This window comes from Prionailurus viverrinus, chromosome A2 (genome assembly GCF_022837055.1).
Source record: "Prionailurus viverrinus isolate Anna chromosome A2, UM_Priviv_1.0, whole genome shotgun sequence".
Classification (NCBI taxonomy): Eukaryota; Metazoa; Chordata; class Mammalia; order Carnivora; family Felidae; genus Prionailurus; species Prionailurus viverrinus.
In genome coordinates, this window is record NC_062562.1 from 118,434,683 (window position 1) to 118,565,361 (window position 130,679).

General features: G+C 42.2%; 3 protein-coding genes, 1 long non-coding RNA gene and 1 pseudogene across 12 annotated transcripts; 3 read left to right on the forward strand and 2 right to left on the reverse strand.

Annotated features, from left to right (window-relative positions):
* Positions 1–13,090: 13,090 nt before the first annotated feature.
* On the reverse strand, positions 13,091–13,734 carry LOC125161163 (spindle and kinetochore-associated protein 2-like; annotated as a pseudogene).
* Positions 13,735–21,580: 7,846 nt separating this feature from the next.
* On the forward strand, positions 21,581–30,000 carry LOC125161164 (uncharacterized). The gene is made up of 2 exons (XR_007150491.1): positions 21,581–23,302; positions 28,555–30,000. It is a non-coding gene; the product is annotated as an uncharacterized LOC125161164 (long non-coding RNA).
* A 1,695-nt stretch (positions 30,001–31,695) lies between these two features.
* Positions 31,696–63,694, forward strand: NFE2L3 (NFE2 like bZIP transcription factor 3). The gene is made up of 4 exons (XM_047850865.1): positions 31,696–32,546; positions 56,690–56,866; positions 60,700–60,783; positions 61,395–63,694. The coding sequence occupies exons 1-4, from the start codon at positions 31,974–31,976 to the stop codon at positions 62,634–62,636; spliced, it is 2,076 nt and encodes a 691-aa protein (XP_047706821.1). The 5' UTR covers positions 31,696–31,973; the 3' UTR covers positions 62,637–63,694.
* Positions 63,695–67,128: 3,434 nt separating this feature from the next.
* On the reverse strand, positions 67,129–77,283 carry HNRNPA2B1 (heterogeneous nuclear ribonucleoprotein A2/B1). Of its 6 annotated transcripts, none has more exons than XR_007150505.1 (13): positions 77,070–77,283; positions 74,135–74,170; positions 73,927–74,037; positions 73,595–73,741; positions 73,115–73,325; positions 72,885–72,986; positions 72,709–72,789; positions 71,971–72,033; positions 70,572–70,691; positions 70,195–70,317; positions 69,520–69,602; positions 68,009–68,146; positions 67,129–67,465 (listed from the first exon to the last, which is right to left on the reverse strand). XR_007150505.1 is itself a non-coding variant. In XM_047850868.1 (12 exons), the coding sequence occupies exons 1-11, from the start codon at positions 77,073–77,075 to the stop codon at positions 69,541–69,543; spliced, it is 1,062 nt and encodes a 353-aa protein (XP_047706824.1). In that variant the 5' UTR covers positions 77,076–77,283; the 3' UTR covers positions 67,129–67,465; positions 69,520–69,540. The 6 variants fall into 6 exon arrangements, 2 of the variants coding, with proteins under 2 accessions (XP_047706824.1, XP_047706823.1); XR_007150504.1 differs by having other exon boundaries at positions 68,009–69,363; positions 77,070–77,282; XR_007150507.1 differs by lacking the exon at positions 70,572–70,691 and having other exon boundaries at positions 68,009–69,363.
* Positions 77,284–77,717: 434 nt separating this feature from the next.
* On the forward strand, positions 77,718–89,539 carry CBX3 (chromobox 3). 4 transcript variants are annotated; one of them, XM_047850870.1, is made up of 6 exons: positions 77,718–78,100; positions 79,576–79,627; positions 82,460–82,602; positions 85,191–85,353; positions 87,792–87,886; positions 88,232–89,539. In XM_047850870.1, the coding sequence occupies exons 2-6, from the start codon at positions 79,604–79,606 to the stop codon at positions 88,356–88,358; spliced, it is 552 nt and encodes a 183-aa protein (XP_047706826.1). In that variant the 5' UTR covers positions 77,718–78,100; positions 79,576–79,603; the 3' UTR covers positions 88,359–89,539. The 4 variants fall into 4 exon arrangements, with proteins under 4 accessions (XP_047706826.1, XP_047706828.1, XP_047706825.1 ...); XM_047850869.1 differs by lacking the exon at positions 77,718–78,100 and adding an exon at positions 78,253–78,389; XM_047850872.1 differs by lacking the exon at positions 79,576–79,627.
* Positions 89,540–130,679: the final 41,140 nt, after the last annotated feature.

Consider the following 130,679-nt stretch of genomic DNA (forward strand, 5'->3'; position numbering starts at 1 on the left):
ATGACTGAAAAGGCCTTAGAGGTGCCCTGAAACAGTCTGTTTGCCGAATGAGAACCTGATGCCCCAGTTCCCAATTCAGAATGTATTTCTGGGCAATTGGTGGCTCCCTCCATTTCCTGGAGATTTGTAATTTGATTTCAGAGATATCCGTCATGGTACACTTGAGTGTCTCCGGCACCTCTGATTCAGTATTTTTGAGTCATTGTTTAGAGATTTTTTTTTCCGGAACTTCCAAAATAAAAAGTCCCTTTTTCTTTCTCTCTCTCTTTCCCTGCCTCCTTCCCTCCCTCCTCTCTGTCTCTTGTATAGATATATACTGCTATCTCAGGTAAATCCCTAACTGGTGGATTTTATAATCCCTTGCTCCCAAGATAAAAAGGAAAACTCCGATTTTTAAACCCCAGGCAGGCATTCTTTGCTGCTTTTCCCTTGTCCATCATTCCCTGGGATTTCTCCACTGATTGCTTCCCATCGTTAGCTACTCCCTGCTTTTTGCTGAAGGTTGATTATGTAGCTGAGAGATGGTTACAAAAACATATCCCTGAATATAACCTTTTCCCAAAGCTCTACCCTTCTCCCAGCCCAAACTTCATGTTTTTACTTTTCCCTACAATATAAGCCATCTCCCAGTTATAAATTCCTAAACCTCAGTGGTGGAGACTTCCCTCCCCATCTGGTCATTCCCTGAACTGACCATAGTAAGAAGGTCTCAGGCATCATTTTATGAAGACCACCTTTCCCACTGATCTAGACCACAGGTCTAGAAAGAGGAAGTGGATTTGTTCTCGTTGAGGCCAGCCTCCTGCAGCCTTCAGCAGAGCCACACTTTGTCACCAGCCAAAAGGATGCTGAGCTGACATTTTCGCTTACCTGTGTGGATAAAGTCATACCCAGGAAAGAAGCAGAAACATATGAACCCCTGGGCATTCTTTCTTCTTTTAGAATAGACAGAATTTCAGGAAGGTTGGGTCTCGCCTGATATGCCTGGTATTCAATGGGCAGAAATCAGCACTGTTCACCATATCAGCTGAGACAGAAAATGTGTAGGGGAACGAAAGGAAGCAAATACCGTCTCCAACAAGTGTGAACAATCAGGTCACCAAGAGTCAAAGCTCTCTGAACATTCAAGGAGGATTTTCTCAAGCTTTCCGTGAGCTGCTGAACAATCATCTCCGTGGAGCCAATAATTTACATCAACCGAGAGGACAGTAGGGACCTGCATTAAGACGTGGTGAGACAGATGACTTACAAATGACAGATGAGCAGCAGAAACGGTCACACTGATGTAAACCATAAACATGGTGGCGGCCACGGCTAGCGCAGCTCTCAAGTCGAACACCTTCTTAATGGGATTTCATCCTCAGAGTCATACCCAGCTCCGCCACGGCAGAAGCTCAGATCTTTTGCCTGAAAGTGCCAAAAAGAAGTCTTACCTGAACGCAGGTGCCGGGTGAATTTCGTAACTATCCTTGAGCCTGGTCACTTCCCTTCTCCATATCAGATATTCAAAGGAAACGAGAAGATATTACTTCCTCCTTTCATATCAGAAGCCACAAAACAATTTATCCTACCACCTCTTTTTTATTTTTTAATGAATGACACTGATGTAATGCTAATTTAAGAAGATATTGGGGACGGGGCGCCTGGGTGGCTCAGTCAGTTAAGCATCTGACTTTGGCTTAGGTCATGATCTCACGGTTTACAAGTTCGAGCCCCATGTAGCGTTCTGTGCTGACAGGTCAGAGCCTGGAGCCTGCTTCAGATTCTGTGTCTCCCTCTCTCTCTCTGCTCCTCCCCCACTCTCTGTCTCTCTGTCTCTCTGTCTCTCTCTCTCTCTCAAAAATAAATAAAAACATTTAAAAATTTTTTAAAGAAGAGATTGGGGGAAAACTCATCACATTACCAAATCACTCTACTAAAGCTACCTTATCAATTTATATCCCCTCCTTTTATTTCTGCAAAGTTAGAACCATTGTGTATATGTGATCTGTTCACCTACTTTTTTCATTTCTCATTATGGCAAGCATTTCCCGCTATTTCAAGTTGCAGAAGCATTATTTTTAACAAAAGGATAGGCCATCATATTGTTGACCTTAATTTACTAACTCATTCCCCTATTGTTCATCCAGGTGGAAAGAGTCCCTACCAGGACAAAACCAAAGAAGTTTCCACTCGCCATTAAGAATGCAGTTGTAAACTCTATTTGGAGAATGGTTACTGTACAAGCTGTATATGACTCCCCAGATGTAAGAGTGGGCCAACTCAGCTGGATTAAACTCCCACTGCAGAGGAGAATAGGGACTTGTGGAAAATTCCAGAACCTGAAGCTTTATCGTAAAACTGAGATTAGGGTGTGAGGAGTAAGGTATCCAGCTCAGGTGCAAAACCAAAGCAAAACAACAGCACCAAAAACCCCAAAAAACAAAAACCTCTATGACAAATGTGACCCATAATTAGTTGTGGTTAATGCTGCCGGTCTTTTGCCCTTTCACATTTAAACCTTTAATATGAATACAAGTTCTTCTTTTAAAATAACTTTAATCATTACTTTTTTGTTATTCTTTTTTTTTTCACTGAAAAAGGAATATATGTATGCTTTTTTTTTTTTAATCCAAAACAGAGTAGAGTATCTCATATCACCAGACAGCTATTCTTCATCAAGAAGCAAGCACTCCTGGGGCGCCTGGGTGGCTCAGTTGGTTAAGCATCTGACTTCAGTTCAGGTCATGATCTCACAATTTGTGCCTCCCTATCCCTCTGCCCCTCCCCTGCTTATGTTCTGTCTGTCTGTCTGTCTCTCTCTCTCTCTCTCTCAAAAATAAACATGAAAATTAAAAAAAAAAAAGAAGCAAACATTACCAATAGTCTCTCCTGTGTCCTTCCAGAATTGTTCTTTGTATTTACTTGTGCATGTCCCTGTTTATTATTTACACAAATGAGGACACATACTATATTGCTCTTGCTAGTTTTACTTGACCTTGGATCTCAGACTGATGTATCTGGGCATATATAATCTACTTCATTACTTTTTAAAGAACTGAGTAGCTTCCCATTATATGAAAGTGCTATAATTTATTTAACGATTTCCCTGTTGGAAAACATTTTCATAGTTTCCAGATTTTTGTTTCTGCTTTCTATTACAAATAACGTTGTAACCATAATGCTTTTTGATAGTTTTGGGGCACCCAGAAGTCTTTGATATCCTGAGCAATCTTAATTGAATATAATAAATTATTTTCATATAAAGATTTTCATATAAATTAAAATAATTTGTATAGATTCCATAAAAGTATTTGATAAAATGTAACATTTTATTTCTGATTTTTTTTAATTCTCAGAAAAGAAAAACAAACTATTTTCCTATTTAATAAGGAGAAAATAGAAGCATTCCCACTAGAGTCAGGAAAAAGACCAAGATCCCCACTCTCCCCACTGTTCTTTAGCATTACTTTAGAATTACTAGTCAATGTAAAAGAAATATAGAAGTACTAAAATTGGAAATAAGGAAGTAAAATTATCTTTCTCTGCAATGATGTATTATAAAACTAGAAAAGCACACAGAAAATCAACAGAAGAACCATTAGAAGTAATAAGAGTGTTCAGTAAGATGACTCTCATACACTCTTGGTGACTGGTAAATGGTTCAACCCCTGGTGGGGGAATGGGGGGGGTAGGGGAGCAGGGATTTGGGCCTTCTATAAAAACTGAGTGTGCCCCTAATCACTGAGTCTGCTAATTTCACTTCCAGAAATGCACCCTTCAAATACACTACCCCCAAGGACTGACAGACTGATGGCACAGGTATGTATAAAATTGGATATTTTATTAGTGTATTTTTCACAATAGCAAAAAGGCCAGAAACGACTTGCTTTTCAAGAAGCTGCCTATACATGTAGGAGGTGGTATATGATATAAACATAAAATACTCTTCAAAGAAGAGCCAAGAAATTGGTCTCAGTGAATATCTCTAAGGAGCAAAACCTAGAAAGGATAAGACAGCTTTATTTTTCATCACATGCCTTTTGTATGGTTGGAATTTGCCATGTGCCCCCCAAATGTACACCTTTAAATGATTTACTTTTTGTACTATGTGTAAGGCTTTTCTAGTAGATACGTTTATTTTCATGAAATCCTTGGTCAAAACCCAGAGACTGATTTCTAGTTCAAATAGATGGATGGCTTTTGTTCAATTAAGAACATGTACTCATTGACATGAGGGGGAGGGAAATACACTTTAGTTTTTTAGTGTTTTGTTGTCATTGTTGGGGTTGCACTTGTCCTGTTTAAATTTTTTTTTGTGGATATATAATTGAGGGTTTTTTAAAAAAAATGTTTAATGTTTATTTATTTTTGAGAGAGACAGAGACAGAGTGCGAGCAGGGGAGGTGCAGAGAGAGAGGGAGACACAGAATCCGAAGCAGGCTCCAGGCTCTGAGCTGTCAGCACAGAGCCTGATGCAGGGCTCGAACTCACAGACTGCAAGATACTGCCCTGAGCCGAAGTCGGATGCTCAACCAATTGAGCCATCCAGGCGCCCCCATAATTGAGGGTTTTAGTGTTGATAGCTTTGAAATGGTAGGACTGTGTCCCTACTCGAGGGACCTTACAGGTAAGTATTCCTCAAGCCCCGTGTCCAGGTACCAATTCACATCACTGAACATGCTGATTCTGCTGGCACATGACCCAGGACCAACCCAGTTTTCCTGAAGGTCTTCAGGGACCCAGCCAAATGGAGTGACGTGACCCAAAGAATTTAGTCCAGACCAGGTCAGCGGGGGGAGGTGGGGGGAGCTCATCAGGTGGCTGTTCGCTTGCTCTAGCTGGCTCCTTAATTCACAGTGATGACATGGTTCCACTGGGACCTCCATCACTTCATTTGTCCTTCTCCTCTGAAGTTCACTTCTAATGTAGGGAGAGGAGGCAAAGATTTAAGGACATGTGGTGTTTGCAACAGAAAATTGTACCTTCAATGACAATAACATTTTAACCTTAAAATTACCCAAGACTAAACTGTATTGATCAGTTCTCAAACCCCAGTCCGCCGCGAGAAGATGGGTCGCACCTTTCCATGGGAAAATTCCCAGGCCACACCCTTAGGAATTCTGCTTCACCCGGTCTGGGGTGAGACCTGGGAATCTGTATTTTTAAGATACTCCCCATGTCATTCTGATGGGCAGCCAGGCTTGGCAAAGACAGATATAAATTATTCAGTTACACCCAGATTACTGTGAATCGTATAACAGTCTAATAAATTTTGATGTGACCCTTTCGGGGAAAAAAGTCCCAAGACAAATTGTTTTCGTAAAAGAATTAAAGTAATCCTCAGGAGTAAGTAAATTAACCCCAGTAAACACATTGTAGTTACTGCATTCAGTAAAAATTTTGTCTGCCTAATCAATAATGAAATAAGCAGAGAGAGGACATTTTAAAGCCTGCAGGAGATATAATTCAAACACTAGCCTAGATCTGATAAATATTTTATAGACAATCAATTTTATTTCATTCTACTTGAGAAATGAGTAAGGGCCTATGATGCTGTTTGGCAACATCAGGTTTTTAAAATTGAATTGGAAGCATACAGGGTTAGTTAAACTAATGTGAATTTCTCCCTCAAGGTGAGTATTAGCAACCTCATAACTGAAAAACACCTGGTCACTTTCTGTCACTTCACGTGGTCTTTTCGGCTCTGGGTCTGAACTGCGGATCTGTGAGCCATCTTTTGCTGGGTAGTGGTGGGGAGAAACCTCCCTGCTCTCCAGCGGTTTTCTGGTGCCTCCCAGACCGGGTCTTGGTCCTCCTTGACTTCCTCCTGCTGAGAACCTTGCAAAACCTCAGGTTCTTTTCATTCATCAACGGACTGAACCACAACAAACGTGCCTGCTAACAGTGAGTGAGCTTGTGGGTTCGCATGCACAGAGGGTGAAAGTTGGTCTGGGTTTTGTTTTTGTTTTTGTTTTTTTCTCACCCTACATTTCCCCTCCTAATGAGTAAGGTGTTTTGTAAAGGATAAAATCAAGCCAGCCTAGAAGGCCTTCAGGGTTTGACAAACATATGGAGAGATTCTCTCGAATACAAATAAGGAATGGAGTCTGTGAAACTTAGGTGTTTCCGGGTCTCAGAAAGTTGCAGGACAGGGCAGTCCAACTCCACGTGAAAATGTACTAGGGAAACTGGTCATCAGAGTTAAAGCTGAGATTTTTCTTCTAAGGGAAAGCATAACTTAACGTTTCCCCCATTTCCTGGCCCCACGGCACTGCGGGCTGCTCGCATTGGCTGATGGGTTTGGTGTCCAGACTAACGAGAACCTCCGCGGGATTTAACTGGGATGCCACAGCCGGCCTCTAGAGGTCGCATTTCCTAAAAGAACTTGGGCTTTCCCCGGAGGCAAGGGGAAGAGAGTTGGTGATCGAAGCTCCGGACCCCCAGGTTAAGCCCCCTGAAAACCACCCTTTTGGAGAGAGTGTCCCTAGAAGAGAGGAAACTAAGGTACAAAAGATTGGAGAGCCGTGTGCTTTATTTCAAGACAAAACTGGAAGGTGAAGACAACTGCGCAGGTATGTGTCCCGCCACGGCCACGGCCCCCAGCCCACCCTCGCTCTGCCACCCCCAACCCCCACCCAGGGCAGACTGTCCCCTGCTGGCTAGAGCGCTGTGGCTTAAAGAGCGTGTCTTTCGTTTGGGGGAGGGGGGGTGAAAAGAGAAGGGTCTCTAAGCACTCTAAGAACAGGGTGAGGAAGCTGGGTCTCTGAGTGGAGCCGGAGGAGGGCCGTGATGTGAAAAGTCAAGCGGCCTTCAGACCCACCCGCCACCAACCAGGAACGGGTTGGGACAGAGGGTTACGACGCCCTGCTCAGCACATTTGCACCTAAGAGAGAGGAAACCAGCCAGGGGTGGGAACTGCTGAATCAGCGCCCAGTACCAGTGTCTTTATTATTATATTCTTGGTCCTCAATTGTCTCTCCTTTGTCCCCTCCTCTGGAGGTAGCGAGGAGAAGGGGTAGATATAGGTTGCTAATGCATTTCTCATATTTCTGTATTTATAACACACAGGAATACATGACTGAATAAATTGGATACAAAGAACGCATGATTCTTTGAGAATTATGTGAGAATTCTTGCGTGCAAATTATGTGAAAACCATATGAAAATTTTCACCTTGGTTGGCTCTTTATTCAGCAAAAAACATTACTTCAAGTTGGTCAATGCAACGTATACCTCCCTTTCACATAGACAGGTTTTCAGTGCAGTTATTGAAAGTAAAATATTTACACTGACCTCCAAGCATTTTATTTTAGACGAAACGATAAAACACACCCATCTAATAATTTAAGATCAATATGAGGCAGAACAGAATTAGAACCTAACTAGCACAGAGGTGGATGAAAATCAGGACAGTGATCTAGAGAAGGAAAGCATCAATGGGAGCAGGGGTTTCTGCTCCAGCAAAAGGTTTCGTAGAGAAGAAGCAGGACTCCAGCTGAACTCTGAAAATAATTTGGTTAAGTGTATATGGGAGTGGAGATGAAGGAAGGTTGTTGGAGAAGCAACCACAAAAATACAGAGCGCACAGTATGGAGGTTCCTTAAAAATCTTTAAATAAAACCACCCTATGATCCAGCAATTCCATTCCTGAGTATTTATCTGGAGAAAACAAAAGCACTAATTCTAAAACACATATGCACCCTCACGTTCATAGGAACATTCTTTACAATAGGCAAGATAGGGAAATAACCTACATGTCCGTCAGTGGATGAATGGATAAAGAAAATGGGGTATACATATATATAAAGCAATGTTACTCAACCATTAAAAAAAAAAAGTGAAATCTTGCCATTTGCAACATCACAGACCTCAAGGGCATTGTGCTAAGTGAAAGCAGTCAAACAGAGGAAGACAAATCTTGAATGATCTCATTTATATGTGGAATCTTTTTTTTTTCATGTTTATTCATTTTGAGAGAGAAAAACAGAGCATGAGCAGGGGAGGCACAGAAAGAGAAGGAGAGTGAGAATCCCAAGCAATCCCTGAGCTATTAGCACAAAGCCCAAGGCAGGGCTCTATCTCGTAAACCATGAAATCATGACATCAGCCGAAATCAAGAGTCAGCCACTTAACCACGACTGAGCCACCCACACAACCCTTATATGTGGAATCTTAAAAAAAAAAAAAAAAACAACGAAAAAAAAACGAGCACACAGATTTGTGGTTGTCAGAATGGGCGGTTGTGGGTGAGCCAAATGGGTGAAGGGAATCAAAATGCACAAACTTTAATTTATAAAATAAATGTACAACGTGGTGACTATAGTTGATAATACTGTATTGCATAATTGAAAATTGTTAAAAGAATCGATTTAAAAGTTCTCATCACAAGAAAAAAAGTTCTGTAACTATGTATGATGACAGATGTTGACTCGACTTCTTATGGCAATTGTGTTGCAATATATACAAATATAAAATCATTATGTTGCACATCTGAAATTACCATAGTATCGTGTGTCAGAAATTACGATAATATCATATGTCAATTATACCTCAATTTAAAGAGAAAGTACAGAAGCAGGATGAGAGGGGTGTCTGTGTGTGGGACAATGAGATAGATGTCTGCCTGTTGCTCTCCATAATCTGTGACAATGACAAGAATATCCCCCAAGTTACCTGCTCCCTCTACTTCATCATTTAAATTAATCTCCCTCGCTTAATCTTAATCCCCCTAATTGCCAGCCCCTTAATCGCTTAACTTAATCCCCCAAATTGCCTCAACATATCCATGTATTACCCTGTTACACCCTCCAAAAAAGCCCCACAAGCCAAAAATAGAATGGCTCAAAGGGTATCCATAACTTGTCCAAAGTCATAGGACCCCAATTGACATTGGCTGAGTCCAGAGCCTGTACCACTAACTTCTACGCAATTGTATACACCAGGGGTCGGGTGATGGGCAGCACCGAGTCGCATAAAGCTCTCAGATATGGGTTCTTGACCTGCACAGAGTTTAGAAAAGCAAAGTGACCAGACAGCCTGGCTGCCCAACCAGCCTATTTTCTATTCTCCTCCTCTCCTTGCTTCACACATTTATGAGACCTAGCCAGGCAACTGTGCTTGGGATCTTGGGCTGACACTGAGGCAGGGGAAGGGGCAATGGAAAAAAAGCCTGTTCCTGGGGCGCCTGGGTGGCGCAGTCGGTTAAGCATCCGACTTCAGCTCAGGTCACAATCTCACGGTCCGCGAGTTCGAGCCCCGCGTCGGGCTCTGGGCTGATGGCTCAGAGCCTGGAGCCTGCTTCCGATTCTGTGTCTCCCTCTCTCTCTGACCCTCCCCCGTTCATGCTCTGTCTCTCTCTGTCTCAAAAATAAATAAACGTTAAAAAAAATTTTTTTTTAAAAAGCCTGTTCTTGAGACTCTTCTTTTAAAAAAAAAAAATTTTTTTTTAACGTTTTATTTATTTTTGAGACAGAGAGAGACAGAGCATGAACGGGGGAGGGGCAGAGAGAGAGGGAGACACAGAATCGGAAGCAGGCTGCAGGCTCTGAGCCATCAGCCCAGAGCCCAACGAGGGGCTCGAACTCACGGACCGCGAGATCGTGACCTGAGCTGAAGTCGGCCGCTTAACCGACTGAGCCACCCAGGCGCCCCTCTTCAGACTCTTCTAAAAGAAGACTTCGCAAACAAAAGACAAAAGAAGGGAAAGAGATAGGACAAGTCAACAAGGTTTTTCAAAGGCTGTCCTCTACCATCAGAATCCCCTGGGGAACTTGTTAGAAATACAGAGCCCTGGGCCCGGAGAACACGTACTGAGTCTTGGAGATGGCCACGGAGTCTAAATTTTTAACGAGCTCCCAGGGGTTTCTGATATGCCTTTGTAATTTGAGAACCATTGAATTATACTTGTTCCAGAAAAATTTCTCACAATCATCTACTTTTCCCTTTTTGCAAATATAACTATTTGCCATATCTACTGGAAAATAGTATTCACCATCAGTTTCACATATGTCCTAGAAAACCCTCTAATCACCTAACTTTCCTTTCTCTGAGCACTTCTTTTTATCTTTGAGCTTTGGTGTGCCAAACTGAAGTCAGTCCCAAATACGTTCTGGACCAGCCCTCACATCAAAGGGCTTCGTTGTAATCCAGCTCATCTGAGCCATTTTCACCATTTATTTTCAGTCTGTCATTACCAAGGAGCTGGTCAGTGGCACTGAGAATAAATTTTTCACACTGACCGAAGCCCAGGGTTCATGAGCCACAAGACATATTTGAGGGCCACAGGCAGTCACTCAACCTCCTCCTGCTCATCCTCTGGGAAAGGTGGGCAAGAGAAATCCCTCCAAAGCCTCAGGGCAGTGAGGGGTGCCCATTCCCTTGCCCCTGACTTTGGAAAAAACTTTACATCTCCATACATTTCCTTTGAAGTTCAGTATGCCTCGAGAGACCTTCCCTGCCTGCCACACCCATACACATCCTATTCATCCCAGCTCAGAAGTAGTGACCATCAAAATAGTAATCATAAATTGGTTTTGCCCCTCTTATTCTGTCCTACCTTGCTGTAATTTCCCTTTACAGCACTCATCAAAATCTGCAGTGATGTATTTCGTGTTTATTTCGTGCATATCTATGCATCCTACTTGACTGAAGGCTACATGAAGGCAGAGATCATTTGCTTTGCCCATCCTTGTATTTATAACCTGTTACAATTATAACCTGTTACAATGTCTGGCACATAGTAGGTACTCAGTTTTAATATTATTGAATGAATGAATGAATGAATGAATGAATGAATGAATTTACTATTTTCAATGTTGTCAGGCTCTGGGCTAAATGCTACTGATACCGGGTCTGTTTTAATCTTCTCGACAACCTTCTGAGGTAAGCATTATTATTACCCCTTTTGAACAGATAAGGAAGCTGAGGTTCAGTGAGGCTCAAGAATTTGTCAGTCACACAGCTAATAAGCGGGGACCCTTGGATTCAAATATGACTTTGTCTACATCTACAACGCAGCTCTCAGCCACAATACCACACACTTTGAATAATTGCAAATGGTGATGGGGATAATTAAGATGATGATAAGATAATCATTTAAACACCTCTAAATCAGAAAAAAAATCAGAAGACTGATAATACTCAGTGTTGGTGGAGATGTGGATCACTAGGAATTCCTAATACACGGCTGGTAGGCATATATATTAGCAAATCATTTTAGGAAAAAGGTTGGCAATATCTAATCCATTACATTATACTTATACTATAGCACAGTGCACATAGTGAAATATGGATAAGCTGGTGCAGCCACTGTGGAAAGCAGTCTAACAATTCCTCAAAACACGGAATTACCATATGATGCAGCAATTCCATTTTGGGGCATATATTTGAAGAGATATTGGCACCCCCATGTTCACAGCAGCATTTTTCCCGAGAGCCAAAAGGTGGAAGCAACTCAAGGATTCATCAGTGGATGCATGAATGGATAAGTATACTGCACAGAATGTGGTGTGTGCATATGGATCAGTGGATATGATTTAGCTTTAAAAAGGAAGAAATTCTGGGGTGCCTGAGTGGCTCAGTCAGTTGGGCGTCCGACTTCTGCTCAGGTCACGATCTTTCGGTTCATGGGTTTGAGCCCCGTGTCGGGCTCTGTGCTGACAGCTCAGAGCCTGGAGCTGGCTTCGGATTCCATGTCTCCCTCTCTCTCTGCCCCTTCCCTACTCACACTCTGTTCCTCTCTCTCTCTCTCTCTCTGCCCCTCCCCCACTCACACTCTGTTCCTCTCTCTCTCTCTCTCTCTCAAAAATGAATCAACATTAAAAAAAATTTTAGAAGTATACTGCCCAGAAAAGGGGGCTCTGACCAGACTACCTGTGCCATGTTTTACTCCTTTGCTGGGTATCCCTTTTAAGACCATTGGCTGTTTGATGCTGGCTGATTGGTGGTGGACCACCAGGCTGGCAAGAGGTCTGGAAACTTTGAAAACGAGGAAAGGTTGAATGAGAGGGGTGCTGGTCTGGAAAGCGCCCATGGGCTTGTTGGAGAGTGTAATTGAGAAGTCCAGCTCTTTGCTTGGCTAAACCACTGTTCTGTTCTCTCTGGGAAATTCATCCTCTTTGATTAAGCGAGTAACCTCAGAAGGAGCCAGATCCACAGAATCAGCCTGGAAAAAGGAAAGGGCAAGTTAGGGGACACAAGAAACCTACCACCAACTACCAGAAAACCTGTCTTATAGACATGGATTCATTCTGGGAAGTTCCAGAGTAGGTTAGAGGCCACAGGGGAACTGTATAAACAGAGCTGGGTAAGCACCTGCGAGATGGGCTCCCTGTGAGGTCTTGGGCATGTCCAACCATCTAGATTGGGAGAGATTCCAGAACTAAAGGCTGGGGAGGCCAAAGAAGATGACAGTGTGTCCTCTCCTGCTTTATGCTAATGATTCAAATGCATCCAAATGCTAGGCACCCTGCCCGCCAGGAACAGCATTTGGTTTTAGATCCACTCAGTCAATGTTGGAGTTGGATTTTCTGTCTAATTCTTCCATAAACCATTCTGATTTTACCATGTGCTAGATTAGCCCTTTTAATAAAAGTTGCGGTCCCTGGAGAATTAAAACTTCTGCCCAGGCTTAGGTTTTACTATTGATAAAGCAAGCCATGCATTCCACTAATAAAAAGCAGTTTAAAGCAGATGCATCTAGTTTATTCTATTTTGCAGACCGGTCATAGGTGCTACCTCCCCTATAAACAGTCCACCATCTTTTCAAGTTTTTTTCCCACATGCTTTTTATTTTTATTTATTTATTTATTTTTCACAGAAAAGCCAATTTATTATTACTAATGTTAGCTTTTGTGGAGGATTTTAGGTCACATATTAGCAGTCTCATCAATAATGTGACCATTACCTATAATCAAAACTGTTCAGAAATAAAATTATATACATATATAATGTATAATATAATACAAATATTTTTTCTATCCGTTAATTTCCAAAGCATGCTCATTCATATCTGACTGACCAATAGTACATAAATATCCTTTTATGATAGGCCAGGACATCCATTTTCTCCCAGTTATACAAAAACAAATGCAAAATAGTGTTACGTGACTTCCTTGCCTGAAATGATAAGACTGTGTGTACATACATACATTTAAATCCCTTTATTCCCATTCCATGTTTTTGGCTGAACTTTATTCGTATAATATCTGCCCTTCTTATGAAAGGCATCTCTATCTCTTCTCTTGTGAAAGGCATCACTATCCAGTTACCCAAGCCAAAACTCCTTCTTCTCCATCCCCCCACCTCTAGTCACTGAGTGCTAACAAGACATCTTCTTAAATCTTTCTGGAATGGATCTCCTCTCCATTAGAATTCCCTTTTGCAAGCCCACTTCTTCATCAGTCTGAACAAAAGATTTTAATTGCTCTGCTGCAGTTTTCTCTTCTTTAGTCAGTGGTGACAGCTCCACATCTGTTTGCTTTTGTAGTTCTTGTATCATGGTCATCGTCTTATTGACAGCACAAATGTGGTTCTTACTCTCTCTCCGTTCTATACCAATTGGTTTAAAGCGGGCATACAAAGTTTGATATCGAGACTTTATTGCTGACAATTCCTTTAAGAGGGTAACTGGATTTCTCCTGCCTGCTGCATCAGGATGACTAGTCTTGATTTCATATTCCAGCCTGTATTGAATGTAATCCAGATCAGAGCTTTCTGGAACATCACTTCCAGCTTATCGACCTCCGCCTCCATGTTGAATCCCCCACATGCTTTTTAAAATTTTTTTTTTCAACGTTTATTTATTTTTGGGACAGAGAGAGACAGAGCATGAACGGGGGAGGGGCAGAGAGAGAGGGAGACACAGAATCGGAAACAGGCTCCAGGCTCTGAGCCATCAGCCCAGAGCCTGACGCGGGGCTCGAACTCACGGACGGTGAGACCGCGACCTGGCTGAAGTCAGACGCTTAACCGACTGCGCCACCCAGGCGCCCCATTCTCCCCCCCCCCCCACATGCTTTTTAAAGCATTTCCATATTCTGCAATAAGTGTTTCAATCACCTTTTATGGAAACCCACAAGACACTGAACTTAAGGATTTGTATAAACAGCCACAGGCGGTTGTCTTTCGATACCGTACAACGCACGGTCATGAAGAAGGGACCACAAATAAGTCAGCTGATTGCATGTCACTTTAAAACCACTGAATGTAGACTAAAGGCCGCTGAAAGGTTCTAATCTATACTGACTCCAACTTGAACCCCATGAGAAATGCGAGGTATGATGCCGATGTCTTTTCCTAAATCTGGCGATTTCTTTTCTTTTTTTTTTTTTTTTCAACGTTTATTTATTTTTTTGGGACAGAGAGAGACAGAGCATGAACGGGGGAGGGGCAGAGAGAGAGGGAGACAGAGTCGGAAACAGGCTCCAGGCTCCGAGCCATCAGCTCAGAGCTCGACGCGGGGCTCGAACTCACGGACCGCGAGATCGTGACCTGGCTGAAGTCGGACGCTTAACCGACTGCGCCACCCAGGCGCTCCTGGTGATTTCTTTTCTAAGCAGTAATTAAATCAGTGAGAATGATATAGATTTATGTGAGTTGCTCAAATCTTTTTAGCAGCCATCATGAAACCAAAACCCCACCGATACACTTTACACGTCTGCGATTGGCAAATTTTGAAATGTCAGATCCACGCTAATTTATTTTGCAAGCCACTCCAGGAAAGCCAGGTCTCAGCCCAAGCCTCCCCCTGCCGGTAGGAGAACGGTTCCAGAAAGTCCTCCAGAGCTGACGTCAGGGCCCAGTGGGCTCTCTTTGTCCCTTCGCTGGCACCGTGTGGTGTCCCTGAGAAATTTTCTGCTTCTGCTGCCGGCACTGGCATCGTGTCAAACCTGGTTCAACACTTCAGTGTGTGCTGAGTCAGAACAGGTGCAGGGATGAAGTAACCACTTTGTATCCACATTTGAATATTTCAGCTCATGAGCAAGCTGGCTCAGGTGTGCTTCCTCCTTTCATCTGCCACCCGTTTGCTCAGCCCAGGACCGGTTGTCTGCCCAGCATGACCTGAACAGGTTGCTTCATCCTTGTCATCTGATTGAATTACTGACAGCATGTTTGAAGCTGCCTTTTCGTTCGTAAGAGGCAACTTCTTTCTGCTGTGGAATCATTTCTCCCTTCAGAGCAAAGGGCCCTGGGCCCTGCCGAGACATGGCCCTGAGCTTATGACCGGAGACTGTGGTAGAAGGGAGGCAGTCATGTGTTTGGCCATAGGAGTGTCTCTCCACCTTTCTTTCTTCCAGAGTGGAAGGAAGCACAGAGAAGGAAGAAGCCCCGGCCTCCCTTAGGGACCCAGGAAGGGAAATGAGAAGCTGACTCAGATTCACAAAGAACTTAGCAACGAAAAGGGAGGTCTTCAGCATTTCGTGCTTTCCAAGTGGGCAGTTCCACATGCATACCTACTTTTTAAGGTTAATAGGGATTACGAATGAGGGGCTGGCTTGCAGACTGACATGGGCCGAGGTTGCTGCCGATGAGGAAAATCAAAGCAGTCTATTAGAGACGTCAAGGTCTCCTAGACGCCAGTGACGTTCGCCTTTAACACACAAACAGCTTCTCTGACCTCACAACAGAGATGTCTGAGCCTAGGGCTGGGATCCACCAGAATGGTCCGGAGGTGGTGCTGAGAGAAGGCAGAGTTACATAATCAGAGGTGAGAGGCAGAAAGAACTAGATGCCCAATATCCAGAACACTCTCATACACAAGCACTGGACTGAGGACGTGCCCTAGAGAGGATATGGCCAAGGTGAGAAGGACGAGCACTGGCAGAGTTAGAGAGGAAGGCAGTTGCATTGACAGTCTCAAAATAATTTTTTCAACAAAAAACAAAAGTGTATTTCTGCAGCCCAAAGTGGAAAGGACTTTTGTTTCTTCCGAAACAAACAAAAAAAATGGGGGTAGGTAGATGAAGGAGGCAAAGGAGTCTTGGTCTGGTATTAACCAATTCTATAAGGAGATTAAATAGATCCCCAAGCCATCATGAGGGTACAGAGCTGGAGCACTGGGGTGGGCAGGCTGGGGAGGGTGGGAGCTGAAGGGCCGGTTTTCTCTCCCGGGGAAGCTGGGACCAAGGAAAAGCCCCTGGCCGCAGAAAGCCAGGCAAGCCAGTTGGCCTGGACGCCTCTGGACTCGTGATGTGTGGACACTCAGCTCCCTATGCCTGGCAATTTCCGGCATTCTCCCCACCCCACCTTCACCAACCTATTATCAAGAGAAAGGAAAGATACGTTGAATGATTCGAGGGAAGGTTTTCTCTAGAATGAGCCAAATTTTCTCTTCTCATGTAGAAAAGAAAAAGAAAAAACAAGCCGATGGGGCGCTTGGGTGGCTCAGTCGGTTAAGCGTCTGACTTTGGCTTAGGACATGATCTTGTGGTTTGCGAGTTGGAGCCCCGCATTGAGCTCTGTGCTGACAGCTCAGAGCCTGGAGCCTGCTTCGGATTCTGCGTGTTCCTCTCTCTCTGCCCCTCCCCCACTCATACTCTCTCTCTCTCTCTCTCTCTCTCTCTCTCTCAAAAATAAACATTAAAAAAAATGTTTTTAAAATAAAATACGAGGGGCGCCTGGGTGGCGCAGTCGGTTAAGCGTCCGACTTCAGCCAGGTCACAATCTCGCGGTCCGTGAGTTCGAGCCCCGCGTCGGGCTCTGGGCTGATGGCTCGGAGCCTGGAGCCTGTTTCCGATTCTGTGTCTCCCTCTCTCTCTGCCCCTCCCCCGTTCATGCTCTGTCTCTCTCTGTCCCAAAAATAAATAAACATTGAAAAAAAATCTATAAAAAAAATAAAATACGAGAACCAGAAAAAAAAAATTTTTTAAAGAAAGGAAAAACAAGCTGAGTCATCAGAAAAAAGTTATAATCTTATACTTAGTTGAAACCATAGTGATTATTCTAAAGAAAACAGGTGAGAGACACATGAGACCCACTAGAGATGGAGGCCAGGAGGGGCAATCAGGTAACCCAGGTACACGGTTGCTGTGAACTTGGCCACTATCCCCCTTAGAATCAAGACCGCAGCAAACCACGATCTGGGCCAATTGCCATGGAAGGGGGTCCTGTAACCCTCCCTACTGCAAACTACTGGGGTGTCTGGTGAAAGCAGGCATCATCATCTGCTTGTGACCTCGAAAGTGCAGAGCACATGGTCAGTACCCTGTGTGGCTCGTTGACAAGTAAGAATCTTTTAAAAGCAAATGGATGGGTGAGATGTATTAAAGGGGACAGTTCTTCCTAAAGGCCACATGAAGGGAATACTGTCAAACCTCTGACCCTCAGAAAGTCATTCAAGGAAACTTCTAGATCTTCCCTCCATATGTCTTCCATGTTTACCATCATCTAACCAGTCTGACCGTGTCAGCGGTGAGACAGCACCCATGGCAGTGTGACCCGGGAAAATACAATAGGGGACCACCCTGCATGGGGTCTGGGGCCATGTGGAGTGAAGCCATGAGGGGCAGAGAGAGGGACTGTGGTGGCTCTGGAATCCTCGGGCCACATCAGTGCAGCATTGTCCTAAGGTTTATCCTGACGGGAGGCATCCCAAGGCATCCGGCAAACACTCTAGGGCTGAGGTGATAGTGACATCGATATTTTCTTGCTTGATTTTAGCTTTCATTCCCAGGAACATGATCTCAATTTAGAGTTTCCATGGGAAATTCTGCTAGAAATCTTGCCAGTTCTGCCATCCAGGGCTTTCCCAAGTATGCCATCAGCTTATGGCCACTGAGGGAGACTGTCAGGCTGCTTCCAGACAGCTAAGGAACACATTTCTCCAAGTAACCTAGACACTAAGACAGTATTCTCTGAAACATGTATTCAGTACGAAGAATCATACGGGAAAAAAAATGTTTGTAGTCACATCAACTTGGGAAATACAGAGCTAAACAAAAGTAAACAGGCTTCTTTGCCGCAGAACTTCTGGGGGGGGCCTCGCCATGTGAGCGGGTGCTGGAATCTACAGCAAGGGGGTCCGTTGTGTGTAGCCTTTCCCACCCTTCTTGGCCATCAATCCCTCCCTCCCCCACCTTCTTCCCCTCAGAGAACCACATGACCTCACTTGCCCAGAACAGCGTTGCTTTAATACTAACTGAAAATAAAGGATTAGACCACCTCGAAAGCATGCTGTTGGAACCCTAACGGAATAGGCCGTGATCATCAGTGGTGCCTAAATTCCATAAAGGTGAAAGCCCACAGGGAATGTCACCGTGTATGGATCAGGCTGATGCCAACCGAACCCACCGATGCACCCTCATGTCACAAAAAGAGAGGCACTCCTAGATGTGTACACCAAAGAAATAACACAGGCGTTCAAGCAAAAATTGGTACACGAATGTTCATTGCATCACTATTCACAAAAGTCAAAAGGTGAAAACAACCCAAACGCCCATCGACTGACTGATGGATAAATGCAATATGGCATATCTGCGCAAGGGAACGTGATTCAGCCACGAAGAGAAATGAAGACCTCACATGTGCTACAATGTGGAAGAACCTTGAGAACACCATCCTAAGTGAAAGAAGCTGTCCTAAAAGGCCACACATTATACGATTCCATTTATATAAAATACCCCTGGACACAAAAAGCCATTAGTGGCTTCCAGGGGCTGGCGGAGGGAGCGATCGGAGAATGAGTCAAGGGTTTTTTTTGGGGGGTGATGGAAAAGTTCTGGAATTAGTGATGGTTGTACAACATTGTGCATGTCCTAAATGCCTCTGGATGGCACACTTTAATATGGCTTAAATGGTACGTTTGATATTAGATGTATTTTACTACAAAGAGAGAGAGAAGGAGGGAGAGAAAGCAGTAAAGGAAGGTGTACCTTTCTGATGGGGTGCAACAGGCCGTTCACAGCACCTCCTATGAGATAGTCTTGCCAAAAAATCCAACTCGATTATGCCTCTGGGATACCAGTTTATAGGAAAACAGGAAAGGGAAACATTCAACAACTCCATGCAGGTGCATTCAGCAAAATGGAAAATGAGGGACACCTAAGGAACAAATCACCAGGTTTCTTCAACAAATAAAAGATAAGGAGGGAAAAAAAGTGGGAGGGTGGACAGTCCGAGTTTAAAAGATCTACAAGACCTATCAGCCGAATGCAATGTGTGAACCATATTTGGATTGTGATTAAACAAGTTAAGTTTGTTTGTTTGTTTGTTCGTTCGTTTTAAGTATTAACGTGACAACCAAGGACATTTGATTACCGACTGGATTTTTTTTTTTATATTAAGGAAGTATTGTTAAGCTTGTAGCTGTGATAATGACATTACGGTGATGCAAAAGGATTTTATTTTTAGAAATACATACTGAAGCATTCATGGATGCAAAGATATGTGTGGGATTTGTCATAAAGTAATTCAGTACAAGGAAGGGGAAGAAAATGGATGGCAGTTTAGAAGAAACAAGATTAGCCATAAATTGATAACTGCTGGAAGCTGGGTGTTCTAATTTTGTATTAAGTTTGAAAATGTCAGGGGCACCTGGGTGGCTCAGTCGGTTAAGCATCCAACTTCAGCTCAGGTCATGATCTCGCAGTTTGTGAGTTTGAGCCCCGTGTCAGGCTCAGTGCTGACAGCCCAGAGCCTGGAACCTGCTTCGGATTCTGTGTCTCCCTCTCTCTCTGCCCCTCCCCTGCTTGCTCTGTCTCTCAAAAATGAATATAACATTAAAGAATTTTTTTTAGAAAATGTCCATCCAAGAAGTATTTTGAAAATACATTGCCGAGCAACGAATGAAAAGAAGGACCTAAGTCTTGGACGTGGGGTAATTTTCTTTTGTCTTTTCTTTTTTTTTTTTTTAACATTTATTTATTTTTGAGAGACAGAGCATGAGCAGGGGAGGGGCAGAGAGACAGGGAGACAGAATCTGAAGCAGGCTCCAGGCTCCAAGCTATCAGCACAGAGCCCGATGCGGGCTCGAACCCACAAACCGCAAGATCATGACCTGAGCCGAAGTCGGACACTTAACCGACTGAGCCACCCAGGTGCCCCCGGGGATAATTTTCTAATGATCACATCTCTGGTAGATGTGGGATGTTCAGATTAGACCCAGAAATTGTAAGCCTGGGATTTTTATATTTGCTTTCCATCCTTCCTGCCATGTTTGAGAAAGAAGATAACCATTCTTGTAAAACAGGGTCGTGTCAAGGAGAGCAAAAATAAAAGCATTTTTTGAATGTTTGCTCTATGCATGTATTGATTTCTTTTTTTTTTTTTTTTTTAAGTTTTTTAGGGGCACCTGGGTGGCTCAGTCAGTTAAAAGGCCAAGTCTTTTTTTATTTTTATTTTTGTTTTTGTTTAATTATTTTTGATAGAACACAACGGGGGAGGAGAAGAGAGAGGGAGACACAGAATCCGAAGCAGGCTCCAGGTTCTGAGCTGTCAGCATAGAGCCCGACGCTGGGCACAAACCCAGAGACCGTGAGATCATGACCTGAGCTGAAGTCGGTTGCCCAACCAACTGAGCCACCCAGGTGCCCCTTAAGCAGCCAACTCTTGATTCATGATCTCACTGTTGGTGAGTTCGAGCCCTGCGTTGGGTTCTGTGCTGACAGTGCTGAGCCTGCTTAGGATTCTCTCTCTCTCCCTCTCTCCCTCTCTATGTAAACAAACAAACAAACAAACAAATAGAAATGTATTATTTTGAGAGAGAGAGAGCATGAGTGGGGCAGGGGCAGAGAGAGAGTTCCAAGCAGGCTCAGTGCTGTCAGCACAGAACCCGATGCGGGGCTCGAACTCACCAACAGTGAGATCATGACCTGAGCCGAGATCAAGAGTTGGCAGCCTAACCAACTGAGTCACCCAGACACCCCTGCATGTATTAATTTCTTATTCACTATCCTCTAATAGCTTCCCATCCCACTAAGATTAAATATAAATTCTTTACCATGGTCCATGATGTCCAGTATGATTTCGCACCGAATACCATTCTCCCTTCCTGTTGCATAGGCCTCCTGCTATTTTTTGAAAACAGTTGGTATTCTCCTGCCTCAGGGCCTTTGCACTCACTATTCTCACCACCTGGAGTACCCTTTCCCCCAGCTAACTGCGTGGTTCTCTCCTTTATCTCCTTCAAGTCAGACTTTCCCTAGGCACTTCCTTAGGGAACACAGGCGTGTGCTCCCGTGCACATACCATCACTTGCCTCTCCTTTATCTCTTTCCCCCTGCTTTATTTATATCTTGTAGCATTTATCACCCTCCCCCCGCCCCCCGACAAATTACTTGTTGATTGTCCGTCTGCCCCCAGTGGACGGCAAACTCCAATAGACCTGGGCTTTGTTTTATTCACAAAACAATGCCTGACACACAGTAGGTGCTCATTAAATATTTATGGAATTAATTAATTTAGTGCGCACCCAAAACTGTGTAGGTAACCATGCCCATGTATTCAGGAGCGGGGGGGGGGGGGGGGCGGCTGTGGCTGAAATGTGTTTTCATACTGGCCCAGTCCCTCCTGGGTTAGCTGGATCTAGTTAAACTGGGCCAAGATGTCTGCAGGGTATGCAAATGCTTTGCAGTGGAAGGAGACTCAGTCCATTCCAGCGTAGAGCAGGGATCTGGAGGAAGTGTTCTAGAACTCTGCTGAGGCTGGGGTGACTCTTCTTTTCTTGAGAAGAGTGAAATTAGATGAAGGCCCAGCTAAGGAGTGGCAGCGTCTGCTGGGGAGAAAAAAACGGGAGAAATGACACAAGCGGACGGAGTGTTTAGGGGTCACAAGAATGCAATGGACTCAGACTCTACAGATGGTTCCAGGTGCTTCAGTGAATTTGTTTCCGGGGAGAGCACGCCAATTCACAGATGAATGAGCGATTCCGAGTGGTAAATATTCGACAAGCAACCATGTGTGGGAGGAGAATTGGGCCCTGGGTAGCTGTCGAATGTATTTGGAAGAATTTCACTCCTGCCCAAGATGACCTCTTGAGCTGCTCTTCAGGTTGCTGTCCAGAGGAATCTGGGTTTTTTTCTAAAGGAATCCAGGTAGCTAATACCCCCCTTTAGCACCCAGGTCAGACAACTCACACTTCAGAAGCTGGGCTTTGTGGGTTATGTATGCCTGCACCCTAAAACTGCAAAGAAACTGAGTTTCCATATGTCGGAGAAGAGAGTCGTGAGCCTATCTCCTTGAGAAACAGCCCGGTTGAGGCCACAGAGTGGGGAGAGGGACCCGTGTCTTCTCAGCTGCTCACTTCCTAGAAAGCTGTACGGCAAAATAGCGTGTTAACGATGTGAATATTTAAATCAACAAGGTGGTCCTGCTGAGCACAAGATTCCTATAGGAAACATTTTGGTAGAATAAATAATCCTTAATGTACAGTTTCAAAAATGAAACACATTTCTGTACTTCCAGTTCCTACATGGCAAAGCATCTCTTGACATCAGCCAGTTTCTGATCTGTAAGCCACCTCGCTGAATTTCAGTGTCAGCTACGCCAAATAACATCTCTTGGCTGTGAAAAGATTTTCTGGCAGGCTCTCAGAGACAAGGACAGATGGCATTCCGTTGGGGGTACTCCCGGCTCTTTGTTTTAGCAAATATTGACACTTTTGTAGGAAACAGATCCAGATCCTCTTTCTTCCTAACTCATCTTGGCAATCCTGAAGGTTTGGAGAGAGAGAGTTCCATAGAATCGGGACAGCGCACTTGCCACAATTACAAAAGGCATATAGCAAGGAGGGTAATGGTCATGGTTGATTGATGCTCGCAAAGGTCACAAACTAGTAAGCAATATTCGGTGATCACAAATCACTTTCGAATAGCAATGAGAGAGGACAGGTGGGGAGAGGGGACCACGTGAAGGAAAAGCCTCTCCAAAAAAATCCCCATTACTGTAGCAAGTGGTTTTAAGATCCCCAAAATATGTATAAAAAAGAGTGTGTCATGGAGTTATAAAAGTGAAAATATAACAACAACCTAAACCTTCATCAGCAGCAAACTGTTTGACTAAATCAAGATACATCCATATTATAGGATATATTGCAGCCTATAAAGATGACAGTATGGACCTGTATTTGTTTAATATGGAAGATGCAATCAATAAAAGTGGTTTTTTTTAAATTTTTTAATCTTTATTTATTTTTGAGGGAGAGACAGAGTGTGAGCAGGGGAGGAGCAGAGAGAGAGGGAGACACAGGCTCCAGGCTCCGAGCTGTCAGCACAGAGCCCGACGCAGGGCTCGAACTCACAGACCGCGAGATCATGACCCGAGCCGAAGTCGGACGCTCAACCGACTGAGCCACCCGAGCACCCCAGAAGTGGTTTTTTAAAAGCAGGTACGAAAACCAAGTTGTTACAAAAACAACTTATCTTGACAAAATGATTATAGAACTCACATGTTATATACATTATAAAAATTATTTTTATAAAAAGTGTGTGTGTGTGTGTGTGTGTGTGTGTGTGTGTGTGTGTGTGTCAGAGAGAGAGAGAGAGAGAGAGAGAGAGAGAGGGAGACATTGCCTGAGGCTTTTGCTGGGGGCCTTGCTGCAAGAGTGAGGGAAAGAACAAAACAAGTCAGGGCAGAGGGAGCCTTGCAGGTAAGACATGGGACAGGGTAAAAAAGGTTCAAATGGCTTCCGAACCAAGCCTCCCACCCATCTGTCCTTACCGGAACAGGCCTCCCGAGAGCCAACATCAAAACTCTCTGTTTCAGCATCACCCCTTCCATACCCCGGTTCTGAGGGTGCCATGAACTCAGTGGTACCCAGAGTATCCTGATCTTTACTCAGGAAAAATTACTTCCTATATAATAACAAGAACAATGCCAAGATGAAGAGAAATAGTAAACTTGACTGCATTAGTTTTCTAGAACTGCCATGGCAAATTGCCACACGAAAAGCTTGGTGACTTGAAACAGAAATGTATCTGTCACATGTGGTTCGGAGGTGACATGTGCAAAACCAAGGTCCTGGGAGAGCTGTGCTCCCTCAGAACGTTCTAGGGGAGAATCCTTGTTGCCTCTTCTGGCTTCCAGTGGCTCCTGGCGCTCCATGGCTTATGGTGGCATTGCTCTGATCTCTGCCTCTGTCTTCACATCACCTTCTTCTCTGTGTGTCTGTGTCCTTTTCTGTGTGTGTCTGTGTCCTTCCTCTGTGTGTCAGTGGATTCAGGGCCCACCCTAATCTGGTATGATCTCACCTCAATCCTCACCTTATTATATCTGTGGAGACCCTATTTCCAATTTAGGTCACAGCCTGAGGTTTGGGGTGGATGTGAATTTTGGGGGGACTATTCGGCCTACTGTAATATCATAGACAACATTTGTTCAGCAAGCAACAACTCTGACTAGAATTTACCTGTTTAAGGAGTGCCTGCGTCACTCATCGGTTAAGCATCCAACTTCAGCTTAGGTCATGATCTCACGGTTTGTGAGTTCGAGCCTCACGTCAGGCTCAGGGCTGACAGCTCAGAGCCTGGAGGCTGCTTGGGATTCTGGGTCTCCCTCTCTTTCTCTGCCCCTCCCCTGCTCGCACTCTGTCTCTCTGAAAAATAAATAAACATTAAAGAAATTAAGAATTTACCTTTTTACAAAAGGAGGCCGAAGGCAGGTAGGGATCGGCAGGAGGCTCAGAATCGGTTCTCCATGGCCCAGAAAGCCCTGCCTCTGTGGTGCAGTTTGACAGAGCGCTGCCTTGGAATTAAGATCTGATAGAGATTCTGGAGTACAGGACAACAAAACTAGGAATTAGAGAAAACTAGCAAGGACAAAGAAACAGTTAAGCAGGAATTATTAATGATGTGCATTACCAAAGAGAACATTATAGCTGCTATCAAAAATATAAATATGCTTGAAGGAGATGATCAAGTAAGTGAGAGACTTCAGGTGCTAAACTAACCATCAGTTCAAAGAATAAAATACCCGTCAACTTTACTAAATAATGGTCAGGGTCGTTGGCCTCAAAACTAGTTTCTTAGTGTAAAGGGGCACTAAGTGGGGCCTCTAGAAACTGGACTTACATTGATCCCCACTCAAGGATTCTTAGGTTCTCTACACTCTGGATGATCAGTGACTTTCCCCACAACCCAAGTTATGTGTAGCTTCCCTATCGTCAAATAGTGTGACATTGCAGGATAGAGATCAACGTGTTAGCCTTTCCAGATGTCATCACCCAGGTAGAGGTACTAACAAAAAAAGGAAGACACATCAGAAAGTCAGGGGGAGACCCGTACATGTTCCCCTTCCAGTTGGAGATTTAACCAAGAGGAGAGTGTGTTTTCTTCTCCAGAGCTATGTGGTGGTGCTTTTTTAGGACCAAAGGCCTCACAGTCAACTGAGAACACGAGTTTGGTAGCAATCAAACATGGTTCCTCATTGATTGCCAAGACTTTCAGAGACATTGACGGCAAGAAGGGAACTTAGAAACCTGTCAGGTTCAAGTTATCTCTGTGCAGGTAAGAGGCCCAAGGTCCAGATATGTAGGGTCCCCCTTCCAAAATGACTTGTTTAGGTGAAACTAGGATTAGAGTCAGGAGTCCCAAGCTTTCTTCATGATATGCTTTGAACATTCTCACCAAGCAGCATTTCTTTTTTTAATTTTTTTTAACACTTAATCATTTTTTTTTAATTTTTTTTTTTTTAACGTTTATTTTCGGGACAGAGAGAGACAGAGCATGAACGGGGGAGGGGCAGAGAGAGAGGGAGACACAGAATCGGAAACAGGCTCCAGGCTCTGAGCCGTCAGCCCAGAGCCCGACACGGGGCTTGAACTCATGGACCGCGAGATTGTGACCTGAGCTGAAGTCGGACGCCCAACCGACTGAGCCACCCAGGCGCCCCAACACTTAATCATTTTTGAGAGAGAGACAGAGAGAGACAGAGAACGAGCGGGGAGGGGCAGAGAGAGAGGGAGACACAGAATCCAAAGCAGGCTCCAGGCTCTGAGCTGTCAGCACACAGCCCAACGCGGGGCTCGAACCCACCAAACCGCAAGATCATGACCTGAGTTGAAGTCAGACACTTAACTGACTGAGCCACCCAGGCACTCCAGCATTTCTTTTTTTTTTTTTTTTTTTAATTTTTTTTAACGTTTATTTATTTTGGAGACAGAGAGAGACAGAGCATGAACGGGGGAGGGTCAGAGAGAGGGGGAGACACAGAATCCGAAACAGGCTCCAGGCTCTGAGCTGTCAGCCCAGAGCCCGATGTGGGGCTCGAACTCACGGACCGCGAGATCATGACCTGAGCCGAAGTCAGCCGCTTAACCGACTGAGCCACCCAGGTGCCCCGCACTCCAGCATTTCTTAAACACCTAGAGTATAAATGGGTAAAGTGTTGACCTACTTTGAACATGCCACTCTAGGTTTGCATTAGTATATTAAGTCACTGTGAGTGCTAAAATAATATCCTCAGTCGAAAAGAGTAGGTGCTGAATGAGTGGTTTCTAAGTGAATGGAATGCAGAATAAGACCAAAGGACAGTGGCTCCCCAGATGTGCCAAAGACAGATATCCAGGCTCTCCTCTTGTCTTGGAAACACTACGAGTCCCCACCTTCCAGCTTCCTTTGCTGCTAAGTGTGGCCATGTGGCCGAGTTCCGGCCAATGGAATGTGAGTAGAAGTCATGGGTGCCACTTTCAGGCCCGGCCCATCAAACCCTCCTCCCATGCTTGGTCTTCACTCTCTTTCTTCATCACCAGCCAATGGAGAAGATGCTGAGGACGGGGAAGAAGACAGAGCCACAATAAGGAAACGGCCTGTGTCCTCAAATGACCCAAAAAAGTGCAGACTCTCCTTATCCCAAACACTTTTTTGAACAGTGAAATAAGAAGTCAACTTTCACTGGGTTAAGCCACTGAGATTTGGGGGTCATTTACTGTAGTGGTTAGCCACTCTGATTCTGTTTGTGTGGATGGTTAATCAGAACGAGCCCCACAATATTTTAGGTGGTAGGCACTTCAGTTGTGATGGACAGGACCAAGGTTGGCAATGCTAATTTCTTTTGTTCCCAAACGTGGATGGTGCAAACTCGTAGATTTCTCATTCCCTGCTGATCAGCCTCACTCTGTCTCCCATGCCTCTCTTCATAATTCCCTTTCTGTTGTCTGTGTGTCTTAAACACACACACACACACACACACACACACACACACAACGATCAAACTCTGGAACTTTAACCTGAATATAAGAATTCTTATTCATACTACAGAGACGAGGTGGGAGGAAGCAAAACCCTTTAGATTGTGAGTTCCTTGGCATTGGCCTAGCCTTAAACAAACCTATTTCTCACATAAGGAGTCTGAGGCTCCCCAATCGGTGGTGTGTGTTTCATCCTAACAAGACTGTAAGGTAGAAATCAAAACTGTACCCTAAATACAGGATTGGTTATTTTTGTGTAATAGATCAAAAAGGAAGAGCACGATACAATTAGGTATCAGTTGATTCATCATCACCAAGACTGGTACCAGATAGCAAATGAGGCCATTCTTAAATCTATTTTGCAGAAGCCTTTGGTAAAATGTCTTAACAACTGCAGAGCCATTTAAATTCTAGTGACTAATATCTGTTTGGAAACTAGCGATGCTTAATTCTTCCTCCTAGATAAAATGACTTCTGCCTGAATTCATGTCGTGGACTTTTAATAGGCTATTTTGCTCAATCCTGGAATTTCTACTACAAATTGAAATTTTTCTGTGGCTAATATTAGCGAAACTTTCAAAAGAAGGATTGCAAAGTTCTAACGTGTTTTCTTTTTTGCTGATTTTGGATAGATACTTACAAGGAGTTTCCACAGAAGAAAGCACGGGAGCTCAATTCACAGCAGCTCTTGATGGCTATGTTTTCATAGTAACTATCCTTCATGCCAAGTTACAATCTTACATTTATGATTGGGGTAAACGAGATTATTGTATCTAAGGACCAGGATGTGCTGCTGCAATGCTACTTGGTAGTTATAAATTATTCATTGACTATATCACTAACCACACAACACAATTACAGTTGCATTTTCAGTGTTTCTTTCCACTTGTCTGATGTCCTTTTCTGACACAGGGTGTGTTAGTTATCTAGGCTGTGTAACAAATTACCCCAAGATTTAGTGGTTGGAAAGAACATTTGTTATCTTAGAGTTTTTTTCTGGGTCACAATGTGCCACTTAGATTCATCCTCTGGCTTGAGGGTCTTCTGCAAGGTGTAATCGAGAAACTAGAGTGGCCTACAGTCATCTCAGACCTCAACTGGGATAAAATGTGCTTCAAAGCTCACTCAAGAGACCGTTGGCAGGCCTCACGGTCTCACTGGCTATTGGCTGAAGACATGAGTGCCTTGCCACATGAGCTTGTTCATAGGGTATTCGCAACACAGCGGCCCTCTCCAAGAAGGCGAGAGTAAGAGATGGAGAGAGGAGGTGAGTGCTATGGTCTGAATTCTTGTGTGCCCCCAAAATTCATGTATTGAAACCTATCCCCCCAAGATGATGTTATTAGGAGGCATGACCTTTGGGAGGTGGGTAGGTCATGAGGATGGAACTATCGTGAATGAGATTAGTGCCTTTATAAAAGCCGCTGAGAAAGCTCCCTTGCCCCTTCCACCAGGTAAGGATACAACCGGATGTCGGCATTCTGCAGCCCGGAAGAGGGTTCCCACCAAAACCCACCCACAGTGGCACATTGAATCTTGGATTCCCAGGCTCCAGAACGATAGACTTATGAGCCACCCAGTCCTATGTTATTTTTTTATAGCAGCCAGAACAAATTCAACAAGCAAAAAAGAAGCCACTGAGTCTTTTTGTAACCTAACCTCGAGGATGACATCCCATCACTTTTGCCATAGTCTATATGTTAGAAGTAAATCACTAGGCTCCGCCCACACGCAGGGCAAGGGGAGCCCAGGAAGTCATCTTAGAACCCGCCTACCTCACAGGAATGCCATTTAAAGCCGTGCTTTGCAAAGTAATCCTGATGAAGGAGCCCTTTTCTCCCCCCGCCCCCCACCATCTGCTGAACGTCGATACTTTTTTAAAATAAATATTCATTTCTAAAAAAACAACAAAGGCATAAAAAAGCAAACCCACTGGATGTCGCATAATGTCAAACTGCTATAAAAACTTCTAAACACTTTTGATTCTATTATTTACCTCATGCGGACCAGAAACAAATAGTTTTGTGGATTGGCACCAGTCTCGGACCATCCTTTGAGTAGCAACAATTTAAGGATTTTAATAAATGCAGGTTACTTTTCAAGGCTGTTACAAGACAATCGTTTGTACTTTTCACTTGGCTACTTCTGGATGGTGGGATTCCAGAAATTTTAAAAAACCTGAGTAGAAGTCATTCCTTCTGTTTGCACTCCACTCTCTCTGCAAACCTAAAACTGGGGTCTTTTGTTTTGATTAAAGTCAAGAGTGTGTGGGACTGATCCTGAGTCTCCTGTTTAAGATTTTACTGCAAGGTCCTTTATAGGCCCTCCTCGTCACTAATCTGTGAGCTAGAATTAAGGCACTTTGGAATGAAGCAGTCTGACAAATAATATGATTATCCACGTGCTTATTTATTTATTCTTTCTTTCTTTATATTTAAAGATTTTTTTTTTATTAAATAATCTCTACACCCAACGTGGGCCTCAAACTCACAACCCCAAGATCAAGAGTTGCACGCTCCACCGACTGAGCCAGCCAGGTGCCCCTCCATGCACATTTTTGAAGATGAGGGACCAACCCCTTTCCCAACTAATGTTAGGAAGTTTGAGGGCCCTTGCTGATGCTAGTCTGTTACTCAGATCCCTGAAAACGCTTCTCAAGTGTAAATTCCTCAACTCAACTGAAAACAATCTTTCTGGAGCACCAACTCTGTGCAAGGTTCTGGAAGATAAGACTTTGAAGAGAGCCCCATCCCTGTTCTCACCTGGTTTACAGCACTTCCTTAATGGTCATGTACATCTCAATATTTTCCCACGTGAGTACATCCTTTCTCTTGTTTCTAAGTGTGTCACATATCTATATCTAATCTCCCTAATAAAATCATAAACTCACCAAGCAAAAGTATCCATTTCATGTCCTTCAGTCTTCGGCAACAGCATCAGGCAATTTAGTAGGTCCTTGTAAAAACCGGAATTCGGTGGACATTCACTGAGCCCAGAGCCTGAATCCCCAGCCCAGGCACTAAGTGCTGTGAACAAGGCTTCTGTCCCAAACCTCACTAGGCTGGCGGTCATCCCTCTTCTTGCCTCTTTGTCACCCCTTAACCCATCCTTCAAGGCTTAAAGCAGAAGCAACTTTAAGAAGCCTGCTTCTGCCCCCCTGGTTCTCAGTGGGGAAAATGAAATCTAGTGTGAACTTTTCACACCGGGCCCAGAAGAGAGAACTATGTCGAGAAAGGGGCTTTTGAAAACAAGTCTTTCTTGCTCAGCTCCTCACACAATTGCCAAACCTCAGTTGGTCATCCCCTTCTATTCTCTCCCTACTCCAGGGAAGGGAGTGAGGGTTAGTAAAAGCTACTTTTGCAAGGCCCCGTACTGAGTACCATGTGAGCACAGAAGTGAGCCAAACAGGTTTTTTTTGTTTTTGTTTTTTTGGTTTTTTTTTATCCTCAATAATTTACAATGGGCAAATGAGACGTATCCTCCACTATAATACAAAGTGGAATGGGCCAAGTGTTGCACTGTGGGAGAATATGGGGGGCGGGGGAGAGATTAATTCCAAATGGTGAAAATTCAGAGGATGTATTTTTGGGGTAAGCCTCGGAGGACGGGTGACATAAATAATGAGTAACGCAGAACACTTTCTATGCCAAGTGCTGTGGTTAGTGGTCTGCATGCATCTCATTTAGGGTTCACAACTCTCCTGGGGAAGCGCTATTATTAAAACCACTTTACAGGGAGGAAACTGAGCCACAGACAGAGGGAGAAATTTGTCCAAGCCAGGCTAGTAAGCGGTGGAGGGGAGGATTTGAACTCGTACAGGGTAATTCTAGGGCTGGTGCTCTTAACCCTCACTTAAGGAACAAAGGGGACCACGTGGCAAGGTCTAGCAGTGTGCAGGGCTTGCTCAGGAAACAGTGAGGAGTTGTGAGGCTGGAGCACAGGGCCTGGAGGGGTGAGGTGGGGGGTGGGGAAGAACAAGGGTTTGGATGGGATGCTGCTTGATCTCAATGGCAGCTGTGGAATCTATATGTCAAACTCCGGGCTTTACAAAGAGTATTTCATCTGACTTCACCACATCCCTATTGGACAGGGACTATTATCCCCATTTTACAGGTAAGAGAACTGAGGTACAGACAAGTTAAGCAACTTAGTCAAGGTCACACGACTGGCTGATGGTGGGGCCAGGATACGAAATCAAAGGTCATACTTCCAAACCCACTGCGCCAGCCCAGTGTTCTCCTGTGGGCGGAAGCCCTTTGCATGCTGCCCAGGGTGTCTGCTTTCCCCTAGTTTACATATCCTGTCCCTTCGCACCCACCTCTACCCCTGACCCCCACCCCCACCCCGCGCCTTCAGCTACAGCAGCCAGGCCCCCGGGCACTGGGCTGGGGCCACCTGGTGCCCAGAACAACCTCTGCTCCCAGAAAGCTTTGCGTTCCCCCCGAATAAAGAACCTTTGAGCTGGGGAGCCCCGCCCCATGCGGGCCCCTCCCACGGGCGCGAGCCTGGGGGCGGTCGTGGGCGTGTCCCCGGCGGCAGCGCCCGCGGCCCGGGGCGGAGCCTAGCTGGAGGGGCGGGGCTTGCTTTCAGCGCAGGGCTGCGGGGAAGGCGGGCGGGTTGGGTCTCCGGGCAGGTGGCTCCTCTTCCGCCTCTCCTGAGCCCCTGGCACAGCGCCGGCTGCGGAGGGAGCGTCTTTGTGCCCGGTCCCGGAGCCCGCGACGGCCCCTGCGCGCCCGGGTCCATTGTTTCGCTTCTCGGTCTCTTCCGGGCAGGTGCCCGCAGAGCGCCGGGCCCGCACGTGCCAAAGCGGCGGCCGCAGCAGCGCAGGGACCCGCGGGCGCCAGCAGGGGCGTCCCGGGGCGCGCGGCGGGAGATGAAGTACCTGAAGCCGTGGTGGTCGGACGGCGGCGGCCTCCTGCACCTCACCATCCTGCTGAGCTTGGCGGAGCTCCACCTGGACCTTGACCTGGACCTCTACCTGCTGCTCCCGCCGCCCACCCGGCTCTGGGATGAGCTGCTGCTAGCCAGCGGCCCGACGAGCTCCGCCTATGCACTCAGCCCCTTCCCGGCCTCGGGAGTGTGGGGGCGCGCGGACCAGTTGCACCCCAAAGGCCGCGAGCCGGACCCCGCGGCGGAGTCCGCAGGCCGGCTGCTCCGGGAGGTGCGCGCGCTGGGGGTCCCCTTCATCCCCCGCACCCGAGTGGATGCGTGGCTGGTGCACAGCGTAGCGGCCGGGGACGCCGACGGAGCCCACGGACTGCTGGGCGCCGCCGCCGCCGCCTCCTCCGCCGGGGGAGTCGGCGCCAGCGTGGACGACAGTAGCCAGGCTGCGCCGGGGGATGGCGGGGACCCCCGAGCGGCTGCGAGTAGCCCCTTGGACGCTGGGGAAGAGGAGAAGGCACCCGCAGAACCGACGGCTCAAGTGCTGGACGCCGCAGCGAGCCAGGTAACCGGAGAGCTGGGACTCGAGCACGGTGCTGGGGGAGCTGGCCAGGAGCCCTGGAGTGTTGTGACGGACCCGGGAGGGAGCACACCCGCTCTTCTTCCACCCTCTGTCCCTGGGTGGTTGCAGTTTCGGGATCACTCTCGCCTCCCTTTTTTGTGAATCCAAACAAAAGCTGTTAGTGCTGTCGCTGTGGCTTTTGGGTGTTTGAGAAAGAAGTGAGTGAAATCATCCGTTTGTCCGTAGGGGATACCTTTTTCCTGTGTTTGATGGCTGTCAAGGCTAGTTCGGGGCAGTGGAGGGGAGAAGGGTAACTGGTGATTTTCTCGCCTACGGTTTTCGTTCAGTACGTCGTGTACACTGAGATGTGTTTTTCCGGAACCTGTGTCCGAACCGGGGAATCCAAAAGTGGCCTTGGCCACCAGGAGGACACGTTTCTCTTTAAGAACTCACTCTCCCGCCTAACGTGATGGCCCCTTCCCGGATTTTAACCCAGTTGCAGTTCGTTTTGCTGCTTGCCTGGATTAAAGAGCCGTGGTCAGTGTTCAGTCTGAGGCCAGTTGGTGGACGGTCCCGCTGACCTAACCATCCCCAGCTCCTAAAAACCCTCCTCCCTCCTGGAACCTGTGTAACTTCTAATTAGCATAAAGAAAGCATGTGCCCTGACGGTCACCTAGTGACTTAAGTGCCCTTTGGCTTATGGGTTCAAATCCCTTGGGTTTAACTTCCTTTTGAAACAGAGCTCGCTGAGATGGACTGATGGAAGTATCTATGTGGTGCTCCCACTAGCTGCTGGAGTCTAAGGACACTTAATTCCAATTTTCACAAAACCATCTTGCCCAAAGTTCCTTCATAGTGACCTTTTTAATTGTCTCTTGGCCCAAATCTGAGTGTTAACGTTTGGTATCGATCAACAGGTGTTCCTTGGATGTTGTTTTTGTGGAGCGCAATCTCATGCACAATGGGAACTGGGGTAGACAGGTTTGTTTGCTGCTCTTCAGAATTGCCCCGTTTGTGTAGGCAGTTGCCAGACGAGCTTCTCCACCCTCTCCTGGAGGGGTCATTGTGCCGAAGTGCTTGTGATTCACTGTTATGCAGATCCGATCCCTTCCTCTTCCTGAGGCCGGAACTAATGGGATGGGGTTTAGTGCGAGTCTGGGTGGGCTCCCGTCGAAAACAAAAAGTGGAAGGCTCTTCCCACTCACTCATCCAGTCTCGGCCTTCACCTGAATCCTCTGCCTCCCAAGGGGTGGTGCCTGGGGCACTGCAACCTTTCCCGATTCTGCAGCAGGGGAGTGGGGGTGGGGAGAGAAACCCAATGCTCCATGCTGTAGCAGATGGCACCCTCCCCCTCCCCCCCCCTTCATGTCACCCGCCTTGCAAAGCAAACCCGGACCTGGGGAGAGGTGAAGCTGTTCCCTCCCCTTCCCAGCATTGCCTTATTTAGTCTCTGCAAACCCGCCTTCGGGGAAGCTCTGGGGGCCAAGGCTTGGCCGCACCTCCATGGAGGCCTTGAGCCCAGCTTTCCTAGCGGGGAGGATGAAGTTCCTACGGGCCGTTCTCTTGGTGTTGCCTTCCTCAGCTAGCACGTGTGGACCTGCTGGACCGCGGCAGCTGTTGGGGTGCCCCGGTGATATGCATCCTGGTGATGATCAGGTGCTGAACACCCTACATTTTCACAGCCAATTCACCTGTATTCGCAAAAACAAAGAAAACATAAGGAAGTTTGGTTGTAAGTTTGTATGTGTTTGGCAATACCTTTTTTTTTTTTTTTAAAGCAGCCTTGTGAGGTAGGCAGACCGGGCATCCTTCCAAACAATTTGTACTAAAAGAAAATAGAGGACCAGCGATGTTAGGGGACTTGGGTGAAGCCACGCAGTTAATTGGTGCCAGAGGTGCAACTAGAACCTGAGCTTTCGGATCCTAGGCTATCGCTTTATTTATTTTTTTTAACATTTTTTTTTTTAACGTTTATTTATTTTGGGGACAGAGAGAGACAGAGCTTGAACGGGGGAGGGTCAGAGAGAGAGGGAGACACAGAATCTGAAACAGGCTCCGGGCTCTGAGCTGTCAGCACAGAGCCCGATGCGGGGCTCGAACTCACGGACCGTGAGATCATGACCTGAGCCGAAGTCGGACGCTTAACCGACTGAGCCACCCAGGCACCCCCCCAGGCTAGCACTTTAATTAAGCACTTGTGTCTGTACCCAGGTTCTCTGAACCAGCCTGCAGCTGGGATGGGGGTGATGCCTCCCACTCCTGACCTCAGCACCACCACTCTCCAGTGCTGGATTGACTTTTTTTTTTTCCCCCAATGTTTATTTATTTATTTTGAGAGAGCGCAAGCCCGGGAGGGCAGAAAGAGAGAGGGAGAGAGAGAATCCCAAGCAGGCTCCTCACTGTCCGCGCAGAGCCCATTGCAGGGCTCGATCCCATGCACCTCGAGATCGTGACCTGAACTGCAGTCAAGAGTCAATGCTTAACCAGCTGAGCCACCCAGGCAGCCCCGGGTTGGCTTTTAAAAGCAGATTGTACCGGGGCGCCTGGGTGGCGCAGTCGGTTAAGCGTCCGACTTCAGCCAGGTCACGACCTCGCGGTCCGGGAGTTCGAGCCCCGCGTCAGGCTCTGGGCTGATGGCTCAGAGCCTGGAGCCTGTTTCCGATTCTGTGTCTCCCTCTCTCTCTGCCCCTCCCCCATTCATGCTCTGTCTCTCTCTGTCCCAAAAATAAATAAACGTTGAAAAATAAATAAATAAAAGCAGATTGTACCATCCGTAATACTGAGGTTACAATTTGAAACCATGACTCTGCAGAAAATGGGCTGGGAAAACAGCGCGGGTTTTTGCAATCTGCAAACCTGGGTTTAGGGATATCACTTACTAATGTGCCCTCATACAGGTTCCTTTAATCATTCCAAGCCTCAGTGTTTCACCTCTCAATTGGGAGAGTAACACTGACTTCAAGGTTTGTGTGAATTAAATGGGAACAGCATGTGTGAAGTGCCAGCCCCTTGCCTGGAATATAATTGCTGTTCTCTTCTTTCTGCCTCGGTTCTCAACCCACGCTACTTAACCAGTCCCCACTCACTTTGTTTCCTTTTGTCCTGTTTATAAGTCTGAGCTGGTTGTTTGCTTGTTAGGGGGTTGGGTGTGGTGTGTTGCAGCCAGACTGCCTGGTTTTGAATCCCAGCCCTCTACCACTTACAGCTCTGTGACCTTGGGCCAGTTTCCTTGCCTGTCTGTGCTTCATTTTCCTCACCTGAGCGATGGGAATAATAAAGGTGCCCACCACACAGGATTGTGAGAATCAGTTCATTCCGTGTAGTTGGCTTAGAAGTGTGGGAGTGCCTGGTTGGCTCAGTTGGTTGAGCGTCCAACTTTGGCTCGGGTCATGATTTCTGGTCCATGAGATCGAGCCCCACATTGGGCTCACTGCTGTCAGTGTGGAACCCGCTTTAGATCCTCTGTCCTCTCTCTGCCCCTCCCCTGCTCTTGCAAGGTGGCTACTGTTAACTTCGACAAGAGAGAGTGTTTTGTCCTACAGGAACAGCATAGGTTTGTTTTGTTTGTTTTTATTATTTTTTAAAGTTTATTTTTTTTTTAATTTTTTTTTTTTTTTACGTTTATTTATTTTTGAGACAGAGAGAGACAGAGCATGAACGGGGGAGGGGCAGAGAGAGAGGGAGACACAGAATCGGAAGTAGGCTCCAGGCTCTGAGCCATCAGCCCAGAGCCCGACTTGGGGCTCGAACTCACGGACCGCGAGATCGTGACCTGAACTGAAGTCGGACGCTCAACCGACTGAGCCACCCAGGCGCCCCTAAAGTTTATTTATTTTTGAGAGAGACAGGGAAAAAGAATACCAAGCAGGCTTCCCTCGGTCAGTGCATAGAGCCCGATGTGGGGCTTGAACTCATGAACCGTTAGATCGTGACTTGCGCCAAAATCAAGAGTTGGATGCTTAACCAACTGAGCTACCCAGGTGCCCAGTTTCGTTTGTCTTTAAATAGATAATTTCAGTGGCTTATTTGAGCTGTAGGAGATTCTGGTCTTAACGGTATAATTTTCCATAATTTTTGTACATACGCAAAACTGTTTCGGAGTAGGGGATTTTCCAAGTATCAGAAGAAATACTGCTTTGGTTTCACTTCTTAGCGGGGCCAATCATCATCCGAAAACAGAACCCGGAATTCCCCAGGGTAGACCTGCTTCCCTTCATAACCACAGCCATTCACTCATGACTGATGATGCACGTGTTTTCAAAGTAACGCACAGGTTAAACAAAGAATTGAACAGTTTTTGCAGAATTGAATGTGTGAGCATATGTTGGCCTATAGCCAGCCGTCAGCATTTCAGAGAGCTGTCTACCCTTTGAAGCTGAGAGGCTTGTGGTCATCTCGATAATGGTTTCAAGCCCCCAGGAGAGGGACCCTGTGCTGGGTGAGGGGTCCAGCAGGACCTCGTGGGTTAGACTGGGTTCCTTTGGGTCACAGGAAGAATCTAAGCGTAAAGGAAGAGAAAGAAGCTCTTAATTGTTAAAGTAAAGTTGGTTTTTCATTTCAAAAGCAAAGTTAATCAGTCACTGGTGCCTGGGCAGTTGGAGATAGATGAAATCTCAAACACTTGCTTGTTTTTAACTCACGCCTATGATACAAAAATAGTCTTATACCTTCATACATCGCAGTGTAACCAAGTTTCAGAGGAGGCTCTTTGCTTAAGGACGCAGTGAACTTTCACCTATGGCCTTACACAGGAGAAGATGGCATAGGGTCACTGTATCAGCGTCCCAGGGCGGCTCTAACAAAGTGCCACCAACTGGGTGGCCTACACGGCGGAAATTTGTCTCCCAGTTCTGGAGGTGAAAAGTCGGAGGTCAAGGCCTGGTTCATTATGAGGCTGAGAGGGAGAGTCTGTTCCAGGCCTCTCTGCTAACTTCTGGTGGTTTGCTGACCATCTTTGGTGACTCTTGGTTTCTACTGTGTTGCCCCAGTCTCTAACTTCATCTTCACGAGACACTCTCCCTGTGTGCACACCTGTAGCCAAACTTCCCCTTTTGTAAGGACACTGGTCGTACAGGATCGGGGCCCACCTGACTCAACTGATGGCATCTGCATTGACCCCATTTCCAAACAAAGGCACACTCTTAGATACTGAGGGTTATGACTTCAACATGGGAATTTTGAGGGACACGATTCAATCCATTACGCAGTCACCATCTCCCTTTTCCTGGCAACTCTTGGGGCGTTCAGCTTGTTGAGCAAGTAGGCCGCAGCAGTTTCCGGAAGCAGCTGGTCTATGTGTACGATCATTTGCTGCAGGACTTGATGTAAGCCCATGAGCAAACCTGGGGTGTTTTTTGCTGGCTTCACGTGCAACCAACCCCAAGGAACCTTACTTCAGACTTCTTCCAGTCAGTTTTTCACCTCAATATGTGGTTTATAGAAATATCACCCTCTGCAGTGTCCCTTGTATCGTTTCCCTGCTGCTCAGCTCAGAAATCAGAGCGCAGGGCCCGGGCTGGGACTCCCGAGGCAGGCTGGGCCAGTGGTCAAGTTTACTTGACGCTGGAGTCAAACCCGAGGCAGGGGTAGCTGTAGATCTCGGCTCACTGCTGACAGGTTGTGTGATCTGGGGCACACTTTTTAACCTCTCTGTGCCTTGGTTCCCTTATCCGTAAAGTGGGATGGTAAGAGTACTTTAGGGAGTTGTGAGGGTTAAATGAGATCATACAAATTAGGGTTGGTACACAGTAAGCCCTCAGTCATGTCTGCTACTGCTGTTAATTCAGCTGGGGCTGTGACGCCCCTGCCCCGATTTATTCCTATTCCTTCTCTTGCCCGGCACAGGTTTCCAAAGCTCACGGTCATCTCTTCACTTTCATCTGGGGAGCGTCCACCAGCTCATTACCTACGTACCAATTCAATCTTTTGTCATTTGAGGCGCCCCATTAGGCTAGTGTGACCCAACTCCCCAGCTGCCCAAGCTGAGCTCATCTCCCACTTAGGTTCTACCTGTGGCCTACTTTCCACCTAAAACTTTCTCCCTTCCTTTTCCCCAGACCGCCCCGTGTTCTCCTGCACCTCACTCTGTCACCTTGGCCCAGAATGTGTCCTTTCATCCCTTCCAAGTCTTTTACTGCTACATCCTCAGACTTCTCTCAACTATCATCACCTCTGCGATAAGCATTTCCTGTTCTTTCCTTTGAGCCCAGCTGCACTGTGTAATGTTTCATAGGTGGGCCTTGGCATCCTCTCCTTGGGACTGCAGTGTCTTGAGCTTGGAAACTGAGTCTTCACTTGAACCTGCAAGTAGCACCAAGGCCAAGGTCAAGGGCAGAGGCCAGTGCAGCCCACGTCTGCTGAGCACTCCTCACCCATCCGTCACGTTGCCTTGCCAGAACTTCCAGAATGCCATGAGCTTGAACGGGTCTTGGGTCATTCAAGGCTAGATAGCGCCCCAACTGGAAAGTAGGTCAGATCTGAAATCCTGATAGGCCATCTGACCATTTAATGCCAGTTTGAGTGGATGGGGGCCATGGAAAGCCGACTTTCAGGTTGGCATGATCATTAATCAGGTGGTGAAATTTAGGATTGCCTAAAGTGATATAGCAAGTTAGTGACCTTGCCCGGAATAGAACAAATCACCACTGTTAAGCACCGAGTAAACCATACCTCCCACACACTACAAAACTTCAAACTTGGGGGAAACACGCTTCCCCCATCTATGGCAGTTTTTTGATATGAGTAGCTTATTCTCAAAATCTGGTTGTTAAGGATCTGTGTTAATATTCCAGTACACCTCTGGGCAGCAGAAGCTGGCTGAGGCTCAGACACACACCTGGGTTGGTTTGGGTTGAGTTGCAGATAGTGGTTGGCAGAGTATGGACAGTGACATAGAGGCAAGGCATGGCCTTTTGAGGTTGGATAGAACTGGCTTCCCATTGGCATCAGGGTTCTTCGGAGAACAGAACCAGTATGATAAATATACATGTATACATGTGTATGCATGTGTATGCATCTATTTTTTTTTTTATGTTCATTGATTTATTTTGAGGAGGGGAGGGGCAGAGAGAAAGAGAGAATCCCAAGCAGGCTCCGCACTGTCAGCACAGAGCCCCATATGGGACTCGAACCCAAGAGCCGTGAGGTCACGACCTGAGCTGAAATCAAGAGTCAGACGCTTAACCGACTGAGCTGCCCAGGTGCCCCTATATATCTGTTTTAGAGATTTGTTTCAATTGGCTGATGCAGTTGTGGAGGCTGGCAAGTCCCAACTCTGGGGTAGCTGGACACTCCCAGCAGGCACTGATGCTGCAGGCTTGAGGCAGAATGTCTTCTGCCTCAGTGAAACCTCAGTTTTGCTCTTAAGGTCCTTCAGCTGGTTGGATGAGTCTCACTCCGATTAGCAAGATAATCTTTTACTTAAAGTCACTTGGTTGACCGTAGCTGTAACCACAAGTACAAAATATCCTGACAGCACCACCTTGGTTAGTGTATAATTGCATAACTGAGTACAAGAGCATAGCCACTTTGACACCTGAAACTAACCATCACACCATCCCAGCTCTGGCTCTTCCTGGGCAACCTCTGTGAGCCTTAGTTCCCAGATTTAAGAAGGGGAATATTAACGTCTTTTGGGGAGAGTTCTTATGAGGGTTAAAGAACACTGTATGTTAAAAGGCTAGTATAGTTCCTGGTGTGCTAATAGATGTCTAACAGATGATTTGCTCTTATCGCCCCTGAGCTGGGGGTCCGATCTCCAGGAAACCCCTGTCCTCTGGAGGAAAGCATCAGACTGCTAGGACGTGCTGGGACCTGCTTTGCTGGAAATGGCTGAATGGATTGGGGTTGTGCCATGCTGAGAAGATCAGACTGAGGGAGGAACATGATGAGCAACTCAGATATTTGAAGAGCTGTTATGTAAGGGAGGCCTGGAAATTGTGGAGGAGCCAGACCCTGAAGTGAAGGCTCATCCAAAGGAAGAACTTTTGAGCGTGTCTGGGTGGCTCAGTTGGTTAAGCGTCTGACTCTTGGTTTCGGCTCAGGTCAGGATCTCATGGTTCGTGAGATCAAGCCCTGCACTGGGCTCTGTGCTGACAGCGTGAAGCCTGCTTGGGATTCTCTCTCCCCTTTTCTCTCTGCCCCTCACTTGCTCTCTCTCTCTCTCAAAAATAAATATATAAACATTTATAAATAAATAAATAAATAAATACATAAATAAATACATAAATAAATAAATAAAGGAATAACTTTTGTTTGTTTTCAGGTAGGCTCCATGCTCCATGTGAGGCTTGGACTCACAACCCTGAGATTAAGAGTCACATTCTCTACCAACTAAGCCAACCCGGCACACTTTTCTTAGCCTTTCTTTATTTTTTAAATTTTTTTATTTTTTTTAACATTTATTTATTTTTGAGACAGGGAGAGACAGTATGAACGGGGGAGGGTCAGAGAGAGAGGGAGACACAGAATCTGAAACAGGCTCCAGGCTCTGAGCGGTCAGCACAGAGCCTGACACAGGGCTCGAACTCACAGACCACGAGATAATGACCTGAGCCGAAGCCGGCCGCTTAACTGACTGAGCCACCCAGGCTCCCCTCTTATCCTTTCTTTAGAGTGGAGTTTCTCCCAGGGTCATCCAGTGACTGCGTCATTTACTAAGTTGCTTGTTAAAATGTAGATTTGGGGGCCCACCCCTGATGGGCCGAATTAGAGCTTCTCAAGTGGGGCCTGGGAATCTCCAGTTTATGGGACCTCCCGATGATTCTTAGGTTTCTTTCCCATGGCCTCCCAATATCCCCCCCCCCGCCCCAATGGAAGACGTGCCTGGTGTTTTAAAGCTGAAGCCAGATCTCTCTAGTTCCTTGCTGGAGGGTGGGGGACTAGCTTGGCAAAAAACTAATAATGAATGCAGAACTACAGTTGACCCTTGAGCAATCAGGTTCAGGGTTCTGATGCCACACACAGGCGAAATGCCATGTGTAACTTATGACTCCCCCCAAACTGAACTGCTGATGGGCTACTGATAACATGAAGAGTTGATGACATATTCTGTAAGTTATGTGCATGACATTCTGTATTCTTACAGTAAAGGAAGCTAGAGCAAAATGTTAAGAAAATCATGGGGAAGAGAAAAAAAAAACTTTACGGTACAATGCTGTTAAAAACTCCACGTATCAGTGGACGTGCGCAGTTGAAGCATGTGTTGTTCAAGGGTCAAATATAGCTCATGCATGAATGCAGTTGAAAGCTCGTGCTTAAGTTCTAAAGCAGGCAAAGCCAAGGTAGAAATACCAGAACAGGAGAGAACTTTCTGGGCAGGTGAAAACGTTCTGTGTTGCAGTTAAGATGTGAGTTAAGTGGGTGCCTCCATTTATCGAAATCGTACAGCTAAGGTTTATGCATTCCTGCCTATGTAAATCCTACCTAAATACCGTGCTAGAATAGTTTTGCATGGAGGGATGGAGATACTGATGATAGAAGAATGACAGAGTGCTGATAGTGGCTGAAATGGATGAAGGGTACGTTACTATGTTCTGTTTTCTGCTTATTTTATGTGTTTGGAATTTTCAATAGTAAAGAAATACAAACACATTATGCATTTTGAGGCCCACTTGGCCTGTCTTGCCTGCTGGGGTAATCATTTATTTATTCATTAAAGAAATGAATTGTAAATGAATTTTTTTTCTAATGTTTACTTATTGGGGGGGTGGGGGAGGGCAGAGGGGGAGAGAGAGAGAGAGAAAGAGAGAAAGAAAGAAAGAAAGAAAGAAAGAAAGAAAGAAAGAATCCCGCTCTGCCAGCACAGAGCCCGATGCGGGGCTCAAACCCACAAACCACGTGAGATCATGACCTGAGCCAAAATCAGGAGTCAGACGCTCAGCCGACTGAGTACCCAGGCGCCTCTAAATGAATTCCTACTGCCTACCTCACCACTCCCCCCAGCCCCTCAGCCTGCACAGAGGGGCTGCTTGTATGGGAAACAGCTCCTTTTAAAATCAGAGCCTGTGCGCTGGAGCTCATACCCTGTGTCATAGGTGTGGAGGCTCCTATTTAGAAACACTGTTATTTTTACACCTGACTTCTAGTGGGCAGTCACATCAAATAACTTCGTTTCAGCCTTGGGGATCATTCCTGCCAGTTGCTTAGCTGCCTCCCTGCCATGTCCAGGGGCTTCAGAAATGAGTTTAGCTTCTATCTCGTGTTATTATGGGAAAATTTCAAGCATATATTACAGGTGGAGAGAATGGCTACCAGGGCCCAGGGTAATGGGACTTCCTGTCTCTGTTATCTGGCTTTAACAGTTACAGTTCATGGCCGGTCTTGTTTTGTCTATTACAGCCCCCACCCTACCCCCAGACTTCATTTCTTGTGATTCCCCCGGCCAGTTCCCTGCAGAGAATTCTCAAGAGAAGAGAAAACAGCCCATCTTTGTTCCTGTCTGACTCTTTCCACTACCTTCGCTGACTCAGAAAACCTTCTGTAAATATTTCCGCATATATCCCTAAAATATAAGGACCCTTCTAAACATCACCGGCGCATCACCATTAGCACACCTAAAAAAATCAACTGTAATTCTTCAATAATCACCAAATTTCCAGTCGGTATTCAGGCTCCCCCAAACGTCTCACGGGTAGTTTTTCCACAGTTGGTTTGTTGGACTCACGATCCAGACGAGATCCACACCTCCCACACCTCGCATTGTAGCCAGCCGGCCGTGTTTGCACGGGAAGGTGATAGACAGACGGAACGTCGCTTCCTGGTCTGGAGTCAGCCCTCCCCATGGCTGCTGCTGTCATCTGCGTGGCGCGGAGCGAAGCAAGTGGACGCCAGCGTGGGCAGTGGTGTTGCGGTCAGGGCTCTGGCAGGAAGCACAATCTACCCTAGGTGGCTCAGAGGAAGGGACTTCATAAATGATTTCTTATGGGAACAGATGGGGATGTTAGAGGACCCAGAGACTTCCAAAGGGGAAGGGTTGAAAGTTTCCGAAGCTGAATGAGGAGGGGGCCGTCATCGACGATCAAAGCGGAGAAGTGCTCTGGCCTTTCCTTTGTTCGCTGTCCAGACTTCCTGCTTCTGCCGTCCCACTGTTGAACCCAGCTGGAAGCCAGCCTGCCCAGAGTTAGCAGGGGACAGCTTCTGTGGGCACACACAGATCTGGAGGGACAAACAAGAACTAGTGCAGGGGCTAAGATCTGGCCATGAAGGACAAATGCCTGCAGCCAAATCCTGGTTCTGTCACTTCAAAGCTGTGTGACTTCAGGCAAGTTGCTTAACCTCTCTGGGCCTCAGCTTCCTCCTCTGTAACAGGAGATAACAAGAGTACCTACCTCTGAGCAACTTAAATGAGATCACGTATGTGGTGCCTGGCCCACAGTGAGTGCTCAATAAATGTGAACTATAATTATTATAAACTGCTATTAAAAACCACCCAGGCCAAATAGAACACAGCCTCTCTTTATCTGGCTCCTCGTTTCTCTCTAGACCTGATGACTCCAGCTTGCCTCCAGCATAGAGACAGGCCTCAGAATTCTTTGGCCTTCACCCCTCTCCCTCTGATGTCATCCTTCTCGTAGGCAGCACACTGTTCTTTGTCTTTGAAGGTCCATCCAGCCCTAAAGGTCAAAGCAGGTCTCAGTCGTTCCTCCCCCAGAAGCATAAATGAAAGGCCCAGCTAAGCCAGCTGGGACTGTTCACAAAGACTTTTTTCAGGGTCAAGCTCTACATCACAGTATTGAGGTCCCAATACATTATAATAAGTACAGGCTTGGAAATCGTGGTGCCAGTTATCAGGAACTTCAGGGATTTAGCAAGAAGAGAAAAGCCCAGCTTTGCTCCTCTCTTCCCCTTTCCAATACCTCCACTGCCTCAGAAAATTTGCAAGACTCTGCACCTTAACATTGTTGGCGGGGGCGGGGTGGCGCGTCTGTGTTACTCAGTTGGTTAAGCGTCCGACTTTGGCCATGGTCATGATCTCGCAGTTAGTGGGTTTGAGCCCCACGTCCGGCTCTGTGCAGACAGCTCAGAGCCTGGAGCCTGCTTTAGATTCTGTGTCTCCCTCTCTCTCTGCCCCTCCCCCGTTCGCACACAGTGTCTGTCTGTCTCTCTCTCTCTCTCTCTCTCTCTCTCAAAAATAAACATTAAAAAAAAAAAAGAAACATTGGTGGCACAGGTGAATTACAGCTGGAGGACAGGTGTTGTAAGTTTACAGCCCATCAGGAAAGAAAAGATCCAAAGAATTATAATTTTTAGATAGAATAGGATAGATAGAATAAGGTAAGTGTCATAAGAGAAAGCCCAGAAGCCATGGCGTTTTAGAGACAGAAAGACTTGAGTTTTAGCTTAGGGGCCCAAAGTTATAAGGTTGTGGATCCATGGGGAGGAAGAGACAAGTCCCCTCAGCAGAGGACTGTGGTGGAGAGAATGTTTCTAGCAGGTGCCGGTTCAGTCCAAGTCATTGGACTTGTAGAAGTGTTGAAGTGCTCCAGCTCACAAGTTTACGGTGGCTTCCTATGGCAAGTGTGGAAACTTTTTTTTTCTTAATTGAGTCCCAGCCCCACAAGAGTAAAAATCACCTACACACAAATAAAAAGTAACTTAATGATGGGTTTGACTTATCCACTCTTTAAATTAAGAGCATGGACCATAAATCTCCAGTATATACAACAGTACTCGTAAAACACATATGCTCTGTGTCTCAGCCCCATGTCACTGAGTTGAGAAAAACAGGAAGAGAAGAGAGCAAAGATGATAATTACTGGTACCAGGGTCAGGTATGGCTTTCTCTTGACATACTGCTGGAGTTGCCAGCAGTTAGTAATTGCAACTCTTGAGAATGAAAAAGCGGTGGAAAGGAGTCGTAATTAGTATAACATCTTAATGTACAAAGTGCTTTTTCTCAACGAATCCCTTAAAATGTGTGTTAGAAAATACCCTTCCACTCCACAGACAAGGAAACTGAGGGTCATAGTGGCCCAAGGTCACACAGCTGATCGGAGTAGGAGGAGCCTTTTTACTCGGCCATTTTTGGATCTGAGCCCTCCTTTGGGCTTTTGAGGTGCCTTGCAGGCTGTGCAAATTGTATTTCAAGTGCCATAGGCCTTTTTTCCTTTCTAAATAGAAATGTCATATCACATCCTCTACCCCTCCCTGCCTAGAGATCTGGCCTCCCCTTTCTTCCCGCCAAGAGAAAATTGCTAACTGTGTGTCACAAATTGGGTTCTCTGGGGAGGGGACTCTGAGACCCAAGTTTAGTGTGCAGGGTGATTACAAGGGAGTGACTGTGGGCGCTACAACTAGGGAAAGGGGGACAAGAAAGTGACGGGGCAGAAGTCAAGCTTGGTGCAGCCTCAGGAAACTAGCAGCTTCCGGGCTGACACGGCTCGTCACAGTTGGCCAGGCCTTTATACCGTCCCTGGTCAGCCTGGGTTACACAACTGGGTTACACACTGACCCGGGGAAGATTCTTCTCATTCATCACTTATCATAGCACGTTTCTGTTCACTTTCTAATAGCTCGCAGCAGCTGGCACTTGAATGTGTAAGTGAAGGAGCAGCTAAGAAAATACTGAGTCCCCGAGGCTGTGCGGGTTCAAGTGTGTCTCTTCCCTGGGTCTTTGGAATCTTGTTTGCCATCAAGATTCTTGATAGTTAGCAGTCTCCTCTGTCGTCCTCTGTCACCCTCACAGAGAGGGTGAGCATTTGGGACAGTCTTTGTGCCTGTTGTCCAGCTTGTTAATAGCACCCTCCTACCCTTTCAAAAATGGACTGGTTTCGGTGCTAAATTGTCTGGCCACTTACAGATAGACCTTTGGAGAGGCAGAACTGGAAAGGGCCCTCTCTGGAGACTAGGTGGTACTCAGCTCTGAAGTGAAGCAAGCCCTCCACGTCTCACCGCCTGCCTCTCCCGTCTCCCTCGATGTGGCCAGAGAGGAGGAGAGACGGTACCTGCGGGCAGCACAGCTCAAATTCCTGCTCCGACCTTGACTTTCCTCCCTTGGCTCCCCTGGCTAGCTCCAAATGCCTCCATCCTTAGGAGTATTTGCAAATCCTCTCACACGTAGGCTCCGCCCCCAATTTGAATCTAGAGCCCCGCCTCCACTGTCTTCACGTCACCACCTGCTTCGTGGGTACATTGAGAGCCCCAAGATCATTGCTGCTAAGGAGCTGCGTTTTTGACCTTTTAATTAGCAAAATATGTTTTTAACGTTATTTATTTTGGGAGAGAGAGAAAGCAAGAAGGCGAGCAGGGGAGGAGGAGAGAGAGAGAGAAAGAGAGAGAGGAAGAGAGAATCCCAGGCAGGCTCTGTGCCCTGAGCGCAGAGCCCCACGTGGGGCTCCCTCTCATGAACCACGAGATCATGACCTGAGCTGAAATCAAGAATCTGACGCTTAACCGACTCAGCCACCTTTTAATTAGCAAAGCATTAAGAAAGTGGATATGTTCAAATACCACCGATGATGATGTAAATCAGCCCTTTTGGGAGGGTTGTTTGGCATACCCCATGAAAGAAGTTGAAAACAACATCAGCACGATTTATTTAAAAAGTTAAAAAATACAGGGGTGCACCCCTACTTGGGATTCTCTTTCTTCCTCTCTCTCTCCCTCTCAAAATAAATAAAGTTAAAAAAAAGTTAAAAAATATCAACTGGTGTGGGTAGATTTCAAGAATTCTTTCAAACTTTCCAATAGGGAATTCTATTACATAAAGCTTCCCAAATCTCTTTTTTCAAAACCAGCACAACAGTGATACCAAGACCTAAAAAAATAGATCAAAGAAATCTAAGAATTACTCTTACGCATGTTCATGCAGAGTATTAAGTAAAATATTAGCAAGAGATACAAGAAATGTGGATGCAAAAAGCATTTTTTAAATGTTTATGTTACTTATCCATTGTTGCATTAACAAATTGTCCCAAATTTAATGGCTTAACACAACAAATATTTATTATCCCCTGGTGTCTATGGGTTAGAAATTCTGGGGCCCCTTGGCTGGCTGGTTCACATTCAGGGTCTCATGAAGCCTTAATCGAGGTGTTGGTTGGGTTGTATTTATGTGAAGGCTTGATTGAAGCTGGAGAATACACACACTTCCGAGATGGATCAGTCATGGCTGTGGCGAGAAGCCTCAGTTCCTCGCCATAGAGAGCTTGATCTTCCAGCTCACGTGATGGCTTTCACCAGAGCAAGTGATAGCGAGCAAGGAAGAAGCCAGTGCTATAATCATCCCTTCCACCTTGCTTGTTCGAAGCAATTCACTAGGTCCAGCCCCCACACAAGCTGAGGGGAATTAAGCTTTACCTCTTGGAGGAAAGAGTGTCCAATAGTTTCTGGGCATAATTTTTAAATCCTTTTATTTCATTTTATTTTTGTATTAATAATTTATTTATTTTTTAACTTACATCCAAGTTAGCATCTAGTGCAACAATGATTTCAGGAGTAGATTCCTCAGTGCCCCTTACCCATTTAGCCCATTCCCCCTCCCACACCCCCTCCAGTAACCCTCAGTTTGTTCTCCATATTTAAGAGTCTCTTCTCTTTTTATATTATTTTTGTTTCCCTTCCCTTCTGTTCATCTGTTTTGTCGCTTAAAGTCCTCATATGAGTGAAGTCATATGATATTGGTCTTTCTCCGACTAATTTCACTTAGCATAATACCCTCCAGTTCCATCCACGTAGTTGCAAATGGCAAGATTTCATTCTTTTTGATTGCTGAGTAATATTCCATTATATATATATATACACCACATCTTTATCCATTCATCCATCGATGGGCATTTGGGCTCTTTCTATACTTTGGCTATTGTCGATAGTGCTGCTATAAACATGGGGGTGCATGTGGCCCTTCGAAACAGCATCCCTGTATCCCTTGGATAAATGCCTAGCAGTGCAATTGCTGGGTCATAAGGTAGTTCTATTTTTAATGTTTTGAGCAGCCTCCATACTGTTTCCCAGAGTGGCTGTGCCAGCTTGCATTCCCACCAGCAGTGCAAAAGAGATCCTCTTTCTCCACGTCCTCACTAACATCTGTCGTTGCCTGAATTGTTAATGTTAGCCATTCTGACAGGTGTGAGGTGGTATCTCATTGTGGTTTTGATTTGTATTTCCCTGATGAGGAGTTGATGTGGAGCATTTTTTCATGTGATGGTTGGCCATCTGGATGTCTTCTTTGGAGAAGCATCTGTTCATGTCTTTTGCCCATTTCTTCACTGGATTATTTGTTTTTTGGGTGTTGAGTTTGATAAGTTCTTTATAGATTTTGGATACTAACCCTTTACCTGGTATGTCATTTGCAAATATCTTCTCCCATTCTGTTGGTTGCCTTTTAGTTTTGCTGATTGTTTCCTTCACTGTGCAGAAACTTTTTATTTTGATGAGGTCCCAGTAGTTCATTTTTGCTTTTGTTTCCCTTGCCTCCGGAGACGTGTTGAGTAAGAAGTTGCTGTGGCCAAGATCAAAGAGGTTTTTGCCTGCTTTCTCCTCAAGGATTTGGATGGCTTCCTGTCTTACATTGAGAACTTTCATCTGTTTTGAGTTTTGTGTCTGGTGTAAGAAAGTGGTCCAGGTTCATTCTTCTGCATGTCACTGTCCAGTTTTCCCAGCACCACTTGCTGAAGAGACTGTCTTTTTCCATTGGATATTCTTTCCTGCTTTGTCAAAAATCGGTTGACCTTTAAATCCCTTTAATACTCAATATCCATTTCTACTTTTTAAAAAATACCTTCAGAAATAAGGATAGACCTTCCCACCACTAAATCCTCAAATACGTTCTTCCATCTACTTCCTCCTAATCTTGAAATAAAAGCTCTAATTTCACCTCTTTCTGAATCAGCCGCACCACTTGTACTTTGCAATTTGTCCTCTCTTGCCTTCTGTGGGACCTTGCTTTACCGTTACTCTGTCTCCTAAACCATTCCCTTACAAAGGTACTGTGGTTTCTGTCATCTCTAAAACCGAACAAAACACTGCTCTGTCCATTTCTCCACTCACTTCATAGCCAACATTCCTGAAGAATTGTCTGGATGCTGTTTCTAATTTGTCAGTTCCCATTTATTCTTCTATACAGTATCACTGGCTTTGACCCTAAATTGATTTTTTTTTTTTAAGTTTATTTATTGAGAGAGGGAGAGGGAGAGAGAGAGAATCTCAAGCAGGCTCTGTGCTGTCAACACAGAGCCCGACTCGGGGCTTGAACTCACGAACCGTGAGATCATGACCTGAGCCAAAATTAAGAGTCTGATGCTTAACCGACTGAGCCACCCAGGCACCCCCTAAGTTGATGGTTTTCAGGCCGCCACCAACTTTCTTATTGCTAAAATTACTACTACTTTTCTGTCTTTACCATGTGCAACCCCCAAGGAGCACTCAACACCATCAACCACTCCATTCTTCTTGAAACGCTCTCAGATTCTGACGCATTGCTCTCCTTTGGCTGCCCTGCATCTCGCTTTCTGTCCCCTCAGCGTCTTTGCCAGCTCCTCTGCCTGACCACGGGATGTTGCAGTTCCTCAGGACCCAGTGCCGAGCCCCTTTCCCTTGCTTTGTCCTCTCTTGCTGGAATCTTGCTAGTTCCCGTAGGGTTTTGTCTCTGCTGCCACTGTTGAGATGTTCCCAGTTTATACCTCCAGTTCACACCTTTGCTGTAAATTCCGGATTCTCATCTCACCAGTGTGTGTAATAAGGCATTTCTACCTGACTTTTCACGTCTCACATTTAACATGTCCAAATTAAACAACTCACTCACTGTCTTTCTGCCATTCTCTCCATAACTGTCCACCAAGTTATTCAAGCCAGAAATCTAGGAGTCATTTTTTAAAAAATGTTTTTATTTATTTCTGAGAGTGAGAGAGTGCCCATGAGCAGGGGAGGGACAGAAAGAAAGGGATCTGAAGCGGTTTCGCAGCGAGCCCCGCAGTGAGCCCGATGCGATGCTCCAGCTTACAAACCTTGAGATCATGACCTGAGCCGAAGTCAGATGCTTAACCGGCTGACTGAGCCGCCCAAACGCCCCTAGGGGTCATTCTTAATTCTTCTCTTTTCTTGATCTCCCATTTCCAGTCCATCAACAAGCCCTGCATATTCTCTCTCTACGATATAGCATGGATTTTCTCTTTCTTACCACCACCTTCTTCCATATTGTCATCTACTGTCCCTTAAATTATTGTAGTAGCCTCCCCACTGGTCTGTGTCCCCACTTCTGCTCTTGCATTTCTGCAGAGACTGGATGGGAGGCGGGGGCGTAAAAACAACCCTATGCCATTAATGATCAATAGGAAAAAGACCAACACCCTGATGGCAAAATGGGCAAAGGCCATAAACAGTTCGCAGAAAAGGAAATACAAAGGCTCTCAACCGCACTCGATAAGACCAAGTAAAATTACAATGAGATACCAGTTTTCATCTATCAAGTTGGCACTTTTATCCATTGTTGGTAGGGATTTAAGTTACCACAAACATTTCTGAAGGGCTCTTGGGTAGAATCTGTCAAATAAAAAATGTGCATCTCCATTGACCTAGCATAGGCTCTAGGAATTTGTTCTGCTTGCACACGTCTGCAAAGAAGTATGGATGAGGACGTTTTAATATTGTTTGTTAGGAGGAAATGTTGGAAACAAGTGAATATCCATCATTTAGAAGCTAATGAAACACGTTATGGTAACAGGCACATGAGCGCGCTCTTGGGATGTTACCCGTTGCCTTTGATGTATTCCTCTTTCCGTTTCTTTAGATCTCGGCTCAAATACCGCCTCCCCTGAGAGCCCTTCCCTGGCCACACACTAAAAGGGGGTCTCCTCTTTCCTCTTTCACTTGCCGTCGTTTGCAGTTATTTTGTTAGTTCACTTGTATTTTCGGCTCCCTGCCTTTGAATGTAAACTCTGAAGGGGCAGTCTGAATTTTTCACTCTTGCATCCCCCAGCATCTAGTATGTATTGATTGAACGAATGACTAAAAACTGATCGCCGAATCTCGAATAAAAGTCCATGTGTTATCCTTGCTGGTGGTGAATCATTAAAAGTATTCCCATTAGAGGTGCCTGGGTGGCTCAGTCGGTTAAGTGTCTGACTCGTGATCTCAGCTCACGTCTTGATCTCAGGGTTGTGAGTTCATGCCCGCGTCGGGATCCATGCTGGCCATGAAGCCTACTTTAAAAAAAAAAAAAAAAAAAGGCATTCCTATTAAAGTCATGAGCAGGATGAGAATGTCAGGTATGATGGTCTGGTTCAAATGTGTATTTGATCCTCATCCCCCTTTCTAGCCCAGGGCTCCCCAAACTCTTGGTTTCCTAAAAGTTAAGAGCAGTGGGAGCATCTTTTGCTCTAATATTTGGTCTTTGGCCCTCAGTTCTTAAAATAGTTCTAGAGTAAAATAGTTCTAGAGCCGTAAAGGTAAAAGGAACGTCTTGTTATTTACAACAAGCCCCTTGCAACCACTCTCGATTTATGTTAATGAGGTGGCCTTTGTAAAGTCCCCAGAGGTGGGGTGCCAAGGCCACCACCCCCCTTACCTCTCAGACCTCTGGGGAAGCTGCCATCTGGCAGCTCAGTTGTGACCAGCGGTCAATGATTTAATCAGTTGTTCCTGCCAAGTGAAGCCGCCATTAAGAGAAGCCCCGAGGTGTGGCGTTCAGAGACCACCAAGTTGGTGAGGATGTGGAAGAGTGGCACGCCCTGGGGGTGGAACCTCCTTGCCCCTTCCTGCATACCTCACCCCTGGTGCCCCTGGTGGTTCCTGAGTTGTATTCTTTTATAATGAAATGGGAACCTCGTAAGTACAATTTTTTTTTTCCTGAGATCTGTGAGCCACTCCAGCGAATTAATCAGTCCCGAGGAGGGGGTCATGGGTGGTTCCGAAGCACACACAGGTGACAACCTGGACCGGCACTGGACATCCGAAGGAAGGGGCATGGGCAGGCTTGTGAGAGCAAGCGCTCAGCCTGTGGCATCTGGCGCTCTCCTCGGTTAGGTAGCATCAGAATTGAGTTAAAATGGGAGGACGCCCCGCTGTGTTGCAGAATCGCTTCGTGTGTGGAAACCTACATCTGGCGGCAAATGAAATAGTGCCGTAGTTGGTAAAGAGTGTCCAGAGGAGACGCACTGAGTGCTTCCTGGAATGAAGGGTCACCGTTATTATTAAGCATACCGGAAGCATACCCAAAGCAATTAGGCCAGAAGATGAAAATATGAGTCTAAATAGTGGAAAGGATGAGGGGAAAATAATAAAGCAATTGATATGGCTATTGTACACTTCAGGAAGAAAATAACAGACTAGCAGGAAATTTAACGGAAGAATACTTCTGGGTCAACCCTTTGCTGTTGCATTGACCAAAGTGACTCTGCCATGTATGGATTTTTAGGGTCACTCTTTAGTGAGGTAGAATCTCAAACTTTTAAAAGTCACAAGAATAGCATATATCCTTTACTCGGGTTTACCTGTTTGCATTTTGCCCCATGACTTCCCTATTTTATAATTATCGCTAGCTATGTCTACAGAATTCTTTTGGTCGTGAGACATTTAAGAGTGAGTTGAAGCTGTTTTGTCCCTCAGTACCCAAATACTTAAGTGTATATTTATCAAAATTATCAAAATTACGAAATGAACCTAAATCTAAGACCGTTGTCTAATCTGTCCATATTCACATTTTATCTATGATCACAGAAATGTCCTATATAATGCTTTTTCCTCCTGGATCAGCATCTAACCCAGGGTCACACACTGTATTCAGTTGCCAAGTCTCTTAGGCACCTTCCATCTGGAAAAGTTCCTGTCTTGGATTTCTTAAACTCTAGATTTTGGAAGCGCATCAGACAGTTATTTTGTAAAATGGCCCCAATTTTTATTTGATATTTCCTCGTGACTGTGTTGAGATTATGAGTTTTTGGCAGGAATATCACAGAAGTGGTCATTTATACTTCTCCATATCGTATCAGAAGGCACATGATGTCAGTTTATTTCCATTTTGTGATGCTGGAATCTACCATTAGGCTTAGGTGGTGTTGGCCATGTGTCTCCTGTTGTGTTATTTTTCTCTTTGTAATTAAGTTATCTGTGAAGTGATACTTGAGACTATTAAACTACCTTGTTTCTTGTCAAACTTTTACTCCCTAGTTTTAGCATCCCTTGATGATTTTAATTGCATTCTACTGTAAGAGATTTCCTTTTTCCCTCATTTACTTGTTTATGTTCAAATGGACTCTGATTCTTCTGTTTAACTCATTTAATGAGTTATTCATTATTAAAGGATTTTTTTTCTGCTTCTTGTAACGTGAACAGTGGTCATACAGAACTTCTCTACCTTCAGTTTTTCTCTCCGGAGTTTTTAGGCAGGCCATTACCGCTCTTAAGTACTCCCCCCTCCCCCCCAAAAGCCTTTCCAGACTAAAGTCTGCTTGTTTTCTTTATCGGCTTCACCCAGGCCTGTATTTGCTACCTGTTCCCTCTGTTTTGTTTGTATAACTTTAGACTTAACATATTCCTCTGTTTGCAAGTCCACATGTGTCTATACATGTTGTATTAACTCACATACTACAGATTAATGAAAAGGACCTCGCTTCATGGCTCTAAAACAGGTCATGCAATTTAGAGTTTAGAAGCTCCTAAGCCCAAACAGCGAATTTGTAAACAAAGTAAGCTGCCTCAGGAACCCAGAATTTGTGAATTTGTTTATCTTCAGGCTTAACTCTCCCTCAAAATAAATAAACAAACCTTAAGAAAAGAAAGGAAAGGAAAAGAAACCTTGCTTTGGCAGGAGAGCCATTAAAAGAATGATGACCCATCACCTTTTTCTTCCTTCCCCAAATTTAGGTAGGAATCAGCACGTAATTGCAGGAAAGAGCAAGACAATAGCAGCTCACCAGTTGGAAGCGGGTCCCTACCAGAGTCTGCGGATGTTGTGTCTAGGAATTCGTCTATTCCACAAGTATCTACTAAGGGTCTACTATGTGGCTGGTGCTAAATGCTATGAAAACAAAAAAAATTATGAAGCAAGGGAAATAGATATTGATGGGAGAGGAGAGGTGCCTTTTTATTTATTTGTTTTAAATAATAGTAACATGGTGATTTTGACTAGAGACCTGAACTTCAAAGCCACGGGGTGGGGAGTGGAGGAGTGAGCAGAGGGAAAGCCCTACAAGCAGAAGGAACAGCAAACATGAGCTGGGAGATGGGATGGTGTCTGGTGCCTGAGACTGAGCCTTGGGGGGGGGGGGGGGGTACTGCCTTGTTTAGAGGCGGTGAACATGAAGCTTCAGCCAAAGAGAAGTAGCTGGTGAGGTAAGATGATAGAGAAGGTACTCGGATGCCAGGTGAAGAAGCTGTTTCCAGAAGGAGGGAGTATCTAAGGGAAATGTTGACGGGGTCCGGTAAGGTGAGTGTGGAGAACTGTCCGACTTGGGGAGACCCTGGTGAGGTGTTTCAAAATTCCCACAGGAGTAGGTCCAAGAGAAAATGCATGGAGACCAGAGGACTCTTAGGAGGATTGTGCTCTAAAAGGGACCAGAAGAATGGGATGGGATCCGGAGAGTAACATGGGACACCAAGGGAGGGATTTTTAAAGATGAGAGGTGGTGTAGATTCGTAGGCTGGTGGGAATAATCCAAAAGACAGGAAATAATTGACACAGAAGAGGACAGAGTAGCAGAAGCAGTGCCCTTGAGCACAAGAGTGGGGTCGTGCAGAGAGAGAGACCGACTGAGACAGGAACAAGACCGACCCCGGGTCAGGAGGGAAGCTGAGAAGGTCAGAGTTCAGTCCAGCGAACAGAGAAGCCAGTAAACCAAGTGGGCCACTAGCACGCGTGCTGCTTCTTTCTGCTCGTCTTGATTTCTTTCCTTGCTTCTGGCATCTGTAGATTTTACATTCCTTTGACCTTCATGTGTTTTTATTTGCTTGTTTTGTAAAATTAGCATTTCTCTGCATTAAGAGTATGGGCGTGGTGCTGATGTCCTGGAATTAGCCCGGTGTACTATCCCTCCTGAAAGAGAAAAGTTACAAATAGATCCTTTGATGGGGCAGCTGCGTGGCTCAGTTGGTTAAGCGTCCTGTTCTTGATCTTGGCTCAGGACCCCTGCGAATTGTCAGGCTGCTGAGAGCCAGAAGCCTACTTGGGATCCTCTCCTCTCTGTCCCTCCCCTTCTCGCAGGCGAGCATGCTCTCGCTCTCCCTCTCTCTCAAAATAAATACACTTTAAAAACGGGGGCGCCTGGGTGGCTTCAGTCGGTTAAGGGTTCCGCTCTTGATTTCGGCTCGGGTCATGATCTCAGTTTCGTGCGTTCGAGCCCCACGTCAGGCTCTGCGATGATAGCACAGAACCTGCTTGAGATTCTCCCTCCCTCTCTCTGCTGCGCCCTTAGTCACATTCTTTCTCAAACAGAAGTAAAAATAAATTAAAAAAAAAATAGATCCTTTGAAAGCATTTGAGAAGCTTTGATCTTATGTTAGAGGGGGGAGAATTGTAAGCCTTTAATATAATTAAAAGTATCAGTATATACAGTGTATGTTAATGGTCGACTCTATGTCTCCAATTAAATTGAAAAGTAGTAGGACTCATAAGCAAGCATAGTTGAAAATCTCTATGGAGGGGCACTTGGGTGGCTTGGTCGGTTTCAGCTCAGGTCATGATCTAAAAAAATTTTTTTTAATTTAATCTCTGCAAGTTCTATAGAAAGGTATAAGTAGTGCCTGCTGTATTAGGGCAGGAGAGATGTAGTGAACGATGTCGATGTCTCATTGAATTAACATAAAAATACCTATGGAGATGTTAGTCCGAGCTTTGTTGTTAACGTCTGTTAACGTCTTTTCTGGTTTTAAAAGAAATAACATTTGTTGTGGGGCATCTAGGTGGCCCAGTCAGTTAAGAGTCCCATTCCTGATTTCAGCTCAGGCATGATCTCACGGTTGGTGGATTCGAGCCGTGTATCAGGCTGTCTGCTGAGCGTGGAGTCAGCTTGGGCATCCCCCCCCCCCCCCCCCCCCCGTCGCTGCCCCTCCTCCCCCTCTCAAAATAAATAAACTTTAAAAAAGTCATTTCTTTGATACTGAAATAATGTAACGCCAGTCTTACCTTTTGACCTGTTTTTTTTAATGATCACTGAGCAGTGTTACGCAGTTTTAAAGGTTTGACTTATTTGATGAAATACAGATTATTTTTATAGGAGAATGAGGTACTAGGAGAGAGACATCAAGAAGTGGGTCACAGCTCCCAGAACGAGGAAAATGAGCAAAGAGTATCAGCCCAAGAGAAAAAACTACAGCATAAGAATGAGGATGCACGCGAAGCAGCAGATAAACCTGACTGGGAGGCAGAAAAGACCACTGAATCTAGAAATGAGGTAAGCGTGTCAATATCCAAGCCTGTTTTGGCTGGAAGGTATATTTTATGGCTTTGACAGTATGTGTGTCAGTAATGAATTCTGCATGTAAGGGTGCCCTACTATAAGCAAATCAGATATATGAAAAGATATTTTAATTGTGGAAGTGGTTATGATTCACAAAGGAATCAGCCCATAGAATTAGTAATCTCTGGTTAAACTCCAGGTTGGGGGGGGGGGATGGGTATATATGTACTTACACACACACACACCCCATCCAGGAGGTTGCTAGCAGGTTTTGTGTTTGCCATGGCAAGGAATAGAGGACTAGCATGCTAAACCCAGGAATCCTCAACCAGCCATCTGCAGAGGCACCCAAGCTCAGAACTTGAAGGCAAATGATCCCTCAATACCAACTAGGTCTTGAGCTCAAATCCTCAGTGTCCCTGTAGGCCGTGCTGAATTCAGGAGCCTGCCTACTTTGTACCTCTAGGACAGCCTCTTTAAGAGAGAGAGACAGAGACAGAATCCATCAGCAAAAAGCCTGACGTGGGGCTCAAACTCCTAAACCATGAGATCATGACTTGAGCCAAGGTCGGACGCTTAACCGACTGAGCCACGCAGGTGCCCCCCTCCTTTTGCTATTTTTAACCATACCCTTTTGCTGTGAGAGAGGCCAGGCTGAGAGCTGGATTCTTTCTGCAGCCTGTGCTTCCCCTCCTCCTTTCAATTGGACCATACTCTGGTTTCTACTCAGCCCTGCCGGGCTTCTGCTCCACAAGCCTGGCAAACAAATCCTCCAAACACAGGCCTGGAGGTTCCACAGACCCCAGACCACTCGGCACTTCCACTTAGAAGGTGCATCCTTGTAGGTTTGCCCTGATGGTGCTCTCAGCCATGACTTGCCCCAGATAAGGAACCATGTGTTTGTATTTAACATGAAGGTTTAGGAAGAATGATTAGGCTGACCATTTTGCACCTCAGGTATGGAATGTGTCTTGTAAGAATGGCTCAGTTGTCTGTTTTTGTGCGAGATCTATACCCAGCTAAACAAAAAAATAAAGCAATTAAGTAATGGATCAACCAAATCCTTTGAGACCAAAGGTCTCAAAATTGCTCTTTATAATTTCTTAAAGTGTTGTAGACAGGAGAACTCTGTTGCATGGACTGCAAACAGATTTAAGGTGCTCATACCATATGAAGCATGTATTAGCCCATCTGATAAGATTCTGAAGAGAAGTGAGGGTTTCTTGTTTTTAAGAGGTGAGAGCAGGTTTAAGGGAAACACCGAAGAATAGGGAAACTCCCAAGGATGAATAGCAACATGAAGCCACATGAAACCATTATTCCCATCAGGGCAGAAGGGAACCTGGGGGAGAAAGAGAGCTCAGTTGTCTCTAAGGCACATTTGTCTCTCCTTCCATCTCAGACCTTTCTCCCCTGTGGATCCAGTAAGGGTTAGCTCCTGTGTTCCATCTCCGGGGGCACTGAAGACGAGGGAACAAGCAAAGGTGTACTTCTAGAAACCTATCTGACTAGCCTGAAGGATCAGTCCAGAATTCATTTTAAGCAGAATGGGCTTTATACTCTTCCCTCACTTTTGTAAATTAAGGCTTTCTTTTCTGCAAATAGCATTATTTACTCACCATTAAGGATTTTCACAGGATTCCAGATTTGTGCTGATACTCATTCTCACACACTCCTGACCATCTGCAAATTTTGGTTAGTGGCTGTGCAGGACTAATGGCCCAAGTTTGGGGTCATTAACAGAATAGGACACTACTAAAACTTCTTAAGAAATGAAGAATCATTTTAAGTTAACAGTCACGTTAGCAAATAAGTCTTCTCCCCACTAAGAATGTGTGATTTGCCAGTAAAAAGAAACTGTATCTACCAATTTAGCTTAAATGGTCATATAGCATCCATAGAAAGACACAGAAAGCCTTCTATTTGTTATATGTTATGGGCCTCAAAAACAAGGAATTTGGTAGAAGAGGAAATGAAGTCAAGTATTTGTGTAGACTTAGAATACTTCACACTGGTCTGAACCCTCACTCAAAAAGGGAAACCTGAAAGTAAAAAGGGAGGGGAATCAGGAATGTGAACTTGCTAACACTTAAAACCCCTAGGATAGAACAAAAATGGAAATCCAGATTTTAAATGCATAGCAGAACTCAAAAGCAGGAAAAGGAACTCAAGATAGTATGCAGCAAAGAGGGGACTCAAATCGAGAGTTAGATTGACCCCAAAGCTGAAGCCTCAAGGAGGTATTGGATACAAATTTCATGACTGGGGTTGAATAGATGAGAAGTGAGGTCTCAAGTCCATACATTGGGGGTGGGGGGGTGGGTGGACCTAAGTTCCCCACCTAACGCCTAGAATTTATAAAGTCTTTGTTCAGGAGGTAGGGACTAGGGCAACCCTAGCCACCACCAAGAAGACAGCAAAGAAGTCCATTCGTCCTTAGAAATCAGAAGTCCAAATGAGCCCCAAGGTTTGATTTGGAGTCTGAATCTGCACTACCATTGTTACCAGGAATCCTGAGCCGAGAAGGCAAAGTCTACAAGATGATATAAAAAATGGTCCTTGCAGAGAAAAATAAAATTTAATAGTAAGTTGGTAACCCTTGGTGTGTGATTCCCATGGAAACCGTTCCCAACAAAGATGAACTCACCTTTAAATATAAAAGGGGCACCTGGGAGGCTCAGTCAGTTAAGCATTGGACTCTTGATTCCAGCTCAGGGCATGATCTCACAGTTCATGGGTTTGAGCCCTACCTCAGGCTCTGCCTCGGTAGTATGGACTACTTGGGATTCGCTCTCCCTCTCTGCCCCTCCCCTGCTCATACTGTCTCTCCGTTTCTCTCAAACATTTAAAAAACTTTTTTAAGTATGAAGGTGAAGCACCGTTCAGAGTGTTTATGGCAAAATATTTTGAAAATTAAAATGATCTTAGGACACTCAGATTAAATACCAAGCAGAGTAGGGGCGCCTGGGTGGCTCGGTTAAGCGTCCGACTTCAGCTCAGGTCATAATCTCGCGGTCCAAGAGTTCGAGCCCCGCGTTGGGCTCTGGGCTGATGGCTCAGAGCCTGGAGCCTGCTTCCGATTCTGTTTCTCTCTCTCTCTCTCTCTCTGCCCCTCCCCCGTTCATGCTCTGTCTCTCTGTCTCAAAAATAAATAAATGTAAAAAAAAATTTTTTTTTAAATAAATACCAAGCAGAGTAAATAAAAATGAATTAAAGTCCCCAAATACATCCAGCTGAAATAGGACAGCAATTTTAAAGGGAAAAAAAAAATCTTTAAATTACTGGAGGAAAAAAGATTGGCATAACAACAGACGGATAGCAAACATCAATAGCGATGCATGCCTTAGTGCAAAGCACTAAGGGAAAACATTAAACCTGATCATCTTAACAGATAAATCATTGTTTAAGCATGAAAGCAAAGTAACTCCAGGTTCCAAAAATGAGTCTGCCACCGGTGGAGCCACTCTGAAAGATCAAAGGAGTTATTTCAATTAACCTGAAGGCTGAGGATGAAGCAGTGGGTGAAATTGGCAAAACATTTTGGAGAGGTCTAAATATGTATTTGACTTGTAAAAATTACAGAATTTGGTAACCAATTTAGAAGGTAAAAATAAGGCAGAACAATACTAGGCAAAAATTACATGGAATGTGGTTAGGGCAAGAATGGGGGAGATGTTTGGAGCTCAAGATTCTTATTTCAAGGAGGGATATTAAAATATTGAGTACTGAAAAAGATCTAAAAATTCCAAAATAGGGATGAAAATCCAGTGGAGAGAGCCCCCAAGCAACCTTCCTAAATGAATGGTGCACCTTACGTTTTTTTCTAGAGATCTCTAAATGGGACAGACACTGCTTTCTCTCTGGAAGACTTGTTTCAGTTGCTTTCATCACAGCCTGAAAATTCACTGGAGGTAATTGGAAACTTGACTTTTATCCTTGTAGGAGAATCTGCACTGATCTATGAATGTATTTAACTTCTTTAAGCTGAATGACATGGTTTAGCTTGTACAATAGGATCTACTGGTGGTGTATTAAATGCAGGTTTAGGATTATTACTTTTTATAGAAATACTTGAATTTTGGAGAATTTGCTAAATTAGGAGAACAGTATATATAATTTAGCAGCATATTGAACAGAATGGCAGTAAACATCAGACATACCAAGGCATACTTCATACTTCAGACTAGCATAATTTACCTTAAAAAAAAAAACCTGCACCCACCTTCCCCAGACTTCTTCACTGTAACTGTTAATGTTGACTGTTGCATCTATAAAGCAGCAAATTACAGTAATTGTTTTAACATCAAGGCCCGCTTTTAATACTAATCGAATCAAACTTTCCCCAAAAATAGCATCGTTCACATTTGAGCTCACATTGCATGTTGTATTTTCCTGTATTTAAAGTGATTCGTAGCTAACAGCATGTTTGTAATAGAGAAAAGTGCTAAATTAGGTACTAGAACTGCTATTGAATGAAATAGGGTTATGTGTATTTAAAAGGTTTTTTTTTTTCCCTTTTCAGGGCCTCTTACTTGGAGATACTCCTCCAGTAAGTATCAACGATGGCATGAATTCAACATATAATGTGAATTTTAGCCAGGCTATAAGTCATGATGTGAATCTACATGAGGCCATGTTGCTGTGTCCTGACAATACGTTTAGAAGAGATCCAGTAGCAAGGACTTCACAACCACCACAAGAACCATTTCTGCACTTAAATTCTCATACCAATTCTGAGCAGACCCTTCCTGGGACTAATTGGACAGGATTTCTTCCCCTTGTTGGCAATCAGATTCATCTAACAAGTGAGGATCTTCTACATGACCTTGATATAAATATATTTGATGAGATAAGTTTAATGTCTTTGGCCACAGAAGAAGGTTTTGATCCAATGGAAGTTCCTCAGCTTTTTCAAGAACCAGATTCCGATTCTGGGCTTTCCTTAAATTCAAGCCACAATAGTACCTCTGTCACCAAATCTAATTCTTCCCATTCTATGTGTGAAGGAGGTGCTACAGGTTCTAGTAGTGACCTTGAATCTCTCTCCCACCATGACTTGGAAGGGGCTGTGGGAGGCTACTACCCAGAACCCAATAAGCTTTGTCACGTGGATCATAGGAGTGATTCTGGTTTTCATGGGGATCTTGCATTTCAACACCTATTTCATAACCACACTTACCACTTACAGCCAAGTGGTTTAGAATCCACTTCTAATTCTTTTTCACAGTATGGGAAGTCACAGAAAATACGGGGTAGCTGCCTCAATGACACAGACAGAAACTTAAGCCGTGATGAGCGGCGTGCTAAGGCATTGCATATCCCTTTTTCTGTAGATGAAATTGTCCGTATGCCCGTTGAGTCTTTCAACAACATGCTCAGTAGGCACTATTTGACAGATTTACAAATGTCACTCATCCGTGATATTAGAAGAAGAGGGAAAAATAAAGTTGCTGCTCAGAACTGTCGTAAGCGCAAACTGGACATAATTCTGAATCTTGAAGATGACGTATGTAACTTGCAAGCAAAGAAGGAAATCCTTAAGAGAGAAGGAGCCCAGTATAACAAAGCTATTAACATACTGAAACAGAAACTGCATAACCTGTATCGTGATATTTTTAGTAGGCTAAGAGATGATGAAGGTAGGCCAGTCAATCCGAACCAATACACTCTTCAGTGCAGCCAAGATGGAAGTGTTTTGATTGTACCCAAGGAACTGATGACCCCGGGCCACAGAAAAGAAAACCAAAAGGGAAAAACAAAGTGAAGAAATTGAAGGCGGATCCATTAATATACCTTATGCATGAGGTATCAGAAACTGATACATGGTCACAAACTATTGAAACTGCTTCAAAGTTTAGCACAAGTGTTCTAAATATCTTAAGTACTGCTACTTGACAGGGCTACATTTTGAAGCTTTTATGGAGAAGTTTGGGAGAAGCCACAACTTTTTTCACAAAGTCCTACTGCATTATATGCATGATTCTTAGGTACTATTTATGAAGAACAGAGTGACATGAAAAACTGGATTAAGACAGTCCAGTCTTTGAGCTAACACTGGATGTGGATGTAATTAATTTTAAACTTATTTTGGTTTTTATAAAGGACTTGAAATGCAAAGTAGCCTTAATGTTTTTATTTAGGTAGCACTGACCTACAGTTCTACAAAAGCTATTTTAACTGGACTTTTATGAATGCAACCTATTATGGAAATAAATCTTACAGTTGAATTTATAAAATAACTTTCCCCTTTTATACAGAAGTTCTAAGCAAATGATCCACATTTAGGAATACAGGTGACAGATCTAGTAAACAGAGCATTGTATTTTTAAAATTTGCACAAACTGATCAGAATCTAGCCAAATTATAGTATACCAGCTAAACTCATTACGGGAAGTCACTCCTTCAACCTAACAGCCACAATCTCTAAACCAACATGCCAAGAACAAAAATAGAGCTTCAAGATATTAGAGTATGTTAGGGTTCAATGCCTAAGGACAAAGACCTTTATAGTTACAGAAGGGTTTATGCTTCCTTTAAATAGAAAGTAAGTACCTGCATATAGGGTAAGAGAACTACCTGGGCAAGTTAGGCCAGCCCATAGAATAAGCTGCACATCTAGAATATGGATGTCCCCCTGCAAAAGGCTCACATAACATGAAAACATTAAGTCACGCAAGGATACAAACCAATTGTAGAGGAAAGGGAAGTCAGTAGACGAGTATGGACTTTATAACCAAAAGAACTGGAAATACTAGAATCACAAAACTTAAAATTAAAAGCACATATGGCAGAGGGGGAGAGACTACCAAGCAGCCTACATGAAGTGCAGAGCCCAAGGGGCCATATAGCTCACAAACGGGGGGGGGGGGGGTGGGTCACGACCAGGACCTGAGCTGAAATCAATTTCAGGCACCCCATCCTAGAAATTTAAGTGGCATTTGAGATGAAGCTCAATGAGCTTATTTCAGCAGTTAAGATGGTTAAAAAAAAAAAAAAAAATGTTATCAGGAATTTCTGCCCTAGTTGTCTACCACAGAGTATCGCAAGTCAGAGTACTACTTTGGTTTGCAGAAATGCTTCCAGATCTGGTCAGTTTTGTACAGTAACTTAAAATCTGTTTAGACCGGTTTTGCAAGGGAGCACACCTCCAATTGTAACTTGATCCTTGATTTTAGCAAGGCACATTCCCCCAGAAGTTACGTGAAATCTTCAATTTGAGCTTCTGTATTACCAATTTACTTGTAGGTCTTCAAACTACAAGTACCATCATACACTGTATTAACAGACTAGGCATGGTCCTCTAATCCTTGAAAGCACAAGCACAATGACCAACTACACTCAAAGCATCAAATGCAGGTAAATAAGGCACCTAAAGATAACATGGACTCAAAGACAGTCACAATTTGTAACTAAAAACTTAAAACTGTCTGGAAGGTATTTGGTCCATTGTGACCCGAAAAGTAAATCCATCAAGCATCCTCCAAAGTTTTATCTAACCTTTTCACAAGTTTCCAATGGCCTCAAAGCATGTAAATGGGAGCTTACTTTCCCACAATATGCCAGTTTCAGCAATGGAAATCCCACACCAAAATTTCAGCCTAAACACTCTTGCAGATTGACCTGGATACCCAGATTGACTAAAATGTTCTTGCTAGCTAGGAAGTAGTCTTAAAATGGAGTTAGCCTGGAGTTCAGAGAATTGGTGAGTGTTGGAGAAAAGGAGCAATCTGACCTAATTACTTTAAATATCAAAACCTAATTGAAACTATGTATTTTACTGGGTATAACTTGATTGAAGTTATACCCAATTATCTGACCCATTTCCTGTTTATCACTCCAGTCAATCTGAACAAACCATGGCTCAGGAGACAGCACCTTTTTGGAGAGACTACATCAAAGTAAGACTTTAAGGGGAGAGTTGCGTGAACTTCGTATCTAACACGTTCCCAATATTTGGTACAGGGTTTACAAATGCAAACTGTAAGGGGATCACTAAGGTCTACACAGTTGAGACGAGTAATATCTACTCAAACATCTTGTAGTTTATATAGTTTACCTTTGGCTGCTATGAAATACACGTTTTGGTGAACACCTCTGTGCATAAGGGCCAACTCCCATCCCAGTTTGAGTTGGACCCAACATGAAATTAGTCTTACCTTCTTCACCTATGGGGAAAAAACGTACTCCTGTAAGCCATTCCTTCAATTATAAACTTTCAAGAAATCTTAACAGATTCTCATCTTTGTTTTCCAGATAAAGCCATCCCGTTTCAAAAGTAGCCTCAATAGGCTGCAATGTTGAACAAAGTCTTAGAGAAGGTGAAATTAGATTCTCCACTGTACAATCTCCATGTAATATGTGGTAAACAAGAATGTCTGGATTATTTGGGTCCCCCGTCAAAGCTGGTTCCAGTTCCAACAGCGACCAGTGGAACTCAGGACACAATTTGCCCACACCCAAGCCCCAGAATGGAGAATGCAAGCGCTTTTATCCTTCTTGATCCGTCTTCCTCCGGAATTCGCCCCTTTCTTGGGTAGTCTACTACTCACCTCACTTATTTGACCAGTCACCAAAAGACCCATTTCAGCTAACAAGTTATTGTTGCAGTCACAGTGGTATGGCATTGAAGCTGGATGGGGAGTATCAACCATCTAGGCATTCATTCCAAAGATGACACACATACATAAAATGTTGCCAAGAATGTGCATGTGCTTTTTGGTATATTGAGATTCATGTTTTCTACTTGGCAAGGAACCCATACTTGTGAGCTGGTTAACCGTCATTACTAAGGTACCAAGATCAAGATTCTTTTAACATTTCCTTGAATTAACCCCGTACTCTTAGTACAAGTACTTTCTAATCACTTTTAGGTCTTAGCTTGCCTTCATACACCAAACTAATGAAAACTTTAAACACAACAGGAAGATCAAGTTTCAAAAACTTTCAGTAACACTCTAGTGTGGGAGCCAGCCCTCAATTTGGCTCCCAATGATGCTAGCTTCTCAGTAATCTTGTAAGTAAAACCCTTCAATCTGTAGAACATGACCAATACACAAGGTAGCATCACTTCCAAACACTGATCCTATTTGGAGGCTTTGGGTTGCTCTTGGGATAGCTCACTACTGGGGAGGGAATGGCCAGCATCAACTTGCCAGTCCTGCCAGTATGCCCTAATCAAATTTTTCCTAACTGCAACCTTGAGCTTCCGCAGAGTCACAGCTGCAGTTTGCAGTTTAAGTTGTTGACCTGCAAAGTGAGGAGTTCATTGTTGCTCTGAACTAAGTATTGAGGTTAAGGGTTAATTAATTAAAGCCGGTTTTAGAAATACTACACATGTATCAAAGGTTGTGATTTCCTTCTGGTAGAACACTTACACAAAAACCACACTTATCTCAAGTTCTTAAACAGCTCAATATACAACATAAACATGGGGAAAATGCCTGTGGAGTATTCAACATTACCTACTCAGTTGAAGTAAGCCAGTGAGCTTGATGTGCATTTTTCCCATTTGTGCAGATTAAGGGTTAGGTACTTAACGTTGTGTTACCATACCAACTTGATTTACCTTTCAAGTTCAACTTCTTGGTAGAGTTGGGCATTTCTAAAACCTTCAAAAAATTTACCTAACTTTGAAGCATTCTTACAAGTTCACAGTTGATGGACGCAGCTACTGTTTGAAACAAAACAGTTCATCTTCTTTTGGCCATTAGTTTAACTTACCTGTGAGATACCTCATCAAAACCAAAACAACAAAAAGTTAAATCAACCTTCCTATGGATCTTTCATTATTTCAGGTAAACATCCAAGGCACTGCTTATTAAAACTCCGTCCACCATGTTTAACCCTTAAAAAAAGACAACCACTGAAACTAAGTTTGAGATGCATATAAAGCTACTTGACATCTGAGAAACTGGTATGAGATGGTGTCTCAGTGCTTTGCCCTTAACTGGGACCACTCTAGTTGTTTAAAATATTTGCAAAAACGCCACCAGCAATGTTAAACATAACAAGGTAAAGCGAGAAAACTAGAGCAGTATTCAAACGCTGAATGTACAGTATAAAAAGAATGGCATTTTATTAGGGACAGCCAATAATGTCCACAATGCTTTTCTTGACTATTAATATTGAAATAAAAATGGCAATATGCATAGCTTTGTGAAACTGCTTTAAAACTCTAGGGGATGGCAATCTTTTAGACAACTGTAAGTTTATAGAACAAGATTCACACATTTTATGTGTAAACATTACACCAAGTATTTGAATACAAAAGTGTTTATTTTATAAACTTTATATTTAAAATAGAATTTTAATCTGTCTACTCACAAAACCTAATTTAAAACATGATACATTTCTCTCTCTAGCTTACTTGATGTTACTCTTTTACAAACAGTACTCAATTTGTAATGGTTTTATATTAAGAACCTGTACTAAATGATGTATTTTATCAGAAAACATTTCCCTTTAATCTTAAAGTGCTTTTTTTTAAATGAAGGCACCAACAAGAACTACTTTCAGATGGTACAGTATTTCTTATTTCTTGAAGACTCTGTGGTTGACCACTTCTTCATTAGTTACCTGCAGCAAGACACCTTCCTGCCAAAGGAAAAAAAAAGTATCTGAAGAAGTTTATCATGTTTGTCCAAAGAACCTAAATAACTTCAGTGGTGGTCTTAGGATCAAAGAAGACTCACTGGTGCATACAGTAGAATAAGCCCTGATAATCACATTCCTGAAAAGGCAATAAAGCCAGGCAAATCAAACTGTTGACACTTAAATGAATTTCAGCAGCCAACCTACATCTCTCCTATAAGGTAGGGGATTGGAAAGAATTACCACATTTAAACCTAAATTATTTAGTACTTGATACATACAGGATTTATAACGTAGACACTTTATTCATAAATATAAACTATCATCTGAAAAGTTTCAACCATTTTACCCTACCTTCTCCTGAGCCTGACCCTGATAAGCATGTACAACTAGGAACAACCATTATAACAGAAGAACAAAATTCTTTATTTTTAATAAAAACCACTAGTTCACTCAAAATGCTTGACCCAAGAAATGTGAATACACAAGGGTGTAATGATGGGTAATTTCATGATTTATTGAACTTGCAGCCTAACTTTTACCTACCATTTTACTACCAACACCACTGAAGGAACCAAGAAAAGCTTTATTAATGATCACTTGGCTTGCGCCTCAGCTGTTGAAATGAAGCACTTTACAGTCTTTGTGGCAGCAGAATATACTTGTCCATGGTTCATATCAATGCTAAATTCCAGCAGGGAAAAAAATGATATGTTAAGCACCTGAATCTTCATAGAGGGAGGAGGGGGTGGGAAAGAAGGGAAAAAAGGGGGGGAAAAAACAACCAAAATAATTTAAGTAAATGACAGATTGGAAAACAGGGTTTATAAGATTCTCTTGAGTTTATAAATTGTTAAACTCAAATTTATAGCTATGTTAAACTACATAAGAACCACTATACTGAAAGACCATTGAAGAGTAGTATTAGTTTATCTTTTGGGGAGGAAAATTAAGAAAGGAAAAGTAAATAAGATCTTACCTAAAGAAGTTTAACTGAAGCTTAGAACTATTTTGCTCTACACCCTCAGCTTTCGTTGTCATCCTTATAAACTACTGTAGTTAAAGCTTTGTAGAAACAGCACAGTTTTTTAAGACTGGCTGAACTTAGTAGCCGTCAAGAGTTCTCTTGTACTAGACCTGTATCCCTGAAGAGTACCTCGCTGGGGTTATTTCCTTTCCTTGCATTGAAGAAGCAGCATCTAAAAGATCTAAAAAGGTGTTTCTCTTTGCAGAGATATCCCTTAAGTTATCTAGATAATTTAATCCTGATGAATTGCAGACAACACACTTATATCTGACCAGCATTTATCTTACACAAATATAACAACAACTTTGCAAAGGACCTTAATTATACTACCCACTCCTTAACTTATTTAAAATAAAAAGTCTATAATTACACAATTTCCTTTAGAATTATTTTATTAAATCATAAATGTACAACAGCTTCTTAACTCTACACACGCACTTAAATTTTTTTAAAGGAAAAACGTTATGTCTTATTACACCATGATCCTGGCTAATAGCTTTTCAAAACTTTGAGAAAAATCTTAAAAAAGGTTTCACATGTCACCTGAAACTTACAAATTTAACATTATCAAAGAAGGAATGCTTCTACACTCTTACAAAGACCACTAGAAAGAAACAACAATTAAAAAGCTAAGAAACTGTCTCAAAGGCATTTTTTTTTTTTTTACAATCCTTCCTCCACAGTAAGGTAATGTTATTAAATAATCCAATCCATTCACAAAATGGCTCTCTGCATCTGCTCTGGTGTCTTCTGCCATATCACTGCATATTTATGCATGACTGAGATAAGAGTTTCCTTAACATTGTTATTTCGATAACCTGAAGCTGTTCTGTTACCTCTGGGCTCTCATCCTCTCCTATTTATACAGTGAAGCCTGTTTCAACAGAAGTAAAGAGTAAAAAAAAAATAGGTTATGAAATTATCCATCTAACCAGATTTTAAGGAAAGATAACATGATCCTAAAAAGCTTTTACTCCTGGCAGCTAGATCTCCCAAGACAATAATAAGGTAAAACTCAAAAGCTACTTACCCATGGCAAATAGGAAGAAGCTCAATATCGGCTTCTCCCTCCATAACCCCCACTTCCTCCACTGCCTCCAGGACCATAGTTTCCTAGAATTGTTAAAAATAGCAAGAGAAAGCAAATTTACTCCCATTTTCTGCACTTAGCCTAATAGTATCTATAATCGATTTCTATTTTATAGATATACACTCCTTGAAACAAGCAGCTCATAACCTGTTACCTGCTTCTAGTCAACCTATTACTCGGGAAATGATTTATCCAGACTCACAAAAAGGTTAATTTGCCCTTTACAATTGAGAACGTGATCTACCACAATCATTTGAAGATCAAAAAAAAAAAAAAAAAAGGACAAAAAAATCGGTTTGGTTCTACTGAAAACTTTAAGAGCTTAATACTGTGAAATAAAGGTTTGTGATTTAACTTTCAAAGAGAAACATAGAATTTAATATAGCTTGCAATGTGCTCAATTTTATTTGGCTTTTTAAAAAGTAATCAGCCAAAGAAAAAGAGCCCCACCTGAAGTGTCTAACCTACTTTTGTAAGTCCTAAATATTCTATACCACTGAATATCCAATCCCATTTTAGTTATCATAATGGAAATGTTACTCAAACTAGCAATTAAAGTGTCTTAAGACTAATCGTTTAATCACACAAAATAATTTAAAGAACCTTATAAATTACCTCCACCATATGGTCCCCCCATGTTCCTGCTACCACCAAAGTTTCCACTCTTCATTGGACCATAGTTAGAAGGTTGCTGGTTATAATTTCCAAAATCATTGTAATTTCCACTTCCGTAATTTCCTGTGAAAAAATCGGAAGAATAGGTTTTGCATCATGACTTTCAAAATAACATATTCCAACATTCAACTAGCGACATATGCTAAATATTTAGGACAAAATCTCCCATAAAAACAATCAGAATAAATGCAAAACACCTATCTACAACTCTACAGTTTAAGGCAACTATTGACAACATTGAAATAAAAATCTCACTTGTTAAATCATTTTAATTCCAATCCAAATTCCCACATAAAGGTTGCAGGTGAAGTTATTACCTCCTCCATAGTTGTCATAACCACCTCCGTAGCCCCCACCCTGGTTGCCATATCCAGGTCCTCCACCACCATATCCTCCTCTTCCTCCTCCATAACCAGGGCTACCTCCAAAATTGCCACCTATTATAAAATAAGCCTTTAAGTAATTACTTAGTATTTTCAATACCATTTGAACTGTCTTATCACACCCATTTCCAACTTTCCAAAACACATTCTTATAAGCAAAATATTTGTTCTAAAAAACCTCTTCTGTAACAGCCTCAAGGGCAGTATAGAGTACGTATGCTTGATAAACATTTAGAGGCAGGGAACACCTCCTCACAACCAACGGGATAAAAACCTTTACAGAGACCAATACTTGCAATGCCATAGCTGTTCTCCCCTAACACTAAAGATACTAAAGATTCGTACAGGTACTTTCAAAAGTTTGTATTTTGTGTAAGGATTGGGGGGGGTGGGGGCAGACGAGAAGCATAGGCAAGCGGGATAAAAAAGCCACACACCTCTACTGGTCCAAAATATTAAGTTCCAAACATGCTTCCTGATAAATAACCGTGTCTCTTAAATAATATACCCACGACACCCTTCTGAGTAGAAATGGGGGGAGGACCAGAAATTAGCAAACTTGCATCTAATTAAAAAACTTACAATGGTAGTCTCAAATTATTGAGGTGCAAGAACTCTTTCTCTTAACACCAATTAATATCTGGACTTCAAAGCAGAATTGAAACAGTTGAGATGTTGGAGTAACTCAGTTACGCTTAAGGAGTGGCAAAACCAGCAATCGCGTCTACTACTAGCTCAGTTCATAATGTCCCTTTCTTAATAGGATATTTGTCAGCAAATATTAACTTTCCTGTACTCCAACAGAACATATATCTAATACATTTATTACATAACAGTAACTCACAACTTAGCTAAACCCAGGAAGAATGTTGTGTATTTTAGAAATTCTTTTGGTGACTTTTTACAAGTTATCTTATGGGACTTAACCTTGGTAAGAGACTAAAACAACAGAACTGCTTACATATACTTCCTTTGACATGTTAACCATGATCACGTCTATTGGTTTGTAGTTTTTCAGGAAAACAGCACATGAAATACGTATCTAATTATTTTGCTTGAGAAACAATGGGATATAGTATGACAGCATCTATAAATTCTAATTTAAAATCCACTGAAATAATTTGCAACCTGTAAACACCTACAAGCAAAAATATCCTTTCCATAAAAATGCAAATTATGAAGGAATAGCCAAATAATTGAAACACTATCACCTAAGCCCTTTACAAAACATAAAATGCAAAACACTTAAAATTTTATGTACACACTTAACTGGACAAACACAAATAAGGTTTAAATCTTTAAGTCACAAAAACCGTATGTGAAAGAAACTGACCTCCAGGTCCTCCTCCATACCCATTATAGCCATCCCCAAATCCGCGACCACTTCCATATCCATCTGTTAGAAACAGGAAAAACGTTATTAAATCCTGTCCACCCTATTTAATTTCTCTTCCTGCTTTCCTCCACCCTCTTTATTAGTACCTCTCAATGAAAATTATCAGGAACCAACCTCCTTGTGCCAGAACACTGGTGTTTACTGGTTTATTCTTAAAACACAAATTGTGTAATTAGATCTCATGAGAGTAACTGCCTAAACAAGAGGCTCAGACTTGGCAAGTCTCAATTTAAGAGAGTCCATTTATCTATAAAGAATGAAGTTGGGTGAGAGAAACAACTGGTTTTCTGTTGGCACCTCACCACATTAGTAAGCCAAGCCAAACAAATCTGAAACCTAAAGCCAAAAACAACAACAAATACACAAAGCCTCCACAGTATTTTCACTCCTGATTCAGGGGGTCCCTCATTTTTTAAAATAACTGTAGTAGCACCTAATTTTTTTAAAAAGTTGATTACCTTAAAAAGATCTCTGCAATGGATTGTTCTGGATTAGATTTTAGAAAATTATGCTTTTAGTTATAACCTCTTACCTGACCAATTCAGAACATCCCAGCATAATACAACCTACTTAACCCTTCAAGGTAACTTTCAAAACACTGGATTTCCTGAATCTAATTAAAACTAAGTTTTTAAACAAGTATATTCACCTTTCTATTCACGCAGGTGAACTTACCAGATCCTCCTCTAAAGTTACTTCCCGGGCCTGGTCCAAAATTTCCACCGCCACCACGAGAATCTCCAAAACCGAAGTTGCCTGCGATGAACAACCAGGTTAGTAACAGGCATTTTATTAAACAAATCTTAAAAAAATAAAATAAAATACAGTAAAATAAACGAGTTAGACGTTACCTCCTCTTCCACTTCTAGAACTCTGGACTTCCTGCATTTCTTGTCTAGACAGAGCCTTTCTTACTTCTGCATTATGACCATTGATGGTATGATATTTCTGCACTGGAATGAAAAGTTCGTACTCTATTACATCAATATTCTTTACCAACAACTTGTACAATTTACCTTTTAATAAACAAACCCAAAAATTAATGAAAAGAGCCATACACCTAGAGCTTATAGACACTTACACACAATCTTATCCACGGGATCATGATCATCAAAGGTAACAAATCCAAAGCCTCTTTTCTTTCCAGACTGCCTATCAGTAATTATCTCAATGGTATCAATCTTTCCATACTCTTCGAAGTAATCTCTAAGATGATGTTCCTCAGTATCTTCTTTAATTCCACCAACAAACAGCTTCTTCACAGTTACGTGAGCCCCTGGCTTTCCAGATTCCTGAAAAAGGGAAAAAAGAAACTACCTCAACAAAACAAACCAAAACATGATTTAGAGCACAATATCTAGGTACCAAAGGTAGTTCCTATTCTATGATAAAATACCACCTAAAGCAATAGCTTATAACTAAAAAACTAGTTTCAGAAAAGTAGGCAAATCTAGGAAAATCAAGAGACACAAGACCGACAGAGCTTTAAAGTGGCAAGATTTAAGTTACGTATAAAACTTAGTTATTTTCATATTTACTGACAAAGTTCTATTTTGCTCACCTCTCTTGCAACAGCACGTTTTGGCTCAACCACTCTCCCGTCAATTGAATGAGGTCTTGCAGCCATGGCAGCGTCAACCTCAGCCATGGACGAAAAAGTTACAAAACCAAATCCTCTTGATCTTTTGCTTGCAGGATCTCTCATGACCTTAAAAAAAAAAAAGGGGGGGGGGGAACTTTAGCATTTCTTATTACTTGTGTTATGAAAAAGCAGTTTGAATGACGAGCAATTTTCATGAACATGGCTTTAAAAATAACTTACTCAACACGTTAAACTTAGGAGTCCAAAAGTTGAAAGACTAGCATCTATAGACATTTTTACACTTAACGTACCACACAGTCTGTAAGTTTCCCCCATTGCTCGTAGTAGTTCCTCAAACTTTCTTCTGTGGTTTCAAAGCTCAAGCCACCAATAAAAAGTTTACGGAACTGTTCCTTTTCTCTCTGCAAAGGAAAACATCATTTCAATTTTTATTTACATTTCCTCTTTGTATGCAGGAAATTAAATTCTTAAATATGAGGTGACCTGCTGGCAGAGTACCTTTTTCCTCTCCAAAGGAACAGTTTCTAAAGTTTTCTGGGGGGGAAAAAAAAAACTTACATCAAATTTAAACCATATGTTAAACTGCATATTAGTTGCGTTACACCAAAAAAATTGCCTCAGCTGAACTACTACACAAGTTTCAAAATCATTAATGCTTGATCCAAATTTACTTGACATTAAATTATTTTAACATGCCTTAATCTTAAAAAAAAATTTCTGTAGAGAGAGGAGCAAACCTAGTCCTTGGTCATTGAAAGTTTAAAGGATTGTTACTAACTTTAGATTCAATCCTATTGTCCACAACAAATAAAGTGCCTTTTAAATACTCATTGCAAACACTTTTTCTTTTAAAACATAAAGAACTGTTGGTTCTTATTTACCATTTCAGGATTCAGTATCTAAAACTGACATTTATTTTCCCTTTACTGCTCCCTCTGGTGGTGATTCTTATGTATTTCAGTCCAAAAAAAAAAAAAAAAAAAAACCCCACACACACCACCAAACCTTGTAAAAATCATTCTTCCCCCATACACCAACTCTCCATGAGAAAAAAAACCCTTAAACATTCAATGCATTTACCAAAACATCCCTATAAAATCTGCCTCTCTCTTCTGACCGAGGGAGAAATACCTTTTATGACTAACAGTGTTCAGAGCTTTAGAAGTTTTTAACATAACTGATTTTTTGTGGGCATGCTTGTATTTGGTATTTACAAAACACAAAAAAATCTAGTATATTACTGAACCGTATATAAATGCAGTACAATGTTGCTGTAATCTCACTTTTCAAGAACCATAAAAGCTTAAATGACCACTGTTAACTTAGTTTTTGTATTACCACAATTTACACTTCATTGATGCAGTAAAAAAACCCAAAACTCGAGTTATCGACCTTAACGGCCATCTGGCAGACTACAAAGCACAAGTGTCTCCAATTTTACATGGGGGGGGGGGGGGGGGGACCAGAAACCTGGGCAGAAAAAACGTTAACCCCTTTAAACCACCAAGCAAATATATGTTGCATTAACAGCCGGTATCTTCGGCTCTCAATTAAGATGGGTTGTTATGCTTCGTTTTCAGATAACTAGGATAAAAATTTAAAACAGGTATTCAGAAGCCAGAATAGGTCATAGTGCCCAGAAACATCTGCTGTGAGTCTATAATACAAATCAAAGGTCAAATAAAATTTTCCATACAACGAGACTTTATTACCAGCTAGTACTACATACAGCTCAGGCCCGTGGAGGTTACTACTTCTATGCACGAAAATTCCCCAACAGCTCAAAAAAATAGTGGTAAGTATACAATTAGAGATTTTTTTCCCTCTGTTCTCAGAATTATATTTTTAAAAGCTCAACAAATTCTCAAACTACCTCCTAAAGCCCTCAAAAGACCTGTAAAATGCTTATCTGACACATTGATATTTAAATTAACCTAATTTTACTTAACTTAGTCTAACTACTATAAATCAGTTTTTACAACCCAAATAAATTACGCAAATATAAAAACACATTTACAACAACTTTTACACATCACTAACAAAAGGCAAAAACTCATTACTTACCTCAGTTTTTCCAAACTTACCCGATGTCCACTATCGATTACAAACAAAGTTATTTTATAAGCGTGCTTAAGAAAGAAAATACCCAACCAGGCCCCCTTCGCTGGAGACCTTTTGCTTATCAATGTAATGATCAACCATCATAGCAAACATAAATGAGAAAAGCAAATGACAAAGTTCAAATACATAGTGGCCAAGCCTGAAAACAAGTTTTGTACGTAACCGTTAAAAGCAATGAAAGACTGAGCCACGTTTTAACTGAAGACCAAAAGTTTTTATTTTACTTCCCTCTTAATTTCTAGCTTATCACAAGACCCTCTAGTCTTACCCAGGAAAGATTACATTTCCCAGCAAAAATGTTATTTACCACGAATATCTTACAATTCAAGGAATCCTTACGGGATCGTGAAACCAACCCCCCCCCGTCCCCACTGCCACCCCCAATCGGTACTAACTTAATGGCTCCCCTTTTTATGTCTAAAGTTTCCTGCAATTCAACTAGCTTTTAAGTCACCGCAGACTCCGATAAAACCGTTACCCAAAAAGCGAGGGCTGGAAAACAAAATGTTCTCTTTGTAATATGGCTTCCCTTAAAACTCGGCCCGACACCCTAGGTCGTTTTACCTCCTCTTACATCGGTGCGAACCAGCCCCGGGGAACCGACTCCCCCACCCGCCCGCTCTTCGGTGTGGCTTCTGAACGCAATGGCGCCATTTCATCGAGGGGAAAGCAAAGAGCCTCTAACGAGCTGCGCAGGACTTTAAAGATCCAAGCTCCCCCAAACCCTCGGAATCCACCCCGAAACGGCATGAGAACAACCCGAAAACAAAGAAAAATAGTTAACCACTTCTCTTCTTCCGTAAGGGAACGAAACTAGCAGAATCAAAGACTGAAAAGAAAAACGCTGCGAGGAAGGAAAGGAATGAAAATGGCGGCCGCCAAATCCGGTTCCCGGGGGGGGGGGGGAGGGGAAGCTCCGCAGCCTCGCTCCGGAGGATCCGAAGCCCGCCGAAAAGCTCAAACGCGGGGACGCCAGAGCCCCCAAATCAGCGTGCTTTGAAAAGAGAGTAAGAATTTCCGCCTCCGCGCCCCACTTTTCGCCAAACCAGGACTGCGTCCGCCATGTGGAAGTTCCCCATCCCCCACCCCCAGCAAAGGGAAATGGCGCCGGCAGGCTGAGGGTGGGGAAGATACTGTTCACAATCCGGCCTCCGCTAACGACCTCTCCTCAAAAATATCCTGAGACGAGCCGCTTTTGAAGTGGCCCAATTTCACCGCCGCTCTCCCACGGAGGCGGATGGCCGACTTCCACCGAGGCGCCAACGGCCTCGCTATGCCCTTTTCAATAACTCATTGATTTCAAACCCGTTACCTCCATCGCGGACTCAGTCGCCTCAGCCCGATTTCCCGCAGCCGAGCGAGATGAGAGAGATCTCCGCGGACGAACACGAACCGGACTCGTCCTGGCGCTGTAGTGAGAGCTGCTGCTGCTCGAGAAACAACACCGCTAAGAGCACCTCCACACGGGAGCCGGCGCTGCTGCTACTGCCGCTAGAGCCGCTGCCGCCGCTTTTCTAGAACCTTCCCCCCGACCAACGCGTCTTCCCCTACGTCAGGCCGTTGCGTAAACGCCCTAACCGCCGCCAATGGCGGGAACGCTCTACGCCCTCCTTACGCCAGGTACGTACTCCTCCCCCCCTAGCAGCCAGTAGCAGTGCTTGACGTCACTTGCGTAAATGGGCTCAGTGAATTGCGGAAGGCTCGAGTCCTGCGTAGTTCTCTCTAATGGAATTGGGTCCAGCCCCCGCCTTAGCGCAGGGCAGGTGAGAAACGGTCGCGCAGTTTGAAATTAACGCTGTCGGGAGGAGCTTAACCCGCAGCCCTAAAGCCCAGCCCCCTCAAGCCGGGAGGTGGTCCCTGCAGCAAAACTTCTGTTAATTCGCTCCCCCGCCCTTCATCTCCCGCCAGAATAATCTGTAGCCTCCCCCTAGCGATTTCCCTCCCCCAATTTTCCCCTCCTGCTCTGAGGACTGACTCGGCCCCTTCCGGAAACACCCGAAGCGACTTCTAGTCAACACGTTACACTTCACACGCCACCAACCCTGTCCAACGTCTTTGGGAGTCGACCCCTTGGGTTCAAGAGAGGTCTTTGGAGAGAGTGGTTTGAGAGGGGCACTCCTGCTTAGTTCCGACTCTCCCCGCCCAAGTTTTTCTTCACTCCCTCACCCCTAGCGTTTGGAGGCACCCACATCCAGGGGCGAGGAAGTGGGCGGAGCCCGGTTTTGGCGCCAGGCGCTGCAGCTGCGAAACAGAAACGCCTCCGTCTAGAAGCTCGGTCACTGTCCTCGCCCCTACTTCCCTCTCCCTCCCCTCCGGGAGCCACCAGGCGCCACGCCGCGAACGGTAAGTGCCCCGTCGCTGGCGCCCTCCACCTGCCCCGAGCACCGGCTCCCAGCGGGCGCGGCGCGCGGCCCCTCCCCCGCCGGGAGCGCGCACCCGGCCGCCCCGCCCCTCGCGGCCGCCCGGCGTGGGCGGTGCCATTTCCCCTACCTTCCCCCCCCCCCCCCCCCCCCAGCGGCTGCCCGGCGCGCAGCTCCCCAGCCCCCTCCCCCTCGGATGTGGCTGGAGCTTGAGGCGCGCAGGGCCGGAGACGCCGCAGACCCGGGACGCGGAGCAGCTCGGAGGCGGTGAAGTCGGTGTCTTTCTTTCTCTTTCTCTACGCGGTGGTGGTGCTTAAGATACCACCTGCGCCCCAGGGATTCTCGCCCCGCACCCCAGTTCCTTGCTTCCCGCCCTTCCCCGCCCGACCCCGAGTCAGGAGCTGGCGGGAAGCAGCGGAGAGTCGAGCGGAGACCCAGCGGCTGGCCTGGCGCTGGGCCGCTGCCTGGAGTTAGTTGTGGGGGAGGGGGAGAACGAGACAGACCTCGAGAGGGTAGAGAGCCGTGGCGACAGCCGCCTTATTTCTAGACAAAGCGCATTTCCTTTCCCCCTCCCCCACCCGCGATCAAGATGAGGGGCCCTCCTCCCCTTCGCGGCCTCGGTCGGCGACTTGGGCCTCCCGTGAGGGCGGTGCGTTCTCCCGCATCAGCACGGCTCGCTGTCCTGAGGCTGCGGCGGGCGTTCCGTTACGTGGCTGCCGCCGGGTGGGGACGAACGCGGGCCCGGTGGTGCAGTGCCCTTGAGCCCCCGGGCCGCGGCCTTTGTTTCTCCCCGCGGATGCGCTGACCACGAGGCCCGCGCTCCCGGGTGGGGGGCGGGGGCCGGGTGTTTGGGCCTGGTTAAGCAGGGTGGGGCTTATGGGGGGCGGATAGACTGAAGAGGTGGTTTGTCTTAAAAGTGGCACGAAATGGGACTCACGCATCTCAGTATGTTTTTTTTCTGTCTTCAGCTTTTAAAACTAGTGATTAGAAAGGGGGGGGTTCTAAAAAGAAACCAAGTTGGGGTTATGTAGGTGCCTCTTTGGACTGTTACAAGGTCTAGTGGGAAAATTGAAGGTAGTTTAATAATTGTGATTGTTTGGGTTATCACATCGAATTTTGAAACATGTTATTTGACTTTTTTAAAAATTCTGGATAGGATTGATAGCGGGATTTAGATTGGGGAAAAAATATTTGTCTACTATTTTTTCCTTTGTAAAACTGTCTCAGATACCAGGGTACCCAATAAGGATTTCTCAATCCACTTGGTTACAACACTGATATACTCAGCAAGCATAGGTCACTAATAACTTAGGCAGGAGCTCAAATCTGCATCTCTGGATTTGAGTACAAATTTTAAATAAGATACATAAGTGGGGGTTGGAATCCAAACAAAACTTGTGTTTACCTACCTTTTTTGTGTCGTGCAAACTTCTTTTTAACTGTCATGCATTTTTCTAGTAATAGCTCTTCAAGTCTGCAATAAAAAATGGCCTCCAATAAAACTACATTGGTAAGTTAATGAAAACCTAAAATACGTAAGGATCTAACTCAAAATTTTTTCCCCCCAAAATTATAACTTTGCATCTCTGTGGTTGAGATATTTACATCCACATGTATTTCCCAGTCCCCTCTCCCTGCAGTGTTGTTATGGGGAGAATTAGGGGCAAAAACGAAATCATTACATTAAGATACTTACAGGCTTGGCTTAATAGTGTCTTAATCCATTTAAAGAAACCTAATCTTGGGAGGATAGCAACATGAATTTTACAGAGTATTTTTATCTTGAAATAAAAATAAACTTTTGCAACATGGAAGAATATTGACAGGCAGTGCTGTAAAGCTCTTGCGTGTTGGCATAAGAGTCCCTAAATCTCCCTATATTGAATTCTAGAGAGAGCAGGTATTTTCAGTGTTGGTTAAAGAAGTTTTTCCTCATACACCTAGGTTGGGACAGAAGTCATTCAATCTTGGGAATTACTTTAGTCATACTGTCATATTTCAAGCTTAATTATTCTAAAATACATTAAGGCCTTAAAATCACATCATTGCCATGTGGTTTTTTAAATACAAAATGAACAAAACCATACATATGTCCCGGGAAGAGAGAAGACTAGATCTGCAGCAATTAAATTTGGAGCAATTAAATTTTTTCACTCTCTTAAATCCAAAGTTTGCATTCATTCCTATACTTCGTTAAAAGTTCTATGAATGTGTAAAGACGTAGTATGCGCAGCCATATTGTTACAGGTTTTTTAAAACATTGAAATATTCATATACAAATCGCAAAATGCAACATTATGATTCTCACTGTAATTCTAACACATTGCATTAATAATTGCAATCATATTAAAGGTGAGTGCTAACACGTAAATAAGGTAAAACATTTGGTTTTGGTTTGCATATTCCTCTCTTGGGTTTCACACTAAAAAGGCAAGTTGCTGATTTTTAATTTTTACCATCATTAGGTTGCACGTTTAACTCAAATCTTGGCAAATGTTGAAATGTAAAGTGTGGCACAAAAGATTCACATCAAAGCCCTCAGTGGAAAAAAGCGCAAAGCATCTTCCATGCCCCGTCAGGATTGAACTGCCCTTCAACTTCCATAACCAGTAAACCAAAGTGTATAGATAATTGAATTGGCTGTACGGTTGCCTGTGACCTTCAAGTATTGGAAGGAGAAGGAACTAGCTATCCCTGAGGCTTGGAGGATGAAAGCACACATAGATGCCTCTATTGCTTTGGCACAGTTTTGATAGTCTTCAATGTCCGTAACTCGATGATACTGAAGCAGTTTATCCTTTGTCAAGGGATCATAAATTGACAGCCTTGAAAGTTCTTTTCACTTCAAGAGATGAGGTGTGCTTTTAATTTATGTGGGAAAGTGGGTGAATTTTTTTTGAAAAGAAAAAAATGAACATTTGTAAGTAGCTTATGGGTGCCATAGAAGTAAATACTTCATTTTTTGTGCCAAGTTTTATTAGTGTTTATTCTTCTCACTCTTTGTGCTTATTTTTGCTTTCCTCTTTATTCTGTTAACCTCATCTTCATGAAGATGGCTATTTTATCATTTAGGATCACTGATAGACTTTTGTCTACACCGGTTCTTCATTTCTCTCACTACCATTCCTTGTACTGTACAGAAACAAAAAGCTATCTGACTGGTTGTGATACCCAGTATGTGAATTAATGAAAATTATAAGGCCTGACTTAGAGAAGGTATCCAACAAAATCAGGTGTTTGCTGGGTTATTGTAAATTCCAGAGGAGTTTTATTACTTCTATGTGTGTACATTTGTGAATAATTCCATAATTTTAATGTTTTTTTGCCATCTTGAAGTATTGCTGATTAACTTTTTTGCCTGTATGCTGTATTAGGGGTGACTTCAGTGTTAGCAATTAAGTTTTTTTTTTTTAATAGCACCACTGAAATGAATTTAGAATTAACATTTGAGGTTTCCCTCCCTTAGTCTCTTCTAATTAACCATTTAAGTTTTTTGTTTTATCCCTTATCAATCCTCATAACATCTGACTTACTGGAAAATAGTGGGGGGTTTAGCATGGTCTTTTGGCTTCTCTCGTAGCATTATGTAAAGAAAAAAACTAACCTAGAAACTTCTCTACATGAATTTTGTTGGCTACCAGTTTGGACTCTTGAGAAACCAAGATTTTTTCACATTGGAGAATTAAAATGATCCAGCGTTTTGGCATCTTCGTGTGACAACATTATAGCTTTGTTCCACGTGATCTGTAATACTATCTACAAAAATTACGGAACAATACTAGCATCCTTTTTAGCCTCTTCATGGTCTCCTTAGTTGACTCTACAATTGATATCAGGATTCTGAACCATGTTTTCATTCCGCATTTACCTCTTTTCTGTATAATCAAGGCTTAACGTTGGTGTTTGCATTGATACAGCGGGTTTTAGTGTTTGGGGGCTATAGTTTAATGGGACTGTGGCTCAGTAAGACCTGTTACTAGTACTCTCTTCTTTGTGTCATCTTCTGGTACTTTTCCAGTTGTCTGTTGCTTTTTGCAGTTAAAATGAGTGCAAACTCTAGTAAACTTGGTCTTGTAGACTAGATGAGAGATTGGATTCGGAGAAGATAACAGTATTTTCCAGTGTTTTTGATTGTATTATTTCAGTGAAGGGGGGTGGGTGATAGGTTTGAGCTAAAATGGAATTAAGTATTCCTTTTGTTGACTTTAATCTTTTCAGAAGGGTCTCCCCTGGGATATAGAAGTAAAAACACAGGTGTTGAATGCAGTCTTTAATTTAGTCCTTAAAATGTACTCAGAATTTTTAAAAAATGTCTCTAAATATCTTTTTTGTTTTATTTTAGCAAAAAATGGGAAAGAAACAGAATGGAAAGAGTAAAAAAGTAGAAGAGGCAGAGCCTGAAGAATTTGTGGTGGAAAAAGTACTGGACCGACGTGTAGTGAATGGGAAGGTGGAGTATTTCCTGAAGTGGAAGGGATTTACAGAGTAAGAAACCTGGTGCTTTTATTAGATGTTTAACTGCAGTTAAGTGACATTTAAAGTTTGCTTTTAGTCTGAAGTTTTTAAAATCAGTTTCTCCATAGATTTCTTTAAATGTAAAGATACCTTTTTAAATGTAAAGATACCTCAATCTAGGGTACCTTGATTGAGAGCTGTTTAAAAAGAGCCAAGTCTTTAGCCTACAGTTGTAACCAAGCATATTTGAAACTAGTCGATTGCCTTGAAGAGTCACGTTTACAGAGTGCAGTTCACCATATAATGCATTTTAAGGTAGTTAAGTATTGCACCAATTAGAATATCTAATTGACGTTTCCTTCTATAGGGAGGGTGTGCTATATAAGGTGTGAAGCTATATAAGGTAGACTGGTGGGTGTTGAACAGAAGTGCTTATCATAATCCAGGACCTGCGCCATACACTAGGTTTACTGTATCCTAATCTCTAAGAAGCAGTCAGGGCATTTTTCAAGCTCCTTTAGTTCTTTATATTCCTCGTTGCTAATTGTTGTCCTAATTTTTATAATGTATTGCAAATAACTCATGCAGAAATTCTACTCTTACATTTAGCTTGTGCTAAATCTCCTTGGAATCTTTTGCCTAATACCACAAAAACAGCAAGGTTCCACGGCCAGTGACTTATAAAAAATGGATAGTGAAGATAGTCAACAGTTTTCTGAACGGGGTGGACATGGGGGAGTGTGCTAGTTAAATAATTAGGCTTCAGATATCTGATACCTACTACATGCCCCACCGTTTACCTTTAAAGCTGCCTCCATAAGCAATTTGGGAATTACGAGTTAAATGGAAGATTGAAGGTTTCTTATTTTATCCTTTCAGTATTCTTAGTTGAGCGAAAGTGTACATCATAAATTCGTAATTTGCCACTAGAAAAATTTCCAACAGGTAGGAGAACAAAGCAAAATAAGTCTGAACTTTTATTTTATCATATTTTATGTTACTTTATTTTCATTTTTGAGAGAATGTGTGCTGGATGGGGATGAGGTGCGGAGAGAGAGGGAGCTGTCAGCTACAGGGCTCGCTCTCACAAAGTGTGAGTTCGTGACCTGAACTGAAATCAAGAGTCGAAGGCTTAACTGACTGAGCCACTCAGGTGCCCCAAGTCCGAACTATTTTAAAGTTAGATTTAACCAATGTGCCAAAGAATTGATTACCTTCATATGGTAGGTTTTTTTTGTTGTTTTGGAATCTTGAGACATTAAATGCTGTTTGTTTCTACCCAGCCCATCAAAATATTAAGAAACTTAACTCCTTTTCTCCCTCTTTCTCCGAAACTTAAGGCCATTATTATGATTGAGACCTGCTAGATAACTATGCAGTGTATTAGGTAATATACAAGCCTATATTATCCACATATAGAAAGGGTTAGGGTTACGTAGATCTGTGTTATATTAGACGGAGGCTCGGCTTCAACTCTTTTGTGCTCCTCTGTTCTCAGATTCAGGTTTTCCAATTTTAGAGTCTCAGCATATCAAAAGATGCAGGTTACAGTCAGAGGTTAACATTACCTTTGTTTTCCAACATCTCCAAAATTAATTTCTTTCTGTCTTGTTCTGTAAAGTCTTTTTGGATCAGAGCACACAAAGTTAAAACTAGGGGTCTTAACCAGCCTGGCTGGTTCCATTTGTAAACCATACTACTCATGATCTCGCAGTTTTGAGTTCTGGCTCCACATTGGGCATAGCGTTTACCAAAAAAAAAAAGTTGCAAGCCTATCACTAGGATTATCTTTCATATTGGTGATTGCTATTCATTTTTCTTCTAGTCCTGAAAAACATGAAAATGCTCATCTCAGCCTTATATCAGGGGTTGCCAAACTTTTTCCTTAAAGAATCATATGGTAAATACTTCAGGCATTGTGGACCATAGGTCTCTCATGATTACTCATCTCTGCAAATATAATACAAAAGGAGCAGCAGACACTACATTAAACAAATGAGCATGGCTGTGTTCTAATGACACTGTATGGCCCTAAAGTTTGAATTTCACGTAAATGTCATTTTGAAATTTTTTCCCAACAAATTAAAAATGTGAAAACCATTCTTAGTTTGCCCAACATACAAAAAGCTGGATTTGACTTTTGGGTTGCCAACCCCTGTTCTTCATTACCCAATTTGAGGACCCAGCAGAAATTGACAATTCTGTCTCACATTTAAGAATGCCTTAGAATTGTGTTTTCAAACACAGTATTGGAGATCCCAATTTGAGGCATAGTCTGATTGATCTGGTAAAGTAACTTGGGGTGGGAATAAGGAATCCACATTTTTAAAGCCTTTTCAGAGAAATTCTGAAGTGGGTTATTGGTGTACTTAGAAAAATATTAGCTCTAATTATTCTGCTAGAGTCAGGTACAGTTAACTTGGATGTAATACAGCAGATTAATAGGGGGCTGAGAAAGACACAGGAAATATAAGCAAATTTTCTCGAGAATGTGGAGCTAGGGAAGAAGCATCTGCAGTACAGCAGACTTTTTTCAGATAAATATTAAATGGATGTGGATGATGGTGATGAATTGTATTTAATTGAATTTTTTTCTTTTTTTTTTTAACTGAACCTAGTGCTGACAATACTTGGGAACCTGAAGAAAATTTAGATTGTCCAGAGTTAATTGAAGCGTTTCTTAATTCTCAAAAAGCTGGTAAAGAAAAAGATGGCACAAAAAGAAAATCTTTATCTGACAGTGAATCTGATGATAGCAAATCCAAGAAGAAAAGAGATGCTGTAAGTGTAAAATATTGTCCACCAGACTAACTTTGTAAAAGGTTGATGGCTTGATTTTTAAAGTACATTTAAAATACTTAAAATTGAAATGCTTTAAAAATCATTGAAAAGCTTTTTTAAAATGCGTAATATTTAGGACAAAAAAGGATAAACATGATTTAGCCTGCATCATATAAATGTGCAGTAAGTGCTTATACCACTTAAATTGTTATGCTAGTGTTATTTTGAGTAGATTCGTGGATTTGAGCCTTAGTAAAACCATTTCCTGTGATCCGGGACTGGCAGTCTTAAATACAACAAACACAAAGATTAGATCATTGCTGTCCTTTACAATGTAGTAAAAATAATCCACATGGCACATCCTGATTAGGGACTGTTAGTGGCATTGACCACCAGAAAGTACTTCTGCATGAGATCCTTGTTTTGTCAAGGATATTGGCAAATAACACTTTGATTTTGAAGTATATAATCATTGGTAATGGAAGTTATTTTTATGTTTTTTTGGGGTTTGGTTGGGGGGAGGGTGTGAAATGAGATAGTTGGTTCATTCAGTACATGGATATTTTGATCCAGTCTTTGCTTCTCTAATGTTTCTGTGGCTTTGGGCAAAACACATAACTACTTGCTTATATCCTCAACTCCAAAACATTATACTGGCGCCAGTATTAGGACCGTGCCTACTGACCTAACATCAATTTGAGAAAAGGTCTTGATTCTGAATTAGTATTTAGGTTTGGGAATTAAACAGAAAATATAGATGCATTGATAAGGTCTTTGGATTTAAAATTTTATCATTTGAACTAGATGCCAAGTGCTTCACAGATAATCTGTTAAATCTTCATGGCAAGTTTATTAAGATTATAGGTATTATCCCCATTTCCCAGATGAGAGAGAGGTTGACGACATATTTGGTTCTGAATGCTTCAGTGGCCAAAGCAAAAAGGTAACATGTTAAGAATTTATAGGCATAGATAGAAAGTCAGCCATATACTGATAAGAAGCACTGTTTAATAATAATACTTAACCCTACTTTGAGCTCTTACAATGTGCCCAGCAGTGTTCTATGTAACTTAATTTGTACTTTGCATACTACAAAACGTCTGAGACAGATAGTATTATTCCTGTTTTATAGAAAACCTGAACCACAGAGGTTAACTTGCCCAAAGCCACACAGTAAAGGTTAGAGTCTTCATTCTAACTAACCCAGGTAATCTGACTCCAGACCCTAGGATATAGATAAAGTCTGGTAGGGAGAAGGGTTTTGTTGACGTAGGCAGTTCTCAAACGTTTTTGGCCTCAGAACCCCTTTAATACTTGAGAAAATTACTGAGAATCCCCAAAAGCTTTTGTTCCTGTGTGTTATGACTATCAGTACTAACTATATGAGAAATAAAACAAATTCCTAAAATCCTTGTATTCAGTTAACAGTGACAGAACCTATTGCAATGTTCATAACTTTTCATGAAAAATAAACGAGAAGAGTGTCATTTTACATTTTTGCAAATCTTTTCGATGTCTGGCTTAAGATAGTTCTACTTCTGCATCTGATTTGCTCTCAATGTTTGGAGATAATACGAACATAATCTGAAGTCAGAGATACGTGAAAAGAGGGGACCTTGCAGATAAACAGACACATACCAATGGTCTCTAGAATATCCAGGGGTCCTCAAACCACACTTTTAGAAGCACTGGTTTATGTTAAGTATTTTATAAGGTTTCCTATAATTCACATTGATTACATTACTGATGAGTGTGAGTTTTGAAGTTTTTACTATTTTCCTATTTGTGTTTTGTGTGTGCTTTTAAAATATGTAGGTAATTTAGACTAATACCTATAAGTGAAATCTTCAAGAATTTACAATTATATTAATGAATGAGTTAGCAAAATAAAGGGATTAATTTTTTTGTGTGCCCATACAGTTCTGTCTTTTGACGTATTAGGATACAGAAAGGTATTTGTTACCTTGACTTGCAATTCAGAATACTTTTTTTTTTTTAATTTTTTTTTTTTTCAACGTTTATTTATTTTTGGGACAGAGAGAGACAGAGCATGAACGGGGGAGGGGCAGAGAGAGAGGGAGACACAGAATCGGAAACAGGCTCCAGGCTCCGAGCCATCAGCCCAGAGCCTGACGCGGGGCTCGAACTCACGGACCGCGAGATCGTGACCTGGCTGAAGTCGGACGCTTAACCGACTGCGCCACCCAGGCGCCCCTAGAATACTTTTAGATACCCACATTTGTTGTAGCTTCTTGAAAGGTTAACGGAAATTATGTTTTAGTACTAAATAAGGGTTTTTTCTCTTGCTATTTCTTTTTCACTATGGGATGATTTTTATTTGAAAGCTATATTTCACGTAAACACATTGGAAGTTAATATTATTAGTTTGCTATATGAAAAGTCAATATCTTTTTAATAGTCAATATCTTTTTAATCAGGCTGATAAACCAAGAGGCTTTGCCAGAGGTCTTGATCCTGAACGAATAATTGGTGCCACAGACAGCAGTGGAGAATTAATGTTTCTCATGAAATGGTAAGTGTGCAGATGATTGCTGTTTTATTTTAAAGTAGGAATAGATTTTTTTAAATTTGTGAAGCCTTAACTAGAAAAGGTTTTACAGTTTTCATCATTATGAGGTAGTAATTATCTGCTGAAAGGATGATTCTAGTTTCTTTTGCTATGATGTTTTAAAACAAAATTTGGCAAACTGTGGCTTGTTTTGGAAGATGAGGTTGTATTGGAACATAGTCACATGTACCACATAATCCTTCAGAAGCACTTAAACACCTTTTGATTGAATTATGACTTAAGTGAAAGACTTGCAGTTGACAAAAATCATTGAGACTTTTGACTGAACATTTTTTTTCCTCACAACAGGAAAGATTCAGATGAGGCAGACTTGGTGCTGGCAAAAGAGGCAAATATGAAGTGTCCTCAGATTGTAATTGCTTTTTATGAAGAGAGACTAACTTGGCATTCTTGTCCGGAAGATGAAGCTCAATAATTGTTTGTGTTGCTTTTTATATATATTTATATATATATATAAAATCTGGGTCTTGGTTTTTTGGTTTATTAGTGTGAAAAAATAACATTCTAATGAAAATCAAGTTTGATATGTTTGTTTTGAAGTAGTATTGGGGGAGTTGTTGGGGTTTTTTGCATCTATAGCACTGGTTACTTTGAACAAATAAAAGCTTTCTGTAGTTGCTTCCTTTATCAGAGAAGAATATTTGAGACCATGGTATATTATTCCCCTGCTTTAGAGAACACCTTTTCTAAATGTTGGGGGAAATCTTCATAGTTGTTCTTCAATCAGAATTTGTGTTTAACTCCTATATGCCTAAGGACCATTCTGGGTTTTTTGTTTATTTGGGGTTTTTTTTTGGTGTGTATATACTTAAAATACATACGTAAATCGTTTTCTCTTTTTTTTTTTTTTAACATTCCCCAAAATAAAAACAGCATTTTATAACCATGGATAAGCCCACGTTTCTGGGATGCCATCATTTTCAGCAACCTAAGAAATCACTTAAATTGAAAGTTTTCCTGAAGCCTTAACCTTTCAAATTTTGTGTAATTAATTGGGCTTACACATAATGTAAGCAATTTAAATCGGACAATTTGAAAGCAGCCGTAACAGAATTCATGTCTGCAGTCACACAAATGCAAGTTCGTTTGCAAGATTCCTGAAAGGAAAATTTTATCACTACCAATAACCTCCCCACCCAAATGAAAAAAACCAGACAAGTCCTGGTATGTTTTAATTAGGTAAGCAAAACTTAGTTAAATGGACATTTAAAGGTTCCTTCTGGCGAACCATTTCCTTTGAAGAAGTTGAAATCCCTGTGCTGCACTGACTAAAAGGTCATGATTCATGGAATGTCTAAAACTTGTTCATGGAAACCTGATCATAATCAGATGGTTAGAGATGTTGGCAATTTAGCACCTGCTGGAATAAGTGGGGTGACAGACCTCTGTAATCTAAATTCTTGACCTGCATGTTTTTTCTTTACCCCAACTCATTCCTTACATGTAGGCTCAATCTTCTCAGTATTTGAGTTACTGGTTCAGCAGAAACCAGGAAAAACAATAACTTTGTAGTCAGAATGTTATCCAACTGTATATTATTTACTTTATTGTAAATACTGGTAAACAGTGGTCAATAAATAGTTTTATATTCCTTTATGTGGTTAGACTTTTTTTTATTGTCTTTTCTAGTAGAGCATTCACATACCTTTGAATCACTTTTATGTGTATTTATAATGTAACATTAAAGCATTAGAGTACATGTCTTAGATCTTTTGAGCTTAGGAGTTACAGACATACTAGAATATGTATTTCCACAAAAATGAATATTAGTTTCTTGTGATGCTTAAGAGGAATCTGCATCATTAATGTGAAATTTTGATAACTCAGAATGTAGTTTGTTGAAACTGCTATCTGAAAAAGTTATTCTGATAGGACTGATCCTGTTGTGATGGACACATTTTCTACTAATTTCCAAAATCCATAGAGAAAAGGTAATCGTTTTGCAATATATACAAATATTTAATCCTGTCATATACCCGGAACTGCTAGTTCAATGTCAAATTATACCTCAATAAAAAAGTCCTATCTATACTAAGCTGTTATTTATTCATGTTTATTATGTATCTCTTTATGGATCTAGCACTGTTCTCAGCAATAGGTTCATAGATGATACAGAACTTAACTATTTATACCAGAAAGTGATGGCCCCTACATTAAACTTTAGTAAAGGCATTTTTGGAAATAATGTTGTCCACATAGTACTTTTATTATCCCTTATTATGTTGTATTAGTTTCTTATCGGTGTTGTAAAAAAATTGCATCAATCTTAATGGCTTAAAGCAACAAGAACTTACCAGTTTGGGAGGTCAGAAGTCTGAAATTTGTCTCACTGAGCTGAAAGGTGTCAGCAGGGCTGTTTCCTTCTCAAGGCTCTGATGTCAAAATCTGTTTTCCTTATCTTTTTCTGTTTCTAGAAGCCATCTATACTTCTTGGTTTCTGGCCCCCTCCATCTATAAAACCAGCAGTATGACATAGTCTCAATGAGTTACTTCTCTCTGTGCCTCAGTTACTACTTCTGTAATACAGAGATAAATCATGGGCTTCTGTAAAGAAGAAATATATGCATGTGAGTCACAATAGTGCCTTGTACTTATTAATCAAAATGGCTTTTACGTATTTTTAACAGAAGCATAGTAGGCTGTTGTATGAAGGTTCCCCAACTTAACCAACTGCCCCAGGTAGGTTATTTGTAGTTTTTGCTATTAATGTAGTGAACATTCTTAGACAAAATGATGGTGGCACTTAAGTAGATAAAGACGGATTCCCACTTATTAGTGAAGTCAAGCTTACAGTGATTTATTCTTCCCATCAGTCACCTTTATCTTATATCCTCACTTGTACTGCAAATTAATAATAGTGTTTTTTAGCCAGTCCAATGGCTTCATGTTTTAATTTGGCATATCTATGATTTTTTTGAGTATTCTTTTCATGCTTAATGATAATTCCATTTCCTCATCTGAAATCAATTGCCAATTTTACAAAAATTTTTGATTGGTAGGAATAGTAAGAATATTAACAGAAGTTTTTTGGATTGCAAATATTTTTCACTATTGTCTGTATTTTGACCTGATTTACGGTATATTTTGATTGTACCATTTTTTTTTTTAATGTGGTCCACTCTTAACCAGTTTTTATGTCTTCTGGATTTCCTGTCTTGTTTAAAACTACTCCCATCCTGAAGTTGACATTATGTGGATATTCTTTTAAATTTTCCTCATTTACATTGTCATTTTTATAGTAAGGTTTTTAATCGAGATTTTGTTGGATATTGTGATGCATGTTTTAGGTTTTTCTGCTCCCCAAGATGGACGTCAATACCTTTGAAGAAGTGAGATGTGTGGGTAACAAAGTTTGCCTAATCCTATGGATCAAAGAAGACCTTATGCCACTACAAAAATGTTAGTTAACAGTTAAAACTGAAGTTTTTCTTTCTCATAAAAGGCCTGGAATCTATTCAAATGCCTGAACAAGTATTGGTGTGGCAAGATTCCCAAGTTTCATATCATTCAGAACAGAAGGGAAAACTTTGACCTGGAGTTTATTACCAATAGGCTACTTCTAAAACCTCTGAAATTTAAAAAATACTGTGACTCCTCACTACCGTTCCCCTACCCGGTGCTTTCCTTTTGTGTTTGAAGACAAATTATATATCCCTCATTTATAAACCAGAAATCTGGTTCCTGGTAATTCTAACAGGACCTGATACTGCTCAGGTGTTAATGTAGTAAACAACATGGACAGTAATGGAAAGGTATGAAAATCAGTAAGGGGAAGTAGTCCTTTAGGGTAACTTAAAGACATTTAAAAATAGTATCTTCTGTTTCAAGTTTGAATCTTAACTAGGCAATGAAGATACATGTTGGAGAGAAAAATGTAAGGAAATCATAAGTTTGAGCTTGATCATTATGTTTTCCTTTTCTATCTCTTACACAAAGATCAACTCATGTTTGTTTTGTTTGTTTTAAACACCCCACCCATAGGCTCCAAGTTGGGTTCATATGTTGGCTAATTAGAAAGCTAATAAAGACAAGTGCTTAATTTTACTTAAAATTTCTGTGTGTATGTGTGTGTATGTTAATGGATAAGGCTGAATGGCTGTGTCAAATATCTGATCCTTACAGTATGCTTTTTTATGCTTTATTAATCCAATATGAAAATTGGGTATCAAGCCAAAGAATCTAATATGAAGTAGAATGTGAATAATATGTGTATTGTATATAACCTGTATGTTACATAGGCCCTTCTGTGTTCGGGTGAATGCGTGGATTTATATTTTATTTTTTGAATGTTCACTAAACAAGGGGAACAACTTAAAGCTCTAGTAGTTGACTTAATACAATCAAGGAAGTTGATTCTGAATGTGTACATCTGATGAATGTGCTGTACTCATCAGATATATGGCAATCCCTAACATAGCTGCTAATAGAGCATAGTTAAGGAGTGGGGATTGAATGTTGTTGGGTTTTGGGGAGTGGGGTTTTGTGTGTGTGTTCTAAGAATTTTTATTATGTTGGAAAATGCAGGAAATCATACAGGTCACTTGAAGTGCAAAAATATGAAATCATATTCATTTGATGAATTTATTATAGTTCGTGTTTTTGCTATAAAAGCAAACAATGAATTCTCCATGAGCACATATTAAAACTTTTTTAGTTCTTAAAAGAAATACCTTAACAGTTGTCGAATACTGTGCTAAGTGGTTCTCACACTTTATCTTACTTAATCCTCGAATGCCTCAGGGGATAGGTATGATTGACCCCCTCTTACTGGTGAAGATCCTAGGGCACTAAAAGTTAAAGAAGGTTAAGACCATTTGTATGAATTAGGGCATCAAATGTGGGAATGAAGAGAAAGGGGGCATGCCTGGGTGACTTAAATCAGTTTAGCGTTCGACTTGATCTTAACTCAGGTCCTGATCTCAGGGTTGTGAGTTCAAGCTCTACACTGGGTGTGTAGCCTACTTTAAAAAGTGAAAGTAAAAATTAAAAAAATAAAAGGGGACTGGCTTGAGGATCAGGTTGTGTCCATTACAACTGCCCAATTTTTGTAGAATAAAGAGCCTTGGGATATAAAATGAGGTGTTATGGAAGCTGAGAAGGGATCCAGAATGATTCCCAAGATTTAATTTCATCTTGTATGGATGAAAATGTCATTTAGAGAGAAAGGGAAGAGAAACAAGTTTGAGAAAGATAACAACATGGCTTTGGACATACTCAGATTGAGGTATTCCTTTGATTGCTTTCATTAGTGTATTACTTAGTATACCTACAATACATAGTACATAATTTGGCTGAAAGTGCAAGATACCCAACTGAAACTTGCTTTGATGAGGGAAATTGCTTATTAGCTTAGAGATGGAGTAAAAATGTAGTTCAGAGCACTGGCTCTAGAGTTTGACCCCATGGGTTGGAATCCCAGCTCAGCTTTGTAGTTACTTAAGCTCCTTATGCCTCAGAATGTTCCATAAAGCTGAGAGGACGTGATGATATTTATCTCAAGGGATTTTCAGGTTAAAAGAGAAACATGAAAAATACCTAGAGCTGAATGTCTGGTACTTCATAAGAACCAGTTAAATCATTGCCAGCCGTAATGTAATGTGATGTAAGCCTCAGGATGACTGGGACCCTGGACTGGCACAATCCCAAGACTCACCATCTCTGGTTGTTGGCTCTCCCCTCTGGAACCAAAAACAGAAGGCTGGGGCACCTGGGTGGCTCAGTCAGTTAAGCGTCCCACTCTTGGTTTCAGCTCAGATCATGATCTCATGGTTTGTGAGTTCGAGCGCCACATCAGTCTCCAAACTGACAGTGAGGAGCCTGCTTGGGATTCTTTCTGTCTCCCTGCTCCTCCCCTGCTCTTTCTCAAAATAAATTAGCTTTAAAAATAAAATTAAAAACAAAAAAAAAAACAGAAGGGCTGGCAGCACCCTAATCCCCAAGCCTGCCTCTAAAGCGACATTGAGGTTTTTTTCTCTCTGCTGAATGAGAGTCCTTTACAGGATCTGCCTGAGCTGGCTTGGGTCAGCTGCCCTCCCTGGAACTGTCAACTGTAACCAGATGTGTGGAGAAATATGGATCAATCACCAGAAGGGAACTTTCCAGAAAAAGTGGATACTATTTAAACAAAATGTGTAACTAATGCAAAGAATTTCAGCCAATCTGAAAGCACTTTAAAAAAAAAAACAATTTAATGTTTATTTTATTTTTGAGAGAGAGACAGAGTGCAAGTGGGGAGGGGCAGAGAGAGAAGGAGACACAGGATCCAAGGCAGGCTCCAGGCCTGCACAGCACAGAGCCTGACATGGAGCTCAGCCCCACAAACCAGGAGATCATGACCTGAACCAAAGTCAGCACTTAACCGACTGAGCCACCCAGGTGCCCCTCAAAGTGCTGCCTTAAAGTACCCTTTGTCCTTGCTTTTAAGAACACTTCTAATGTGAATTATATCAGTGTCCTGAAACATCGTAGACCTTTCTATCAACTTTAATTTTTTTCAAATGAAGATTGAAATCTGCCCTTTTCCTTAAATGAGTGTTGGAGAAAATAATGACTTGAGAGAGCAGAACAAGGACATTGATATTTAAAGCTGCTCTTGTACCACCATGAATGCATAGGAGAACTTTCACTTTTTAAAAATGAAGCCTATCCTTAGTCAGAAGTTCTGCATATTAGCTTCCTAAAAGAAAAATGACACGGAAACTAGTACTTAGTGACGTTTCATAGTAGCCTTTTTCCTTGTCATATTTCAATGTCTACTATAAGGATCAAGCTCAATGGTATCCACCGTCTCCTACCTATTCCCCCTGATGCATTTATTGGATCCCGACAACGTCCTAATTGATATCCTGAATTGGTTTTTCTGGTATATTAACCTGATATTTTTAGAGTTCCAAAGCCAATTTTGGTGTCTCAAAGCTCTAAGCCATTTTGATGGAGAACGGTAGAGCAGTGGAAGTGAAATGAGGGGCCGATATCCAGGGGGAAAATCTAAATGCGAATGGGCATTGGGGAATTCAAGAGTGAGATTAGTAAGCCAAAGAAGATACATATTACATTCAGGATCCATGCCATCACTTCACAAGGCCCGTTGGTAGTTCAGGAACTGAACGCCTTTGGATAGATTCCAAGATGGACTCCCTTTAAAGTGAATTCATTTCTAGCATAGTGTCACAATATACTTTCTCACTCCTTGGGTCGCTTTGTTTCCTGTTCACAGATATCTGATTCCTCTGCACTAGGAAATTGTTCTGAATACAGAAATAGAAACATATCTGATGTGCTGAAAAGGGATACACATTTGGACATTTTGCTGTGGGGATGCTTAGCTTTCTTGCAGTTTTAGAGTGGTGACACAAAGGAAAACTCAGTTTTACCCTGAGATCCCACTTGTTCTCCGCTGAAAGTCAGGCTTAGCAAGTTTCTAGCACCAGACATTACATCTAATTGGAGAGGATTCTTAAATTACACTGCACTCTTATTTTATCATAAATAAATAGGATACTTGTCTCTCTGCCGGTGCTTGTGATGCAGATGAGGGCAGAAAAGGACCCTTAACCTTTGTTTTCTCCCTCTTCTAAAATGTAAGGGCCATTGGAACAAGTATTTGTCTTTTTCATTAGTGTATCCCTGGCACCTTAGAAGAGGGTCTGGTATCAATTTGAGGACAAGAGCAATGGAGGAAGGAAAGAGCCCTGGATTTAAATTTGGGCTTGGGGGTGCCTGGATGGATCAGTCGGTTGAGTGTCTGACTCGATTTTGGCTCAGGTCATGATACTAGGGTCATGGGGGATCAATTTTTTTGTTGTTGTTTTTTTTGAGAGAGAGAGAGAGCGTGCAACCAGGAGAGAGGGGCAGAAGTAGAGAGAATCTTAAGCAGGCTCCATGACCAGCACAGAGCCTAATGCAGGGCTGGGTCTGATGACCCTGAGATCATGACCTGAGCTGAAATCAAGAGTTGGATGCTTAACCAACTGAGCCACCCAGGCACCCCCAACTTACTGCATATAATTTGCAATAGCCCCCTGTGCCTATCCTTGCTGCTAAACTGTTGATAATTTCTCCTTCCATTCTCATTTGTCTTACTAAACACGTATTTGCCTTTAGTAGCAAATATGTGTTCCCCATTTGACATATATATATAATGGAATATGTATTATAATAATTTATAATATGTATTTATATTTATATATTTATTTATATATTTATTTATAAATATTTATATATTTATATATTCATTCATTTTATATATATATGTATATATATATATATATATATATTCATTCCAAGAAAAGTAGAGTAGTAGAATTATCCTGTTTTGCTATTTTGACCTGAAAGGAGTGGAAGGAAGGAGAAGTGAGAAGAACCTAGAGATTAGGAACACATGTTCATTTTCAGGGATGAACTGTAAATCCATGATGGAAATTACCACCATTCCTTGTAACAAACAGGCTCAAATTAAAAATGGTGAAATTATTATGCAATAAGGGTTGACTGTGTGACCCTTTGTTCAGGCAGCCCAAAGAAAGAATATGCCACATTTAAGAGGCATGCCTCTGGTTACACAAACATATGAATATATTCAAAGCCATTGAATTGTACACTTTGAATGGATTGAATTGTATGGTATGTAAATTATATCTCAATAAACCTTTTTTTTTATTTTTTGAGAGAGACAAGAGTGTGAGCAGGGGAGGGGCCGAGAGAGAGGGAGACACAGAATCCAAAGCAGACTCCAGTCTCCAAGCTGTCAGCACAGAGCCTGATGTGGGGCTCGAGCCCACAAACCCATGATATGACCAGAGCTGAAGTCAGATGTTTGGCCCAATGAACCACCCAGGTGCCCTTTAATCAAAAATTTTTTTAAAAAAGAAAAAGCTGAGGCATCAAAAGGCTCTTAGCTGGAAAAAAAAAAATCATTTAAAAAGAAAATCATGCCTCTTATTTTTCTTCTTCAGAAATTCTCCAATTTGATCATGCCATAATTTTCTGTCACCTCTTTGAAATGTTCACTTCTACTACTCTTGCCTCCAGGTCGTCCCATCCTCACACTTGTATGATGTCAAAATGATAAAACGGTCATATTATCCATCTTGCAGAGTTAACAAAATGATTATGAAAGTGTTTGGACCTGAACTGAGTAAACACGTGGATCTTGGAATACCCTCGGCTCCACAAAGCTGACCTGGGGATGAGGGAAATTCTTACAGGCAGGTTTCCTAGCCAACTCTTGGGGAGATGAAGGGCCTGCTGTCCAGCAGCCTAGACCACAGAGAACCCAGATGCTGTTATATATGCTGCTAGCAAGAGGACTCCATTTTGTTTCCCATTCACAACCACATCCTTGGCTACTGACTCTGGTATTCAGTACTACGACTTCCTGGTTACATCTTTTGGGGCCCCCTTTAGATTGTTCTGACCATCCTGGGGCTCCAGTGATTTCCCACAGGCTGGAAACCTGAGTGCCAGTCAAGAGACATAAAATCAAGATGAACTGCACCTTCCAAACAATTCCTAGGCTTCAGCAAACTTGCCAGGTTTCCCACAGAAAATTTAAAAATAACTCATTTTTCACTATTTTGTTTATGGGTTGATTTTTGTGGTTTTCTCCTTCCCTGCCAAAAAACAAATCCCAAAACCAAAATGCAAAGCAATATCTAAGGTAACCCAAAGAAAAATCCTGACATAAATTACTAAAACAAGCTGGGGAATTTTAAGAATAGTCATTACCAGCTTGTTCCTCTGCAGCAACAAATAAAGGCTCCAGTTAGCAGACTGGAAGCCATAAAAGTCCTTAAACTTTGATAGAAATTTTCTTGAAAGCTCCCCATTTCATGCTCACTGAAAGGACCCTTGTACTGAAGTGGTCAACTAAATTTAGAAGAAAAAAAGTTACTGTGATTGTCACAGTACTCTGACTTGTAGCATAGAAGATGCTAGAGATGCTAAAAGAACTACAGCCCCACTGAAGTCTGACAGAATGGCTGCACATGCCCTGCCATTCTGTGACCTCTTTTACTTAACCTCTCCCCCCATTTCTTACTTCCTTCTTTCTGCCTTCAGTTGTCCTCTATCTACTAATTTACATCCCCCCCCCCCCCAAATATACATTTATAAGTTAAGCTTCCTGCCATGAGCTTCCTACCTCTACCCCATCACACCCCCTACCTCTCAGAATACTTTATTTGCTAGTTCGTTTTCCTGTCTTCCTATGACAAGCCCCAGGGGGGCAAGAACTGTGTCTTGTTCACCGTTTGAGCCTCTATTCCTGTCATACACCCACCTGGTTCTGATTAACCATTTGCCAAAAATCTGAATAAAATCTCAGTCAGTTACCCCATTCAAGCACCATACACATCTGTGTGCTCCCAGAGCCTAAAGACCGTTTCCACCTAAGTTTATAGGTTCATGCTTTGCAAAGTCTTTGCCAGCCATTAGGCAGAAATTTGACTTACTTCACAAAACACACTTTCAGCCCTAGCCTGATGTATGTGTATGACATCTTGTAAAATCCCAAATAATATCTCTAATATAACAATACATGTCTATCATACAGTGTTACTGTATCATAGCAACAAAGGAAGCACTACTCTATTTATTGACCCCATATCAATAATTCGTAGCTCATTTGTTCCTACATACAGAATCCACTGTTCAGGAAGAGTCATCTATGAACATGAGATGGATGCCCAAAAAGCTATAAACAAAGCCACTCATCCAAAAACAGAAGAAAGGACATACTGTTTGAATTTATTATATTTTTAGCTGGAGGGCTAAAAGGTCTTTGACTTATCTCCTGACAGCAGTTCTGAAGCATCTCAACAGTATTTTTAAAGTTCTAGGAAATAGTAAGGTTTGGGGATTACATTATCTATCTCTCATTCCCAGCCCTCCTTCTTTATTTTTTCCTGTCTGTAAGTTCCGTGTGTGCTGAGGTTGATCGCTCCATTGATTCTGAAGGGAGATATGAAATAGAAACCCCATGTAGCCTGTGAATGGGATGGCTCTCTGGAATGTTGGGGGAGGAAGTGCCCATGAAGACAGTAGCCCTGTCAGTGGCCGCAGTCTCCAACAGGCAGGGACTTTCCACTCTGTCTACTTACCTGACTGCTGTGGCCTTACCCCACCAGAATGTGAGCTCCATTTGAGCTTAACTGTTTTGTTCCCCCAAGAAACCTTGACTGTCTGGAATAGGCCCAGGTAGAGCAGATGCTTAGTAAATATTTGATTAATGAATGATAACTGCAGACAGTGTCTCCAGTACATAACCCAGTTTTATCTTTTCCTTCCTGTCCTCCGTGGCTTGGGTTGAGTTGGCCTCAGAATACACAAAATCATGTGTCCTCAGGGATCACGGCTAAGGGTTTCTTAATGGATTATACCCACAACTCAGCAACTCCATAAAGCAGGTTGGTCAAACATTTCATAGTAAGAAATAAATTTTACATTAGGATACAGTACTGTACACGCCCACCTGCACACATCTGAAACTGAAGTGTCACAAAATAATATATATGCCTTCTGATCTGTTTTGTCTTTTATTATTACGGTAATTATTATTATTTTGCTGGTCCCGGGCCACCACTAATTTCATGCACAACCCACTAATAGATGGGACCTATTAGTTTGAACAACGCTGGCCTAAGCCCTCTCAGTCCTGCCCCATCGGTTCCTGATTGGCAGGCAGTGGAGACCTGCTCCCTGCAGGAGGGAGTAGAAAAAGGCCATAGCTTTTCTAAGTCAAGAGAGCGCAAACTCTCATTCCACCACTGGGCGCGACTAGGGCAAATAACTCTTCTCAGCCTCAGTTCCCCGAAAGGAGAGCTGAGGACAAGGAAAAGTCTCCTTATATGGAAAAGGAGGATAATATCCTTCTGGGGCTTTTGTAAGGACTAAATTAGACAGGGTCCATAAGGGTTTCTCAACCTTGGCACTATTGACATTTGGACCTCACAGTTCTTCGTGGTAGAGCCTGTTCCATGCATTGTAGATACCAGTAGCATCCCTCCGGTTCTGGCAACCCAAAGTATCTCCAGAAATTGTCAGTTCTCCTCTTGGGGGCAAATGACCCCTGGCTGAGCATCACTGGTCTATACAAAGTGCCTGTCACAGTCCCTGCTGCTATTATTCCCTTAAGGCTTCCTACTTTAAAGAGACTGTGGTTTAGTCTATGGGAGAGGACAGGGAACAGCACCAAGCTGTGTATCTGTATCATAAGCGAGGACATGAGCACTACGGTGGACAGAAGACAGGCATAAACCTGTGTCATCCTTGCTATCATGAGGGGCCAGACTGAGTTTGGAGTTGGGGAATATTCCATAGTGAGAACACTGCATTGCAGGTGGTTGCATTTAATGGAGGCTGTAGGCCGAGGGAATGAGGATCTGAGTTGGACTCAGCTGGGCTGATGACTGGATGTGGAGGACAAAGACTGAAGCAATAGGCCAGCAGGTGTCCCCCACCTGGAAGACGTGGTGAGGCAGAGGATAGCTGAAGTTGTTAATGGGAAAAGTAGGAAACGAGAGAGTAGAAGAAAGGTCAAATGGCAGTGATGAGTGCGGATGTTTCAGATTTCAGAGGAGTTTCAGATTTCAGAATATCAGACTAGACATTCCCCTGCAGAGAGCAGCACACTCTTGGCTCTATAAGCCAGAACTCCAGGGCACCTGGGTGGCTCAGTTAAGCATCCAACTTTTGACTTTGGCTCAGGTCATGAGCCTCATCTTATGAACCATGAGATTAAGCCTTGCATCAGGCTCCACACTGACCAGCTGACCATGAAGCCTGCTCAAGATTCCCTCCCTCTCTCTCCCTCTGCCCCTCCCCTGCTTGTGTGCATGCTCTCTCTCTAAAGGAGGGGAGGGGAGGAAAAACAACTCCAGAATGAGGACAGCTGATTGGGGGAAAAAACGTAGTGGTCATTTCTCCATTTGCGTAAAGTCCCAGAAAGGAGTCCCTTGAGTCCTGCAACAGTGGGTGTGTTTCCTTGGATGGTATGCAGTAATCCTTGAATTGTACTAAATTCTAGTAAACAAAAGAAACTATTGAACAAATGTCAGTGTGTATTTTCAGTTCCTTTTTAACTGTAAAGAGCAATTACCCAAGATTGCATTATTACCATCAGAGTTAATATCCTTTATTTAAGGGCATCTGTATCCTTTATGAGAAACAAAATCTTAGGACCACAGAATATAAGGTGAAAACAAAAGTGATCCATGATCTTTCATTCCTGTTTATAGAATATTAGTTGTAAATATTTTTCATCCACACATTTTTAAGTTACATTGTAGGTTATATTATAGATGCATTTATTTAGACACAAATTTAAGAGTAAATTCTACAGCTACATTTTTATAGTTATGCAAATGCCCACAATGGTATGTGTATTTCTTTTCTAAAACAAGTTGGAGCATGTGAATTTGAGCCCACAGTAAAACAAAGACTCTATGAAAAGATGGCATATTTATTAATAATGTTAGTGCCTATTAACATTACCTTCAAGAAAAAGAAAAATGACATAATGTAAAAAACAAAAACAAAAACTGGGAATTCAAGCGGGTGCAGCCACTCTGGAAAACAGTATGGAGGTTCCTCATAGAACTACCCTATGACCCAGCAATTGCACTACTATGTATTTATCCAAGGGACACAGGTGTGCTGTTTCGAAGGGATATATGCATCCCAATGTTTATAGCAGCACTATCAACAATAGCCAAAGGATGGAAAGAGCCCAAATGTGCATCAACGGAAGAATGGATAAAGAAGAGGTAGCATATATATATATATATATATATATATATATATATACATACATACATACACACACACACACACACACACACACACACACACACACACAATGGAGTATTACTCAGCAATCAAAAAGAACGAAATCTTGCCATTTGCAACTACGTGGATGGAACTGGAGGGTATTATGCTAAGCGAAATTAGTCAAAGAAAGACAAATACATGACTTCACTCATATGAAGACTTTAAGAGACAAAACAGATGAACATAAGGGAAGCAAAAATAATGTAAAAACAGGGAGGGGGGCAAAACATAAAAGACTCATATATGGAGAAGAGAGGGTTACTGGAGGGGGTGTGGGAGGGGGGATGGGCTAAATGGGTAAGGGGCACTAAGGAATCGACTCCTAAGATCATTGTTGCACTATAAGCTAACTAATTTGGATGTAAATTAAAAAAAAATTTAAATTAAAAAATAAATAAAATAAAATAACCCAAACAAAAACTTAACACCAGTAATCTTACAAGTAGAGAGCTAGTATATGTTAGTTACTGCAATAAGGAAAAAGAGACCTATAATGAAGTAACTAATAGACCAACCGTACGTTGTATACAATGTCCCAATGTCAAATAAGCCCAACAGAAAATGTGGCAAAATGCAAATTAAATATCACCAAAACAGCAAGGAAACTTCCACTCTTTGCAATGTGTGCCTCCGTAAACCACGTAGGGCTTGGCAAACCATGGATAAGTTTACAATTCCCAGAGTGACCGAGTAGGAAGCTTATTGTTTAAAAATGAAATTGTGTTCCCATTTCTATTGATGTTCAGAAGGCATGAGACAGGAAGCATTGGTTAGATGCTATCCTAGCCAGCGTCCAAGATGGCCTCTGATGACTCCACCTCCTGGCATTCACGCCCTTGGGCAGTTCTCCGCTTTGTACTAGCCTTGGTCTGGGTGATCAAAAGCATACAGCAGAAAAGATGGTATGTCACCTCCAAGATTAGGTTGTAAAAGGTGGCAACCTCTGTCTGAGTGCTCTCCACCACCTCACCCCGACTTCAGATCACTTGCCCTGGGGGAGGGAAGCAAGCTGCCACTGCCACGTGGTGAGCTGTCCTAAGAGAGACCCACCTGGTGAGGAATGAAGCCAGCGAGGAACTGAGGGCTGCCAACAACCTCATGAGTGGGCTTGGAAGCGGGTTCCCTGGCCACAGTGGAGCCCAAAGATGATTGCAGCTCCAGCCAGCAGTTTGACTGCAACCTCATGAGGGATTCTCAGTACCACTGTGGTAAGCCCTTCCTGGATCTTTGACTCTTAGTAATTGTATGAAATCATGAATGTTTGTTTTAAGCTGCTAAATTTTGGAGTAATGTATTATGCAGTGATAGATAACTAATAACAAATGTCTTCCTTGTCTTTCACAGAGACACCTCTTAGAATACTGGATGAAACTAGTTTTGCTAATCTGATAGATCACCAACATGGGGGGTGGGGGGGGGGGAAACCCAGGAGAGAAAATCAAGCAAGTGACTAATCCTTTAAGGAGGAGTGGTAACTCACACAGAGCTCCTACAGTGTTTATCCCTTTATTAAAGAAGTATTAACATCCATATCGTCTTCAAAAGGTTTTTGTTATATCCATGACACGATGCTAGGTTGAGGACGACTGTTGAGAAAGATGAGAGAGAAAACACTTGTGCACCTCCTCTCATCTGTCTTTAAGAGGTTGGTGACTCACTCAGTAATTGTCTATTGAACGCCTACTCCCATGAAACTATTAAATGATGGATAAAAATGGCACGTGCCTAGCAAAATGTCAAACACCAGGGAAATGGTAAATTAAGGCACAAATACACTGTGGACTCTTAATGCAGCCATCTGAAAGAATTCTGATGAAGCACATTGAAATTGTGAAATGTTGTGAATCATTAATATAGAAATACACTTACATAGTAGTACACGCTTTGTGTATAATAGATGTAATACTAGGTAAAATGCAAGAAAAGAGAAAGGGCGTGCATAAAATTTGTGATGGTCACTAGGTTGGGAGATAATAGAAGTTTCGTTGGGGCGGATAGAGTAAGAGGCGGCTCCTCATAGGATAGCATCATTAGTAGGTTTGGGAGGTAAGCATTCTAACGTGTCGCTTAATAACCATATAACTTTGGCAAGCTAATTAAACATCACCTCTCTATGCTAGAGCTTCCTTATTTACAAAATGGGGCTAATGTTAATAATGTTAGTGCCTACTTCATAAGATTAATGTAAAGATTCAATGAGAGAAATGAATGAACAGATTTACACTGGGGCCTGTCATGTAGCAAACAAGCAACAAGCTAATAACTATATTGCTTGGTCGTGCCTTCTGCATTGCACGTATCACTTCTATAGTAACAAGAAACAAAATAAAAATTAAGGCATGTTTCTCTGCCCAGGAAACCATCACAATGGCAAAACACAGACAACTGACAGAATGGTGTCTGTGACAAACCAAACCTACAATACCACAGTCCCCTTCATCTGTGGTTTGCTCCCTGAGGTTTCAGTTACCTCGGGTCAACTGTGGTCAGAAAGTAGATGATCCTCCTTCTGACGTATATAGTAGCCTGACTCTACATCACGATGCCTGTTATTCATCTCACTTCATCTCATCACGTAGGCATTTTATCATCTCACATCATCACAAGAAGAGTAAAGTCTAATATTCTAAGAGAAAGACCATATTTACATAACTTTTATTATAGCATATTATACTTGTTCTATTTTACTATTGTTCTTAATCTCTTCTTGTGCCTAATTTATAAATTAAACTTTATCATAGATGTGAATACCTAGGAAAAAACATATTTAGGGGTCAGTACTATCCGTGGTTTCAGGCATCCACTGGGAATCTTAGAATGTATCCTCCACAGATAAGTGGGGAGGAACTACTGTAAAAATAAAGTATCAGCAAATACATAACACCTACTACACTCTTACTCATGACTGCATTTTTAAAAATTTCAAATGATTTGTATTTCTTTGCAAAGTAGGGGGCATAGAGAAAACATGTGAGTTCATGGCTATTTTTTTTTTAAATGTTTTTATTTATTTTTGAAAGTGAACATGGGAGGGACAGAGAGGGAGAGGACAGAGGATCTGAGGGGCTCCACACTGACAGCAGAGAGCCCAATGAAGGGCTCGAACATAACAAACTGTGAGATCACGACCTGAGCAAAAGTTGGACATTCAACCAACTGAGCCACCTAGGTGTGCAACTGCCCCCCCCCCCACCCCCTGCCCAAGTTCATGACTATTTTTGAGTTTGGGATTGGATCTGTAATAAGAATAGGGGTAGGATACCATAGTATGGTGCCCCCTAGGGTGCAGAGCAGAATCCTTACAACCAACCATGTCAGTGAAAAGACTGCCAGGTAGGGATGGGGTCGGTGGTATTGGTATTTTGGAAAGTGAGATCATTTCTTTGGGTTAATTTAGTAAAATGTACTATGATCTAAAAATAATGTTATTGAACTCAGTAATACCACTTTGAAGAAATTACACATAAGGAAATCATTCTCAAAAAGAAAAAGCTAGGGACACCAGGGTGGCTCAGTCAATTAAGCGCCCAACTTCAGCTCAGGTTATTATCTCTCAGTTCATGGGTTCGAGCGCCGCATTGGGCTCCGTGCTGACAGCTTGGAGCCTGGAGCCTGCTTCTGATGCTGTCTCTCCCTCTCTCCCTGCCCCTCCCCTGCTCACACTCTGTCTCTGTCTCCCAAAAATGAATAAATGTTAAAAAAAAAATTTTTTTAAGAAAAAGCTAAATGCACCAGATATTTATTGTACCCTTAAAATTAAAGAATTGAAAACAATCTGAATGCCCAACAACATGGAATTGTTAAATAGTGTTTAAAGTTGATAAACTAGTATACAGTCATGGAAAATGAAAATTATAAAAAGTAGGGGCTAATAAGTTCTTTTTTTAATTTTTTTTTTTTTTACTTGTATTCATTTTTGAGAGACAGAGAGACAGAACACAAGTGGGGGGGTGGGCAGAAAGAGAGGAAGACACAGAATCTGAAGCAAGCTCCACAGGCTCCGAGCTATCAGCACAGAGCCCAATGTGGGGCTCGAACTCCGTGAGATCATGACCTGAGCCAACTAAGCCACCCAGGTGCCCCTAGGGGCTAATAAGATTTTTATCATAGGAAAGCCTGGCTGGCTGAGTCAGTAGAATATGTGACTCTTAATCTCGGGGTGGTAAGTTAGAGCTCCACATTGAGCGTAGAAATTACTTTTTTAAAAGTTATAATAAAAAAGACAAAACAGTAAGCATTCTGTAACTACATAAATCATATGTGCTTATGGGCAAGATTTAAAAAGAAAAAAATCAGAAAAGTTTGCTAGGGTGGTGGAATGAAAAAATGACTTTATTTCATGAATTGTTTTTATTATTGATATCAGATGCTTAGTGTAACTTTAAAATGTTAAAAAAAAATTTAACTAGAAATTTGACTCAGCAATTCTATTTCTAGAAATGTATTCCAAGAAAATAACCAAGCAGGAAAAAATTTACATTAAAGATTACTCAAAACAAGCCTTCTTTGTAATAGAGAAAAATTGGACACAACCTATGTTAAACACAATCTATGTTAAATCTATGTTAAAAATAGAGTGCCAGTTAATATCATGGTATCTACGTAGTCATTGAAAGGGTGATGCAGATTTACGTTTATAAATATGAATAAATGTTGCTGATATGCTGCTAAGCTAAAGAAAATACAGTTTTGCATATATAACAACACAGAGAAAAGTTTGAAAGGATGCATGCCAAAATATTAACAGTGATTATATCTAAGCATTGATATTTTGGTGATTATTTGAATTTTGGGCTAATCTGTATTCCTGATTCTTCCACAATTAAAATGTATAGCTTATGTAATTTTGTTTATTTCTTTATTTTTAGAGAGGGCACACCAGCGGGGGAAAGGGGCAGAGGGAGAGAGAGAGACAGAATCTCAAGCAGCCTCCACACTCAGCGTGGAGCCCAATAGGATCATGACCATGAACCAAAATCAAGAGTTCGGACATTCAACCTACTGAGCCACCCAAATGCTCCTAGCTTATGTAATTTTAAAAAGGTGATCAGAACCTTAGACATGCAACTGACCTGCACATTCTTTTCTTATCCTGTCTCCTTAAAGAATCAGAGGCTAGTTTGATGTCTGAGTGGCATGTGGACAGCTGAGTGGAGCCCCCAAGACACACACCCCTGTCATATGCACAGATGGAAGGTAGTGACAGGAACCTGGAGCCCAGAGGAATGAGAACCAAATTCAAAGCTCATCTTAGTTCTATCCCTACTTCTTCATGGCTTTGGACAAATCCCTTAACTACCACCTCCAATATTTTTTGGAAAGAGTTTGAAAATAAATCATAAGTTACATAAAACTAGGTCATTTGAGTCTTATTCCCATTTACCAAATGAGGAAAACAATGCCAGTCTTTCCTACCTTGCAGAAGGGCTTTAAGAATCAAAGTGGAAAAAAAAAATCCAAAGTGAAAGGAATAGGAAAGTATTTCTAAAAGTGTCAACATCATCATTTTACACTTGATCTTAGCCAAAAGGTTGGGAAGCGATCAACATCATCATTTTAAAATGATTAATATGCACATTATGAATCATTATGGAAAAGTGTTTTCGGAATAAGTGGAAAAGAACATATCACATAGTTGCACTGGGGTGGGACAATAAGTGATATTTTTTATAATATTTATTGAGCTGTTCTTTACATATGATAAAATGCATAAATCTAAAGTGTACAGTTGAATGACTTTTTGCATATGTATATAACTCTAGGACCATCATCCAGATCAAGATAGGGAACGTTTCCTTTTTTTGTTGTTGTTCATTTCTTTTGTTTTTATTTTATTTTTATTTTTTTTCAATATATGAAGTTTATTGTCAAATTGGTTTCCATACAACACCCAGTGCTCATCCCAAAAGGTGCCCTCCTCAATACCCATCACCCACCCTCCCCTCCCTCCCACCCCCCATCAACCTTCAGTTTGTTCTCAGTTTTTAAGAGTCTCGTATGCTTTGGCTCTCTTCTACTCTAACCTCTTTTTTTTTTTCCCCCCCTTCCCCTCCCCCATGGGTTTCTGTTAAGTTTCTCAGGATCCACATAAGAGTGAAACCATATGGTATCTGTCTTTCTCTGTATGGCTTATTTCACTTAGCATCACACTCTCCAGTTCCATCCACGTTGCTACAAAGGGCCATATTTCATTCTTTCTCATTGCCACATAGTACTCCATTGTGTATATAAACCACAATTTCTTTATCCATTCATCAGTTGATGGACATTTAGGCTCTTTCCATAATTTGGCTATTGTTGAGAGTGCTGCTATAAACATTGGGGTACAAGTGCCCCTATGCATCAGTACTCCTGTATCCCTTGGGTAAATTCCTAGCAGTGCTATTGCTGGGTCATAGGGTAGGTCTATTTTTAATTTTCTGAGGAACCTCCACACTGTTTTCCAGAGTGGCTGCACCGATTTACATTCCTGCCAACAGTGCAAGAGGGTTCCCATTTCTCCACATCCTCTCCAGCATCTATAGTCTCCTCATTTGTTCATTTTGGCCACTCTGACTGGCGTGAGGTGATATCTGAGTGTGGTTTTGATTTGTATTTCCCTGATGAGGAGCGACATTGAGCATCTTTTCATGTGCCTGTTGGCCATCCGGATGTCTTCTTTAGAGAAGTGTCTATTCATGTTTTCTGCCCATTTCTTCACTGGGTTATTTGTTTTTCAGGTGTGGAGTTTGGTGAGCTCTTTATAGATATTGGATACTAGCCTTTTGTCTGATATGTCATTTGCAAATATCTTTTCCCATTCCGTTGGTTGCCTTTTAGTTTTGTTGGTTGTTTCCTTTGCTGTGCAGAAGCTTTTTATCTTCATAAGGTCCCAGTAGTTCATTTTTGCTTTTAATTCCCTTGTCTTTGGGGATGTGTCAAGTAAGAAATTGCTACTGCTGAGGTCAGAGAGGTCTTTTCCTGCTTTCTCCTCTAGGGTTTTGATGGTTTCCTGTCTCACATTCAGGTCCTTTATCCATTTTGAGTTTATTTTTGTGAATGGTGTGAGAAAGTGGTCTAGTTTCAATCTTCTGCATGTTGCTGTCCAGTTCTCCCAGCACCATTTGTTAAAGAGACTGTCTTTTTTCCATTGGATATTCTTTCCTGCTTTGTCAAAGATGAGTTGGCCATACGTTTGTGGGTCTAGTTCTGGGGTTTCTATTCTATCCCATTGGTCTATGTGTCTGTTTTTGTGCCAGGGAATGTTTCCTTCTTAAGGAGTTCATTCACTGGGGTGCCTGGGTGCCTCAGTCGGCTGAGCGTCCAACTTCGGCTCCGGTCATGATCTCATAGTCAGTGAGTTTGAGCCCCATGTCGGGCTGACAGCTTGGATTCTGTGTCCCCCTCTCTCTCTGCCTCTCCCCCACTCATGCTGTCTCTCTCCCTCTCTCTCAAAAATAAAATAAAAAGTTTTTAAAACTTTAAAGAGTTCATTCATGCCCATTTCCAGTCAATCCTCACTCCTACCCCAGAGGTAACCAGATTCTGACCTTCAGATAGATGAAACCATTTTAACAATAATATTAATGTTCAAAGGTTTTTCAAAATCCATTCAAAAACATTTGACATAGAACCTGAGGTCCTGGGTTCACACCTGAAATCTTCCCTTTACCAACTATGGCCTATAAGGAAGTCACAAATACTTTTTGTGCCTCACGTTTCTCATCTGTTTCATGGGAATAATAATTTGCTCTCAAGACTTCAAGGTTGTGGAGAAATTAAAAACCCCATAAAATGAGCACCTGTCGCGGTGCCTGCTCATGGGAGGCACTTCACAAATGATTGTTGCTTGTGTATTTTTCCTGTAGTGATTAGTGTTCCAGGGGTGCAAATTCTGGGTTTACAGATCTCTATTGTCTCCCAACCCACCTGAATGACCTTGGTCAACTCTTAATCTATCCGCTCAGTTTCATCATCTGTAAATTAAATACCTTATTGTTTTCAGAATACATAATCCTCTGAGAAATACATAAGAACCTGCATGCAAAAAGATTTTAAAAGCTGGATTTAGGGCATTATTCTGAACACTGGGAGGCCTCACCAGGTCATTGTTTTAAATCCTTTTGGAAACGGGGTCAGAGGGCCTTGGACACAGTGAATGAGTAACAGAAATCAGATTGGAATTTAGTCTAGGGCTCTGAGTCACCTCCAGGTTTGACCTTTACCCCACCAGACATTTCTACTCATAGCCAGGTGACTGAATAAAGAACAATGAAAGCATAACACATTCTATGGAAATCATTGTTAATTTTTTTCACTGACTTAATTTTTTAAAGAGGACTACTTTGTCTCAGAGACTACATAATTACATTATCTTGCCATCGCATGCCTCTAAACCAATTTAGTGTCATCTATATCCATGACAATGGGTTCTAGAACCCACTTCTGCCTTCATCATGGGAACATGGAAAAACGCAAGCATAAATGACAGAAAGATCCCCAGAAAACTAGATTTAATACAAAGTAAAAAAGATCAGCTTGGCAAAGTCAATAGCTATGAGTATAAACACCTTCATAGTGAGAGCAACGTGGAATGGCATTTACAGTATGTTATTAAAAGCAAAGCAGGGGCACCTGGGTGGCTCAGTTGGTTAAGCGCTGGACTTCAGCTCAGGTCATGATCTCATGGTTTGTGGGTTCAAGCCCTGTGTGGGGCTCTGTGCTGACAGCTCAGAGCATGGAGTCTGCTTCAAATTCTGTGTCTCCCTCTCTGTCCCTCCCCCACTCACTCACGCTCTCTCTCTTAAAAATAAATAAATTTTTAAAAAAAGCAAAGCAAGAAAAGTCATGCTCACAAGCATTCCTAACAGAACTATTTTTTTTTTCCAAGTCCAAAGGTAATTCTTATTGATTCTGGAAAAGAAATAAAAGAAATGGATAAATTTTTTAAAATTCACTATGTGAATATTTTGATATATATTCTTCAATCTTTTTCATGCATTCTTCTTTAAATCTTAGAATCAATCATATTAGACACTAACACAGTTGTGCAAGAACTACAATTTTTTAAATTCTTCTATATAATTAAGCTTACTGTATTTTTCAAGCCTCTTCCATCTAGAAGTGAAATCTTGTCACTCTCCTTTCTCTGCCTGGGGCTAGGGAGAGGGAGGAGAAGGCTAGTGTCTACTCAGTTCATTTTCATCTATCTATACTGGCTGCTTCATTTTTTTGAATCTTAAGAATATTTTTCTTTTGTGTTGAAAAATGTATTTTTCTAAAAAAAAAAAAAAAAAAAAAAAGAGGTTAGAGTGGGAGAGAGCCAAAGCATAAGAGACTGTTAAAAACTGAGAACAAACTGAGGGTTGATGGGGGGTGGGAGGGAGGAGAGGGTGGGTGATGGGTATTGAGGAGGGCACCTTTTGGGATGAGCACTGGGGGTTTTATGGAAACCAATTTGACAATAAATTTCATATATTAAAAAAAAAAACACCAGAAAAAAAAAAAAGAAAAATGTATTTTTCTTCTCAGGTGGTTTGTACATTTTTAAGAACTTTGAAACAATGTCAGGTTATCCATGTAAAGATTATAGGAATTTAGGGGCGCCTGGCTGGCTTAGTTGGAAGAGCGTGTGACTCTTGATCATGAGTTCAAGCCCCACGATGGGTGCAGAGATTAATTTTTTAAAAAACTTAAAAAAAAGGTTATAGAAATTTATACGTCTATCTTCCAAGTGAATTCCTATTTGTTTGTAATTTCCACACACTATGGTTTTGTTCTTTCAACATTGGAAGAAATCATAAAATTAATATATATTAATTTAAAAAACTTAAACTGTGCCAAAGTCCCATCAATAGAAAGTGAAAACTCTGTTCTCAGGGTGCCAGGCTGGTTCAGTTGGTGGAGCATGCAACTCTTGATCTTGGGCTTGTGGGTCTGAGGCCCATGTTGGGTGTAGAGATTACTTAAAAATCAAATCTTAATCAAAACCACAATGAGATACCACCTCACACCTGTCAGAATGGCTAACATTAACAACTCAGGCAACAACAGATGTTGGCGAGGATGTGGAGAAAGGATCTCTTTTGCACTGCTGGTGGGAATGCAAACTGGTGCAGCCACTCTGGAAAACAGTATGGAGGTTCCTTAAAAAACTAAAAATAGAACTACCCTACGACCCAGCAATTGCAGTACTAGGTATTTATCCAAGGGATACAGGTGTGCTGTTTCAAAGGGGCACATGCACCCCCATGTTTATAGCAGCACTATCAACAATAGCCAAAGGATGGAAAGAGCCCAAATGTCCATCGATGGATGGATGGATAAAGAAGAGGTGGTATACACACACACACACACACACACACACACACACACACACACACACACACACACAATAGAGTATTACTCGGCAATCAAAAAGAATGAAATCTTGCCATTTGCAACTACGTGGATGGAACTAGAGGGTATTATGCTAAGCGAAATTAGTCAGAGAAAGACAAATATCATATGCCTTCACTCATATGAGGACTTTAAGATACAAAACAGAAGAACATAAGGGAAGGGAAGCAAAAATAATATAAAAACAGGGAGGGGGACAAAACATAAGAGACTCTTAAATATGGAGAACAGACGGGGTTGTTGGGGTGTGTGTGGGGGAGGAATGGGCTAAATGGGTAAGGGAATTAAGGAATCTACTTGTGAAATCATTGTTGCACTATATGCTAACTAACTGGGATGTAAATTAAAAAATAAATTTAAAAAACAATAATAAATAAATAAATAAATAAATAAATAAATAAAATCTTAAGAGGTGCCGGGTGGCTCAGTTGGTAAGAGTCCAACTTCGGCTCAGGTCATGATCTTGCAGTTCATGAGTTAGAGCCCGGCACTGGGCTCTGTGCTAACAGTTCAAAGCCTGGAGCCTGCTTCAGATTCTATGTCTCCCTCTCTCTGTGCCCCTCCCCCACTTGCACTCACTCTCTCAAAAATAAACATTTAAAAAAAATTTTTTTTAAGAATAAAATCTTACAAAAAACACACACCAAAACCCTGTTCTCCCAACAATACTCTCTACTGTTTTACCAATATATTTCCAGGATACTTTCATATAGTAAGGGAGAGACAGACAGATGAAAGATGGATAGGAAAGACAGAGAGATTATGTATATATTTAATATAACACAGAGATACATATATTTTTGAAAAAACAAAAAAATAGGAGCATGTATACTGTTTTGTAACTTTTTTTTTTACCTATTATAGTCACTCATTTAGTTAAAATTTACCGAATATCTGCCATGTGCCAAACACTAGATATTTTTCCACATCAGTAAATACAGATCTATATAATCATTTTAATGGGTGCACAGTATTCTGTTGCATAATACATCATAAGTAAGTAACCAATCCCCTGTTATTACGATTTAAAGCTATATTCAGTCTTTGTACAACCATCTTTGTGTATTTATTTTTTGAAGTTAAATTCCCAGAAGGGGAGAGCGGAGACAAAGGACATGCACATTAAAAATGTTGATACATCTTCCCAGCTTTATCCCCAGAAAAGATGGTTAATCTCACTAACAGTGTAGAAGAATTCTTGTTTCTCAATATCATTTCCAAAATGGGCACACTCTTCTCCTTTTTAATTCTTAGCACAGCATCAAACAAAAACCCTAATTTGTTTTATTTTGCTTTTAATTAGTACTTAATTCTATGTACATTTGAGAAAGTCAAGGAAGCTTCTAAGCAGGAAAGGACTTTACCCTATCAACGTGAGGGTTGGAGTTGAGTAAAGAGGCCTAGAGACAGGGAGACCAGGTGAGAAGTGCTTAGGTCTGAGGCAGGCTGTGAAGAAGGCAGATTGCAGTGTTCAGGGCAGTCAAAATCCAATTAAGATCATCCAGATGAAATCTCAGAACCGTGTGGTCTGATGTAGTTATAACCGCAAAAGGTCAAACTTAATCACTTATATTGTGCTTTAAGACGTTTAACAAAAAGGGGGTGACTTAACGGGTGTGATAAATTTGGGTGGTTCAACCAGTTCTAAGGAGGGAAGAGGGAACCCGGCTCTAATACTCACGAATGAATGAATATGTGCCCCAGTGTACCTATGGGTGGAGCTGGAGAGCTCATTTGAATCTATCATGACTGGATTTTCTTTTTTTTTTAATTCAGCATCATCATCATCATCATCATCAAATTACTAGTGTTTATACAGTGGAAAGCAAGTGTCTTTAAGATTGCCAAAGTTAGAGACTGTTTTTCTTCCCTTGCTGGGTTTAATACTACTACTACTAATAGTTCACTTTTTTTTTAGTGGTTACTCTGTCTCAGAAACTAGATTTCCTACATATATTTACTCACTCAAATCCCCTGCAACTCTCTGAATATGTTTGGCTTACAATCCTCATATTTCTAGACACCACCGTATCACGGAGAGGTTCAATAACTTGCCCAAGGTTGCATGATTTATGAGCAATGGAGCTGGAATTCAAACCCAGACACTCTGGCTTGCCAGCCTGTTTCATTAATCTAATCATACTGCTCTGAATTCTTTTCATGGTAGTAGGGTGGGATTTTCTAGACATAAAGAGAGAAGGGACAAACAACTTTGCGTTATTTCCCATCACAGGTGATGCTAAGCAGATTTCATCTAACTCCTGAGCTGGTGTGACGCCGTCAGCACTAGAGGCTGACTCAAGTGGTTTATCCACAGCTACCCACTACTACCATTTCTTCTATGTCCTTCCTGGGATGGACAAATATAGGGACAGTTTTTCTGTACAACTTTTAAACAAGTGGTTAAAAATTCGCCTTGGAAGTCATTCTTTTTGGCTCATAACTAACTCATTCGTATTCTTTTTTATCAGCTGATATTCCATTTCTTTATGTAATAAATCCCCTGGTTATAGATTGTTTCTAAACAATACTACAATGAGTATCTTTGGATATAAGTCCTTTGCACAGGGGAAAGCCACACTATATTCCTAGTAGTGGAATTATTGTATCAAAGGGTATGTGCATTTGAAAGCTTACTAGATTGTGCTTAATTTACCTCCAAGGCATACCAATCTGCATTTACACCAAACACGTGCCTCCACTTCGTGGATTAAATACATGCATCTTCAGTCTGACACCCCCTCACCATCACAATCCATTCCCTAATTCCATTTTTCAAGGAAGACTTTGGTCAGCAATTCTGTCCTCTGGGAAGGAAAGGAATACAGTGCCTAGCGGACATACCAACCCTCGCTGGGAAGTTCTGTCCTCTCCATTCTCTGTGAGAAGTGACCGATTCCAGGGCTGGGGTAGAGAAACTAGAAATGGGTCTGGAACATCCTGTTGTGCCCGAAAAACAATGAAGTGCTCAAAGAACTATGGGGGGGATGTCAATGAGGTCATAGAAACTGTCACGTATGGAATAATTCGTGCTATAAAAATAATTTTGATTTATATAAGCCATTGCATCAGATTAGAATCTACTGAATAAAATAAAAATCCACGAGTCTATTGTGATAAAAATAAATGAATATATAAACAAATGGGAGGGAAAGTAAACCTCTTTTAGGAGTGTGCCAACAAATAAATGTAGAAGGAATGACAGAATTAGAAAATCACCAATTGGTAACCACAATAATAGTAATAAACAATCCAGACACGAATCATAAATAAATTCTAAAATAATGAGTGAAAGTTGAATGGAGAACAAGATATTCATAGAGTCTAAAGTATCTCTTCACAAAAATAGTCATTAATTGCTTATTAATTGATAGCACAAAATACTCATTAACTTACCAGTGGGAAAACATGGGGGACATTAACTTAATCATATGACAAAAGTTAATATCACCAGTAATGGAACAAATCGACATTATGTGCTGTTATGTTACACTGAGAAAAAAACACAACATCTGCTTGTGGGAGGTTTTTTCCCTCCAACAACGCACAGCTTGAATCTAATCATAAAGGATCATCAGACAAACCCAAATTTCACCACAATCTACAAAGTAACCGGACTGTCCTTTTCAGAAATGTCAAGGTCACGAAAGGCAGAGAAACGGTTCCAGATTGAAAAGAATAAAGAGATATTACAACTATGTACAATTCTGAGCTTGGCTTGGATCCCAGGCAAATAAAGGACATCATTGGGACTAACAGTGAAACGTGAAAGGGTCTGTGGATAGATGAAAATATAATACCTGTTAATTTGTTTTATTGGTTATATATTATTATGCAGGAGAGTGTTTTTGTTTTTAGGAAATATACACCAAAGTAGTAAGAAGTAATGGAACTTTAAGTCTGCAACATATTCTCAAGTTCAGAAAAATATCATGTACTATAATAACAAGGCAAATATGATAAAATGTTAACAACTGGAAAATCTGGGTAAAGTATATATGGGAGTTCTTTGTAGTGTACTTACAACTTTTCCATATGCTGAAATTATCTAAAAACAAAAAGCGAAGACAATGTTTAAAGTATAAAACTCATCACCATACCTACAAGAAAATTTACTAAACTTTCAAGGAACTGATGATTTCAATTTAATACAAGACTTCCAAAGAATGCAAAAGGACAAAACACTCCTCAATTCATTCTATGAGGCTAGTGCAAACTCAGTAACTAGACTAGATATGACAGATGATACAAGAAGGAAAAATTATAGTCTCATACATGAACATACATGCAAAACCCCAAATAAAATATTAGTAAAGTGAATCCAGCAATGTGTAGAAAAGATAATACACTGTAAGTTCAGCTTATCCCTAGAATACAAATTTCACCTCACATTGTTTTGTAAATGTAATTCTTTACATTAGATTTAAAAAGGAAAATCATAGATTCTCAAGAAGCGTATCAAAAGCATTTGTGAAAAAAACCTTGGCAAACTAGGAATGGAGAGAAATTTCTTTAACCAGATAAACAGTATCTACCAAAAACGGTAATCTCCCTTATCACCTCTAGTCTACACCGTACTGGTGGTTGTAGCCAGCCCAGCAAGACAAGGAAGGAAAGGAATTGGGAAGAAAAGGGAGAGGATAAGGAAGGAGAGAAGATACATAGGCATTAGGAGTGAAAGGCAGAAACAAAATTGGTTTTATCCACAGAGGATACAAATGTTTACTAGAAAACTCAAGATTCTCCAGACAAATTATAATTAATTAAGTTAAGATGGCCAGATACAAAGTCAATATACAAAACATCAATTTATGTACTCTGGCCACAAAGAGAACTTAATTTCCAAAATGATACCATTAACCAGAGAAAAATAGAGATCCTAGTAATAAATGTACTAAAAGATGTACAAGGAATTAAGGACGACATGCTAAATGCATGTTCCTGGATAGAAAGATGTTCTCTTAAAAATGTGGCTGAAAAGCATAAACTTCGGATCCAGAATGTGCTGGGCTCTACCACTTCGTAGCAGGCAAGTAGCTTAACCTCTCCCTATCTCCATTTCCTTCTCTGTAAAACAGAGGGGAAAAGAGCACTTCCCTCATAGGATTAAGCGGATTACACAGAATGATGCCTCAGAGAGCATAGCGCCTGCTGCGTAGGAAACCACGTGGTGATGTTGGCATAGGAAGCCGTGCTCTGTGGAGCAACAAATAAAAGTCTGGTCCCCTAACCAACAGGCAGCAATCACCTCTCCGTGTTTACGTGACAAAGCGAAATATACTTCTACCCTGTTGAAACCACTCTTGTTGGGACGCCCGTGTGGCTCTGTAGGGCCGACTTTGGCTCAGGTCATGACCTCGCAGTTGGAGCCCCGCCTGGGGCTCTGTGCTGCAGCTCAGAGCCTGGAACCCGCTTCAGATTCTGTCTCCCTCTCTGTCGGCCCCTCCCCGCTCGTGTTCTCTCTCTTTCTCTCTCTCTTTCTCAAAAATAAACAAATAAACATAAAAAAAAAAAAAAACCCATAGGGCGCCTGGGTGGCTCCTTCGGTAAAGCCTCCGACTCCCGCTCAGGTCATGATCTCGCGGTTTGTGAGTTCCAGTCCCACCTCGGGCTCTGTGCTGACCGCTCAGAGCCTGGAGCCTGCTTCGGATTCTGTGTCTCCCCCTCTCACTGCCCCTCCCATGCTCATGCTCTGTCGTCCCTCTCAATAATAAATACATGTTAAAAAAAAAACAAACCAAAAACCACTCTTGTTTGCAGCTTCCCCCTCCTCCACGCGCGCTCTCTCAAAAATGAATAAACGTTTAAAAACTTAAAACAAAAAGAAGAAAACAAACACTCTTGTTTGCGGGTTTCCCGTCCCTGGTAGCTGAGCTTAATGCAAACAAATACACTGGTTAACCCAACAACAGCCAAGGGCCACACTGCCGAGTCCCTCACCCACCTTCCACTAGGTGCTGACTCCTCACGCCTCTCCAACTGGGGGGGGGGGGGGGGGGGGCACGTGACCCAGTTTCGGCCAATAGGCTGTAAGGGGCGTCTGCAAGAGGGCTTCTGGGAAACTCCCCAGTCTCAGGCAGAGCAGATGAGGTTCAGGTGCTACTTGTCCTAGTTTGAGCTCCCCCAGGAGCCGGCTCTGAAACAAGCATTTGAGCATCAGTAGTTTGTTTGGGAGATGTTCACAGGAAACACTGGTAGGGGAGTGGGGAAGTGAGACTGGAAAAGGCAAGATACCAATGAAAGATGAGTTATCAAAGCAAGTTCCCTTGGGGGTAGCTGAGGCATAATCCCACTGGGAAACGATGTGGAACAGCCCCCCTCCCCAAGGGCAAGGAGCAGGCCTTACTCAACGATTCCCATCAGCTATTGCTTGAGTGCTGTTCCCAGGGGTCCCAGTGGCCAGAGAACCCTCAGCTAGGAGCGTGTATGGGGTCGGTTGCTAGCAGTCTGAAGCTGGGCCAGCATCCATGAAAATGGTACATGCCAAGGGGGTATGGGCAGGGTACTGACAGCATTTGTTACATCCAACTTGCTCGCCCTGTTGAAACGTTTGTGAGAGAAGGTGACATGGGGGGCTACTGCACTCGTGATGGGAAGGCAGAAAAAACTCAGAGTCTGGGCCCCAGAAGTTGGGCATCAAAGAGCCACTGAACCCAAAAAACAAAGCCCTACCTCAGGACTTCCTGCTGTGTGAGAAAAAAAAAGAAACTCCTCTTTATTAAGCCGCTGATTGTTGGGACAAATGCATTCTTAAAACCCATATGTCTTTCTCTTGATGCTTCGCTCAGGGACATTTAGCTAACTCCATGGGGTTAGAGTTTTGGAAGCCAAAGCCAGGAGACTTAGTGATAGTTCTGATTTTTGTTTGGGGGAAAGAGCAAGAGAAAAAAAAAGGAAAACACTTGATAAAGAAGGGGTGGGAGAGGGAAAGGAAGAACACAGGATAATAGCTTGAAAATATTATCTTGCCACAGTGGTTCGTGATGGCTGTAGCTTCGAGTTGGGAGGCCAGCCCTGCATCTAAATTAATTCCCAGGCCGGGTCCTCACCCAGCTGTTCTCTCTCCACCGCCCCTACCCTCCCCCACCACGGAGAGACCTGAGAACGGACCAGAACATCCAGAATTCAAAACAAGTCTGAAAAAATCTGTTTGTTTCCCTAGCTATGTATGTTGGGTTCAAACTGCTGTGGAGCAAACTAACTAGATACTGGAGTGTAGGAAGAGACACTTCAGAGACACAAGGGACGAGTGGTACTTACTGGAAAGAAATTACACAGATGTGCTCTTTTACCTTCCTTACCCTACCTTGGCTTCTTGTGTTTCCCTGTCAGGATTCACCTTATGTTTGCCTGACTCGGGCCTTCACTGAACTTCCTCTCCTAACAACTGCTGCCTCACCAACTGGTGGAAATGAACCTCAGCCTTCACAGGATCCTGTTCACTCAGTTCTTGTGGTTCTCTCCCGAAGTACTAGGCCCATGTGGCCATTGTGTTCAGCTGAGGTTGGCAGAGATATAACTTCCCTCTGCACCTTCTAGATACTATCTGCAGGACATTGTTCTGTCTTGAACCTTTTTTTTTTCCCTGAGTTTTGAAACTTACCACCTTTCCAGAATCTTAAGGGAAGGGAAGTGACAATGTGTCAGACTTTTAGCTGGATTTACTCACGTTACCCTCCCTTCATCCCTGAGAAGGTGTTCTCCTCATTGCAAGATCATTTATGGAGAAAACTACTGGAGTGTCCCAGAGGAATTGAAAGAAGGAGGTGCCTTTGAGATGCCATGTGATGGACAGGAAAGTTTCCTCAGGTGAAACATTTGTGAGTCCTCCAAGAAGGACCATCAAAACTTTGTTCTGGTTAGTAGAAACAAATGAGGTTCACCTTCTAGGGTGCACCGCATAAAATCTTCACATGACGTTATATTTGGGTCCCAGACTCTCTTCCAGACTGTAGGTTAGGTAGTTTGTCCTGGCTCCACACCACTCTCTCTCTGAGCCCTATCTGAAAGGACTGGGTAGCTGCATTTCATTTTCTGACTGGCTCGGGTCCCTGGGAGGCCTATGGGCTTGGAAGTAGCCTTAGAAGGCTGACTCTTGGAAAATTATCTCTGGACTTTACCAGAAATATCCTTTTACCTTGCAAGGTACAAAAGTGAAAGATCCCAGACTCTGGAATAATGGATGGCTTGGTGGTAACTAGGCTATACAGTTATCTGATGACCCAGGTATTCCCTTGTGTATTGGCACTATGTAATGCTCCAAGACTTTTGCCCAATCACAGCAGAGGTAACCCCAAGAATAACTAAGATTGAATCTCCCACAAGTCAAATAAAATGGGGAACCAGAGCCAGTTGGTTTATTTGAAGAAAGTCAAGATATTTCTTACAGACTTCAGTTTATAGAGTGACATTAACATGGGTTACTGGCCAACAAATTCAAGCTCAGAGAGGTTACATAACTCGTCCAAGACCACACGGCTAATAAGCAGCAGAGTTAAAAATTGAATACACTTTTCCTTCTGCAACCCAGGCTTTCCCCATTTTAACTTGCTACCTCTCAGGCATGATGAGAATTATATTTTTCTTTTCTGAAATTACTGCCAAGCAATCCACATGTAGTTAACCAAGACTGCCAATTTTGCTTTCTAAATACTTCTCAAAACTTTCCGTGCTGTCCACACTTATTGCCAACCATCTAGGCCGTTATCTCTTAGCTAAACATTTGAAATTGTTTCTTAACTAGTCTCCTTGCATTCACTCTTCTGCTTACCACTCCCATTCCTATTTCAAATATAATCCAGAGTGATCTTCTAAAATAGAAAGCTGATCACATTTTCGTCCTATTTAAAACCCCTCGCTTGGCTTTGTGATGTTAGTATTTGACCCCAAATCCCTAACCTGGCTACCTATCTCTACATCTTTGCAGCTTCCTCTTCTGTAGCCATTCCCAGCCCTGTGCTTCAGCCACAGGGCCTTTGCACATGCTGTTCCAAACACTCAGAACAATTTGCATTCTTTCCCTATCACATCTCATAAAATCTCCCTATTTACATCTTGTAATTTGCATTCTTTCCCTGTCCTTCCAGATTTCGCATCAAATTCCATTTTCTCAGTGAAAACTTCTGTGATTCCTCCAGGTTAGTTCTCTCGGTTTTTACTATTGTAACATTTAGCACTTTAACATCACAGCACTTAACACAAGTTATACTTAATTATTAATTTTTGTTATTATTAGGTTAATAATAACCATTTCTCTTATTAGATTGTTAGCTCCATGACAAGAGGGACAATACCTAGTGAACAAACCACCTTGTGGCCTGAGACATGGTAGGTGCTCAATAAATACCTGTGGAAGGAATGAACTAACTTTCAGAAGATAAGCAGAAACCAAAACAGGGGCAAAGGAGATGGTTAGGATCATCTATGGTTCTGGGTTTACTCTGATGGCCTTTCTTACACAGAGGGAATTGTGGAAAACAGAAAAAGACATTTCAATATTGTTTTAAAAATTAGTAGGTAGGGAAGTGATGTTTTATAACTAGAGTTTTGATATATAGCTGAAATATATTAATGTCTGTAGAGGAAAAATACTCTAGGACAGCTTGTGACTGGCTTCATCTGGTCCACACTCATTTCCAGGAAAACTGAATCACAAACAGTGAGACTGAAGAAAGAGAAATATTCCAAATGAGCTACTGGAACAGTACAAACTGTGATTAACTTTGTCTCATTGCTGCCTCACACAGTTAAATGCTCCTTGTATTGATTACAAAAGGAACAAACATGTCTATTGTTAATTTCATTTTCTCGCAACTGGAAACTGAAACAGGCTTGCTGGATAGTAAAGTTTTTTTTTTTTTTTTTTTAATTTCAGAAAATAAAATAAAATTCCAGAATCAAGCTATAATTTTCTTAGGGCTTGATCAAGCATATCTGAGGAAGAAAAGAAGAGATGCTGTCTTTGTTTTTTTTTTTAATTTTTTTTTCAACGTTTATTTACCTTTGGGACAGGGAGAGACAGAGCATGAACGGGGGAGGGGCAGAGAGAGAGGGAGACACAGAATCGGAAACAGGCTCCAGGCTCTGAGCCATCAGCCCAGAGCCTGACGCGGGGCTCGAACTCACGGACCGCGAGATCGTGACCTGGCTGAAGTCGGACGCTCAACCGACTGCGCCACCCAGGCGCCCCGAGATGCTGTCTTTGAATGACTGACTTTGAATGACTTTGAAGCCATCTTTGGCTGGATGCAAAAGATATGGCTCTGTTTGTTTTCATCTCATAAAATTTGTGGGTTTTTTTATTTTTTTTTGCAAGCTTCTCTTTCCTTTACGGGATAGATAATAGAATAGAAATGTATATAACCTACCTGTCTTCTCCATACAATTCTGTTACGGAGCTGGAGATCTATTTCTTTGAAAAAAAAGGTTGCTCTGGTATGTTCAAAATGTAGCCAGATTTGTTTTACTCAGGTGTGGTAAGACAGCAGACATGGATATAGCTGTCATGAAGGAAGAAGTTTATGCTCATGGATCCCTAGAAACAGGAGAGACACGGGGCCGCAGGGGGAAGGACCAAGGATGGTCAGGGGCAGAACAGTGGGAGAGGGCAGAGTATGGCCCAGAACCTTTATTGGAATTCTCTTGGGAAAGAACGGGCAAGGCAGGATTGATACAATGAGTAGGCTTAGGATTGGATGGTTTGAATAATTTTGGCAGACTCTGGGCTATAAGGGTGGTCTCTATTTGTCCAGTACCTGGCCCTGGGGTGATTTAGGGCAAGAAGAATACAGCCTGGTGTGGGAGAGTTTGATAAAGAAGAGGGCTGAGGGTGTGAGCTCTGGATTGGTTGGTTTACATATCAAAGGCACACTTGTAGGGGAGTCATTTGCTATCTGTAGGAACTTACTACCCCTGGGAGGAACAGTCTCTCTAGCATCAAGAATACAGAAAATAAGAAAATAGAGTCAACACACCTTAGGAGCAGCCAACTGGGACTTCCTTGGGTTTCTTCAGTTTGCTTCCTCCTTTCTTTTCCTCCTTTGTCCCCTTGTCCTTTTATCCTAATGACTATTCATTGAGGACCTGCTGCCTGTGTATCAGGCACTGTGTCTGGAACTATAGAAGTCTACTCTGTATAAGCACAGCCCCTGCCCTCAGGAAGCTCTCACAGTCTGGTGCGGAAGGTAGACATCAGCCTTGTGGTGGCGTTGGAACTTTAGGGATCTTTTCAGACATGCTCTTAAAATGTTTTTCTCATGAGGCACCTGGGTGGCTCAGTTGGTTAAGCGTCTGACTTTGGCTCTGGTCATGATCTCATGGTCTGTGAGTTTGAGCCCCGCATCGAGCTCTGTGCTGACAGCTGGGAGCCTGGAGCCTGCTTTGGATTCTGTGTCTCCCTCTCTCTCTGCCCCTCCCCCACTCGCACCCCTCTCTCTCTCTCTCTCTCTCTCTCTCTCTCTCTCTCCCTCTCTCTCTCAAAAGTAAATAAACATTTAAAAAATGTTTTTAAACAAAATAAAATGTTTTTCTCTCTCTTATCTGGTGTTGTCATACCTACCTTTGCCATTTCCTGCCCTTCTGTTTTCTGGGCTACTATTTTGTCAAGAATTGCTGTAACTACAAGGAAAAGGGGTCTGAGTTTTAAGGGTCTCCTACCTGTGAGGTGTTGAGCTTTAGTAATGGGGCTTGTACTTCCTTTATAATAATCATGGAGCTTCAATGCAGACAATTGTGCTGGCCAGAATCCTCTAGGTGAGAGGGGTGTTATTCTTTCTTATCCCACCTCATCTGGAAAACATATAACACTTTTTTCTCCAAAGAAGTCAAGCGAAGGAGTTATTACAGAGGCAAAGTAACATAAAACAGGGACTACTTTTATTTCCCCCTATTCAATATTCACATACTTTGACCGCTTGCATGGCACAGGTGTTAAAGGATTAAGACGGTTTACAAGAATGTCTGGCACCCAGGACACTGAGTTATGGCAACTGTTTTCAGAATCAGTGCCCTTTCTTGGCAACACCTGATCTCATGGCGGATCAGAGCTGGAGTTGCCTTGCGAGCCCTGATATTTTTGTTTGGGGGTAGCAAACTCTCTTAGTCTTTGTGTGCCTTACGTTTTGAGCTCACTCGTAAATGGCGGCTTAGCTGAATAAAAACGTTTAGGTTGTCAGTTGTTTTCCCTGAGCATCTCTGGTGTCTGTTTGCTGCCGCTGAGAAGCCTACGGCCAATTATAGATCATTCCCGCCATCTGCTTCTTCTCTCTGGTAGCTTCATAGATCGTCTTCTATCTCTGATGTTCTGCAATATCACTTTTATAAGTCTAAGTGCAGGTTTATTTTTCTTTTTCCTTCTTGTATTTTAAAGCACAATTTATATCTGAAGAATCATGCCTTTCAATAATTTTGGATAATTTTCAAGTCATTGCCTTAAACATGGCTTCTGTACCATTCAGTCCAGCGCCTTCTTCTGGAACACCACTTTATGTATTTTGGAGTCTCTGGATCTGTTATCCACCTCTCTTAACTGTCTCTGTGATGCATTCTGAGCAAATGCTACCATGATGTTTTCCAGTTTAGCAATCCTCTCTTCACCTCTGTCCAGCCTAGACTTTATCCTATATGTTGAGTTTTAGATGTCATTGACTCTAATTTTCCTGCCTAAGAGTTTCAGTTGGTGATTTTGTATAATCAATTATTCTCGTTTCTCTTCTGCCTAGTTTGGATTTATAATTTTTTTCTTTAATGGATATTGAACAATGTTCACTTGTCTCTTTTAACATCCTCAGTGCATACAATGCCTTTTCCACAGAGCTTCTTCACATTTCCATGGGATAGAATTAACATTAAAGGACCACGAGAGTTTGGACAATGGCATCCCAGTGGATACTGAAAGATTTGAAGCTTCTTTAAATATTGAGCTCTGAGTAAGACCTCTTGTTCCTTTTTAGCCTGTCATGGAGGCAGGTATTGGGGTGGTGGGAAAGGATGTTAAGCAGCCTTTACTAATGCCTGAAATAGACTTCCCCACTGACCCAGTGCAGTAGAACTTAGAGTCTGATTTATTGCCATAGACAAAATATAGAAATGGGTCATTTCTTAGAAAAAAATAAGGCTATAGTTGCCACTTTATACCTACCTATATGCGTCTCCTTCGAGGAAACAAAAATAAAAGCATCATTTACATACCCTTTATAACTTGCGTTTTTTCACTAGATTTTACATCATGAACTTGTTTCCATCCTTGCATATTTTCTCTTACTTTTGTTAACTTCATTTTGTTCATTGTCCAGATTAATTGCTCCTTCGCTGACTCCATTTTCTCTTTACCTAATTATCTTTGTTTCCTTGGTGCACTTACATGTGGGCACCCTAATTTTGTCCTCCGGAGGGAAGCTGGAGATTGTCCTCCTTCAGGCCTGCCTGTTGCCATGGAGACGGAGACCAGGTGCTGCTGGCGGAAGGTCTGTCGAGTACTGCTCGTGCCCGCCAGGGTATGGAGAGGAAACCACGTGGGGGGTAAGTTCGCAGGAAACCATTCTGAAGCTGTCAAGTTGCCTGAGTCCCTGAAATGCTCCTCTGGGCCTGCTTGCAACAGGGAAAGGACCTTCTCCTGTGCGGTGACACAGCAGCGGGTGGATTTGAGTGGGGTGATCCATCTCATGCCCTGGAGCGCAACGTGGGAGAACATCCGGGCTGGGTCAGGGCTGAAGCTCACGTGAGAAGAAAGAGACAAAGCTTCTCTCCCGATTTGCCTCTGCCACAGCAACCAACGGGAACTTCCTGGAGGTAACCGTATGGGCAGTGGACAGCAACATGGGATTGTTGGAGCAGGAGAGAAAGAACTGGCAATTGAAGGTGGAGACTGACGCTGGCAGTTTATAGTTGCACAGAAGGACCTGTTAGGGGGCTTCCAAAGACAACCAAGGGAGGGGGTCTGGGAAGAGAGGAGCTGAAGTACTTCTCTCAAGTAGGTGACGCACCAAAGCATTGTGATGAGGGCATAATGTAGGTGCACCATTTTTTATACTTACGGAGCTCCTCTGGGGACCTTCATCTTGGGGTTGTTTTATTCTTGTTTATTTATTTATTTTTTTATTTGAGAGAGAGACAGAAAGAGCATGAGCAGGGGAGACGGGGAGAGGGAGAGAGAGAGAGAAAGAATTTTTTTTTTTTTACGTTTTATTTATCTTGAGAGAGAGAGAGAGAGAGAACGAACAAGCTGGGGAGGGGCAGAGAGAGAGGGAGACAGAGGATCCAAAGCAGGCTCTGTGCTGACAGCTGACAGCAGACAGCCTGATGCTGGGCTTGAACTCAAGAACCAGAAGGCCATGATCTGAGCCAAAGACAGATGCTTCATCAACTGAGCCACCCAGGCACCCCAAGAGAGAAAATCTGAAGCAGGCTCCACGCATGGAGACTGCCGCAGGGCTCAATTTCTCGACCCTGAGATCATGACCTGAATTGAAACCGAGTCAAACGCTCAACCCACTGAGCCACCCAGGGGCCCCTCCTGGGGATATTTTAAACCCTAGTGTATCTGTAGCACATCTGTACAAATTAATTACCTAAGAATTTGGTTGGGATGTGGAGACTGATTATGGCACACATACCCCAAAAGGGTATGAAAAAGGTTTACTACTTACTGAGAAGAATAGGGTGTCCCCCCAGCAGGTCTCAAAATAGTTTGAGAGAGCAGAGAAAAGAGACCGGCTTCTGGGTATTATGTTTGGGGTAAGTCCAGGTAAGGATTCCACGTGTGTTTGAACTTCCTGTTGGTGCCAAAGGGGAGAGCACCACACTTTCTTATCAGCTTGCCAAGACGTGGGATGCAAGGGAAAGAGCAAGGTGTAAGACTTAGAAGCTATCAGAAAACATAAAAAAGGAAAAGAAAAGAAAAGAAAAGAAAAGAAAAGAAAAGAAAAGAAAAGAAAAGAAAAGAAATCAGCCCTCTTTACTGTAGTATGTGACCTTGTTGACATAATTATCTTGATGCAAACTAGTTGAAGCCGATGTTGATGTTTTGACATAACATACTTTCAGGCAGATAAAATAACAAACCATTAAATTTGAGTTTTATTATTTTTTTTTAAGTTTATTTATTTGTCTTGAGAGGGGAGGGGGGAGAGAGAGAATCCCAAGCAGGCTTATCAGGGCGGAGCCTGACACAAGGCTTGAAGATCATGACATGAGCTAAAATCAAGAGATGCTTAACCGACTGAGCCACCCAGGTGCCCTGAGTTTTCTTTTTAAAAAAGGATTGAGTCATATACACAAAATACACTGCACTCTAACCCACCCATCCCTGAGCCTTGTTCGATCCTACCTTCTTTTCCTTTTGGTTTGCTCCAGGCCCCTGCTCTTGCGACTGCTTTCATTAATAATGACAATGATGCCTTCATGACCTGTGGTAGGTTATCAATTGTGTCCCTGGATCAGGAGGGCAGAATGGCTTGACAGTGTCCAGGAAGCTGCCTATAGGGTATGTTAAATGAGAAAAAAAAAAAAAAAGCATCACTCTGCAGGAATTAATGCAATAGTCATATCTAGTTGGGATTGCAGAATGTTTGCTGATGAAAGCCATTTATTCCACTTTGATGGATTATACCAAATAAAATAATTCACTGTTGGCTCAAGCATGCTTCACAGGGCTGTAAAACCAGGCTATGTTAGGCTGGGGAAAATTCTACCTGTGGTGAATGAAGACTTTCATGGAAGTCATATTGCTCAAGTTCTTGTTGTTGCAATTCATGCTTATGTAAATGTTGAGCAGGGAAATTCTTGAAGCGCCATCTGTGTCTTCCAATGATGCTTATCAGAACACTTGAGAGGCAGTGAAAAGAAAATTGCCCAACACTGAAGTAATGAAAAAAACATACTCTCATGAAGGGGAGGCTGGGCCCACTGTCAGGTCCAGTAAACCACAGACTTGACATCAGCAGGGTTTCTGGGGTGCTGTGGGGTGGAAGGGGAAGACATCTCACACAGTGGACCACTGTTTGGCATGTGATCCTCCCTGGGGACCTAGTCCTGGAGAATTACCAAAGTGCTTCACTAGGAGCCAGCAGTTTCTTATTCCTAGGGGGAATCCTGGGAAGAACCTTTATAGGGAGTATAAGAGTTTACAGGAGGGAGATTGTAAGCAATAGTCCCTTGGCTGGGCAGGGGCTGAGCCGCAAGATGTGTGAGGGGAATCACATTAGACCCTTTGTCTCCCTGTATGCATCCATTCTGCATATGCACCTATGTGAATGCTAGCGTGATCAAGAAGTAGAATATTAGGTCATGTCCCTTCCAGTCATGACTTCCCGCTGCCATGACTAATAATGCCACAGCTGACTTTCGCCTGGTTTGTGTTTTATACAATCTTGTATTTGGCTTCTTTCACTGAACATGATGCTGTAAGAGTCATCCACATTGTCCTGCATAGTAATAGGTGCATTCACTGTCAGGATTGTATGAATATACCACAGTTTAGTTCTCCTGATGGTGATGGTCATCTGGGCTGTTGGCATTTTGGGAATATTATGAATAGTGTTGCTATGAACATTCCTATACATATCCCATGAATGTATGTGTGCATTTATGTTGGGCAGATATCCAGGAGTGCATTTGCTTGGACATATAGTGTCTATTCAGCTTTACTACATGATACCAAAGGATTTTCCAAAATGGATCATGAAAGTTCCAGTTGCTCTTCATCCTCAGGAAGATTTACTGTTTGTTTTACTCTAGTCAGTAGTTTTAATGTATATTTCTCCAAAAACTTACGAGGCTGAACACCTTGTTATAGCTTTATGTTAATTATTCACTTGAATATCATCTTTTGGGAAGTTCAAGACTTTGCTCATTTTCCTATTGGGCTGTTTGGCCTTTAAAAAATTGATTTGAAGGGGTTGTTTATATATTCTGGACACAAATCTGTTGTTATATTTCAGATATTCAAATATCTTCTACTCTGGTTAATTTCTCCATTCTTTCAGTGGTATCCTTTGATGAACAGAACTTCTTTTTAAAAAAAATTTTTTTAATGTTTATTTTTGAGAGAGAGAGGGAGAGAGACAGAGTATGAGTGAGGGAGGAGCGGAGACAGAGGGAGACACAGAATCCAAAGCAGGCTCCAGGCTCTGAGCTGTCAGCATAGAGCCCAACGTGGGGCTCGAACTCACGAGTCTTGAGATCATGACCTGAGCTGAAGTCGGATGCTTGACTGACTCAGCCACCCAGGTGCCCCTGATGAATGGAACTTCTTAATGTTAAGGTAGTCCAATTTATCAAATTGTGTTCTTGATTATTAATGCTTTTTGTGTACTGTTTTAAGGCCAACAAATAGTATCCTAAATGGTCATCTGGAAACATACGAGTTTTACCTTTCACATTTAGGTCTATGATGCATCTTGAAATGATATTTCTATATGGTGTGATGTTAATTTTATTTACATCATATATATATAAATATATATGATGTAAATACAGTGTAAATATATATATATATTTTTATAAATGTGCCTCTTACATTTTCAGACCCCAGGCCAAGTGTATAATGGAGACATACGTATCATATATCTAAATATTTACAAATTATAAATCAGACTGGAAAACTGTTAAATGAAACACAATTCTTCTACCTTGATAGATGTACCTTTATAATGTCAAAGTTGAAAAATATGTTCATGGTCGTGTTTTTATGTGAGTGACATTTGATAAAATACCCAAGATGACCAAATTTAATAATTATTGGGCATATCTAATCTTCTGTTGATGGACCGGTGATGTTTGTATGAGGGATAAAATAAATATTCACAATTCATAAATTATTACATATTTATCCCATAAAGTTATGTTTCTTTATTTTATCTAAATCATTAATTTTATTACTATAATAAAGATTTTTCACACAATTTGTCTTCTATTGACACTAATGATCTAAAGAATTAAAAATAAGATGTAACTATAATCAAAAAAAGAAAAAAAGGAAAACAAAACAAACAAAGAAAGATGTAACTATGGTCAAAACGACCAAAATTTGAATGTATTTCTATGGAAAGTTTCATTTGTTTTCCAAAAATTATTCCTCTTCTAAAACATTCACTATCACCTATTAAAAATTAAAAAGCAGAAATAGGGGCACCTGGATGGCTCAGGTGGTGGCCTAACTCTTGATTTGGGCTCAGGTCATGATCTCACGGTTTCTGGGTTCGAGCCCCGTATTGGGCTCTATGCTGACAGCGTGGAGCCTGCTTGGGATTCTTTCCCTCCCTCCCTCTCTCTCTTCTTCTCTTTCTGCTCTTCCCCCACTCACAGGCACATGCTCGCGTGTGCTCTCTCTCCTTCTCTCAAAATAAATAAACTTTAAAAAAAAAATACATAAAAAGCAAAAATAGACCTTGAGAAGCTGGTGGGATGTGGGAGTGGCCAGAAATGCTCAGAACAGCTTGCAAAGCTGAGCTCCCTGTGATGGGCAGACAGGTCCTGGATGCAGAGATGCCTTATGCCCTGTCTGCCCCACATCAAGGACAAGTTCTTCCTGGGA

Excerpts from the sequence above, each read along its gene's own strand:
- NFE2L3 (XM_047850865.1), top strand. The coding sequence starts at position 31,974 with ATGAAGTACCTGAAGCCGTGGTGGTCGGACGGCGGCGGCCTCCTGCAC. Across the intron at positions 32,547-56,689 it reads TGGACGCCGCAGCGAGCCAG|GAGAATGAGGTACTAGGAGA; the intron begins GTAACCGGAGAG and ends TTATTTTTATAG. Across the intron at positions 56,867-60,699 it reads CCACTGAATCTAGAAATGAG|AGATCTCTAAATGGGACAGA; the intron begins GTAAGCGTGTCA and ends GTTTTTTTCTAG.
- HNRNPA2B1 (XM_047850868.1), bottom strand. Across the intron at positions 72,790-72,884 it reads TTCTAGAAGTGGAAGAGGAG|GCAACTTCGGTTTTGGAGAT; the intron begins GTAACGTCTAAC and ends TGTTCATCGCAG. Across the intron at positions 72,034-72,708 it reads TAACTTTAGAGGAGGATCTG|ATGGATATGGAAGTGGTCGC; the intron begins GTAAGTTCACCT and ends TGTTTCTAACAG.
- CBX3 (XM_047850870.1), top strand. The coding sequence starts at position 79,604 with ATGGCCTCCAATAAAACTACATTG. Across the intron at positions 79,628-82,459 it reads CCTCCAATAAAACTACATTG|CAAAAAATGGGAAAGAAACA; the intron begins GTAAGTTAATGA and ends GTTTTATTTTAG. Across the intron at positions 87,887-88,231 it reads TTAATGTTTCTCATGAAATG|GAAAGATTCAGATGAGGCAG; the intron begins GTAAGTGTGCAG and ends TCCTCACAACAG.